The following is a 144,179-nucleotide window of genomic DNA, read 5'->3' on the forward strand; positions in this document are numbered from 1 at the left end:
CTTTACTCTTGGTGGGATGTCCTAGGAACATTCCTTCATCACTTCTTGCATCAAGTTTACCTTTTCAAGTATCTTTCATAATATAACATTTGCTTCCAAAAATTTTGAAGTAATTCACATTAGGCACATGACCATACCAAAGTTCAAAATGATTTCTACCAGTACCTTTCTTGACTTGTACTTTATTCAAGGTATAAACAACAATACTTATATGTTCTCTCTAGAATTTTTGTGAGACATTCTTTTCCATCATTAGTGTTCTTGCATAATCCATGATAGGTATGTTCCTTATTTCAGCTATACCATTCTATGGTATAGTTTTAAGTCCAGACATCTGCCTTATGATACCTCTATCATTGCAAAATATATTAAATTCTTCATATACAAATTCTCCTCCCCTTAAGAATTTCAAGATCTTGCCTATTTCTTTCTTGAATCTATCTAAATACCACTCAAAACTTTTGAAATCATCATATTTTTCTTTAAGAAACATCATAGTCACCATCCTAGAGTAGTCATCAACAAACAAGATAAAGTACTTATCTTTGTAGTAGCTTTTCACTCCAATAGGACCACATAAATCAGTATGAACTTGTTGGAAATTTGGCTAAGTAGATAAGTTGGAGTTTTCATTTATGGCAACATATACCTTGTATAAAGAAGGTACAATGTACAGATGAAGACTCAGTAGTTAGACTTAAAAAATTGTCCAAGTATCAGTTAAGTTATCTAGCAGAGTAGATACAATTTTGGTATGTGCAGTTGAATAAGTAATTATGGGCACATGCATAGTTAGGTATGGATAGGAAAAGATGTTAGGATGATGTTTTCAAGTGTGTGAGACAATACGGTTAGTATGGAAGAAGATATAACAATTTTACTAATTGTGGCAGTATATAGACATGAACATAGCATAACACAAAATGGGTAATTGGGAGTTAAGGAATGATTTTGTTTATAAAATAATTACTTGACTAATTGGGGATGACATCCTAGATGTTAACCGTAAGAGGGTAAGAGTTAATTTTTAATTTTTTTGAGTGTATGAAATCTTGAAGGTTGACTAGACAATATTTTGTAAATTGTAAAGGTATATAAGAAGATTACAATATGTAAAGCTAAGTGTTCTTCTAAGGAAGACCATGTGAATTTTATGTGATTCAAATTCTGATGTATAATTAGAGGATATCAATTTTTGTGAAGAGCAACAAGTACTATATTAGATATTGAAGATATCAACAATAAGCAAAGAGGTTTTTGTATCTATCTTTTTGTATCAAGGAATTACATTGTAAGTTACATGTTTGGGTTGTGGGCTCAACTTGTACAACATTTTTGTATATGTATATGTACCAACTCCTAATGGGGTTGAAGCAACTCCTAACATGGTTGAGGCTACTAACAAAGACAAGTCCTCTAGTAAGGACCAAGATACTCTATGCATGTAATAGGAACCTAACAGGGTCAATATCTTTAACCAAATTAGTGGATCATTTTGTGGGTACCATCTCCATCAGGTTTTTCCCTTGGCCAGGGTTTCCCTAGTTAACAAAATATTATGTTATGCATTCTCTTATTATGTTTTTATGTTTACTACTCAATATCATTAGTTTTCTTTCATGTGCAAGTTATAATGCAATTAATAATATCCAATTTTGGGGTAAAGTTAGTAGAATATTGACTCACCCCTTTGTTAGTATTCCCTGTTTCTAATAGAACAAATTTCAAAACATCATCAGAAGAGTAAACTTTTCTCTTGAAACTAGACTTTTTCATTTTTCCCAATTGACAATTTTTTCACATCACCTTATTAGGTTTACCCAACTTTAGCAATCGATTCTCTTACTCTCTTCTTTTTACTAATCTCAACAAGATTATCGAAACTCACATGACACAATCTCCTATGCCATAGCCAAAAATCTTCAAATTGTACAAAAAAACATGTTTCATCAAATAAGTCTAGATAGAACTAATTACCTCTGTTTGTTCTTCACTTCCAATTAGTTCACCTGCAACATCGTAGATATTTGCTTTCCTATTCTGAAACTCAACTCTATAGCTTCAACTGATCAATCATGCCACACTCAACAAGTTATATTTCAAACCTTCAACCCAATATGCATTATCACACTTGATCTTATCATTCAATATAATTGATCCTTTATCTTTCACATACACGGTGTGTCATTTCCAAACTTGACGCTACTACTATAATGTACCATCTTAACAAACTTACTTGTATCACCAGACATATGATGTGAACATCTACTATCAATTGTCCATCTATCATTCTTGCTTATATGTGATATTAAATTAGTTTTCTCATGCAATTAATCTTTCATAGCAGCATGGATAACTTCTTCTTCATTCTCATCAGTGTCATTATTAGTAGTTTCTTCGATAATGTAATAGGATTTCTCACCTTTTCTCTTGTAGTCTCTATTTTCTCGATTATCTATGTTGTCTCTCTTTCCTTAGTATTTAACTATCCTCCCTTTCATCCTTATCTTCTTTTTTAGGACACTTTGTTGCAGTATGGTCAACCTTGTTACATGTAAAACAAATGATAGGGAGTTTACCATTGTATTTTCCCTTTCCTCTTGGTAGCCTTCTACCTAGTAATCCCTTGAGTCCATCAAGTTCATCATTTGATTTACTATCATTGTTGACATGCTTGTTTTTCTTCTTTCGCCTAAATTCATCAAGAGTTAGTTTTGATTTGAAAGCACTTTCAACATTAGTAGGTGTGTAACTATCAAAATTTGCCAACTCAAAAGTTGTGAGTCTACCAACTACACTATCCAATGTAAGATCATTACCAGGTGTACATCTAAGTTCTTGCATTGCATAAACTCTAATAGCATAGATAGAAAGTATAGTTCTAAATACCTTGTTGATCACTATTTTCTCAAATATGATATCACCAACACTCCTTATTACATTCACCACTTCTTTGATTCTTCAAACATATTGTGCCACATTCTCACCTTCTTTCATCTTCATGTCATCAAACTTTCCTCTTAAGCTTTCTTCCTTGGATCTTAGCACATTTGTGTCTCCTCCATGGATTAATGCCAACTTTTCCCATACTTGCTTTGAATTTTCATAATCTCTCACTTCTTAAAATTTAGAATAGCTCAAGGAGGATGCAAGTTCAATAATAATTTGGTTATGCTTCTCTTTCTCTTTCATTTTCTCAATACTCATAGATCTAGGAACCTCAATGTACTCATTGTCCAAATAGTAAAGTACATAATCTCCTATGCCAGACAAATGCAACTTCATCAACCTTTGCCATGTAGAGAAGCTTGCTCAACTTTGGTACCTCTCTCATATACATCTTGATCTTTAGCGTTTAAGTCCTTCAAGCTTTCTCACAAGCAACAATGCTCTGATACCAATTGTTAGAATGTTTACAATAACTGAGAGGCAGGGGAATATTAGTTACCCCTAGGTCTAGATATATAAAATTAACTTTTAACAACTCTAGAAAAATCAATTAAACTCATGAGTAACATATCAAATAAAACTATTCATCACCATTCAACTTAATCATTCCATTTTATCTCTATGTTCAATAAGTGTCGACTAGTATAATAATATCACAGTTAACAATAAACTTCAAACTTAAAACACCAAGTAACGTAAACACATAACAAACATCCACACAAATTTTTGACACCAATATTTAATGTGGAAACCCAATTTGGGAAAAAGCACAAAGTAACATGCTACCACTTTCAATCTTTTGAAGTGAGCTTTGTTAGGAGCCAACCCTGTTAAAGACAACAAAACATACTATTAGGTGTGACCTCGTTAAAGGATTTAAATCACCCTATTAGGAGTGGCCTTGTTAAAGGACTTTAGAATATTCCCTTAAAATGTCTAAAGGAAATGACTATTAGGTCAACCTTAATCAAAGGATTTACTACTACCACAATGATTAGAAAGTAACAACTGGGTTTGATTTGATAACAAACAAATCACTTTTTAAAATTAGATCTCCATTCAACTCAATACTCATTCATTGATTGGAATCCATCTCTTTTAATATCTCAGATCTACTTGGTAACTCTTCAAGCAATCTCCCACGTCACAAACTTCACACTCCTTCTTTGCAAGTCTGTTCTCCACTTGTCTTTGCAAATTCTAGTCCAAATATGCCTCCTTAAATAGGTAGCTTTGATCCTTTGTCGCTTAAACATAACCATAGATCATAGGGTTGTGATTAGATTCAATAGATTCAGTGAATATGGCCATCATTTGTTCTTCTTATTCCTTCTTGAAAGTTCTACAAATATCTCTTCAAATCTTAGCCTTTGATTACTCAACTAAACCTTTCCACACATTAAATAGTCCAACTCATTAATCCTTATCGTCAACATGTTTTGATTATTTCAAGAATTCAACTGTGTCAGCTACAAATCTTAATTCTTTCTCAAATTGTTAGTTTCCTAACACTCGGTCATAAGTACATCATGTTTCTTGGTCATCACTAGATCACTCAATCATCACTAAACTATCTTGCTCGGTTCACATTGTGCAACTTAGTCATTATTGTCACACATAATTCTCTGTCACTTGGCTAATACTAATACTCAACCAACCTTGTTTTGATTGTTAATGCTTAAGTTCCTTAATCTTTTGCTTCAGATACTTAGTTGCTTCACAACTCTTTTCCTTCTCAACTAATCTTTCTTCCTTTATTCTTGTAACGAATAAAGAACACATTGCCTTTTCAAGTACCGACTTATCAAGTGCCCATTGTAATTCCATTTCACCTTCACATCTCAACTTCAACCTTTCACTAGGTGATCTCATGATCTCTTATTTTCAAATCTTCTTTATTAATCAAATGATATGGCACTCTACATAGTTAGTAAATGTCTTACTAGTAGGGTTTGTCATTAGTGACAACATAACAATTGTTCCACATTTTTAGTTCCAAAAATACACATTTTTTTGAGATAGGATCTCATTTTTTTAAAGGATTTTGAATGTCTTTCCCTGGGGTATGAATAATGGTTGTGCTCCTTTAGATTAGGTAGTGGTATACCCTATGATGCACATGGACTCCCTACTCGCATCTACCTTAGTTGGCCACTAGTTAACCATTTAAGTAATAGTTATGAGCATCCTCTATGTAGAAATTGTACATATGTGGTTCCTCCATCTCAACCACCTACAATAATGATGAAGGGTACCTCCTTTATTAATGGAAACACACAAAATAGAATAGAGAAATAATATAATATTGAAAGAACAAGAAACTTAATTTCTATCATCTCCAATAAAATAGAATTAAAATATTTGAAACTATGACATGCCAACTGCATAGGCATTTTCATTACAATATTTTTCAATCAAGAGCCATCATATACATGTTGGACTAACCTCTAGCCTCCCCCTTAGAGATTCCTAAGATGGCTTAACCACCTCCTATGTTCTATATGTCTAGTGATTGTATTGTGCATTAACAAGTCCATCTTTTGGTGCAACGGCAACTCTAGCTTGTAATAAGTGGTATCAAAGCTTGGTCACAGGTTCAAATCCCCTTGGGTAACACTAAGGGAGAATTTTTGGACTAACTACCAACCTTCTCCTTCAGGATTTGTGACATGGCTTAACCACCTCTTGTGTTCTATAAGTCTAGTGGTTGTATCAGGCATTAACAAGTCGATCTTTTGGTGCAATGACAACTCTAGGTTGTAACAATACATCCTCATAATTTCTTTAGATAATATACAAACCTTCATCAAATAGGAAATTTACAACTTCCCATGAAGGTCCTTGAAATTTTCACCTTAAACTTCAAGCCTAAATATCTCTAAGTTATCATTATATTCACATTTTCTTACATTGTAATAGGCCCAAGAAAATTTTTAGAACTCACATGAAGCATCGCTTGAATTTTTATTTTTCTATTTTATGTAATGTAACTTTTAGAGACCATGACCCTTCACCCATTGACTTGATGGGATACTATGTATCCCCATTTTAGAAATGACACATAATGCTCTACAATTTGGTGAACTATGAAGTGTTGGTCACTAGAGGTTTGATCCTATTTTTGGAGCCTCTAAATCCTTTACAATTGAGTGCAAAGTTTTTTACCCTTCTTCTAGAACCATAAATTTACAATATCTTCAATAGCAAACTTGTTCTTTCAATGAAGCTTTATTGGTAGGATGATACAACCAAAGTGAATCTTGAAAGAATAAATTAGCATATTTTGAGCTCCAATAAAATTTTACTAAAAATAATAAGTTTCCAAAAGTACTAATTGTACACTAAGGTAACTCTTATTGTCAAACTAGATAATAGTTTTTGGTGATGCAAGATTGCCCTTACACCTAGGATGCTTTATGCATTTGGTAACACTATTCATGAAGGTTTTCACATCGATAGTTTAAAAAGCTTTCCTCGTTGTCTTGAAAAACCTACCTTGTATTGGTTTGAAATCAACAAGGGGCATAATTTTATTCGTCAAATTCAAATCCCTATAATTTTAAAAAATGTCAAAACCCATGCATTTCTCTAGTGGGGGTTTGCACATAAGGGATGAGGGAGGTTAAAAAAAAACTACAATGAAATTACAAATGTGGTTGTACACACATATGAAGTGACACAAAAATTTCTTCTTATTTATCTTAAGCATTAAGGGGGGACTATAATGTAATGCATGAACTAATATGGTAATGTGTAATTCAATGACATAGGATCCTATTTGGAAGGCATAAAACTCACTTCCTTTTTTATTTCTCATATGGGGGATTGATTTAGTGGACCAATTTGAGATCCAAGTACCCCTCAATGAAAGTCTTATATTTGTTATCGATTTCATAGAGTTTGATCAACTTTGTGTATACTAGTTGAGTATCATCATGTTTTTACTCGGTCACCATATCTTGATCCACATATTTTTAGGATTCGACAATTATAGAAAAAACAAGTGCATCATTAGCTTAGTTTATAATTTGTACATTCTTAAAATTTCTTCTATCTTTTTCAAAAGGTATGACCTTTCTAATCCTCTTTATTTGACAAAAAGTTTTTTTCGCTCTAGGTTTTATATCTTTTTCCTTTTATGAGGGATTTCATTATACATGGGTTACTTAGCAGACTAGTAGCCAAGATCCATTTCTTTAACTTGTCCTGCTAAGTCATGTTTAAGGGGGGTTGTTAGCATATTTGTTTATTTAATTACACTTAGTCTTATTAAGCCTAATTATTCATCTATGCTTATTGTTGAAGCCAACAAGATCTAAAGAGATAATAAGAAGCATGTAATATTAGGCCAAATTTGACATATCATAAGATGAAATAAGAAGTGTACATATAGATGTGAGTGATTGGGTTGAATTAGAAGTTGAAGCCAAAACTTATAAGTTATGGTAAGATGCCTCATAGAAACCTAGGATGAGGTGTTAAAATGGAATCGACACCCCTACAATAGTCTCCTAAATATTGACAACTTGGTGAACAAGTTCCAAGTAAGCATGGATAACTAAGTAGGCTTAATAAGCCCAAGTGTAAATACATATATATTTTAACATCCCTCATTAAGAATATCTTAGGAGGACATGATGACAAATGAGTCCTAACTATTGGCTTGGTGAGGTGACCATATACAATAAACTCTATCGTAAACAAAGAAGGATAGAAAATCCAGTGCAAAAAACTATCCTTCGAAAAAGAGATAAGATGCAATGACATGCACAAGTAAAAAATAAGAAGAAAGAAAGATAGAGAACTCATGGTAATCCTCCAAGGACTACTTCTACCACAGAATAAAATATGTTCTCCCCATAGGAGAGAAATTGGAGATGATCATTTGATCCCCCAAATGAGTCTTAAAAAAAACCAAACACTTCATTAAAGACATCTAACTAAACAAACGCTTACTTATATTTATTTATATTATTTCTATTTATCCTATTTCTATTTAGGTCGAAGGCACACCTATTCTAAGAAAAAGACGTTAGCTCTCAATTCATCAGTTGGATTTATTTTCACTCATATTTGACTTTTAAGCTATGCTTTTTTCCTATTTTTTTATCGGTAATATTTTTTATTTTTATTGATTGAACCATTGGGATCACATCTGGGGGGCCCCACCCCCTTGGTAGAACATTAAATTTCCATTTTTGGATTATCCATTGTGCAAACAATATATAGAAGCCTATTTCGCTCTAAATTCACACCAAATTAGACCCCATTCTAGACCATCAACCACACAGTCTTATATCTCCTTATATCTCCCAAAAAACTCCCTTATCACTCTAATCTCCTTGTATCTTCTATTAACTCCTTATCACTGCAAACACCTTATATCTCCCTTGCCTACCATCGTTGATGGTTAAGACTGTATTTAAATGACATGTAGGATTTGCAGGATGGAGAATCCCGTGGCTGCACTTCAACGGGTCCACCACTCATCATCATCAAGGACACAACCCGATCACATAGAATGAACAATGGGTAGCACGCAGATGAGTAACTGCACACCAACTAGCATCATAGGCAGAGGGAACTCACGAGCATCAACACCATCGAAAAATCATAAGAAATGATCGTATTGTTGAAATTCGAAACATAGACCTCATACTATCGAGGCTCGTGACATTACCATCATGCTGTGGAGTCATCCCCTCTTTTTTCAGGTTGTTTTATTATTGTGGTTATGTACTAATAAAATGTTAATATTATATATCTTTCATTTGAGGTAATTTTCCCTCCATTCTTAGTTTCATTTTTCATTAGATTTTATTAATATATTTATTATATTGGAAATTCACTATATATTTATTATATTTGAAATTCACTTTAGTTAATTATATTTATTACAAATATTTATTTTATTTAAATTTTTACTTAAATAATGTATTTAAACTATTTGATAAACATGGTAAAATATAAATAATTTATTTATATGTTTATATACAAATTAAAATGTTTACAGTAATTTTAATGTACTTCATTTTAATTTATCTTTTTTCTATTTTTTCTATTTAGTTGAAGGTGTACCAAATCTAAGAAAAAAATAAGTTAGCTCTCAATATCTAAGGTGTACAACTTCCCATAGCTGTGGATTGAAATACTATCATCCATAAAAGTTCTAAAACATAAAATGGTTGATTTTATTGATTCAAATTTTCATTGGATACATAAAGAATAATTCACATTGATATTTAAACAACTTTATATAGCCTTATTTTCCCTTACAAAAACTACTTACCAAAATAACTTCCCACCAACTAAATAGCTAACCTATTTATTTATTTAATCTAAACATAGAAACTAACCTAATTAATGTAATAAGTCCAACATTCCCCCCTTATTACATCAATCCAACAAAAGTGAAAGTTGTAAATGTTTTAACCCAATGCTTTGGAAACTTTGATGAAGCTGCTTCACCATTATTCTTCCATTGGAAACTTTGATGAAATGCTTTCACCAATCTTCACTTATTGAACTAGATTTCCTGTCTGCAACTTCATATTGTCTACACCTAAATCTGAATACATCACTTAAGTAATCCTATTTAGTCATCTTCTAAGGCATCATTAATTAATTATTTAATATTTAATTGATCTATTGTCATCCCCTAGTTAATTAGTTAATTTAATTAACTGTAGTCCAATTGATAAAGATCACCCAAAATCAATTTATCAATTAAATCCCTATTCCTCTATTAAATCGAATAAATCCTCAAATCTATTCAATTTAATTCTATATCCTTATTTTATTAAATAAATCATTTAATAAAATATCTAAAATCCTAAGAGCCTCCCTAAACCCTATCCTAACCCCTAATCCAACCCATTCACACATACTAACCTCACTTAGCCACTTAACTAACCCATCCCATCAAATCTAAGCCACTTACCCCCTAATCCCCCCTCTAATCCAAGCCTAATCCTCTTCTAATCATGTGCACAATTATAAACATGGGTTAAGACTTGCTAACCCAAGCCAAAATCAACAATCTCATTCTTCCATCACCCTCCAACATTTAAGACCCAAGCCAAAGTCAACAATCTCATTTCCCCCCCAACCATCTCTATTTATGACCCAACCATCCTCATTTATGGCTCAACCTCCCTCATTACTCCTTTGACCAACCCATATCCTACCCTCTCACATCCAATCACCCTATGACATGTGTCACCTCCTAATTGGCTTCAAACAAGCACAATCCATGTGCTCCCCTTTGAGTGCATTCTAGCCCTCCCTCACCATCTTGCCATCCTTGCATCTTGACCGTCCATCCCTCTACCCCTTGGCCTATAAATAGAAGCCTCTCCCTTCACAAACATAATCCACTTTTGAAGTAAACTTACAATGCTATTTTGAGAGCCTAAAAACTACCAAAATACTATTATAATGCTGAAACCCCTCCATACCTTCATTGTTGAATCATTCATCCACACCCATATTTGATTATCACTCGTCCACTTGGAGCTTGAGCACATCGTGAGCATACATTTGCTATCCATCAGGGACATAGCTTTGTCATCATGAGAAGCACTTGAGGAGGTTACCATCTTTGGTCTACTTTCCTCAATTTTGTCTTTTGTGGTCCTATCTTATGTGTTTACTTGTTTTTAGTATTGAGAATGCTTTTTATAGATTAGTGTTCATTTTACTCTACTAAAATAGGTGATACACATATTGCAAATCCTAAAGTTGTCCTCATAATATGAGTATTCACACCTCCATTGCACAATGAGTCATAGTTCCTCCAAAATTCCACATCTCCTTGGAGAATGTCTAATGTCTCCTTCAGTGCAATGGGAACAATACTCACTAATATGACTGTGTATGAGATATCTTTCCTCCTCTCTCATTGGAAGGACAATCATGCTAACAATCCCCCTCTTCTCTCTAGAGACAAAAATAGTTGCTTTTCATGCAATAATCATCTCTAAGTGAGAAGCTAGCTTGAGATGATAAAAGTCCTCTAGCCTCTATTGCCTCCAACCTCCTATTATTTCTTTGTTATTCTTTAATGCAAAAATCTTGTACCAATTTTAGATGGACTATCAAAATCATCATTATTTATATGTATTACAAAATCACAAAAGTGTGCCTCACCTTCAATTGCAGCAAAGACTGTATTTTTCTTCAACTTCCCATCGATAAGATCTTTGGCCCGCTAAAAATAATTCATCTCTGCATGTATATTTTATTGTTAATAAAAGCATTTAAGTTCTCTTCTACTAGGAACACTATATTTCTTTCTAGCAAATAAAGCACATTCCTCAGTAAAATTATGACTCTTATGAGCTCTTCTTCCTTTATCAGTTAAAGGAGAAATTATAGTTTCTTGGCTAGGATTCATTATGTTCAAAGTGAAAAAAAAATGATCAAAGCTTGAAGGCATGCTACTAAATAGGATTGCTTTGGCATCGTCATCATCAACTTTAGAGTTCACACCTACAAGTTGATTAATAAGTGAATGAAAAGTACTTATATGTTGAACAATCTTATCATCTTCAACCTAAAAAACTTTTGTTTTATGGACATTTTTGTACTAGAATTTTGTGAACCAAACAGGACGTTAAGACCATCCTATATATCTTTTGAAATCTTTGAAAGATCAATATGGTGCAAATATGCATATGATAGACCAAGTCCAATCAATGCAGAAGCCCTATGATCTTTAACTATCCACTTTGTCATTTCATCTGCATCTTGGGGTTTCTGAATAGTTCCATTAACAATGTCCCATAAATATTTTTCAATCAAAAGCAATTGTATCTTAAGTTTCCATGTGTGAAATGTTGGGACTCAAAATTGAAGCGAAAAATAAGCCCTATAAGCACTTTTTGATGCATGTGTACCTGGCTATCTGTTCAAGGCCTAAGTGGTGTTTAATGTTTCTAACACCTTGCATTCAATATATCCACTCATCCCATGAAGATGAATTTCCATTCTGAGTCATTATGTGAAGTTTCGTTTTGAGCAATGTTCAATTCTACATTTTTGCCTAAGTGTCAAACAACAAAATATGGCCTTGTTTGTATTTGAATATCTCGTACCCAGTATTGTTTTATAACTGACCACTTTGGGAGTGTGTAGTATCCATACCAAAGAACCTGTCTTTCAGATTTCAAGTCATTTTGATATGTTTTGACTAGGTTTGAATCCCTAAAAGTTGGTCATTTATTGTTTTCATGCCGGTGCAAAGTTTTCAAAATTCTAGGAGGCCATGTTTGACTTGTTATAACTTTGACCCAGTTGACCAAAATTAGAAAATTCCTTTTGCATTGTATTCTAGAGGTTAGAGACTTTTTTATGTTTTAATTTTGAGCTTGTGATGAATTTTTATGTAAGTTTTTGAACATGATTCCAAATGCAATTTAGAAATTTTTACTCGTGTCATAAAATGCAGATTGGTCGGTACCCCTACTCGAGATGTTATAACTATAAATTTGTGATAGGTGAGATCAAATGGATTGTACCGTTGTGTTCTCCTCTAAAAATACTTTAAGTGTGCCAATTTTCAAATCTGGACAAATCTGTCTGCACACTTTCCTAGGTCCATTCTATTTGCAAAAATCACTTTTCTGTCAATGTTTCTAGTTATGCAAATTCAAGTAGCCCACTTTGATTGCTTGCCAAATTTTTCTGGTTATTCATCATGAGCCCGAATCACAAATTTATATCCTCCTCATGGAAGTGAACTAATGCCCTAGTTTTTGTGCCCCCAAGTGTCAGTCTACCCTATTTTTAAAGCCAAATCCAAACACAATTTATGGTTTTCTGACATGTTTGCTTGTAGGCAATTTTGAGAAGGCAACTTCGATAGTCAATATCTTTTGACTAAGAATTTGTCATGAGATGAGATCTAACAGGGTGCAAGAATGGGGAACAAAGAATAAGTATGTTTGATTTCAGAGCTTGATTAGGTATTTTGTCAGCTTTTAAAAGCCGATCAGAGGACCCTTTGGCATGAAATTGGCAATCAGCAAAAAGAGTTAAAAATGAGTTTTAAAAATCGTTTCTACTAGTCAAATTTGTTACAAATTAGAATTCAATGACTAATGGATCAGTTTGATAGTTCAAGTGTTTGAAAACATTTTTTTTTTTAGTTAGACCCACTTTAGGGCCCAACTAATCCCGTCGGGTCAATAAAGCAGGGTATGAAGGTTTTAAAGGATGTTGCATTGGTTATAATCATTATTTCTCTAATTGGTTGCACACCTTTCAAAGCTGAGAGAGAGGAAGTAATAAATGAGGTAATTGAACATTTTAGTGAGATTTTGCAACCCGCAACTATAGAGGATTAAATCTTGCTATGGTTCCCCAATGAGAAGTGTCGCTCAAATCTTTATCATGGGTACATTATATGGAAAGCGTCCCAAAGTGCATTCCAACACCAAAGTTATGGGTTTAGAGTATCAGGACAATGATTAATTATTTTGGTTGATTATCAATTATATGCACTCCCCACAAAATTGTAAATGTCTGAGCAATTATTTGAGCAGTGCCTTATAATTTGTTGAGAGTTTTATTTTGGTAACATGAGGCATCAAGGTTAACACAAATTGAATTGACTGATTTAATTGTTATCCATCCTGCCTATTGGAAATGATTGAAAAGATCATGAGGGAGATTGTTGGAAATGATCGTACATAAAAAGTAATGGAACTGGTAAAGAATGTTCTCAATCATTGTTTTGTCATTGATGTCAAACTTGTTACTTGCAGGAATGACAATTGCTTTAGTGATCCAAATAGTATCAATTGGTTGATTAACAAGGAGGAGGCAATCAATAAGATGTAACTAGAACACCTAGAGAAAGGTTGAAGTTATGATGTTGTAATGAAGTACAAGGATCAACTAAGCTATTGATGGAATAATGTATTGATGACATGCTCTAAGACACAGAGAATGGGCACACTAAAACACATCAAAGATGTAAGGTTTTAGCTAAGTCATTTGTAAAGCCTAACTAAGTCTATTAGAGAGGGAGTTGAGCAAGCTAGTAAGTGCCAAACAAATTCCTAGTTGAAGCCGAGCAAGTTCAACTTCAGTAAGTACTGAGTAATCTTCAAGTGCCGAGCAACAAAAAAGTACCGAGCGAAGATCAGGTGCCGAGCAAATACAAGTGTTGAGTAACACAGAGATGCCGAGCATTAGTAAACCAATAGTGCTGAGTTGCTGCATTATTTCAAAAATTGAAGATTTGTCAGATCTAAGCCGACAAGGTTGTTATCTAGAATTTTTTGAATTAAATAGAAGATAAGAGTGATGAGCTGGTGGCACAGAACACCATGTAGAACATTTTTGGAGAATACAACTGGACTCTAGACGAAGTTTCTAGATAAGAGCAAGATATGGGATAGATACATTGTATCCTACCTAATCCATTTGAAACCCTAAATTTGGAGAGGGGGAATCAAGTAGCAAAGGCAATCCATATTTCTATTTAAGGAGTAACAAGGTCACGAAGTAGAAGAGAGGAGGTCAAGCGTGAAAGCATAAAGTGCTGAAGGAGGTGCTAAGAAGTAAGAGAGTACAATTACTCTGCTTCATCAGATGACAACAGATATGGTTGCATTGGTATGATGAGTAAGAAGACTCAAGGAGACAAAGTTTGAGATGACAAGCTGTCAGAGCTAAAGTGATTAAAGCCAAGCAAAAGGACTGAACTGAAGAGTGATCTGAAATCTGCAAAATATGTTGTAAGTTGTATCAGATCAAAAAGCCATTATTGTTACTCTCGAGCAATTGTAACAGATAGTTTAAACCCTATGGACTTAGGTTGGTTTAATAACCATGTTGTAAATCCTTTAACAGGGTGACCATTCCTAACAGTATGGTGAAATCCTCTAACAAGGTCACATTTAACAGTGTGTTGTAAACCTTTAACAAGGCAGGCTTTTAACAGGGCATCACTTTAGAAGAGTGAGAACTAAGTAGCATGTTACTGGTGGTTTTTCCCAAATTGGGTTTTCACGTAAATCACTATGTCATGAGTTGATCTTGCATGTTTTATTGCTGAATGTTGATTTTTTGTAACTTGCTAGGATGATTGATTTAAGCTTGGATGGATGAAAAGTTTATGGATTCACTGTAATTTGTGAAAAAGTATTATTAGGGCATTTACACCTTGAATAACTGATTCACCCCCCCTCCTCTCAATTATTCTAAAGAATTATAACACTACCATGGGAATCCTTTCAAGTGATAAGATTGGTTTCAAATGTAATGGTGAGGGTATTCCTCTTGTGCAAGCCGTGACAGATTGAATAATTGGTGATTTTTGGGATTTCACCAATTCTTTACAACTTATGACTCATGTTTCCTTATGCTACTCACGGAAATGGCTCCATAATATTTTCAATAACATGTCATATACTATGCAATATATCACATTGAATTATATCTTAGAATTCTTGATATGCATGAGGCTTGTTAGGATAATAGGAGGTCAAAGGAGTCTTATCTCCCATGTAGTACCTTGGTCCCCATAAATCATCTAACTTGGCGCTGACAAATTCCTACCACTACATAGTGAACACCACATTCACCGCTTTGATGTGAATCACTTTTTCCTTTGTCTTTTTCCTATCGATTCCTTCCTCCATGTCTGATGGCCCCTATAAATAGGTGAATGTTTTAGAGTGAGTCATGTGTAGCAGCTTGAAGTTGTGGGGAAAAGAAAACCAAATTTGGTGTATACACAAGAACTATTTTAAAAGTGTTTAAAGCAAAGTATGTGGAAGGGAAGGTGCCACCAAGAAGGAGCATAGTTTAGTAAGGCAAGTTCACCTCCCACTTTGCCCCATCCATCTACAAAAGGTGTGGAATGTCATAAAATGGAGGGGATTTGCGGGAGCTACAATTTTTAAAGCTGAGAAAATGTCAAAGAAACAAATGTGTTCACATAAACGAAGAACACCTCTACGCAAGAGAAAACTCCCACGCATTGACCTTGAGAAATAGAGCACTCTGCGGTTGGAAGGACGGCAGGGGAGACAACCAGCATTATGAGGAGATGTCTACAGAATGGAGGAGCTCCACACAACATTAAACTTAAAGCTCTGTTTAAAAAGAACAAAAATTACCACATAAAGAGCTCCATATGTAAAATGAGATGCTATCATAGTCACAAATGTCATGGAAGAAAAAGTAAAGTCGCAGGATTCACCCATGAGTCTAGTCAAAGAAAATGTTTTTAATGTTAATCCCGCATGCGTTCTGTGGAGGGTTTTTAATGTGTTTTTATATCCAAATGCCATATCATGGAGTGTCTTAAATACTTGAGTTTTTGACAAGAAGGACATTGGTTGTAAATGGGGCCCATGGCCAAGCTAGAGGGCTATCTTAGATAAATTTAGAATGAACAGGCAAATCAAGAAAATGACATGGATTTTTGACGAATTACAAATTGACAAGTGGCAGCAATGTGAAATTCGTGGACCAACTACTAGCTGATACGTGGCGACAAAATGACGAATCAAGCAGTGATGTGGCAATCCAAGATCTAAGACACAGGATGGTGACACATGGTAGATCAGACGGTTGTTGCCTTGTCACCATGTCGCCAAGGAAATATGCAAGGAGGATAATATAGCAACATGGTGACCAGCTGATGCAGTTGCCACATGGCAAAACAGACACCAATCAGAGGTGACATGTGGCAGTGATTTGGCGCCAGATTGACTAAGATGGACCAATTAGAAATTGACAAGTGGCAGAGGTTTCCAGACTGGCATGCTTCCCAAGGTGCTAAGGTGGCAAAAAATGACATGTGTCATGTGGTCGCCATGTCACAATGACATGGCACAATGTTGACTCATCACGAGACATAGCGACTGATGACATGGTGTAATAGGTAACCAATAAAAAAGTGACATATGATGCCCAGCTGGCGTGTGTCAGGTGACTGTATAGGAATCTAATGAATCAGAGCATGACATGTGGTAGGGTTGGTCAAACATGTTTGACCTAGATGGAAATTCTAGTCAAATTTTTCAAAATTCAAAAAATCATTATTTTATTATCTCCTCCAGAAAATCACGTGCAGCAAAGGTTTAAATAAATTTGATTTTAAACCTATAGTCCAAACTTTGGGAAATTTTAAATTTTTGTATTTAAAATTTAAAATAAAGTGCAGTCTGAAGCCATAATAGGAGCCCAATTTTCAAATTAAGATTCTAGGAGTTTCTAGTGAGACCATATAGTAGTATTATATATTGCCAAAATTGGGAGAGAATGATCTTTTCATTTCTGGAGTTTGTTTTTGTGCAGAAGGTCACTGGTTCTAGTTATGCGAGGATTTGTCTCAAGTGCCCAGTTTTCATTTTCATTCAATTGGGGCAAATCTAGATATGATTTCTAGTGAAATGGTGAGCTAGGTGAATGTAAAAGGCAATAAAAATGCAGTTATGGGTGAGTTTTGTCACCTCCATATCAGTTGAATCAAGGTATCATCAACATTTTATGATGCATTTTAGATATCTTAGTAACACGAGGGTTTGCATCATTGAGGGAGAGATATTTTGGGTTTGTTACAAAACAAAGATGAAAACCAAATCAGATTTCATGGGTAGAAAGATAAGAGAGGTTTTACAAAAACAAAGAATGGAGATTCAAGTGGACACATGTCACTTCTAAATTAGATCTAGGATTCCATTCTTCTTCTATACCTTTCTTTTTCTCATCCATTATTAGGGTTGGTTCCAGTTTTGGAGAAAATTACTCATTGCTGTGATACCATAGTGTTCCACTCTTGAGTGTTCTCAGATTTGTGAGACCAGGTTTCCAGTATTGATGTGTTTTCATCACTGTGATACCAGATTCTTCAATAGATTTCTCTTGTATGAGCAGCAATACTTAAGATAATTTAGCTAGTTTTGATCTACTTACTTGTTTTATGAATTGCTTACATGCATCTAAATGCATAGTTTCAAAGAAATGAATACAAATGAGTAGGAATCTCTTAGTTTCATTATGATTCTCATCTCCTATCTCTATAATCTACAATCTTATGTGGTTTAGGAACAAAGAACTAAGATCTATTTACATCCCCTTAAGCTTGTATGTCTGATATATTTTGCTGTTGGAACAAAGGGCCAAGTAAATGCTTGATGTATTTTATAGGGTTGCTAGTTATTTTGAGAGGGATATTTCATGAGAATGAGGTCTTTATGAACATTGATATCTTATTCAGAAGGTGATAAGACAGATCTTATATCTTGATGTATGGAATATGTTATTGGTATCATAGATGTATGCGTGTGATTTGTGGAATTGCCCAATAGATAAGGCACTAATCAGCTACAGGATCAACTTGTTCTTACTACATATTTAGGGTTTTTCTGAAACTAACATCATTAATCAAATATTTTCCCTTTTAAATGTTGAAGAACTAAAAAGGATGCCCTCACTTAGCAATTTTTTTGGCCATGTTATTAGCTATTCCATGTCTGAGATCTTTGCATAAGTGTTAGAAGATTTAGGGTTTTTATTTGCTTTGTCAAGATTCAAGTGTATGTTTTAGCTCTAGTACCATATAAGTGAATTTGAGGTACACCCGCTTAGGTTTTGCAGAGCCTGAAGTAGAAGAAGGGTCTAGCTTTATAGTTGGCCCGGTGTCTAAAAGGGTATGTTGAAAATGGGAAGTAGCTACCCCTAGATGTATCTCATTCTCATTGGGGTAATTTGAAATTGGGAAGTTTCAAAACACCAACATGAAACTTAGGTCCTTTAAATTTAGAAATTGTAGTTAATTTATTCGTTGTTTAGCAAACAACACCATAGAAAAAATAAGAAATTGAAAATTGAGTGATGCGTGTAATCTGCAACTGATCTCTATTTTATTCTTGATAAAAAAATCATAGAATATTCATGGACTCATAGGCTATAATAAATCTCAAACTTATCTTCAATAAAAAAAATTCCAATTTGTAGAAGATCTCATCGTATGCAAAAGTTAGACTCTAATCATCCAAAATCCATCAAAAGCACTTTGCTCACCATCGATGAACCTGTTGTAATATTCCTTGCCCAAACTAACTGATTTTAGCTCAAGGAATATTGTCAACCACTTGTATGCTGCCTTTAATGCTAAGAAATTTGCAAATGATATTACAATGCCTCTTAGAATGAACTAATATGCAAGTGCAACTCTTTTGGTACTTTCAATGCATATACATGGAAACTAGATATGGAATGCATACCTACAACCAACCAACATTTTTACAAACATTTTAACAAACAATTGACATACAACTATTATGCTAATCATATATGCCATTAGATGGACATTTCATCAAGCAAATGGTATGCAACATGTATCTCCTTTATTGAATTCATTCTCATGTACAATGTTGCTATGAGTTTGCCAAGACAAATGAGCTTACAAGAATGACTATAGTAATGCCAAAATCTAATTCTGAATTATCACAACAAAATCATATGCCTAAAAATTACAATGCTAACTACTAATAGTTGCAAGAGGAACTTGATAATAGTGATGCCCAAGAATGGAGATGAATTAAGCATAAGTATTTTAGTGTGACATCGTTATTACGTACTATAGCAACCAACAATAAATGTATTCTCTAATTTAAGCACAAATAGAACTCCTAAATTGAAGCTCTCCTGAATACCAAATTCAGTGGATATTTCACCACCTCAAATGGTTGCAACACTGAAGAGTTGATGTTCTCCAATGGCTGACTGAAATCAGAAACCTTAGTTTCTTCTCCCAAGTGTATATCAAATGTAATTCACAATAATCAGATGATTAACAATGAAGCTCTCACTTTTGTTTATTCTTTTCCTTCACCCTTCTATAAGGAAATAAAGTATTATTTAATTGTATTCTCTAGAAGCTTCCCCCTTTCCAATACAATAATTAATTGTATTTCTAGAAAATGCACTCTCTAGAAGCTTCTCCCTTGCAATACAATAATTAATTGTGCTTCTAGAAAATTAAATTAATTAAATATAAAGTCACCATTTAATTTTAATTGTTTTTAATGACTTCATAAGAAATTAATTTAATCAATTTCTCCTTATTTCTTCACTTAGCTTTCGAAGAATGTAAAGGCTAAGAACTCCATTGAGTTGCTAAAAAGATGGGGACATTATAGTCTGCCCTCCCTAAAATTGCTTGTCCTCAAGCAAGTTCAAATCTGGATGCTGCAAAATCTCCTCATTCTCCCATGTTGCATCCTCTACTGGTAGGTCCTTCCATTTCACCAAATACTCCCTTATAGTATGTTGCCTCAAGTTTCTTTCCTTGAAATCAATGATGACCTCTGGCACCAATACCAATTTTACCTCATCATCCAAGGGTGGAAGCACTGTAGAAGGAACAATATGATGTCCTCGCACCTTCTTGACATGTGACACATGAAAAACGTTGTGTACCTTGCCCTTTGCTAGCAAATCTAACTCATAAGCCACCTCTCCCACTTTCTTGATAATCCTAAATGGACCATAGTATTATGGCTTAAGTTTTTTGGCACCATTCTTCTTGAGAGTGGATTGATGGTAAGGTTGCAACATAAGATACACCATATCTCCAACCTCAAAAGTCTGCTCTATCCTCTTCTGGTCTACATACTGCTTCTGTTGATTATGTGCCTTGGTTATATTATCCTTGAGAGTCTTAACAATGTCTTGACTCTCCTATAACAAATCACTTGCACTAGGCACTCTACTGTCACTCAAAAGCAAATCCATAAAATTGGGTGCCTCATACCCATTCAAGGCCATAAAGGGAGACATCTGAATAGACATGTGATAAGTGGTATTGTAGCAATACTCATAGAGATAAATCCACTTTACCCATACCTTCTGTTGCCCTACTATATAATTTTTGAGATATCCCTCCACCCATTTATTCACTATCTCCATCTGACCATCTATCTAAGGGTGGTAGCTAGTACTCAGAGTGAGCTCTGTCGTACACAGCCTGAATAGCTCCTGCCAAAAGTGACTCATAAACCTGTTGTCTCTGTCACTCACAATGCTCCAAGGTAAGCCATGTAATCTAAATATCTCCTTGGAGAACAAATCTGCCACTTGTTTAGTAGTGATTGGAAAGAAGTGTACAAATTTTGTAAGGTGATCCACAACCACATATATGCAGTCCCTGTCTTGGGCTCTAAGCAGTCTTGTAATGAAGTCCATAGATAAACACTCCCACTTCCTATCAGGAATTAGAAGTGGCTGAAGTAAACTGGATGGATAAGAGTGTTCCTGCTTGTTTTGTTGGCAAGTGAGACACTCCCTAACATATTGAAGTACCTTTGCTTTGAGCCCTTTCCATGAGAAGTACTCTCTAATCTACTAGTATGTCTTGTAGAAATCAGGATGTCTTGCCATAAGTGAATCATGAAAAGATTTTAGAACCATCTTTCTCACTATTGAGTCTGGAACAAAAAATATTCGCCCTTTGTAAATGATGAGCTCATTCACAATGGTGTATCTGTTGTCCTTAATAGTTCCATCTATGAATCCGACTGTCCACGCATCCTTTGCATACTCTGGAAGGATCAAGTGTTTCCAATCCTCCGATATATCTGTCAATAAGCTCAAATGGGGCCTACATGATAAAGCATCAACAACTACATTCTGTCTCCCCTTAAAATATGTAATATCAAAGTCATAAGATTGTAACTTGCTCACCCATTTCTGCTACCTATCATTAAGATCTAACTGCTCCAAAAAGTGTTTTAGGCTATTATGGTCAGTTTTGATACGAAATTTGCTACCTACCAAATATTGCCTAAACTTATCCAAAGTATGCATAATGGCTAACATCTCCTTATCATATATGTTGAAGCTCCACTCTGGCCCTCTTAATTTCCTGCTCTCATAAGCAATAGGGTGCTTCTCCTACATAAGCACCACTCCGGTGCCATCTCCGGAAGCATCAAAGTGTAGCTCAAAAGGTTTACTGAAATTTGGTAACACTAATACTGGACAGGAAGTCATCAACTCCTTAGATTTCTCAAAACACTCTTGTGCCCTAGGAGTCCACAAGAAAGCTCCCTTTCTCATCACATCTATCAACGGTGATGCATGCCTAGAATATCCATCCACAAACCTCCTATAGAAACCACATAATCCCATAAAGCCCCTTAACTATGTAAGGTTCACTAGTGAAGGCCACTCCACAATGTCACAAATTTTTTCAAGATCCATGCGTATCCTTCTACACTGATGATGTGACCCAAATACAACAACTCTATCATACCCACATCACATTTCAACTCCTTTGCATACAAGGACTCTCTGCCCAATATATCCAACACCGTGTCAAGGTGAACCAAGTGCTCCTCCCAAGATCTATGTACACCAAGATATCATCGAAGAAGACAATTACAAATTTCCTTAACTGAGGATGGAAAACTCTATTCATTGTTGCCTGAAAAGTAGTAGGTGTGTTAGTTAGCCCAAATGGCATAACTACAAACTCAAAAAATGGCCACAATGACATCTAAAGATTGTCTTCTCAATGTCCTACTCTCTAATTTTGATTTGGTGATAACTTGATCTCAAATCTATCTTTGAGAAGAAGCAAGCTTTATGAAGCTCATTTATCAACTCATCGATCCTGGGAATGGGTTACCTATTTTTAATTGTCTTCCTATTAAGCACCCTATAATCAATGCACATCCTTAATGTCCCGTCCTTCTTCTTCACCAACACCACTGAAGAAGTGAAAGGAGACTTGGTCTAATGTGGCCCATAGCAAGTAACTCCTTTATGGTTTTTCAATTTCATCCTTCAACCTCTTCGAATGCCTATAGGGTGTAATCATGACGGGCTTAGCCCCCTCCTCTAACTCAATGATATGCTCAATACCCTTGTCTGCTGGTCTACTTGGTGAAATGTCATTGAACACCTTAGAGTGTTTAACTCTAAGCTCCTGAATATCACGAGGATATTCAATTTTCTACCATCCCTCCTATGATGGTATCAACATGCACTCTGTTGCCCACTCTACCTGATCATGTCAAATCAATCTAGCCATCCTCCGAAAAGAGACCATTCTGAAATCACTATCCTTGATTGCCTTAAGAATCTGTGTCTTCCCATTCACTTTAATCCTCATCTCCATCTCCTTGAGATTAAGAGTGAACTCAATAATATCGCACAACTAACTTATCCCAAGGACTATATCTATATCTTCCATAGGCACAACATAGAAATCTGCCTTAAAGGCATAATTGTTAACTTCCAAAGGGAGTCCAGTGATCTTACGATCATAATTGAGGACATAGCCAATAGCTACCCTCACTCTGATTCCCCCAAACTCCTTTGTTTGTATGCCACACTTCTTTGCCAACCTAGCATCAATGAAATTATGAGTGGCACCAGTATCAACCAAAGTTATAGCTTGTTGTCTAACAAGTAATCCTCTTATTTGAAATGATCCTTCCTACTTAATACTAGTGAGACGAGCTTCCCTAAGTTGCCTATCTCCTTCCCCATACGTGGACTCCATTTTAAACAAGTTTTCAGCCCTGTCTTCCTTTTTTTCACCATCTATTTCCTCTATATTAGACTGTTGGTCTAAATTATCTGATTCTGATTCCTCATAGTATGCCCACATGATTTTGTTAGCATTGCCCTTTGGTCTAAGAGGATAGTCATGATTTGCATCATAAGGTCCCTTACAGTAGAAATATAATTTTTTCTTCCTCAAATCATTTAATATTTCCCTGTCAAAAGGTACTGGAGTTTTATCTTTAGAATCATTTTAAAAATCAATCCTCTCTAGTTTTTTATAAAATGGTTTTTAATTCTCACTAGAAGATGCTCCTTTGGACTAAAATTTGTTTGTTGGGACTACACGTTCCATAGTCCTTGCCTTTTTCATAGCTTCCTATAAAGAAATGGGATCAAATGCCTTTATCCAACCTCTTAGCGGTTCAAATAGGCCCTCAATGATAAGAACTATAAATCTACACTCTAAATGTTTAGCACCATGACTGCCAACCACTGAAATTCACCAATGAAATACTCCAAGTTGCCTATTTGTTCCAGCTATGCTAATTCCCATAAGTAAACCTCTAGATCTTTCTCGTAAGATCTTTCAACCAACCTATCCACGAAGTCCTGGTACTCTATCACTTGATTATGATGAAGTGTTACCATACAATGGTACCACCAATCATCTCCTTCCAAATGCAAAGTGGTGTATTTGATAGCTTCAATCTTTGTTATTGGCCTCAATGCCAAGAATGTGTAAAGCTTATGAATCCAAGATTGAGTTGTCATCTTACCACTCCCATCAAATGTAGGTATAGTAAGCTTGCCTGTAGCCCTCTTCAGCTCACTATTTTGACCCCTAGGCCTCCTATCCTATCTGAGTGACTTGTAATGTTCTCTCCTCTTATTTACAAAGTGTTCAAAGGTTGTCCTCTCCCGAACCTGCGGTGCCAATAATTCCCATTCATCATTTGTAGTCATAAGGATATCTACAAATGTCTCATCCTCAACTTCCTCTGTTAGTTCTTATACTGGTTCCTTTTTAACAAAAGTAGGATGTGTGGGCCTGTCTGCTATTCTGGAAAGAGTTCTATGAGTTCTAGGTGATCCCATTGCACTCTTGTTATCCCCTTGTTCCAAATTCTGCCTATCCTACGAGTTCACGTGCTCAACCATGGTGGTGAGTGCCTGCAAAACCTGAGCCATTCGCTCTTGTCATGTAACCATTGCTTTGAAAAATTTCCTTGTTTCATGATCCTCATTCCTATTATCTCTTGGTGGGTTGTGCTCTTGCTTGTCACCCATGGTGTTTGGTTGCCTGATAAAATCTTGTTTAGGATTAGTGTTTAATATTTATGCTAGGACTCGTATTTACAACTAGATTATAGTTACATTTAGGATGAGAATTGTCAATAAAGTTTACTATAAGAAATTATGATTAGGGTAAAGAGATTACACCATGGTTACTACTATGTTAGGGCTATGATTTTGTTTAGAGTTAGAGCTAAACTTAGTATAGATTTAGGATATGATTAGTGCTATAGTTAGTGTCTTTACTACTATTTGATTTAGGATAGGTTTATGTTATGATTAGGGTTAAGTTTTCTTTTACAAATTAGATTATGTAGAATTATTATCATTGTTATGATTATAATTTTATATTTTTGACAAAGTTTAAGGTATTGAAACATTATTAAATAATCTACCAATAGTCTTATTAGTTGCACAAATATATGCAAAATAAGAGACTATTTTCTCCCCCAATTCACCCTTCGACATATGTATTGCACTCTAAAAAGTGCTATTATATACTACCTGCTATATCATTTGATTGAGGAAAACATAGTGATATTTTTGATTTGTTTTTTTGTTTTTTTTGGGATCAACTCTAAATTGACCCCTATATAAAGGGCGATGTCTATCTGGCCGAATATTTGCACCAGATGTGACATTTTGTTTGATTTATTAATTAATTTAAAAATCACACAAACAGGTTCGGTGAGCTTTAAATAAATTAATAAATCAAACAAAAAGTCACATCTGATGCATTTCCTCGGCTGTTTAGCCACGGGCTATATTAAGTAGGGTTTTAGCCCAAATCTCTCGAATATTTCGATTGGTACTCAAGAGGAGCAACTAGACCTTACCTATTGGTACTCCTGCCCGTTCGCTATTTATTTCCAGAAGTTTTATCAGGTTCTTCACGGACCAACAAAACCCGTCCAGTCACGGTATAAAATTTTGTGAGGGTTCCACATTCCTCTTCGGTATTGAAGTTCCAGCTCTCGCAGGTGCTGGAGCAGCAACCTCTATGGGGATTTACAGACGGCTAATTACGGTACTGGTTAACAATGCCTCGTCGTCGTCCCCAACTAGGGCTGGAGAGCCCTGGACGATATTCAGGCGGGGCATGCGCGAGGTGTACATGTCGCAGGCCGCGCTGGACGCGGCAGCGGAGCGGCGCGCCAGAAAGCGCGCACTCCGCGTAGACCCTCCCATGAGCGCTCTGCAGCGTAACCGCTATGGTCCCCCGAAACCTCACGACCCCAACCTGCCTGAGCCCATCAATGTCTTGGTGGGGGATCGCCTCAGCCTCCACAACCGTCTTCAATCGCTCAGCCGCTCTGGCAAACTTGACGAAGCTCTAGTCGCTGCTCGTCAGGCGCAGTACTCTCGTATCCGCCCCACGATTTTCACCTACAACTCTCTCCTTGGCCATTGCCATCGCGCTGGAAGGTACGAGAATGTCTTCAATCTCTTTGCATTCATGCGCCAATCGAAAGTCATACCCAACGTCGTTACCTACAACATTGTACTTGGCAGCTACGTTGAGCTGCTCGACATGGAAAAGTGTTTTGGTATGTTGCAGATGATCTATGACGCTAATATGAGACCCAGTAACGTGACCTTTAAGCACTTGATGGCTGCTCATTTTAGACTCGGAAAATACGAGGAAGTCATGCGGCTTTTCATGGAAATGCTTGAAAAGTGCTATGGGGCTGATCCACCCACATATGCGGCTACGATTGAGGGTTTTGTGAAGGGCGGGGCAATGGATCAGGCCACGGAGCTGTACATGGAAATGAGGAAGAGAGGCTCTATTTTTAGCGAGCCGGTGTTTTGTGATTTAATTAGAGGTTATATTGCTGCTGGGAGAGTTCAAGAGGCCCTCGATGTTTTTCAGTTTGTACCCGAGAAGGTTGAACGGACGGCAATGTCGAGTAATGCTGTGATAGAAGGCTACTGCAATGCTGATAGAATTAACGATGCCCTCGATTTTTTCGGGATGCTTGTGGAGAAGAATTTGAGCCGTGATGCTCTTTCGGTTGCTTACTTGATGGACTGGTATATTGAACACGGAAATTTACAGGAGGCTGAGAAGCTTTTCAGGTCAGCTGGCTTGATTTTTGCTTTTAAAACTTTGCGCAATTTTGTATTTTGTCAATCAGTTTATGGTAGGTTTCGATTAATCATCCTCGAAAACACTAGAAAATCTCGCCAAATACTAGAAATTTGTTGCCTAGACTTTACCTTCAAGTTCCTTAAATTATAGAACTTTTAGGTTAGCTGATTGAAGCTTATCTCGATTAGAGCAGAATGGTTCAGTGGTCACTCAACGTTCAAACAATAAAAATTCAGGTCAACTTCTGCTTTTTCAGATTTTAAATTTCTGACAGCAATGAAGTATTTTAATCTTAGTTTAAAAAAACTAGGGTTTGGTAATGATTTGGCTGGCCCAAATCTTTTAGAAAACAAGGGAAAGGTCGGCAATCACTTTAACAAATAAATTGAACATTTGAAAATACATAAGTGTTCAAAATATTCTTTCAAAACATGCATATAATTGAATTTGTTGAGCATATCTCTAATTTCCATCATTTATGAATGAAACTTTATAAAACCAAATTTCATCACATAACCAACACACATATGTTTAATAGAGGGAGGGAAGTCAAGGAGAGGAGTCTTCTCGATCCCAATTCTAAAGAAATAGCTCTATAGAGATTAGTGCTAACCAATTAATTAAGGAGCACTAATGCAAACTAGGTCTAAGAAGAATAGGGGAACGATATGCAAGTCCTTGAAAACTCTAGATAAATTTGAGAAGCCAGAACTAAATAGAAATGAATATTTTGAAAGGACAAAGAAGGCAGAGAACACACCTTTAGCATCAGTTTTTAGGTTTGCTGTTAAAAAATGCCTATGATAGAAGGGGTTTTTGTTTCTGCGAAAGGTCAAAAAAATATTTTTCAGAGAAAATAAGAAAAGAGAGTGAAGATTTTCTCATGTCTTTTTAACCACAACCAAGAAAAATGAAATTATATGAATTTGAATGAGTTTTGAAGAGAAAAATCATGATTATTTGCATTTACTAGGCAATTTTAAAGCAAAAATTGTCACAAGTTTGATAAGAACTCTAGTGAATTCTTCGACAAGAAAATAACTTGTAAATTGGCTTGTGAGTACTCGGCAAGTTTTGTTTTGCAAGAACTTGGCAAGTTTTACAAATATGATATTATTATTAAAAGCTCTTAAAGTTTGTTTGTTGGTGCTACTGTTTATTGATTTGCTAAATTTTCTTTGGCATCTTTGAATTTTAGATTCTGCTAAATAACCCTTTTTTTTTTTTGATAAGCAAGAGGCCAAAACCATATAATAAATAATCAACAGTGCTGTACAACCCAACTCAAGGGGCACTGATAGGATAGAGTTGGGTGATGGTCCTTCAGTTTTCCCCAAGAAAGCATTCTATGATTTGTTGCTGACGAATCTCTATCCATTCTCATCCATTAGCCTATCATAATACTAATGGTAAATAAGAAAAACTTAGTATAAACAATAGAATTACTCATAAGGGGTTAGTAAATGTTAGAACATAAAAAGAAGCCATACAGTCCATAGCCAACTTGGAAATATATTTGAATTAATAATATCTTACAACTGTCGAATCAAGCATTGGAAGAAAAGATAATTGCCGAACAGATCGTATCTACTCGGAAGACCAAAAGATAACGAAACTATCATGGACAGGTCGCATAATGGTGCCTATCATAAATTTGAAGGGGTGGGAGATTCATCAACCTCTAATACCCCTTCCTCCTCTTGGGGAGGGAACTCCAGACATTCCATGCTAACTTCTGTCTTATTCTCGCAGGCTCCGATGTGTTTTTTCGCCACATACTGTTCCAACCAATTACAAACCTTGGTTCTTTTAACATGCAGGAAACACTGCAGAAAGCAGACATTCCTATGGATAATAAGATACCATTCTAAAACTTTGGAAGGATCAAAGGAAGAAATAATGGGGAAAAGAGGAACAAGTTGATATCCATGCAAGGGGATGTCATAGGGACAGGGTCAACAAATAACACATTTCTTAATCATCATTGTAAAAGTTAGAAAATCTTAAATGTATACTATTAAATCTAGAAAGGAAAAGTAGATTTATGATTTAGATTGTTGATGGAAAAATTGTTTAGATTGTCAAATCCAGAAAATTATCAAGCCAATTTATCATGGAGTATGGAAATCTCATGCATTTGTATACTATAGTACTTGAAATGCTAGTTATGGAATAATGTATTATAGCATAAGAACAAGTAAATTATAATACCAAATACTTGAACATAGCAAAATTAAACCCCCTTTCTATCACAAGTGCTGCAGCTGCAATTTTTGCTCATAGAAGTCCTCAACAACAAGATGGTGGTGTGAAGCCAATGGTGGGACCATTGGGAATGCCAACTTCATGATGTAGGGATTTCTCTAACCCGGGTGCATGGGGGTTTTGGAGTGGTGAGAAGCCTTTCTGTTACAAAATTGTAGGCGCAAGAATATTAAATCCTAGATTGGTCATAAAGAGAAGATATAGGTTATCCTAGATTTGTCATCACTCAGGTGTGTGGGGGTTTTGGAGGGGTAATGAGCCCCTGCATTACAAATTTGTAGGTGCAAGAATGTCAACCTCAACTTGAAATGTCCTCATTGCTCTATGCTTGTTTGCATACATTTTTTGCTTATTCTAAGCATTTTGAATGTTATCTTTCAAAGTACTGAGAATATATGGATATTATTGAATTGTCTCTCTTGCACAAGGAACCTTGTTGTCATCAAATGCCACGTTTACAAAAGAATCAACATTATTACCCTTGCAAGGCAAGGCTTTGAATGGCGACATGCTAATAATCAGATTGAAAGGTGGTATTATAACAATGCTCACCCATGTAAAACCATCTAACCCAAGCACATTGTTGCCTTGAAATATACTTTCTAAGATAGCCCTCTATCCAATTTAGGTTTGCTCATCCGGTTGTGGATGGTATTTAGTGCATTAAGGCAATTCTCTTCCTACTAATAAAAACAATTTCTTTTGAAGCAAACTAATAAATTTGCCGCCCCTTTTACTGACAATGGTCTTAGGTAGACTATGCAACTTGAACACCCCTCTGAAAAATAAATCTGCCACTTGATGTATTAAATAATTTGTGGCAATGGCACATAAATCTTTGTACTTTGTTATTTAGTTCACCCCTACAAAGATGCAGTCTCTCCCTTGAACTCGTGGAAGCCTTGTGACAAAGCCCATAAATATCCTTTTTGTTTTTTACTCAGATATTGTAAGTGGTTGTAGAAGGCCTGTAGGGAATGCGTTTTGATTTATTCTGTTGGCAAACTAGACACTCTCGAACTATGTTATTGTTAAATTCTGTCCAAGAAAACCTTTTAGAATTTGCCTATAGATTTTATAGAAACTTGGATGTAACACTAATGGTGCATCGTGTAATGCGCTAAGAATCTTGGCCTTTAATTTGGTACAAGACAAACCTTATTCTTATAATAAATTGTACCATCTATTACTGAATACTTGCCAAAAATTGAGATCTCCAGTCGATTGAAATCTTGGTGAGATTGTTGAGGGTTGGTTGTCTGGATAGTGCGTTAGCAACAATATTTTTCTTACCTTTTACATACTCCAAATTGAAGTTGTAAGCTTGAATCTTGCTTTCCCACTCTTGTTGCCACTCATTTCTTTTTGCTTTAGAAAATACTTAAGGCTTTTGTGATTTGTCCTATCTGAATGTGGCCAACACATGCATAATTGCTAGCATCTCCTTATCACTTGTAGAGTACAACCTCTTTGTATCTCTCAATGTTTTGCTCCCAAACACAATCAAGTGCCAATTGTGCATCAACATTGCATTTATCCCTTGACCTGATCCATCACACTCTAGAATGAAAGGCTGTGTTAAATTTGATAGTGCAAACATTTGACAGGGACTCATAGCCTTCTTGAGTTTGTCAAAAGTCACTTGTGCCTCTTGAGACTTTAGTAACGTTACCTTTTTAATCAAGTTGTCAATGGAGAAGAGAATTGCAAAAAACCTCCAACATACCTTCTTGAGTTTGTCAAAAGTCACTTGTGCCTCTTGAGACTTTAGTAACGTTACCTTTTTAATCAAGTTGTCAATGGAGAAGAGAATTGCAAAAAACCTCCAACATACCTTCTATAGTAAGAGCACAACCCCAAAAATTCCCTCAACTCTGATACTTTCTATCTTAGGCGATGACTAGCCTAGGATTGCCTATATCCTCTCTTGATGAACTTTTGCACCATTTGCACCAATAATATTTCGAAGTCGCAACATCTTTGTCATTTCAAAATCACACTTGGAAGCTTTTGCACAAAGTGACTGAACCTTTATGATACCCAATACCACATCTAAATGATGTAGGTGATCACTCCAAGTCCTCTTCTTTACCAAAACCCCGTTCCGCTCCTCCAAACACTCAAAATTATAAAATGAACAATGAATGGGCAAGTCGTTGCGTCGAAGGTTTATTGGTGTCGCCTGAGAGTAGTTAAGTTATCATGAGAAGTTTGCAATTATCACAAAGAATTGGCCAACTTATTGGCAAAAATTTAAGGTTTTCTCGTCTTGAATTTCTTGTGCGAAAACCTTATGTTTTCTTGTTTTGCAAAAGTTCTCTCAAGAAGTAGAGATATTTGCCACTTCTTGGAGAGATTTAATCTATGAGACTGACCATCCTTAACTTTAATGGGTTAGGGAAAGCCAAGGTTGGCATCTGGATGAAAAAACTAGAAACATACCTATTTTGACCTCTTTACACATCACCCCATTGCATTGGCCTTGTTGGCTTTGGGTCTTGGTAGTTCTAGTGCTTGTCTCCTAAACATCTTTGTGTTTCAAGTGAGAAGTGATAAGTTTGGCTAAGACTTTCTTCTTGCCTTTTAGGGCTTTATTTTGAACGTTTTCCTAATCAAGTGTTGGAGTTGAAAAACCTTTGAAGAATAAACTAGTGAAATCTTAAGTCTTTAGTCCAAGTTCCTATATTTGTGGGTTTTTTAGTTTGCCAAATTTTACATTTGAATAATTTTTTATTTGTAGTTAGTTTATTTTGAGAAGGTAATACAAACAAAAGAAGAAAATAGGTATCTAGAAATACAATAAAAAAAGCAACCTTAAAACTTAAAAGCAATTTGAAAAAGCATCTCCTAGAAAAGGAATTTGAAGAAGTATTTATTGAACAAGACAATTTGTAAAAGTAGTTCATAAGGGCATTGAGAAACTTTGAAAAGGTGATAAAAAAATGGAAGAGGGCATTTATAGGAAAGAAGGCATAAAAATCTACTGAGTCTAGAGAATTCATGGTAATAAAAAAGAGACTATACTAATTGTATAAGCATTGGAGAAGTGGTGAAATTGGCTCAATGTTAATTGAGAAAGAAGCAAGGAACATAAAAAAATGACCAAGTCATCAAAAAATTCCTCATAGTAACTAATTTATGCTCAAGTTTGAAACATGTAGAGATTGAACAAAGTGTAAGTAATAATTGTGTGACTCAAAGAAGGGGGAAATTAAAAAATGACTAAGTACGATGGAAAAAAATCCCCCTCTCATTAATATCCTTGGGTGTGGAATCCAGCAAGACAAGGAATGTGTTCAAAACTAAAAACCCTCTTTTGGGGTTGATTAGTGCCCATGAGCTGTAATCCTGGGGTATCAAAAAGTTCCATGAACATGTAAAAAAAAAAAAAAAAAATTTCTCCTATGTATCTAATTTACATTTGAGAAAGGGCATTCACGGGGTGTTGGGAATTTTCAAGGCTTCAAAATGCAGCAACCTAAGTTTGCCCAAATTTGAAAAGAGCAAACATTCAATGGAAATGTGGAAGATAGTCAAGTGTTGATCAAAGAAGCATGGAAAAGTGTGAAATTACCTAAGTAACAAAATCTCATTGCCTAACCTCTGGGAACATCTACTAGTGTTGATTCTCTATGATCAAGGAGTTCTTCACAAAGCTTAAAGAAACTGTTTACATGGCTAATGTGTGCTTTAGAGTGCTATTACATGATACTAAGTAATTTGTCAAAAGTGTTAAATCCTTATCGAGCCAAAAGAACACACATGGGTGTGGATTCACATGTTGCAAGGAGTTTCATCAAACATCAAAATCCTGCACTAAGCCTTAAGTGCACTCTCTAGTGCTGATTCCCACAAGCTAAGGTAAAGGACCAAAGTTGAGTACCCTTCATTCTCTTTGGCTTGTGCTCAAGCTTAGGAAGGAAGAAATGATGCAAGATGTCCATAATTGTCCACGTGTGGAAACTATGCCCAATAGTTTTATAAGATGGCATTACTAAGGATAGGAATTTGTTTCAAGGTTTGAAGTTTTTGCCAGGTGTCAAATCTTGTGCCCAAAACACTACACTAAGAAATTTCTTGAAGTATTCAGAAATTCGATGTTAAAATCAAAAGAAGTGCTGCAAATGGCAAAGTCTATCTCCAAATGCAATAAATGCTAGGCCTTAGTGTGATTTTTTTTGTAGCCAGGCTGAAATCTTGTGTAGAGTATCCAATGCTCTTATCAGCTAAGATCAAGAATTCAGTAACGTATACATATGGGAAATCTACTAGCACAATCTTATACACCCGGAAGTTTTGTTCTCATTCTTGTCAAAGAATTTGGTTCAGACCCTTTGCAATTATAGTATGCCTTTCAATACCCAAACTCAGATGGCAAGAATTGCGCCTCAAATGCAAAATCTATGTGCTTTTATAGAATGCAACCAGAGACAAAGGAATTTCTGAAGTGTGTTACAAAATCCTTGACCATAAGAGCTAATGCTACACAACTTATGGAAATGATAAAAAGATTAAAAATCCTCCACAATGTGTGGTATGTGCTCCACAGCACTATTCCTTCTTGCACAATAATCTTGCTTGGAGTAGATAATTTGTAAGGAAACCTTATAAGGTTTGAGAGTCCACTAAATGCTCTGTCATGCGCTCAAATTGCAAATCCGCAAGTCTTAAGGAATATGGTTCAAAATTGGAAATCCAGAGTAGAGGCTAGTATGCGCTCTAATGCAAATGTTACTCAGACCAAGAATGTTAATATTTTGAAATCCTTGACTAACGTTAATATGTGTTCATGGGAAGGATATAAGTATTTCATGGGACTGATCTAAGTATTTCAAATATCGAAAATCTTTGCTATGTCTATGCTCATGCCAAAGGGGATAGGTTATAAAAAGCTATAGTCAATGAAGTCTGAAAGATATGGTTTTATAATGCATTTGCTCATGCCAAGGGGGATAGGTTATAAAAAGCTATGGTCAATGAAGTCTGAAAGATATGGTTTTATAATGCATTTGAAATGATGACAGTATAAAGTTCAGAAAACAAGCCCATGTCTAAAGTGTTCTAAGTGGGGTTGGAAAGAAATGAATTAAACTATGCTAGTGTGGAAAATCAAGGGTGCAAATTGCAAAAGACAATAAATTTTTTTCGTTTAGATATGGAATTTGCCTATGGCGATTTAGTAGGCTGATGGGAGCTTATCAAGTGTTGAAATTCTATGTCAACAAGGTGCACTTAAAGGAAAGAAATTGCAAAAAGTGGGTTTAATTAAATATAGAAAACCAAGGAAATGTTAGAAACATTTATAATTTAATTAAATATTTATATTGTATTAAGATAGATAATAAAGCTGACTACAACAAATTGCTGAACTGTATTAAAGTTTTTGGATCAAAAAGACATAGCAAGGACCATAACAGTTTTATATACCCAAACAAAGTCATTCTCCTATGACTCAATATACCAGCTGCCTTTCTTATACATTACTAAAAATTTGACGTGTTCATTGGCCTATACAGATGGCATTTCTAGACAGTGAATCAGAAATAATAGAGAGCGTATCAAACTAACAGACACCATCATAGATCCCATGGATGAATTATAGTGTTGCTACACTGTCTTGTCTCAGTTCAAAAGCATCAATTGGTGGTTCTACTGCAGGAAGAATGTTAGCTACATCATCCCAACTTAGTTCACATTTCTCCCTTTGTTCTTTAATCTGTGCATTTTCTTTCTTAATATTGATGTCCTTGTCTTTGGTGAACTGCTTCAGATTCTCCAGTTCTTCTTGGTTCAGCATATCAGTGTATGTGTCAAAATAGTGTACCGATTAGATATCATCTTTGTAGATAATCAGTGCTCCTTTGCAAACTAGGATAAAAAATCTGTCTTTTGGACTCTCCAAGGCTGCTGAAACCTGAGACATTATAGAGAAGTGTGCGAGTGTAAAATTAAACTCGGACAGAGTTTTAACTATTTGAAATTACACCCAATATATAATTAATAAAGCATTAAAAATAATTGAACTGCTGGAATATTTAAATTCCAACCTCTTCAAATGCACACCCATGAATGAAGCTTGTTGATGAAGTTCAAAGCCTGGAACTTTTGTGAAAATGGAAGGAACATGGCACATGTTGAGGAGACTGACGGAATAATAGAAACTTTGAGATAGTGGTAATTCTTGTAAGAGATTCTCTTGGAATGACAACTTACTCATTGCCAATTTAGTAGGTTGAGGACCACATTCCTAAATTACAGATGAATTCTCATTCGTTCTCACATTGAAGATTTAGAGAGCCTAGAGCAAGAGGAGTAATGCTTTTGAAGAATTAAGTTCTTAAGAGGTAGCGTGGAAATTTTGAAGAGTGGTAGATAATTTTTGGAGAGTTTTTCTCTTGAGAGAGGTGTATTTGCAGTGAGTTTGAAGAATTGAAAAGAGGCATATTTATTTTGTTTTGCGGGAGGAGGAATGACACAACCTAGAGGTTCGAGTTTGTCTTGACCAACATTGATCAAGAATGAGAATAGCAGATTCTATTCAGTGTTGAAGTGGGAAGATGTTGGTGATAAAAAATCGGGTGGTCTTGACAAAAATAAATTTAATAGAAGAATTTTAGTATACAAGGATTTCCTTTGAAGTGTAAAAATCCTTATCTGGGCTCATTTGCGCCCATGAGTAGTAATCCTTGGGTTTCAAGAAGTTCATTAGTGTGCAAAAAAAACAAAGCAAACCCTCCTATTATCTAATTCATATCTGAGAAACGGAATTTGTGGGGCATTGATAATTTTTAAAGTCTCAAAAATTAAGTTCTTAAGAGGTAGCATGGAAATTTTGAAGAGTGGTAGATAATTTTTGGAGAGTTTTTCTCTTGAGAGAGGTGTATTTGCAGTGAGTTTGAAGAATTGAAAAGAGGCTCTGAGAATTGAAAAGAGGCATATTTATTTTGTTTTGCGGGAGGAGGAATGACACAACCTAGAGGTTCGAGTTTGTCTTGACCAACATTGATCAAGAATGAGAATAGCAGATTCTATCCAGTGTTGAAGTGGGAAGATGTTGTTGATAAAAAATCGGGTGGTCTTGACAAAAATAAATTTTAATAGAAGAATGTTAGTATACAAGGATTTCCTTTGAAGTGTAAAAATCCTTATCTGGGCTCATTTGCACCCATGAGTAGTAATCCTTGGGTTTCAAGAAGTTCATTAGTGTGCAAAAAAAACAAAGCAAATCCTCCTATTATCTAAGTATGCCCAAATTTGAAAATGGTAGGCATTAAATCAAAATGTGGAAAATAGTTTAGTGTCAATCAATGGAGAATGGAAAAGTATGAAAATACCCAAGTTGCAAAAAATCCATTTCCATGGCCAATGCTCACTTTAGAGTGATGGAAATATTGTCATTGATGTCGAAGGCATTCAGAAGATTGTTGAATATATTGTTACTGATGTAAATAAAGGGATAAGAAAATAGATGGAAAGTTTAATTAGAATATTGTGGCAATGAAAGCTAGAAGACTATGAAAATAATTGCCTGATGAGCTTATTGAAATTGCAAGACAATAGAGACTGAGATGTCCACTCAAGCTACAGATCCAATTTGTAATCAAAACAGTGTAAACCATGCTGAGTATGCAGTGGGGGGCAGAATTCCCAGTATCTCGTCAGTTGACATATCCACATATGCATTGATTCAGCAACATGTTTATCTGAAGAATATTGTGCTTATTAATTTGACATTAGAAGATACACAGAATCGAAAATGGCTTTTAGCAATAGTTCTTGGGTAAAGAAAAATGGTAGAAGACATATGGGAAGACTTACAGTTTCAGATGCTTATAGAACAGTGATTGTGTTGTAGAACATACAGACAGCGTTGAAAGAACTGGTAATAACTACACACCACAAAAGTGTTCAGAGATCACAGACCCGATCCAATATATAAAGATATACTGGACAGAAAAGATACAGTAGAGCATTCAAATGAATGATGATAAAAGTCAAACAAATACAAAGTATTTTATCACTGTACGCAGATACATTAATGAAAGACAAAATTTACTGTTTCATTCACAGAAAAAGACAGCATAAGAATAAGACAAGAATTTGTGTTATGTGAAGGCTAGCCCACAAAATATTAAGGACACAAATTAGATAAGACAAAATTTGTCTTATTCATATGACAGGTCAGAATTTTATTAATATACAGAACAAAAAGACTAGCCTAATATATGATAAGGTGTAAGTATGTTTTCAAAGGATTCATTCAGAAAATGACAAATTATATTGCCACATCACATATTGATCAGAAATGATGGAGATTGACAGCAGCATAGTATATAAGAAGAGCTGCTGGACACTCCTATGTCCCTCCTTGGGCACGCGCATCCCCGTATCCAATACTGCCCGGATACACGTTGAATATTGTGCCCATGTCTGCCTAATAAACTTGATAAACTTGATTTTCAAGCCATACCAAATACTATGAGATTTGTTTTTTTTGAAGATTTGATGTAGATCTTCCCTTTAAATATAAAAAAACTATATTAAAGCAATTTTTAAAAAAAATAGTATAAACAAAACTTCCACCGAATGAGAAAGACAAATAAAATGTTTTTCTATTTCAGCAACCCGTTTTTGGGTTATCTTCTAATGCAACTCTACTATTTTTACATATTGTGAAGTGTTAAATTAACTTATAAATATTTATGTATCACTTATGTGTCAATATTACTTTTGAAGTAATGAAAATCTCCTACAATAACTTGGAAAACTATGTTAAGTATATGCATATGTGTTATTTATTAATGTTGTGTCCAGCCATATCCATATTGGGGTTCTTAAAAATGGCTGTATCCGTACCCAATACTGTATCTGTATCCGTATCCATGCAACTTTGTATATAAGTGTAATAAATTTTGGACAAGACAGTAACGTCAGAGTTGCGCACAGGTTAAACACAAAAAAAATGCATATCTTAGATATCCATGCATCAGCAATATTGGTAAGTAAAAGTGGGAAACTATCATGAAGCCTGATTAAAACAAAATTCAATATACATAAAAATGATGGCAGAGTTGAAGTCCAAATAAATTGGCGATAACAATACCAGTATTCCAACATTTGGATTAAGATACGAACAATGAAGATAAAGAGACTATAGGCAATTAAATACACAAAATAAATTAAAAAGAATGGGTGCGATCAAATTGAAGAAGCCCAATAGTATATGAGTGGCAGATAATGGAGTTTACATGCAAACATGGACGGCAAAACATGGAGTTCACATGTTTACTGAAGATGAAAATAATTTCTATGGGAGTCTATGATTTGACTAGAGGAATTTATGAAAAATAAATAAAACTACTACAGCAGCGAAGGAAGAAATTAAGGAGTGCACACAAGTGTTCTGGACGATATCATAACATTCTCTAAATAAGAGATCATTGATAAAATATAATTAAAAGTGAGTGAGTTTAGTTTGCAAATATCTAATGAAAGAAAAGACATGACCTTTAAAATATGAAAAGCCACTTCTTATATTAGAATATAAATAAGGGATGCTTCAAAAAGAAAGATTGTGTGAAGTGAAAGAAAATAATAAAAGGAAGTGACGGGAGATTGTTGAAAGAAGAATATATAAAGAGAAGAAATAGAGCAGAAAAGAAAAGTAGCGGTTGAAGAAAGGAGCATTAAGAGTGATACATCTGAGATAAGTCAAGGATAAGTGTGAATATAAGCACATGTAAGAGGATTAAGAAGAAGAGTGAAAATAAAGAAATATATATATTCAGATTTAAATCTGACATATAATATATGTTGAATAGATGAGATAAAAAGAAGTATTTATCCAGATTGGGGACAGATATAAAAGATATATTTATGAGACATATATGTAGATATAGAAGAAACAGATGCAAATTATAGAAAGGATGTGGAGATTTGAAGTAGAGATTTGATTGTCCATCATCAATTGAAGTAAGCAACATTATCAAGGTGGAAAACAAGTTTGTGTGTAGTGGGTTGGTGCTCACGAAGTCAAAGTGGGGGTTGGTGCTTCTAGTGGGTTGGAGCCTACGAAGTGTGGGAGTCGGAGCTTCCAGTGAGTTGGTGCTCATAAACAGAGGTCATAAACTCTAGTAGGTTGGAGCCTACAAACTAATTTGTAAAAGAACAAGTTTATATAAAAGATTTATTGTCGTGGTTTTCTCTCGCATTGGGTTTCCAAATAAATCTTGTGTTATGTGCATAATTGTTCATTTCAGCATTTGAAGTTAATTGATTGGATAAAAGTTTTATCTGGCATAATTGTTAATATATTGATTCACACCCCACCCCACCCCCCCCTCAGTATATTCGTGTGCTCTTCATAGAGTCCTAGTTCATGATACTTAAGTAATATGTCAAAAAGTGTTAAATCCTTCGCCAAGCCAAAAGAACACACATGGATGTGGATTCACATGATGCAAAGAATTTCATCAAACTTTAAAATCTTGGACCAAGCCTCAAGTGCGCTCTTGAGTGCTAATTTCCACAAGCCAAGGAAAAGGACCAAAGTTGAAGATTCTTTGGTTTACACTCAAGCTTGGGAAGTAAGAAATGGTGCAAGATTGATAAAATCGTCCCACATTTGCAAACTATGCCAATAGCTGGAAAATATGACATTACTAAGGGGAGAAATCTGCTTTAAGGTTCAAAGTTTTGTCTTGTGTCAAATCTTGTCCCGAAAATAGTAAGAAATTATGTGGTGTTCAGGAATTTACGGTTAAGATCAAAAGAATCACTGCAAATGTGTAGATGTACCTCCAAATGCAATAAATGATAGACCTTAGTATGAAGAATTTTATAAAAGCCTTGAAATCCATTGTAGAATAACTAATGTTCTTATTAGTAAAGGCCAAGAATCTTTGGACAGACCACTTTATATGAATGGTTAAGAACCACACGAGGGCAAGGAGATATATTTTTTGCTATTAGTCCTAGGATAGGGGATATTTGGGCCACCTTATCATTTCTCTATCTCAATCATCGTTATGATGGAACATTCACATTATCATATAGATTTGTTATATAAATAACACTAATTCAGGCCATCCATTGAGTTTTCAGCCCTTTTCCTTGCACACCTGAAGTTTTTAATACCGAAATTGCACACCACAAATCTACAATAAATCCATGAATATGCATGATATGGCACTGAGCTTCAACCTCTAAAATTAGGACATTCCGAACTCGTATTACTGACTCACTAAGTAGCAAGACAGATAGCAACTCTACATTAAGACAACTCTTATTCAAACAACTGAAATGAAATATTTTTGGTTCATGCAAGATTGCTCTTACACCTAGGATGCTCTTGCACAAAGTAATGTGACTCGGACTTGGCTCGGACTTGGCAAGGGTAACTTGACTCGTGACTCGGCTCGGACTCGGAAATGACTCGGTGGTGACTTGGTAAAGTGTAAAAATTTCGAAATTTTGAGATTTTTTAGGATTTAAAGAACATTCCATGCACCCATTATTGAATAAAGCTTAAAGACACAATAACATCATTAAATAGAAGATAATTTGATCATAATGCACATACTTAAAGTTAAAAGTCAAACATACATTGATTACATAAGTACACTGTACAATACTACAAAGGTAAATTGCTAAACACTATATTAATAGTAATTAAAGTTTAAATAGTAGTTGAGGGAAATATTATAAAAGTAAAACATACAATCATATATAAAATGATAAATCCATGCAACCCATCAAAATGTATATGTATTATGTATTATGAAATCCAACACATCAAGATTCAATGAATCAATAGTCATTATCAAATGTTCCAAATTCTGATCATATATTAAGTTAAACAAAAAGTTAAAACAAGACTATAGCTATGGCTCCTAGTTGGAGTCCTTATCTCATCATCATCCTCATCCACATCCCCAACCTCAACCTCAGGCTCAGTAGAATCTATAAAATGCCTCTTAGTAAGGCGTCTAAGGTAGGTCTTGGATGATTGATTAGCCATAACATCAGCCTGTAAGGTGCCTCTAGGGTCAACTGTAGTCTCTGGCTCTGCCAATGCCTGTGAGGTGCCACTAGGATCAACTGTAGTCTCTGGCTTTGTCAATGCCTGTGAGGTGCCACTAGGAACAACTGGAGCTCTCTGGTCCTCTGTTGCCATAGCCACAGCCTCAGCCTGACCCTCTCTATCTGCTTGGTCAACCCACTGTAGGTCATCATCATCAAAGATAGGATCAGTAGCCTCAGTGATTCACTAAGACTCTGAATCAACCTCCTCTAGAGTAATCGGAGAGGTGTCACTATCCAAAATCTCCCTGGTCCTAATGCGCAGGTTGTAATGCACAAAGACTAGCGTATTCATTTTCTCCACAGACAACTTGTTACGCCTCTTCGAGTGGATGTGCTTGAACATGCTCCAGTTGTGCTCACATCTAGAAGCGCTACTCGGCTGGCTCAAAATGCGGATGGTGATTTGCTAAAGGTTTTTGGTTGAAGGCCCAAACATTTGCCACCATCTATCTGAATTTTGAAAAAAAGAAAAGAAAAAATATTAGTCTCATCTCAAAATTTGAACTTTAAAGTTTAAACTTAAAGTTTAAAGCTAGAAATTTAAAAACTAGATTGTATAAGGCTTAAGCTGCAATTTTTACCTAGCTGCAATTTTGTACGACCTTATTTGCAAATTTGACTTGAAAAAATCTAATGCATTATTATAAACATCCATCTCAAGCAATATATCTGTGGCATTAGTGGCCATCTTCGATATCACAGTGTATAGGCCACTAAGAACCTCCTCATCTGCCTTGAAATCATCACGGAAACGGTATGCCGGATCGAGGTAATAGGTTGCTGTATGGATGGGCTTATGAAGCTGATTTTGCCATCTGCTATCAATTATGTCCCAAATAGGGCCATAGTTTTCCTCAACTTAGACATATTTGGCCTTAATAGCCTCCTTGACCCTATCCATGCCCTCATAAATGTAGCCCATAGAGGGCTTCTCGCCAGCAACAACTCGTAGGAGGGCTACAAGGGGCTCAGTGATTTACAAAACAATTAAACAAAGAAACAATTTAGTGAATAATGAAACTTTGCAAAGTTGCACAATGAAAATAAAACAAAAATATGTATGAGAAATTAATTTATAAAATTTTAAGACTTAAGCTTTTAAAATTTAAATTACCTCCACAATCTTCGAACATGGCTCCCAAAAACCGTCATCATTATAAATGCATTTTGTTGCATCTATCCTTGCAGGGCTAGTGGCAAAGGAGGAGGAACTCCATTTTGGACCAACAAACATGCACCTCAAAGCTAACTTTGAACTCAACAACGATTTTAGTGTGATAAAATTAGAGGCAAATCTTGTGATACCAGGACGAGCCAACTCCTTTCCCTTTGTGTATTGCCTCATAGTGCTGAGGACAAAGGCATGATTATAGATGAACTTACAAAGATTTTTGGCCTTGGTAACACACGATTTCACCCATACAAGCTTTCCAATATCCTCTAACATGAGGTCGATGCAATGGGCTGCACATGGAGTCCAAAAGATTTTTGGGTGTCTCTCCATCAAAAGTTTTCTTGCAGCAATTTTAAATTAATTAGTAAACAATGAACATTTTTGATGTATTAAAAAAATTTTAACTTTCAAAATTTAATGAAAAACTAAAACAATTTTTTAGAAATAGAACTTAGAAAGTTAGAAGTTAAATTTTTACTTGCAGCAACATAATTAGTTGCATTATTAGTCACCACTTGGACAACATTCTCTTCCCCCACCTCCCTTATGACCTCCTCAATAGCCTCACATAAGAATTTTGCATTTTTCACATGTGAGGAAGCATCTATAGACTTCAAAAACATGGTGGATGTTGAAAGTGAAAATTACACAAAATAATTATCATTCAAGAATCAAGAATCAATAGTCAATAAAAGAAAATTTTCATTATTCAATAATACATTAAATTTTAAATTTAGACTTCAAGAAGTAGAGGATGATGAATTACCTTCGCTAGAAACAAGAAAATTTAGGAGGGTCCTATTCCTCCTATTTGTCCATCCATCCGTCATAATGGTACACCCCTTTTGGCTCCAAATTCTTTTATGGTCCTCCAACTCAAGTTTCATCTCTTCAACCATATCTAGTAAGAGGGGGCCACTCAACTCATCTTCAATGGGGGCTTTGAACCCCGCACCATAGATGGAAATTACATTAATCATCCCTTGCCAATAAGGAGTCGTATTACATTTATAAAAACATTTTAATTAGCATATTTCAAATTTTCAACATCAAGTTAGAACTTAAAAGTATAAAATTGAATTTAAATTTTAAAACTGAAAATGTAAAACAATCAAATATAAATGAAATTGAAATACTTGGCTGTTATAAATGGAATGTTGCAGAAAAACCAAAACTTGCAAATTGCTCTTATTCCAACTTTATGTACCTCCCTATTCCAGCCCAAGCTCTCAAGTGAGGGTTGTGCACCAGGAGTGGAACGCGATATAAAAAAATTGTCCAACCTAGATTTTCCGACTCTAGGACGAAAGGTAAAGCCAATAGGCCCAATACTACTAGAAGGGGCAGCAATCGTAGCAGTAGCACCACTAGCCGTGCAAGGAATAGAGGTAGAAAAAGTACGACTAGCAGAAGCACTAGGACGATAGGGGGGAAGGGAAGAACCTTCTCCAACACAACCTACTGACTCAAAAACATTTCCAAATGAGAGTGGAAGGGAATTAGAACCAATCTGAGCTAACATTTCAAATTTTTATTTAAATTCCTTTTCTTGTTCATATTTTCCAAGGCTACATAACAAAAACGTTGAGCCTCAACAGTTGCAGCTCTACAAGGCTCAGTATCATGACACGTATGCCAACAATATGGTATTTCAATCTATTTATCCCCCTACTATTAATGGTTTTGCAAAATATGCATTTTCGTTTGAGTTCTAGTTCTAACCGAAAAGTCTATGGTGAACTTCCAACGCTCATCTTTTTTATTGCCTTTAGAGAGCTTGGGTTTTTTAACCTCTAGAAGCCATTATGAGTAAGGAAAAATGTAAAGGTTGTTGCAATAAGACATTTTAGACCAAATATTACTATTTAAGCATTGTATTTTATGAAGATCTAAAGTTAAAAAAACTCATAAACAAACAAAAAAATTCATCCAAAAAACCCATAAGCATAGAGAAAAAAATCATCAAAATCTAAAAAATCAACTCTTACCTCTTTCAAATGCTTTGGGAAGTGTTGAGAAGAGCTCCTATAAACTCTTTGATGATTTAAATTCAAGCTCCAATGTCACAAATGCAAGTTTCTCCTCTTCCTTTCATCTAGTTGCAAAACAAGGACACTCTATTTCTCTTCTACCTCTCTCTCTCTTTGTTCTTCTCACAATAGAGTGTTATGGAAGTCCTTTTAGGGTTATAAGAGTGAGTAAGAAGAAAAATAAAATTAAAAAAGTATGAAAAAATTAATATTTTAAGCTTGCCGATTTTATGTTGCCGCGGCTGAGTCAAGCAGCCCGAGTCAGGCGAGTCACGCCACCTGATTCGCCGCTCGTGAGTCACGAGTCATAATGCCTTGGTTAGGCATTGGTAGCTCGCTGACTTGCGTGACTCGTGCGACTCAGCGTGAGTCACATTACTCTGCTCCTGCATCAGACACCCTGGGTAATTTGAGAAGAGACCCTCTCACATCTCAGGTATTTAGAGAAAAACCAAGACGATTAACCTCCTCCCTTTCTAGCCACGATGAATCTTCTGCTGGCCTCTTTTTTGATTTGACTAGGTATTCTTCATAAGTTTTATTCCTTGTACTTTTGCCAACACAACTGCCTAGTATCTCAATCTCCTTTGTAGCCAAACTAGCTACTAGAATACTCCACTGCACTTTTGCGACTTCATCTCCGTCATCTCCTTCATAATACTTTGTCAAATCTGAAATGTTAAATCCTGGTGAAATATTCAATTCAGTAAGCTACTTTCACTATCTTGCATAGTCCAAACTTCTTCATTTTCAGCTTATTATATGTACCTACTAGAAAATACTCCTTTCTCTAATCAACCATGACTTCATCTCCAATATAAAATTTCTTGTACTATTTATTCACCTTTATAATGTGCTTCCTCACCTCCTCATGGATGTTCTTCAAATGTTCAACAAACTATTATTTTTCAGCACTACATATCTCTCCTTTATCCAATTGCCTCAGTTCAGAAGCATTTCTGGGACTACTCCTATATACAATATAGAATGGTGATTTATGGGTACTTCTGATGACAGAATTATTATATGCAAATTTTGCTTGTAGTAAAATCAGATCCCACCTTTTGGTTTGTCTCCAACCAAACATCTCAAAAAGTTTCCCAAACTGCGATTCACAAGTTTTGTCTATCCATCAGTCTATGGATGATGTGTTGAATTGAACTTCAAATCTGTCTTCAGTTTCTTTCACAATGTATGCGAGAAATACCTAACAATTTTGGTATCGTGATCTAAAACTTTACTCTCTGGCACACCATGTAGTCTCACCACTTCTTTGAAAAACAACTCTACACATGGACAACATCACTAGTCTTTTTACAGGGAATGAAATGTGTCATCTTTGAAAGCCTGTCAACCACCACAAAAATAGAATCATGCCCTCGTTGAGTCCTTGGTAATCCAAGAACGAAATCAACGCTAACATCCTCCCTTAGCTTCTTTGGTTCTTTGGTACAGACAATGGTTGATACAACCTCGTATTCTGCTTCACTCCTTTTGCCATTTGACATACTTTGTAACTCTGCACAAACTTCTTCACATCTTGCTGCAATTATGGCCAGTAATAATCCTCAACAATGGTCTTATCTCTCCCAAATTGTCCAGCCAATCCTCCAATATGCTTCTCCTTGATGAGATTCTCTCTCATTGAACTTCTTGGAATGCACAACTGGCTCCCTTTGAACAACATACCTATTGATGCGAGTTTTGTATCACTTACATAACATATTAGGATTTGAATATTCAATATGGGATATCAAACATGCAACTCCTCTCTTGAAAAGTTATTACTCATGAAGACATAAGCAATAGCTCCAATGTTCCTTACATCGTTGGATACTTGCTCAGTTTTATCGATGTGATTTGCTAGTAATCACGTAGGCGGCCTTACGCTATTCATTCGAGGATGACTTGGACTTTGGTGGAATGATGGAGATGACGACTTGGTTTGTGAAATATGCGGAGGCAGATAATGTTGATGGTGGTGGTGATGGAGGATGTGTCTGCCAGTGATGAAGTTGATGGAAAAATGATGGTTGTGGAAGGTGAATGGATGTGTTCTAATACTTAACTTACTCCTCTAACTTGCTTCTCTAAGCTTCGACTACCCAACTACTCACTATTCTACTCCTACTCCTATGAATGGAAGGTTAGCAAATGGACGGGAATCGAACCTAATGAGAGTTGACCAGTGGCCTCACTTCCACAGGTGCAATGATTCAAAGGAAAAATAAACTAGTTTACGACACAAAGCTTCCCAACTAGCTGCTAGGATGCTAGTGGCCTAGTATTGATCCCTATCAAACATTTACCAATGCTACCATACAACTATTCATCTACTTTAACTTCACTTAAACAACTTCAAATGCAACCAACTTTAACAACTTGAAAGAAAATCTAACTAAGTGGAAGTAGAAAACATGCAATAATACCCAATGTTCTTAATCAACATGCAAATCGCAACAATGAAAAAGAGAGCAATTTTGGTATTATTTTTGCAACAATTTCTCCGACCATTTTACAAAAGCGAGGAAATGGCCTTTTATAGGGGCCAGAAATACAACGGATGGTGGAGAGTAAAACAAGATCAACGATCCAAATTGGATCCTCAAAACCCTAATTAGGGTTGCCACCCCATTGGCCAATGAGAAGTTGCCACCTCATCAATGGACTAATGAAAAAAGTGCAAAAAGTGGCAACCAATGAGAAGGCACCAAAATGGTGGCCAATCAGAAATAGACACTTGTCCTATTCTAGAAGAAAGGGAAATTGCCACTTGGGCTTACATCAAATGATCTTCTAATATAAATCTTCCCTTTTCTTTCATTTTCTTAGCTAAGGCAATGAACTTAGCTAGCCTTTCATTAACTTCTCCCATAGGAGGACAGGGTGTGTGCTTTGCCCTGAGTTTCGCTGACTTTGCCACGCCACTTGCTGCTTGTAGTATCCTTTCGTGATCCTTCTCATATTCTTTGTCAAATCCAATAAAAGCATTGAGAGAGGAAGGGGTGCCCAAATGCTTTTTCTTGATAGCAACCTTTCCCAACTCATCCAACTTCGATCCAAAATTTGTCTCGTTGACATCTTCTTTGTCAAGGGGGATTGTCCTTCTTTCAGTCTGTCCCTCATCCGTATCATGTCCACTGTATAGATATTGGTGTCGGTTATTCTCTTCATTTTCGAGAAGAAGGAAGTATTGGGCATCATATCCTCTTTGTCTTTCTTAGTGTTCGCCCGTTTGGGATTCTTACTTGCACTATCATCCTCATGCTCGTTGCCTTATTACAGGATGGTAGAGTGGTAGACCAAAAGGTAAGAAGAACCAAGTGGAACAATCCTTAGACTAGAACGAAAGATGGATGTCAGCACTCCTTGCAACTCTAGATGATGAAAATTCACCTTAACCAGTAAGCTTACAGCGACTTTTCGGAACTAGGATATGACTTTCAAGAAGTTCAAATCCTTTTGCAAATTAGAAATTTATCATGCAATTCACCTCCAAATAAAATTTCCCAACCTAGGGCAAAAATCACAGCCACTCGCAAAAATCAGAATTTTATCTCCCACAAATTTTGGCTTCCACAAAATTCGGCCTCCACAAATTTCGGCTCCCACAAATTTCGCCCTCCACAAAATTCGCCAAGCAAGAAAAGTGCAGATCTGCTCTTGCAAAATCAGCAACGCCTTGAGAAGGAGAAGTGAGAAGTGAGGAAGAAATGGGAGAGAGGCCTCCTCTTATACACAACTTTCTTCTTGGACCCTGGGAGAAAGAAAAACAAATAATTAATGCAAAATTATGGCCCACAATTAAATACTTAACCAAAATTAATTTTGCCATGATGAAAATTAACTTTTAAAATTGCCAATTAGCTCTAAATTGCAAAAAGAAATTAAATGGTGCCTTGGAGATGTTAAATATTTCCATTTAATGAGGATTTAGTAATTAATGTCATTAAAATAGGATTTTGGCTAACCAAAAGCCATTTTTCAATATTAAATTACCAATTTCATTAAAGGTAAAAAGTTTTCAAGGCAATTTTAGTCTATTAAAATCAATTTTTTGCAATTTCTTACCCAAATCGATTTTGCTATGCCAATAAATTTATTTATTTATTTTTTTAACAAAAATAAAATAAAATTCCTTCTAAAGCCAAAAATCGATTTTTGCAATTTTATTTCACCATCACAAAAAATAATCTTTTTCACCAAAAATAATCAAGATTTTCCAAAAGACCAAATTTAACAAAATTTTCATTTTTGAAAATTATCCAAATTTACACAATTATATCCATCCAAATTTTCAAAAGAAAAATGTCTAAGTTCAAAATTTACAATTTTATCCTACCAAGTGTTGCTCTTTAAAATTTGTTCGGCTCAAGGATGAAATTGGGGGCTCTAGAAAATCAAGTTGAAACCCGATGAAAATAAATTTAACCTTCTCCCCACTGGCCCTGAAGGTGTCCAAGGCTCAAAATTTTCAAAAATCAAAATTGTTGGACAATCCAAAAATTTGCCAAGGCGATTAGAAAAAAGGGGGTCCCCAAAAATCTTGGGGCGATGGTGTGAAAACTTCACAACAATACCATCTTGGATTATGAAATCCAACCACTTCGTCATGTTAAGAATAACAAGTTCTATACAAGCCTTCCATGCTTCACCAAAATCAAGATCCTTTGGATACAAATTACTAAGCTCCTTGAACCCAACCACCTCAATGTGCATTTCTGTTAGCAAAAGTTGTCGTCTACTAAGAGCATTTGCAACTCTACTAGACTTCCCACACTTGTGTTTCAAAACATATGTATAGTTCTGCAAAAACTCAACCCACTTCAAATGCCTTCGATTTAATTTTCCTTAACTATTCAAATATTGCAAAGCTTGATGATCAGTATACAAAATAAACTCCTTAGGAAGAAGATATTGTCTCCAATTCTTCAATGTCTGAACTATAGCATAAAATTCGTGATCATAAACATAATATTTTCTTTTTGCATAATTCAATTTCTCACTGAAATAAGCAACAGGTCTACCTTCTTGGCTCAAAACAACTCTTATTGCAACACCACTAGCATCACAATCTACTTGAAACACCTTGTTAAAATCAGAAAGTGCTAAAATAGGCCGCTCTGTAACTTTTTGTTTTAACAGATTAGAACTGTTATCTACTCCTACAGTCCACTTATTCTTTCCTATCCCCCTCATTGTTTCAGTTAAGGGTCTACAAATATTAGTAAAACCTCTTATGAAGTTTTTATAAAAACTAGTGAGTGCGTGAAAAGATCTTACCTCTATAGCACTCTTTGGAGTAGCCACTCAAGGTTAGCTTTAACTTCCTCCGAGTCCATTTTTAGACCTTTTGTTGAGACTACAAATCCCAGGTACACCAAGTCCTTCACCAAACCTTTCAAATATTTATCAAATGCTTCTCCAATGTCTTACTAAAGATCAAAATATCATCTAGGTAAATAATGACAAGCTTACCTAAAAAACTCCTTAGGTACTTCATGCATGAGCCACATGAAAGTGCTCGGCACATTGGTTTAGCCCAAAAGACATGACTAACCACTTGTACAATCCTTCCCTTGTCTTAAAGGCAGTCTTCCATTCGTATCCTTCTGCGATACGAATCAAATGGTACCCACTCTTCAGATCTATGTTTGTGAAATACACAGCTCCACTCAAACAATCCATAATATCATCCATCCTTGGCATTCGAAATCTGTACTTGATTGTGATCTTGTTGATAGCTCGTGAATCTGTGCACATCCTCCATTCTTTATTCTTCTTTGGTGCTAATATTGCTGGTACAACACATGGACTCAAATTCTCTCGAATCAACCCTTTCTGCAACAACTCATGCACTTGTCTATTCAACTCTTCACTTTCTGCTAGTTTCATTCTGTGTGCTGCCCTTGTTTGGCAAACTAACTCCTAGAATCAAATCCATTTGGTGACTGATCTTCCTCACTAGGAGTAATCCATCAAATACATTATTTGACACAATATCAGGAAACTCTTCCAAAAAATTTGCAACTTCTGCTAGTACCTCTTCTACTTCTTTACCATATTTTGGGATTACAACAAAATGCATATGCTCATGCTTCGTACCTTGGAGAAACTCCTTTCCATCAACAGAACATATTCCGGCAGTACTACATACCTTTTTTTTTGTCTTTCAATGACTTCAACTTAAATTTCACTCCATCCCTTGTCAAAGTGTAGGTATTTGCTCACTTGTCATGTACACCATTCCTGCCAAATTGCCACTAGCTACCCAACAACTAATGACATATGTCCATAGGTATGATATCACACAACATCTTATCATGGTAACTTCTAATCTTGAACTTTACTGAGCATTGCTCACTAACCATGATCTTGTGGTCATCTTGCATTCAAGCAATACGGAATGGATGCAAGTGTTTTTGCCTCTTTAGCTTCAACTTTGTGACTATCTTTTTTGACACCAGATTATGAGTGCTTACACCATCAATGATCATTACATCACTTATCTTCACATTTGCATTTGGTGTGAAACAAACTCTTCCTTTGATCAGGTTCATTATCACTACTTAGCAAGACTCTTTGATTAAATAGGACTTCTCCATTTTCAACATCTTCAGAATGAGATGTTTTGGCATCTTTGTCAACATGCACAACTCCGGTCTAGCCTTCTGTTCTTTGGTTTGTCCTTCCTTGGTGCTGAGAACATTCAAATGCTCTATGCCCTTCTCCGCTATGAAAACATTTTCCATGGAAACCTTCTCTTCCAGATCCTTGGCCTCTTCCTCTCTGATCTCTATTGTTCTAATCTTGGAAACATTTGGAATTGTTTCCCCCTCTAGTTTTGTTTGCTACTTCCAGCCTCATCCTTGTTCTTCTGATTATCATTTCAGCCTCCATAAGATCATCCGCTAGATCTTCCATCACAACCTCTACCATTATTTTTTTTATCAAACTTTTTGCTCAACTTCTCCTCTACTCTTAGGGAAAACTAGTATGCCTCCTCAATACTAGTCATTCAAACTAGGCTCAACTCCTCCTAAATGCTTGACCTTAACTCATTAAGATAACAGGCAACTTTCTCCTTATCAGCTTTCGCATGTTCAGTTCTTATGAGAACTCGATAGAACTCCTCAGTATGCTCTTGAACAGATCTCCTTGCTTGCTTCAACCCTTGCATCTTCTTCAGCAAATCAAACTTGTAATCCATGAGAATGAGTTATTGCTTCATTTTAGTTATCATTCAATCCCATCTGGTGATTTTGTCTCTCTCTTTTCACTCCAATTGGATCTCCTGTCACCAAATCTTTGCATGACCCTTCTGTTTGGCCTTTGCAAACTCAACCCTATCCGGATCTTCAATATCTTCATATTCAAAGTATTCTCTTCCAATTCATTGGTCTAATTGATCAATTCCTTTGGGTTAAGATTTCCCAAAAATGTGGGAACATCAACCTTAGGTCTTTTACTAGTCTTAGAAATGGCCTTGAAAATCTTTTCCTCCTCTAGGTTTAAAACTTCATCTTTTGTTGCTTGATTAGTGTTTCCTTCTTCCTTTTCATCCTCATTTTCGTCACTGCCTACTGCAAGATTCATTCCTTTGTGCATTTGTTCTTGAATGCTTGCATTTGCCTCTGGAGGGCTCTAAAACCCCTAGGTGTAACACCTACAACTCTCCCACCATGCTCTTTTCATGGAGGCATCTTCGCATCTCCGTTGAAACTGTAGTGCAAACTGCCTAACAATTGACAAATTGTCTACGTGCTCAGACCAACCACAGTCTCGGTGCAAATTGACTCATAGTTGGCAATTTGTCCACATACTCAGAAACTCCAACTCTGATACTACTGTTTACCGTACAGGGTAAAAGGATAATTGACACATGTAGTATAGCACAATACAACACAGGACAAATACTTTATTCATATATGCAATATGCACTCAATGCTTACAATCTGAATACAATGATTACAATCATCATCCAAAGTCCATTTCGGACAGTGTACATATACCTTCTCGAAGGGGTGACTCAAGCGTCATGCGCCCGTTTGAATACTATTCTACCTGTCGGCTACACTATAGATTTTATCAACAACATCATCCCCCCAAAAAGAAAAGTCGTCTCCAGATGACAATACAACAAAACTCAAAAAAAATAACCCACTAGTACATCGATGCATAAATACTAAGCAGAGGGGTGCATCCCTAGTGTAGTGGCCGTGCGTGCCTTCAACTCGTTCAACTCCGTCCGTAGCTTGTAGACTTGCTCTTTCTTAACCTTCAGTTCTACTTCTGCCTCCATCTGAAGCTCTAAAGCTGATTGCATCATCCCTACAATCTCTCCCAACTCTTTCTTCGTCTCTGTTGCTACTTGTTCCTTTTCCGTTTCCAACTTCTGTATCTGGCTCTGTCTGTCTAACAGGGCTGCCCTTTCAGATTCCCAGGTTGCCCTCTCCGTGGCTAACTTGGCAACTGACTCCTCCCGAGCCCTCTCAGCTACTACTTGATTTGCCTGGCTACTCTGAAGAGTGTAATATGCCTCCTCGTATAACTTCACTATCTCGTGAGTCAAAGCCTCTACTCGGCTCTCCATACCAAGATCTCTTGTTGTGGCCCAATCTAGCCGCATCTCTGCAGTCTCCAAATTCGGCCATTCCCGCTCTTCAAAATAGATTGTAAAGGCAGTCGGGCATCCTAATTTCATAAAGGATATCACTCCCTCTAGCTCCTTCATTACTAAGTCCAATGCTTGAGTCTCTGCAAAAGCTAATACCCAGCGAGCCCATGTCGCTAGACCTGCTACATCAGCAAGGAATGCCTCTCTCATCCCTACTTCCCGTGCTACTGGATGTTCCTGTTGCACATCCACAGCCCTCTCTACTGCTTGCGCCATACGCACAACAACGCTATGCGGTAATCCCTCTGCTTGTGTCTGTCCAACCTCCTGTATCTGCAATGGGCTCTCCTCCAAGACTACTTCCTGCGTGGGTGTTGGTAGGTACGTCACTCGAGGTGTCGGGGTTGATGGAACTGCGTAATCAGGTAAGCACTCAACTTCTGGGTTCGGCTCTATCTATCTCTCTCAGTTGATGCTAGCAGTGCCCTATCTACTATAACCACTACATCAGAACCCACTACATCCAATCGAACACCTGATGCCCCCAACTACTCGCCTGCTGATACCTCCATTACCCTTATCTCAGTATCAGGTACCAGTGTCTCGTCTCTAGCCTTTACTGGTAAAGTCTTACGAGCTGGCTCCATCGTTACCTCCAGAGTAGCTATCTCCGTTGGTGATGGATGTGCCTCTGCTACTACCTTTGGAAGAGCTCGTGTCTTTATAGCAAGCTGTGTTGCAGCCGAAACTAGGGTCATCACCACCGGTTGCCTGAACTGACCAAAACCCAAAATGCCATGTATGCCAATAGGAGCCAAATGTCTCGTAGCTGAAAGTGCAGGCTGTGGGAATCTCAATGGCGTAGCCATAATCACCTCTACTTCCTCATCCTCTTCCTCTTCCTAATTGGTCCCACTCCTCTGAAGAAGTCTCCTCTCTACCACTATCTGTGTTTCTACCGTTTGGCCTCGATCGTTTTTGCCCGATGGTTTTGGTGCCAAGTGTATCCAAATGCCTCCACTGCATAATCGGTGGTTCGCCAGGCACGAGTGATCTTGTTTTGGCCTCTAGCGCATCATTGGGGATCATCTGCGTTGTTGCCTCGAGGAACAGGCCGATGGCATAATGCGGCATAATGTTTCTACCGTTTTGTGCTGCAATGTCATGAATTTCGACATCCGTTCGGCCTACAGTGCTATCTAGTCATATACCCTGCCGTGCAAAATCCCTTTCATTATCGCTACATGTGGAAATGAAATATTTGAGGTGCGGCTCGAACCTGTGAGGTGACTCTTCATGATGTCCATCAAACAACGCCAGTGATCTTGTATATTGGATTTCTTCAACCCTCTGCCCTTTGATGTGTTTGAAAGGACCTCCTATTTTGTGTACGACAGGTCCCCACAAACGAGTTGTATCAATTGCAGCTTCACTTCCCAGCTCATTTTTTTAGGCTTACTTTCTATTTTCCATCCGCTTTGAGCATGGCCTAGTATCCCAAATACCCGTGTGAAGTCGGTCGGTTTGAATGACACTACTAAGTTGCAACCAAGATATTCAAACATACTGGTTCGAGAGAACCTGTCATATGTTTTTATCATGATTCGAAGAAACCCTTCGTAGTCCCTAATACAAAATACTGGCATTTGTACCACCCATTCTACCTGTGCTTTCCAGATACTAGCCTTCACTTAGTGGTTGTCTGGAGTCTCCTGCCACCACTTCCGACATTCTGCACCATTTAACCCTCCGAATGTAACACTCTGCATTGTAGGAATATCTATCGCAACTGGCTATTTTGGTTGCTTTACTTTCTTCTTACGTGGACCTGCACTGGTCCCTCTTGCTACATGGACTCTGGATGGCAATGTCTTCACATTCTTGTTCATGGTCGAGTTTTCGTCCAGTTTCTTTTTCCAAGCCCTTTTGCTAGCTAATTGCATAACTATCACTTCTTTGTTGTTTTGCTGGATAGATCACAAACCGTTAGGTCATTTGCTTCGCTGTACAAACTTGTTACAAAATTCCTCTCCTGCCTTAGCGTCCGTACGACCCTCCTTCAAAGCTCTGTGAACGGCTTCTGCCTTGCTCACCCTGGAAAGTATGGCTCCTCCCTTAGAATGTTCCCGTACAGTCTGTGAAAGGTTATTTGGTACGGCTGCTCTCTTTCAACATATCATCTTTCTCTTTTGCAAGCTATAATCCATATTGCTCTCTCCTTATGTACTAGTACAAGGTCCGTACTATATTCTCCTATTGTGGTTGTCTTAGTTGTATGGTAATTAAAGATGTGGCTCCCTGTTTTGGGGTACTTCTGTAGTTGCTGATGTATGCTCCCTATTCTTCTTTTCCCATTTCATACGAAAGTGAGATCATATTGATATTTTATGTGCTTCCCTATTGCCCAGGCCGGTCGTATGGAGCAATTTGTCGTACGGTCTTCTTGCTTTGATATTGACACCGCACACCATATAGTTCTTGCGCTTTATTTCTTTCGCTGTCACTGTCTACCATCCACCGTATGGTCTCTTTGCTCTCTCCCCTTTTCGTTGTACACTGTACGGTCTTTGCCTTTCTTTGTCGCTGTACATTGTATGGTCTTCGCCCTTTTTGCCTTTGCTTCCTACCTCTGTATGCTGTACGGTCCACGTACTTTAGTGATGTCTCTTTTATGAGCCGTATGGTGATTGTAATATTTGTGTAGGGATTCCATACGGGCCATACATTACAATGTTATTTGTCCAGTTGTACGTTGTACAAAGTTCTTAACTTGCTCCCCAATGCCGTACGGTGCAATCTTTCCACTATTTCTGTTATTGACCATTGTACGGTGGTGACTAGTCCGTTTAATTTAACAATTATGTTCCAAATTTATTGGTTTTGTACTCCTTTAACACTCCGATCTGTTATTACTTTATTACTTCGCACTGGCACTCAAAAATTATGTTCGACTGTCTTTTATCTACCTTTACTTATCTTACATATATACAGTATTTACAATCATTTTTTCTCAGTTGTTTGTTGGCGGGGCAACATTTCTTTTATGATATATTTTTAGCTTTGACCCGTTCATCGTGTCTGGTACTTCTTTCCTGTCCAACGTCCATAACTTGATTGCCTCATTATCGTCAACTTCTCGTATCTTGTACGGTCCGACCCATCTAACTTTGAACTTGCCAAGTTTGATTTCATTTCGTCCATTATACTTCAACACTAACTGGCCCAATTGAAACTTGTTTAATTTTAAGTGCTTATCATGCCATGCCTTCTGCCTGTTTTGTGTAACTTCAGTGGCCCACTGTGCCTGTAGTCGTCTCTCATCGAGTTTGTTCAAGTTGTACAATCTCTCCTTTAAGCTTTCCATGTTGCCCAACTTGTTCTCGATTGCTATCCTTAAACTCGGTACCATGAATACTGTCGGTACCACTGCCTCCTGTCCGTACATCAACTGGAACAGAGTATGTCTAGTAGTTACTTTATATAAAGTACGGTATGCCTATAAGGCTGATGGTAACTTCTCTTCCCAATCTTCTCCTTCAACTGCACATGATTTATAAATCACTCTGACCAGGATCTTGTTTGTTGCTTCGACTTGTCCGTTGGCTCTCAGATAGTACATGCTCGACAATGAATGATAGATTTTAAACTCAGTAGTGAGCAATCGGATGACATGATTAACAAAGTGTCCTCCCTGGTCACTTGTCAACTGCAATGGAATACCTGGTAATGATTTGCTCATAAATAAATCTCGCTGTGCTTACTGCCAAGTTATCCGATAGTGCACGTGCCTCCACCCACTTAGTCAGGTACTCTGTTGCCACCACAATGTATCGGCACCTTCTAGTTTTGCTTACCTTTAGAGGTCTGACAAAGTCCAATCCCCATCTCTCAAAGAGATCTTATGTGTCTGAGGAATTCAGAGGCATGAAGTCCCTCTTTAATGGTTTTCCGACTCGCTAAGATGTGTCGCATGCAACAACCCACTCTCTGGCATTGTTGTGTACAATCAGCCACCATAATCCTGTCAGAAGTATCTTCCATGCACTTCCTTTAGTACCTTTGGAATTTCCTCCTCTAGGATGCACCGCCTTAGAATCTGATTAGGTCCCATTTTGTATAATAGCCTGTTGATTAATTGAAACGTCTGACTCCTTAGCACCAATTTTCTTCTCTCATTTGGTGGCATCTCGCTCGGAAATTGTCCTGTCGATAGATATTCTCTGATACATGTGTACCAGGATGGTAGTACTGTAACATGAAATAGCTACGCATATGGAAAATCATCATTAACTCCCTCTGGTGGCTCCCCCGATTTTATTCTCAACAAATGATCTGCACTTACATGACTTTTCCCTGGCCGCACCACTATCTTAAATGTGAACTCCTGTAGTAATAGCAACCATCGACTTATTCTTCCTTAAATAATCAGCTTATTCACCAAGTATAGCAGTGCCCGATTATCTACGTAGAATACGAATGGCATCGCCAACAAATAATGTTTGAACTTTTGCACTGCATACACCATCCCTAATGCCTCTCACCCCGTCGTACTATAGTTTTTCTCTGCCTTAGATAACAATCTACTTGCAAAATACTCTGGATGGTCCAATTGATGGTTCCCTGTCTGTGCCAGTGTTGCTCCAATAGCATAATTCGATGCATCTACATGGACATGAAATTTTTTGTCCCAATTCGGATAGGCTAGAATCGGTGCCGTGGCCAATCTTGTTTTCAATCGCTCAAAAGTTTCATTTTGTTCGGCTTCCCATTTGTAAGGTTCACCCTTGTTGGTGAGTTTGTCTAGCGGGTGAGAACTTTTCGCAAAGTTTTTAACAAATCAGTGGTAATAATCGATGTGCCCAAAAAATGACTTTACTTCCGATACATCCATTGAGGGTGGCATCTCCAAGATTACATGAATCTTGTCTAGATCCGTCTTCAACCCTGCTTTACAAACTATGTATTCGAGCAACTTTCCCTGTGGCACCATGAACCTACACTTCTTTGGGTTCAACGCCAATCTTGCTCTTCTGCACCTCTCCATGTGCCGTTATGTGTTTATCGTCTATGCTAAAAATTGACTAGTCATCTAGGAACACTTTAAAACTTCCGATAGACATTTTATCAAATATGTGTAGGATAATCCTTTGAAATGTCGTCGGGCCATTGCATAGTCCGAATGACATCTTGTTATATACATATACTCCATCTTCCACAATGAATATCATTTTTAATTTGTCTTCCTCAGCGATGGATATTTGATTGTACCTCGAGAATCCATCCATGAATGAATAAATCTAATTCCTCGCTACTTCCTCCAAGATGCTATCCATAAATGGTATTAGGAATGAGTCTTTAATTGTTTCCGCGTTTAGACATCGGAAGTCTATGCATATTCTTATCTGCGTTGTATCCTTTTTCAAAGATATCACTATCGCTGATACCCACTCACTCGTCTGTACTCTAAAAATGATTCCTGCCTCCAACATCCTATCGATTTCTTCCATGACCTGTGCTGCATAGTTTTTATTCATTCGGTACGACTGCTTTCGTACGGGTACTGCACCTTCTATCAATTGTATTTGGTGGACACATAGCTCTGGTGGCACTCCTTTTAAGTCTTTATACGTCCACGCGAAGACATCCTTGTACTCCATAAATATTTTGAACGCTGCCGCCTTCAAAATTGGGTTCTAATCATCTCCTACAAGAATGTTTTTCGGATTTTCCTCATCACCCAAGTTCATTGCTTTCATCGTAGGCTCTTCATACTCATCAATTTATCTTCACTGAACGTATGAGCTAGTGTTTCATCCACCTGCGCTTCTCCCTCCTTTAGTTCACTATACTCTCTTGGAAACTCATTGCCTTCTTTTCCTTCCTCGACACCCAACATGTTGCAGCTCGGGAAGAGCTCGTAATCTTCCATCTTGCTAGTGTAGCAGTCCATTTACCAAATCTAGGTCATCAGTCAACCCTCCTAATCTCAACACACCTTCTTCATCTGGTTCCATCCTCTTTTTTCTTTCGTCATCACTCTCGCCTTCACCTTTTGAGTCTGACAACATTGCCTCTTCCTCTACCATTTGTGTATGCAAATCAATTATGAATCTTTTGCCTCTGTGTTCCATGTATAGGGTGTTTCGTTTCCAATCATGTTTTACCTTTGCTTGCACCAACCACCCCTATCCAAGGATAGCATCGTACCTTCTTCTCTTCAGTGGGATGACCACAAAATCTAGTAAAAATGGTTGCGTCCCAATCGCTACCAATTGTGCCATTAAAGTTCCCAATGGTTCTATCCCATGCTGATTTGCCATGAGTAACTAGAATGTAGGCGGCTACAGTGTAGGTTGTCCTAACTACCATATGTCTTCCGGTAACACGTTCACGCCTAACCCTCCGTCCACAATTGTGTCTATCAGTACAGTGCCTAGAATGCCCATTTCCACTACTGCCGGATGCCTTCTTGTCGTAAGTGCCAGTAGCATTGGGTCTGCTGCTGTCATTCCACTACTGTCCTTTCCTGTTTCCTCCGTCACTCTCGGGAGCGGTGTCATATTCATAATAGCCGTTTGCAACTATGGCATCATGAGGTCGTCATTTAATTTAATCGAAACTTCTGTTTGCATTATCTACCTTATCATGTTTTGTTCCGCTAAGTTCCTTTTCGAAGTTTTGGCAGTATTTTTTACTTGTGATTTCCTTGTTTTTATCTGCCTTTCCAGCTCTGTTCGTGCTTTTTGTAACCTCTCCTCTTCTTTTGCATCAAGGTATTTTGCTTTCCTTGCTTGCTCTTGTGTGACTGCCAGTACCTTTTCATTACATGTTTCAATGCTTAATAGATTTACCCCTTGCTTTGGGCATTTTGAATTTTCGTGGTCCCCTGGACCACACCATCTGCATAGTAGCTGTGGCGTCTCCTTCATAGTATAGTCTCTAGCGAAGTGGCCCCAGAGACTACATGCACAACATTGTATCATCAGCCGTCCAATTGCATCATATTGTATTCGACTCCAGCTTCCATTGTTATTGTTGTTATTGCCACCCTTTCCGCATCTATTATTGTTGCGATACCCTCTTGATGTTTCATCGTTGTTTGTGTTATTTCCGGTGGACACTTCCCGCATTAGTAACACTTGCTAGTGTCCTTTTGATTTTATGTTAAATGGGCACTCCTTTAGGGGATGTTCGGCAACTTGGCAGATATCACAGAATTGTTTCTTTGGACATGAGCCCTTTGTATGGCCATACTCTTTACAGTCTGTGCACCACAGTTCTCCATTCACTGTGTCTGGATTCTTTTTCAAATTCTTAAATTCTTTCATCATTCTGAGCATATCTTTTTGTAATGCTCGAACTTTCTTGTTCGATTCTTCGTCACTGCTGTTGCTTTTAGATGACGAATCGTCTGAATTCGATGATTTATGTTTTTTCTTCTTACTTGTCTTCTGTTTGCTTTCCAGATCTATCGCATGATTATAAGCATCGGCATATGATGCCGGTGGTACAATTTTCTTCTTCTTTTTCAGAGTCGGCCGTAGCCCCTCAACAAACCATCTTTTCTTCAATTCGTCAGCTGGTTAACTCTCCATCTTCCCAACTAACTCCTCCAACTGTCTTGCATAGGCACGGATTGTTTCATTTTTTCTTTGCTTGGTGTTGTATATTTCTGCTACAATTTCATTATCATCTCGTAGCAATTGGAACTTTGCTATGAACTCCTTTCTGACCTCTGCCCATGTAGTCAGTTTTTGAAGTTCGACATCTAAACACCAATCAATTGCCACACCTCGTAGGGTCGTTGGAAACTGTCGGACCCAATCATCTTCATCTGTTACATCGCTTGCCATCCATATTGTTACACATGTTTTGCTGTGTTTGATTGGATCTATCGTCTCGTCTCCATTAAACTTTGGCAATTTCTCCTTTGGTCCTACCATTGTTACTTTCTTCTGATTCTGAGGTACTTGCTGTGTACTTGCATTGTTTAGAGTACCGGCGTTGTTCAAAGTACCCGCGTTGCTTTGAGTACCTGCACTGTTCTAAGCACCCGTGTTGTTCTGAGCACTTGTGCTGTTCTGCACAACCGCACTGCTTCGGACAACCGTCCTACTTCTGACAACTGCGTTACTTGGTGAGAAAAGATCTTCCTCAAGAAAAGTTATTCGATTCTCTTCCTGTATCCTTTCGTCGGGTGTATCGAGAACGAAGTGTTCACTCCACGCTCGTGCTCCCTTAGCACTTCAAGCCGTGCGAGTTGCTTCCCTTTCGTTCAGCTGCTCTACCTTTGGCGTATACAGGTATGAACTCCTCCCTTTTTTCTTCCACCAAATTCAATCACTGTCGAATCTCTTCCAGCAATTCCTCGATACTCCTTGGCCTACTAGGTGAGTGCACTCCCTCCATCTATGCCCCTTCACTCCCTCGGAGTCTGTCGGCAATCTGCTAAAGCTTTTGTCTGCGCTTCGCCTATTGTGCTAAAATTAAAACTTCTTGTTGTGCGTATTTTATCCTTATCATTTATCTTATTTCTATTCTTGTTAAGCAAATTAGGCATTAATCTCCATCACACTTTGTTCCAGGTTCGACTGGCAACAATGCCAAATGTTTACCATATAGGGTAAAAGGATAATTAACACATGTAGTATAGCATGATACAACATAGGACAGATACTTTATTCATATATGCAATATGCACTCAATACTTACAATCTGAATACAATGATTACAACCATCATCCAAAGTCCATTTCGGACGGTGTACATATACCTTCTCGAAGGGGTCACTCAAGCGTCACGCGCCCGTTCGGATACTATTCTACTCGTCGGCTACACCATAAATTTTACTGACAACAACCACTTGATGAAGGGTGCTCCCTTTAATACCATAAACACACAATAGAAACAAAGAAATAACAACGATTTACAATAACAAAATATGGGCTTCTTATTATCGCCGTAAATGCAAAATTACAAAGTTCAGAATTACAATATGCTAACCTACATGGGTGCTTTCATGTAATATCCCTTTCTGGATATTTTACAAAAAACCGAAATATATACTTGCAGATTTAAATCCGAATAGTAAACCAATATCCAATATAAATTCCAAAATTTAAATCGATTTTTAATCAACAGATTTGCATGCAATAAAACTCAAAAGGATTGTTTATTCCTCCAATATTCAGAAGTACATACATAAACTAGGAATTAACACAACAATTCCCCAAAATGTGTTATTGTATTGTATAACAAGAATACAATAACATGCAACAATCCAAGTAATCCATTCTTATACACAGAAATAACAATCAGATTGGAAATATAAATAAACTTGTAGTAAGGCTAGGTTTGCGTCCAACCTTCAAAGATTCTTCAAAGGTTTGCGTCTTAGAAGAAATAACCAGCAACTGTTTCCAGCTCCCAGATTAATATTTGTTTTGAATGTTCGAGTCTTCATATCCTCTCATGTGGAGCTTGTTGTACCTTTATTACTTTTTCCAATGAGATGCACGCTCATTCAAGCAATGTGGGATAAAACAACTTTTTTGTCCTTTAGTCACTTAAGTAAATATAGTACCTTTTTAAAATAAAGTGACAAATTAAATGACTTTAATAGTCACTTAGTTAGGAAACCATATAATCATCAGGCATTAAAATAGCTGACCAAATGAACTCAGAGAATCACATGCAATAGCTTGTTGGAAAGCTCTCGATGAGACGCTTCCAAACCAACACTAAGGTACCAAAAATATTGAGCTCTGTTTACTTACTATTTAGTAAGTATTCGCGCAACCTACCAAAATTGCTTCGATGGGTCTAAAATTGGAAATGCCTAGGCCAAACCTCGAGCTGAACCTTGTAAAGAACCTTTCCGCCCCTGAAACCTAGGTGAAGTGAGCCAGCACATAGAATTATAATGTCCTAGAAAAAGGGGACATTACAAAGCCTCCCTTCTCAAAGATTGCTTGCCCTCAAGCAATCCGCTCATACCTGTAGAAATCAAATGCTGGGATCCCATACTCGCCTTGAGAAGGCGATTCTACTCCTTAGTCTATGTAACTCGGCATGCATCATCTCAAATCCCGAATGGCAAAACAGTACAAGAGGAATCAATGTGCCAAATAACTGAATGCCAGGATTCCAAGTCTCACCATAAATGGACACCAACTGCCATGTGTTGCTGCCCTGTGTGCCAATACCCTCAATCAGAATGAATGTCTCACTCCATGAGTGACCTTGCGAGTCTCTACTATCAAGTGAAAATGGGAGCTCGGCAATATGCCAATATCCACCACAAGATGATAACATCCAAACTCTCCTCCTAGCTCCTCGATGAAAGGCAATACATAAGGATGCTCCCCCAGATCCCAAGTGAGAACTCGCGCACTGTCTGAGATACCTCTAACCAACTCCTGTAATATCTGCACCATTGTACCATTGTACCACCCCTGCAATATCTATATCGATTATAATGATAGATCCGACCAATCTGACTCAATCACTATATCACCCAGGTGAAAATGAAGTAATCTTGATCTCTGGATCTCTCATGTGTCGGAAGGCTGAAACACACAGATCATAGTCATAGCATAATCCACTAGATGTAAGATACTATTAACACTTGGATCCTCGATCAACCAATACATCGTGTCAAACTTGTCGCCACCTGGATACCAAAACAATCGAACCCCACATCCATTTGCCATATAGAGGTAAAAATACCTGGAAGCGTCTATAACACATCTTTCTACAACTCCCGCTAAACTCCCATGGATGTGATAACTAACCAAACCATCATGCCAATTGACACCATAGTCATCTTGTAACCATGTACCCATAAGAAAACTTTGTGACATAGAAGTAGCAAACCATGTTGAATATATATCAACATGATGTATAACTGACAGCTTTCCCTGCAAATAATCCACCACAAACAACTAAGTTGGATGCTTGCAGCCGCTAATCCCATCTTCCGAAGATGGTGAATACCCATCCTACAAAGGATGGTATATTTTTGGAACTAAACCACATCGATGCCTCATCAAGTTCTCTGTGCGTGGGTTAAAAGAAAAATGATGAGCACTTCTCACTATGTATTCGTGGTAAAATGCTCCAACCTCTATTAATGGCTCATCACTAAAAACACTTGAATCAAGCAACTGATCCCTCTGACTCTGAAAGTCAACAAGCCGGTATCCAAAATCAGCTGCATGGAATGAAGTGACAGATTTGCTTCCAGGAGATGGAAACAAATCAACATGAGAGCTATACTCCCAACCGGATGACACTCTGTGAATGCCCTGTCTGGATGACGGAGTAGCGTCATGTACTACCACACAACTCTTAGGAGAATCCACCATTGTGACACAAGAGCTACCAGTAAATTGTCCTATATCAACTATCACGGCAGTAACCTTAGGAGAACTCGATACAACTAGTGGTTCTCTACTGTTCTCAACCAAAGTACTCATCCCAGCTGAAACTTTTGTACCTATATCTGTGATAGATGTAACCACATCCCTACTACAACCCGTGGATATAAGATCCTTATCAACTGCCTCTGTATGTAACTGTACTATATGTGTAGTTGGTGGAGACTATGCCAAACTCAACTCCTCTGTAAGCTTCTCAATTTGTAAGTGTGACTCTTGAAGGGCCAACTGGGCACTTTGCAACGAGTCTAATGTCACATCAAGCGCATGAGTGAGCTTATCAATCTTCTCCTCGTTTCCCTGCAATGCAACATAACAAATGCAATCCCATTCGAGAAGAAAATCTCTATCTGCAAGTAGTTGTAGGTAATTTTGTTTCATCATTCCAATCGCTTCTCGGAGTGCATGTATCTCTGCAAAGGAAAAAACACTATCACCATGCTCATCTGTCAAAGGAGTACTCCAACCATAGGTGGCCAACATTTGACGAGCAACATCAAAATGCTTAACGGTTGTGGCAACCATCTTGTCATTAACCTTCAATTGGCTTGCTAAATGATGATCCCCTTGTGACGAAACAATTCCACACAAATCTTCCAATTTGTCATCTGCGTTGTGATATGAGGCTAAATCAATGTCACTCACCATATGATAAGCAGCATTGTGTATGCTATCATCTAGGAACTCCTCAATATCTAGGGTTTTGTTGCTATGCACCTCATAGGATGGCTCAACTGACGAGGTAGAAGTTGCTGATATAACAATATCTTCACACTCTTCCACTTCCAAGGTGACTGTGTGTCCATCCACATCATGATCTTGGGATTCATTGTCATCAAATGAATTTTCTGATTCGTTTTCTAAGGTCTGATTTTTGCTCTCCATAAGGTCAGCTGTATGATGGTCACTAACTGCTGGAAATTCATCATAGATGCTTCTAGATATTATAGAGACCTCTTATTCCTTTTTCTCTTTGTTCTGTGATGTAGTCCTCTTAATCATGGAAATCATACATCATGCCACTTTGTCTAGTTTTGCAGAGTCTGAAATCAAATCATTCACCCTTTTCTGACTTTTATCCAACCTTTTCAAACTTTGTTTAAGCTTCTCCATATTCTTGTCCCACTATTTCTGGGTACTTGAAGTAGACATGATTAACTAACTCATTCAATGCCTGTAAAAAACTTCCTGTTCTGGCTGAGTGAAGAAGCCTTCTCAACCTCTGAAATAATTCTCTGCTGTTTATAATGGAATACACTGATTTTGTGCTTAAGGTAATTTTGTCAAACACTTGTCAGGAAACCCAATCCTTAAATAAGTGGTTACTGAATTTTCTATGACTCCTCCAGCTGCACCACGAGGCACTTCAAATAGAAAAATGTCCAAAAATGAAGTGAACTGGCTAAAGACTATTGCCTTTGCAGCAGCATCCTTCTGTAACAGGAGCACGATCTCTTCCCTCAGAGCTTCTTCTATCTTGGTGCTGGTTTGAAAATCATCAAGATTTATACGATTCAGAATGCTTGAGCTTTTGTAGTCCTTGACCTTGTTTGTGCTCTTTCTCCCAGTCAAATCAATTGTCAGAGGTTCTGAGCAAGATGGGCATGAAGACTGTCCAGTAGTTGAAATGTATTTTCTATACAGCCTTTGCAGAATGTATGCCCGCATGTAGCACTCACCAGATCATCTGACTCCTCACGATAGAGACCACAGTCACTTTTTCCTGAAGATAAATCATATGCGCCATTCTGATTGTTTGGATTTGATTGTGCTGTTTTAGAATAAACCACCAGCAGAAGTGTTGTGGACTTGATACCACTGTAGTGGTCTGCACTTAAATTTTCCTCAGAAATACCGAATGTTTAGTATTTGACATTAAAACAAACAGTTCATAAGCAGCCTGAAAATGTCCTGATATCACTGTACTAGTCTGAGTAACTTTCAACACAAGATTCTGGAACTGTTCTGGTAAATTTGCCAAACAACCCAAATACACTAGATGTTTTCATCCATTTCACATTTATGGTATAAACTGAACTCAATGGTAAACTCACTGAATCAATCCAGAATTACCATTCATGACTGTGCATTAATCCATCATACTTAACATTTATTCAGAGGAAAAAATACAATAATCTATCACAGTCAATGATTGAATTAGAAGAACGTTAACAGTGTCAATATCCAATAAACATGCTCCTGCATTACACTTCTAGCTCCATGACTTCCTGAATAATGGTGATTGGATATTAGTTGATTACCTGGAGTGGTTGGTAGTCCCAGTTGGGAAATGCACAAATAAATGGAGATGGTGAAGGATAATCACAGACCCGTGATCACACTAGCAAAGTTCTTCCAAAACTGGCGTCCCAGTTAGACCTCCTTCTCAACCCAACCTTCCATTCTCATTCACGGCAAGTCTCCCTCTGACGTTATGATCACAGACTGCATCATTAACAATGCTTTGCGTAAGAAATCTCTGCTGTCATGAGGACCTAACGTATTGCTGCTGCCTTCACCTGGAGTGTACACGACTGCGTTGCCTTAGGTTTACTCCAACTCGCGCATGAATAGCTTGACAATGCCTGCGGAATATTTGTCACAGTCGCCTCTTCTCCTCATGTTATCCAAACATGTCCCACGTTCAAGAGACTATCATGTGGAGTCCAGGACCTGGACTTGCTCCCGGCTCGGCGTCAAATACACTGCAGAAACCCAGTCAAAGTCTGCTCACTGACGTGGGTAGATTCTTCAACGTTATGACTCACGTATTCAAATCCTTTCCTTCTAAGACTGCCCAAAGAGTTTACGCATAAACATTGGCGTCAGTACTTCCACCCAGAAACTCTATATGAATACTGGTGACAGCAGCATATATATGTTCACTCCATGCTTTGTTTCCCAATGTGACCCCTGAAATGTGCAACTGCTGTAGGAAGGCAAAATGGTTTATACTGAAAGAAGGTGACCTTGGCAAGACGTGATACCCGCCTTCTTAATGCGTATATTTTTCCACTGCCGGAATATGGTAACTGAAGCTCCTGTGCTAAGACCAGATGCTGTAATCTATGCTGTCCCTGCTGGAAGTGGGTATAAGGTCCTTTGCGTTAGAACTCTCCTTGCTAATGGTGCCCAGTTCATCCAACCAATCACCAGTCGGGTTGCTACAGGACGCGGTAGCATGAAAAATTGCTTATGATAATCAGCTGTATTTCGAACTCCAAAGAAAAACAAACAATGAAACTTACTTTACTGTTTAACTGGAAGTTCACTCCTTGCCGATTTCTGCTCACAACCATTCAACTGCAAATTAAAGGAAGCATGGGGTAAAGTCTAGCTCCTTAGTGTTTCAGATTTGAGGGTTTTCATCCTCAAAGCCTCAAAGCAGTCACATCAAAGCAACCAGAACTTTGGTATATTTGTTTTCATAAATCTCTTGTGTATAATAGACTTGTAACTTCAAAGGATTCTTCTTCTCAATAAACTTCCATAGGATGGTAGGATCTCAGGCTCTGATACCAATGTAATATCCTTTTTTGGATATTTTACCAAAAATCGAAATATATACTTGCAGATTTAAATCCGAACAGTAAACATTTATCCAATATAAATTCCAAAATTTAAATCAATTTTTAATCAGCAGATTTGCATGCAAGAAAATTCAAAAAGATTGTTTATTCCTCCAATATTCAGAAGTATATACATAAACCAGGAATTAACACAACAATTCCCCAAAATGCATTATTATATTATATAACAGCAGTACAATAACATGCAACAATCTAAGTAATCCAATCTTATACATAGAAAAAACAGTCAGATTGGAAATATAAATAAACCTGTAAGAAGGCTAGGTTTGTGTCCAACCTTCAAAGATTCTTTTAAGTGTTTGCGTCCTAGAAGAAATAACTAGCAACTATTTCCAGCTCCCAAATTAATATTTGTTTTGAATGTTCTATTCTTCATACCCTCTTATGTGGAGCTTGTTGTACCTTTATTGCTTTTCCCAATGAGATGCACGCTCATTCAAGCAATGTGGAATAAATCAACTTTTTTGACCTCTAGTCACTTAAGTAAACATAGTACCTTTTTAAAATAAAGTGACAAATTAAATGACTTTAATAGTCACTTAGTCAGGAAACTATATAATCATCAAGCATTAAAATAGCTAAATGAACTTAGATAATCACATGAATAACTTGTTGGAAAGCTCTCGGTGAGACGCTTCCAAACCAACACTGAGGTACCGAAAATACTGAGCTCTGTTTACTTACTAAAAATAGTAAGTATTCGGACAACCTGCCAAAACTGCTCCGATGGGTCTGAAACTGGAAATGCCTAGGCCAACCTTGAGCTGAACCTTGTAAAGAACTTTTCCGCCCCTGAAACCTAGGCGAAGCGAACCAACACACAAAATTATAATGTCCCAGAAAAAGGGGACATTACACTTCATTACAGCAATCTGCAAGACAACACTGTGAACTATCACCTTGAGTTGTCTTAGACAATGTTTGGGCTTTTCTTAAATAGGTAATTTTATGCTGCTCGGTTCCAGACACTCAAACTTAATACCTAGGGTCGACAAACCCTAACAATACATGTAAAGTCATCCAAAGACATTTTTGACATTTATTTTGGAAGTTTTGGTCTACCCAACTTCAGAATGCTATAACTCTCGAACCATTGCTTCGATTGGCTATTATAACCACTTTTTGGAATCCTCAACTTCTAATCTACAAGCTTTAATCAGCACAAGCGCCAATCCATTGAGTTTTTAAGCCTCATTCGAGCACATTTAGACTTTCAACAGGGAGCCTAAAGTTATTTATACCAAAATTACACACCAAAAATCAGCAATACATCCATGATATGGCATTGAGCCCCAATCGGTAGGCTAATATATCCAAGATGAGCATCCACCTCTAAAATTAGGACATTCCGAGTTCATACGACTGACTTATTAAGTAGCAAGTCTCCACAGACCGCAACTTTGCACCAAGACAACCCTTATTCAAACAACTGAAATGAAATATTTTTGGTTGATGCAAGATTTCTCTTACACCTAGGATGCTCTTGCATTAGACACCCTAGGTAATGTGCATACGCATTCTCATAGTGCTTACCATACAAACATCCACCATGCAAAGTATAATCTATCATGATTTGCATAGACTTTGTAAGATATCCATCATAATAGAAGATTAAGTTATTGTAAGATCGCCACCTTTCAATAACTTAAGTAAATACAAGTGATGATCATTTGGAATTTGCCACCTCCTCATGATGTACACAGGGGGGTAGGCCCATTAAAATCTTAGTCACTCACAAAGACTTTTGATCTCCATTCGAATATCATTAATTAGAGCTTCAAGATGGCCTTTGAAAAAGTATCAAACTCCCTCTTCCTGCTATAACATTCTTAGGAGAAAAGATCAAGGCACATAATTCTCATAGTATGTATTGAAGATACAAACAAATAAATATGATTTTAAAGTTAGTTTTATAAACAATATATTACAATAATTTGGTATTTTGAGACTATCTCAAAAATTACAACCATGCCAAGTTCTCTTTGAAAGCGTTTCACATTTATTTTGCAGTCTGATGAAGATGATAAGAAAATGGAGAACTCTCTCTTAATCCAATATTTCACACATATTATGGATATTTTGAAGTTCCTTTACAATAGACATCTCTTTGAAACTATATCCAGAATATTGACTTTGGGAAAGGATGCTTGATGTTTCAGTTTATCAGGGCATTGAGATGCTAAGTGACCATAGTTGTCACATCTAAAACACTGTATTTTAGAGTAATCCATATGTTTCCTTTTCCCTTTGAATTTAGGTTTCTTCCTTTCATCAACTTGGGTTGTGAGAGCATGAACATCACATCCAATATAAGTATCTTGAGACATTAACATGCCCTCCTCTTGTATGCAGTCAGCCCTTAGTCGAGCAAGTTTAGGAAGCTTGGAATGAGTGCATACTCCTTGCCTAAAAGTTTTCCATGATGGTGGCAGTCCCTTCAGAGCAATCATGGCTAATTCTTTCTTATCATAGATGTGACCAATCGTAGAAACTTGGTTCCTTAGTTTTGTTATCCTCATGAAATATGAAGCGACAGATCCTTCTTTGTTCATCTTACTGTTGGAGAGATTGTCTTTCAGAGTTAGAATTCTAGTGCTATTGTTTATCTCAAACATTTCTAGGAGTGCTTAAAATGTTTCATGTGCTGTGTCTAATTCAGAAAAAATAAGAAGTAGATGATCCTTAACAACGTCCACAATCAATTTCATGGTTCTACTCTTCTTCCATTTGTTCAATTCATCACTTCCCTTTGGTGGTTGGTCAGATTTTTCAATAAATTGCTTCAAGTCATTCTCTTTCAGAGTTAACTTCATTTGTTATTTCCACAATGCGTATTTTAGGTCACTATCAAGTCTACCTTCATACCACTCACCATTTTGATAGATAAGGAATTAAGAATATTTGAGTGCATTAAATAAATCTGATCAGAATCATCTCTTAGACCAGCTCCAATACCATGTTAAATTTTATGATCAGATTTATTCAACTTAATTGAGTTTTGTAGGAGAGTTGTTAAGCCCTTTTGATAAATTTAAATCTTGATAAGTAGGAGATAATTTCCACAGCAAGTCAAATTGTGATATTGCTATTAGGATTTAACTGTGCTATCACACAATTAAATCCTGATAGCAATATCACAATTTAAATATTGTCAATCAATATATTATATTGGATGTATTGAACCTTGAATACTTATTGCGTGTCTTGTTTTCAGATTTTAGGGCAAAGAAGAGGTATACTGGAACAATGGTGAATAATTATTTGCACATTATGTTTTGGCATGTTCCTTATTCACCACTCAACACATATAATATATATGAGATGAAGAGGTGAGTCTTCCAAAGGACATGACACTTCAAATGGGGCCAATAAAGCTTTCCCACTTAATTGAATTATCGTATAATAAAATAATATATTTCATATTATTATTATATTGCCATTAAATATGTAGCCACTCTTGGCTTACATTTACATATTTGCATATTTATTGTTGATCTTTTCCGTAAAGGCCACAAACATTAACACTCCCTCTTGGACTTGAGAAGAAGATTAACCAATAAATCAATAAAAGGCCTCAACTTCTCTATCTTCACAAATTGTTAGAGGTACCAAAAACATAACTGCAGTAGATCTCAAATCTATTGTATATCCCATACATCATCTCATGATGTAAAACTCATACAGATCTTAAAATATCTCAAAGTCATCATCATATGCTCTTAAGTATTAGTCTTATGAGTCTAACTGACTCAACCGATATCAAATCCATGATATCAAGTGCATTGGCCGAATATCAAGTCCATAATACTCACTAAATGCTCCGAGTAATGGCTTCTTGAGATCAAGTCCATAATGTCACCATGTACTCAATTGACATCAAATCCATAGTGTCACCCATACTGGTATCCAGACATGGAGTCCACCAAGTACTAAATCCGACATCAAATCCATGATGTCATCCATACTAGTATTTGAACATTAAGTCCACCAAGTACTAAATCTGACATCAAATCCATGATGTCACCTGTACTGGTATTTGGACATTAAGTCCACTAAGTACTAAATCCAAAACCAAATCCATGATGTCACGTGCGCTGGTATTTGAATATCAAATACATGATATTCACCAAGTGCTTTGAGTACTAGTATCCGGACAATAAGTCCACCAAGTACTTAATCCTTGAGTCGAGAAGACTCAAACCATGGATTGCCACTATCCACAAATCATAAAAAAATATTACCACATAGATGAATTTAGCCACATATGCATACAAACAATATAGTTTATGCTATATTCACATATCAAAGAATTGATCATGCAAAATATCCAAATATCTCAATTATAGACTCAACTATATAAAAGAGGTTAGTCTTTGCTATAACATAGCCAATGATCATAACAAATGCAACCAATAATGTAGCCTAGGCTAAATATAGTCTTGGCTAAATACATAGCCCAAAAAAATATATATAAAAGAAATGCTTATACATATGAATCCCCAAAAGAGGAGTTTAAAATGCAAAACTAGGTGAAAGTAGGCCCATGTATAAACTCCCTCTTAAGTTCGAGCATCTCTAAGGTGGTGTCGAAGTTCTCAATTTATCCATGACTGTTTTAAGTCGAACCAAATTGAAGTAATTGGGGTCCAGGACACTTAATGTGATCTACTCCCTTAGTGAAGAGTTTACAAGTTTCATATATGCTCCCTTTGAAGTTTAGGTTTAACTACTTTTGGTAGGACTCCCTCTCAATGTGTACATTGTAAGTTCCCCTCCTGTTATGTAGCCAAAGTTAAAGGATAACTTCACAAGGGGTTATGATTCATTATCAAACCATGAGAATTTTCTGTTTATGTCACTTAGTTCAGATTTCTCTCAGAATTAACAGTTTATACAACCAGTTTTAATTCTTTAACTCATACTCAGAAAGGAATATAATGTAATATCCCTATTGACATTCAACCTTAAACAAAAAAATATTCTGCTCTGTTTAGAATGCACTTGGAAATGATTCCCTTTGACATTTGGCAGCTTCCTCTGTGCACCTCTACACAACTTTTGTTCATTCATTTGTGCATAATGCTGAAGGCTTGCAATGAACTTTCCAATCTTCACCATTGTTCAGGTCACCACTTTTGATCAATGTACCTCCCACTGCTATTGCTATGTCCTGATTTTGCAAGTGTTGGCCAATCACAACTATATCTTTCCCGTGAAGTTTCACTCTTTTTCTTCCAGGGATTTGCAAGTTTTGTAAAACTTATTTCCTTGTAATATGAATGCTCAAGAATTCAACTCTGCCAAATATAAAATGTGTGAGCTTTGAAGATATATATTGCATGAGCACAATCACAACCTTCAACAACCATTTATATGGATAACGATGCAACCACGATCATAAGATGCATGTGTTCAAATGACAACCTCAAACTGTGAGGCAATATAGAATGCCATCCAATAAGTTCTTCAAACATAATATGCAGAAATACAAGAAGAAAAAACACTTCTGACGATTATCATCAATAAGATGAACCACTTATTTTATTTTTATTCTGACAATATAGGATTTAATAACACTTTGCTGTTGAAGATGGACAAGGAGATGAATTCAACACTCAACATAGCTATTGATTGTAGTCACATGCAATCTTCAGTCCCAGTGTGCACTCGAAGGTCGGTGGGAATGGGCCCAACGATGCCAAGACATGATAATCATACACATGAATAACTTGGACACATATTGCAAAAACCCTTGAAATTTAATACAAGAACCGCTTAGTGGAAGGTCATCGGATTGAGCATATTCTTCTTCTTGATGTTTTTTTTGGGGCCAGAATACGCTTCTCAGAGTCCTTGATGTGCCAACGTAGAGCATTCTTGATGAACCTTTCCATTCCACTAGAGGTCATACACCTCTACATGAACTTTAGCGCATCTTCTACATTCCCATTTCATTCTCTAATACAAATTCCTTGCCTTTTTTGTCTGACACCAATGAAGAGGTCCACGGATTGAACATCGCTGCCACACCTAGAGTAATGCAAATTTCTCATGAACCCTACAATGTTGGGCCTCAACCATGCCACTATGGAATTGCCAACCACAAGATGAAAGTGTTGTTGGATGGAATGGCATTTGATTTCAAGAAGAGACAATCTCAGTCCTCCCTTGCAAAGTCACACAAACTGACCAAGGAGCCCCTGCGATCCTCAACCATTTGAGAGCATTGACAAATTTTCAAAAATTGGAAAAGAATCCTCAACTAACCCCATACAAAAATTGCTAATCTGCTATTAGCAGACAACAAATAACTAAGACCCTCCATAGAAGCCATTCTCAGATCAGTCCCAACAAACCAAAACGATTTTAAAACAAAAATTATACCACCAGCCTTTAAAGCCCAAATCGATTCTACGTCGACCCAAATGCTTAATAAATCAGAGAAAGTTGACTCTCGAGGAATATTTTTAGGAAGACGATCAGGGGATTTATGAAACCAAAAAATGTTCGTTTTTGCCCATGAATCTGAATGGATCTACCTTCAAGCGGTTAAGCTCCCCACCAAGGAACCATGCTCTAATACCATGTTAAGTTTTCATATTTTAGGGCAGAGAAGAGGTATAGTGCAACAGTGGTGAATAATTACTTGCACATTATGTTTTGGTGTGTTCCTTATTCACCACCCAAGAGACATGACATTTCAAATGGGGCCAATTAAGCTTTCCCACTTAGTTGAATTATCATATAATAAAATAATATATTTCATATTATTATTATTATATTGCCATTAAATATGTAGCCACTCTTGGCTTACATTTGCATATTTGCATATTTATTGTTGATCTTTCCATAAAGGCCACAAAAATTAACATGTCTTATCTCACTTTGTAACAGCATAAATTTAAGGCCCACCACTCTGCTTCTGCACTTGATGTGCCACACTCCCATCCTGTCTTTATCTTCACGTGATCTTTGTCACTGATCACACATGGTGCCACGCTTACTTTCTTTAGTTTGTTAACCTTTGACTGACCTGAAATTGCTTATTCGAAAGGAGTCAATATACTTGAAGACTGCCAAATCGTATTTGTTCATTGCATAGTAATGTGAGTTGTCGCGAGTCATGCAAGACATCCAGGTTGGTGAGTCGGGCCACCCCTGCCAGGTCAAAATGGCCCGTGACCTTGACCTGCCAAGTGATCAAATATTTTATATTTCTATAAGGCATTTCTATTAATATACCTTGGCTCACCAAGTCTTTGCCGAGTCATGACCAAGTCCACACCCGGTCATGAATTGAATTACCCTTGTCAAGTTAGAGCCAGGTCCAAGCCTCGTTACTTTAGTTCATTGTATCTTAAAACCTTTCGGTCTGCACGTTATTTATATGTTTTTGATTGGTTGGAACATGCACACGGGTGGACATGACCCCATGTGAAGTCACGTCCCTCCGTGGACATGCCTTCACGTGGAGTCTTGTCCATGTGGAGCCATGTCCCTACGTGGACATGGCTCCACATCCCACCAAAACTCTTAATAGCTGCTGACAATAAATAAGTGGCTTCCGATTAACTAAATTAATTTGTTTAATAACTAAGATACCGATTCGTGCTTTGTAGCCCCGGATGCAGAACTGGATGCGGACGAATGCGGGATGCGTTTGGAAGCACGTTGGATGCTGGCAGGGTGCGTTTATTGACTGCTAACTTCTGTTTTCTGACCAAATCACTACCCAGAACTCTGTCACAGTCTCAATCACTGCCTAGAACTCAGCTACAGGCCTGGTAAGGGCCTCAATCAACTTGTATGACACTCTTAATGGAGTATTTCAGACATATATGGAACTCTTGTAGCAGTTCCTAACATAGACAGCTCCTTCTGTGGCAGTATGACCCTCCAGCAGGTATGTATAAAGAGCCTTTGAATGTGTAAAGTCCTACTCCAACCTTGATGGTTCTCACAAAACTCCCAACATTGCCCAGATTGGTATGGCCAGCTGATAGACAATTTGTAACAGCAGTCAGCACTCAATAAACTCCCAGCAGATAGACATTTATATATTGCCCTATGTGATCAATGTTGGGTGTTTTTTGAGGGACAGCAAATAGACAATTATATATATATATAATGTCTAGCACTATTACACACACACACACACACACAGAGGCATCCATACGCATCTGCATCCCTCAAAAAAAAAAATCACACTTCCCGCATCCCCTTCCGGCATCCGTTTCCGAGTCTGCATCCAAATCGGTAACTTAGTTTAATAATAATATGTGTTTGATATTATCGTCAGCTGTTTGAGAGAATGACAATCTCTCCAATGTTTGATATTAAGTCATAATTCATAAATATATTTAATGTGCAATAATAATAATACTAATAATACATTATATCAACATATTCTCTAATATTATTATTATCCGACTAAACTATACATTAACAATATTTATTAGATTTGATAAATCTGAATATATATTTTATTATCTCCTTATTCTATCCTTCTACTTTTCAATATTTCACACACCTCTTTAAATCACTATTCTCCATTTACAATATTGCTGCTTATAGTAGATCATTTCTCCTTAACCATAATCACAGCTTATCATTTGTTCTATGCTGATCCCCCACTTAAAGGTATTTGCCCCTTGAATACAGCCTTTGTCTTTATTTGAAGGAAGTTGGCTTAGGATTAAATTATTTTTAGTTCTTCCCTACATCATACTATCGTATTCATTTAATGCACAGAAGCAATTAATTCATCCAAATTCAGCCAATCACATTTGATTATTTTTCAAACATTTAAGTTTGATCTATAGTTTATAAATTTATATATATTTTAAAAAATTTAAAAAGATGATTATCAGTTATGCTATTGGCTCTGACAGAAATTTTAAGAAGAAATTTCAATTTTGTTGCCAAAAATTACAATGAGCTTCCAGAAAGCTCCAAAGCAGACCTTTCTGGAAAGCTCTCCCCCTAAATGTATGGAAAGCCGCCTCCACAGACTTCCAGATTTCAGATTGCTGCTCCCAACTAGAAGTTCTATTTCTCTGTGATAAACTCCACTGCTGTGACAGAAGTCCGCTGCACTAATAAGCTTCTGGAAATACTTCAAATATCTGTACAATGTTGAGATGCTTGACCAGTCTCATCACAGATATTTACCTTTTAAAATTTAAGAACCTTACCTACTCTTTGTCAGTAGCCTTGATTGCCACAACTTGCATAATAGGCTTTCCCAAATGTGCCCTCTGCCTAATTCATACTTTGCCCATCAACATGCGAGTTCCATTCATCTGTGTTTTTGCCATGAACTTAATTTTGTAGGCTTCCAAAATGACTTAATGGATTATATCTACTTCCACACAAAACTTCGTTCTGTATAAATAATGCATTCATGGCGGGCGTATAACATTCCAGGAATAAAACTCATCAAATTTGTTTTTTGAATCTTTGTAGTGTTAAAAAAGAAGCAGCAAGATTATAAATCCCCAAAAGTTGCAAAGCAGATTTGGTTAATATGTTATGGTTTGATGTTTTCAAAAATAGTATCAACTTGTTATAAATTTTGCATGCTTACTGAAAATCAACTGAAAATTCAGCATTTAGCAATAATTAGGATATGTCTAAATTGACGAGGTTAGACATATCTGTGTGTGTTTATAGAAACTTTCTGTATCAGTTATTATAGTAATTCTTTTATATCTCATGTCATATGAAATAAGTGGAACAGTTGACTGGATAAAGCTATAAACAAAATTTGCAACCCTGTGTCACTAACGAGTTCCATGCTTCAGGTCAATGGGCGATAAGGGATGTTCTCCAGCTGCTGTGGCATACAATACTCTTTTTGATGCATATTTCAAGCAAGGCATGAATATGGAGATGGAGAAGCTGTTGCAGCAGATGTTAGATCAACGATGTGAACCAGACTCAGTAACTTATGATATGCTGATTGATGGATTTGTCAAAATTGGCAACCTGGATGAATTCTTGATAGTTTTCAGAAGAATGATAGATGCTGGCTTTAAGCCAGGAATTGCTAGTTATAACAAATTGTTTGGTTACTTGTGCAATGAAGGGAAGCTTGATGAAGCTAATAGGCTTTTTCAGGGGATGGTGGATGGTGGGCAGATCCCTAATGTTGAAACATATGATATATTAACAGAGAAATTTGGCAGAGAAGGGAGAGATGAAGAGATCAGAAGTTATTTTCAGAACCTTGTGGAGAAGATCAAACTAAGTGAGGAACTTGTTGCTCGTATCAGACTGCAGGGACAGAATGCATCTGGTGAAGAAAAATCCATGACGGAAACACAGGCACCTTATGCATGCACTGAAGATGATAAAAACTTGGAAGTTGCAGTGTGAGATATTTACACATTGAGTGAAATTTTGGAAGGTGATGGGAATTAGTTTTCACATAGGTGTATCTAGCATGTCGGATAGACTTTGCTGACAACTCTGGCTCATATAATGTTACTTCTAGAAAGTTGTAAGATGCCACCCCTGCACTGATACTAATATTTCACTACTTGGTCAATTCAGCTATATAAGATTATTGTCAAACAGTTTGTTTTGGGAAATATATTGAACTATTACGTTTAATTAGTGATTGCAGCTGACTGATATGAATTGTGCTGTAGATTATTCAGAAATGCTGTAATATTGTATTGTCCCATTTTTGGCTATGTGAGAAAATAGGGACAATTGTCTAGTGACCCCAAATCACAAGGAACCTTTTTCTGTAAGAACCTTATTTTCTGCTATAGATGATGACTAATGAACTTAGTCAGTGTAATTGCTTATGTGGAATTGAGATTTGCAAAAGATCTATTTTTCTAACTCAATCATAATTTTTGTATCTAATCTGATCTTTATGATATATGCAACAATGATTGATATGTTGCTTATAGTCGTAATATTACCATCTCAGATATGGACCCTTTAACAGTGACATAGTTGCTGTCTCTAACATGGATTTATAACCTTTGCCGCAATAGTCTTTTGCTTATGGGGTATATCTGCAATTATTGCTTGCAACCAAACTGTGGTTGATAAGGCCAGAGCTTGATAAGACAAAATCCAAATAGATTTAACCAAGACATAATCCTTCATATATGAGGTATGCATTTTACTTCTTTACTGTATTTCCAAGTTTGTTCCCTGCTGTGTTGAAACTTGTGACAATTCGTGTGGCATGCTAGAGTCTCATATAACTGCTCTAACGTGATGTGATAATGCCTGTTTTCCCTACTGGGTTTTATCGCTTAGTGTGTGTCCTTCCATTAACTATTTGTATCTCTCCTTAACTATTATTTGCGAGGTCAAATCTTCGATGCTGAAGAAAATGTTATCTGCCCGCAATTTGTGGAAGCATTGATGACTTGTATTGAATATGATTCAATTACAAGATACAAATTTTCAGGCATTTCAACACGCCAATTCACAGTTGCATTCTCTGTTCAGAGATATGATTTGGTGACACCCTTCTATAATGATAGTATTTATGGCATATAATGTCCCAATTCTGGTTGCTTACAAGTTGCCTTCCCTGGAGTATGCCCACCTCTATACATGTTTAGACTTTCTGACATCTGATGACAAAATGCTGGCCCATTTGGTTCATCGAAGATGATGGGAATTGGCTTTTTCATAATCCAGATTTGAAATTTATTGCATTTGATTTAAAATTGGCAAAATAGAATTAGAATACCAGACTTTTAATTGTCTCAAAACCAGGTAATCAGACTGCCCACTAACAACTAGGATTGAAAATCAAAACCTGGTTATGCTTTTTGAGAAATGTAAAAAGATTAGATGGGACTATTTTTTGTAGTCTAACTACAAGTCCAAGCTTACACATAAAAATATATCTTCCCACTCATCTTCCGAGTGAAACAAACGGTTCAAGTAAGAGCCCAAAAATAGGAATGAAGATTTGCAAAATCTTGATTAGGCTGAATTGAGATTTGTAGAAATCTTGATTTCTACAATTCCATGAACCAAACGGACTCTATTATGGAAGAGACTCTAGCATGCCACTGTTGTTCTCCTGTTCTGAATTCGTTTCTGGTGTTCGATGCCTTAATTAACTGCATACACAGGTCCAATGCTTATATTGATGTGGAACGCTGATGGAACAAAATTGGTGCTGATGTATTCTTTCTTCCTGTTCCCCTGCTGACCATGTGGATACAAATTGTAACTGCACCAAATCTCCCTGACTAGATGTCGTACTTGTACTCCATGCTCCATTGATGGTTTTATGTTGTTTTTATATGCATCTCCAATGTTATTTAGTTTCCAGTGTCTGAGCATTCTTTAGGTACTCACGATAAGGGTGAGGTGGCATGTTGCTAAAACATACAATCTATAACCATTGCCCCACTTGATAGGACAGTTAATCGTCTCATGTAGATAATGGGCATTATTAAAAAGTAACTTCATTATTTATTGATTTCATATTAGGTATTGATTATGTTAATTCTTTACATTGTTATATTAATGATTTATTATATTAATATTTAATTTCTGGCTGTATACATTAATTTGCATACCTCAGCATTGAGTCTTGGGTACCGCACAATACTTGACTTGCTCAAATGTGTTTGTCACTGGTTTGATGCAATAACCATCTTTGCTTCTTTGCAAAAGTGTGAGGCACAAACACTGCCCCCAACTTTCAGAAAACTTGTGTAGAATGACCAACAACTACACACCTTGAAAATAGTTTTCAGTATCAGTATTTTATTAGATGGACTACACTCCAGATTGTTCCCAAGTTCTTGTCCCTTGTAAGCCCATAGAATCTGGTAACTCCGGTATGGAAGTTTCAATGCACCAACACTAACAAATCCTAGATGCAACTTCCGCAATGGATCTCATGCAGCTAGCATGTTTGACCCTCAAAATTCCGTTCATATATGAAGTGAAATGAGTGGAAGGTTGACACTGTGTTCTATTGATAATAAAAGAAGGCCAGAGTTCCTATGCTGAAACCTATGTTCCCCCGAGTTACGAGGATGGCAGGGGACAGTGGGACAGGTTTCCAGGACTGCAAATTTTTTTGCCGATTTTTGGGGTCGGAGAGACGGCAAATGGGGACATCTATATAACAATAGGAAAAATAAAAATGTATAGAGAATTTTAAAATATTTAAATGAAAATATGGATGAAGCATGTACTTATACATAATAGAACCTTAAAATGTAAGAATCAACAAAATTTGTGCCAAATCTATGTTACTTTGAGAGTCAAAGTCTAATTTGTTCCCTTAGGAGTCCCCAAGTTTTCCAAGACATTTTGGGGACGGTTGAAAACAGAGTAGTAATAAGCAGCAATCTCTTTCAGTGTAAAGGGGATTCTGATGTGTTATAGTTGGGTATTGGGAAATAGGAATATCAATATAAGAATAATTTCTAGATAACACCCTGACCAAAGCTATCAGATTTCATAATCTATGAAAATTTGATCTGCTTTTTGGGAAAGATTAAGTTTTTTTCTCATCAACATTTCAGATCACACTACATGATCCATCATCAGGGTGCAAGAGGTTCAAAGAACGAAAGAAGTGCAGATCACAGACCCCAGATGGAACACATAAAAAGGGAGGGAAAAGGGGGCAACAAAAATGGTAAACAAGTGTGTGTGTGTAAAAAAAATACGTATGTATAGATAAAATTGTTTGTTGTTTACGTGAGTGAGTGTAGTTGTATTCAGCTTCTTGTTTGTGGTTGTGGTGAGAGAAAAGTCCAACTCTTGACCCTAATCAATTTTAGTCCGGACAGGGAATTAATCTTTCTCAATAATTTTTTGTTTTTGTTAAAGAGTTTATTTACAGTATACATTAGCTTACAAAATGCTAGTTGGTAGTTGTATTTTTGTATTTGTTCTTGTTATTATATTTTATTATGTTTCTTTGATTACATGGACTTTATTATTAGTTTATTATTTTTATTGTATTTCTTTGAATACATGATTATATTTATTATTAGTTTATTCACTCTTGACTAACCTTGCATGGTGAGTACTATGGATTCTCGAATGAACTTGCTTTCATCCTTCATTACTTTGTCAACCCAATCATTCATAGTTGCAACCAATACCTTGCCACATTGAATTTGGTTCAACTTGTTTCTTTCGGGAGAAGTAGGATGAAATGTCTGAGGGGCTTGAACCAAAGACAACATCCCAAAGTTATTGGAGGCATTGATGTACTCTACCATGGCTCTGCTAATCTATTTTAATTCCTTGTCTTTGTTATCTTTCTACAAACGAGTTAACATTCATTTGGATGATTCCTCAAATTGGTGATTATTTGCTTCCTTGCCCATAACTCCTAAATCAACAACCTTGATTTCAAAGTCCTCAATAGACAAGTCCTGAACTCCTTTGACTTGTATACAACAACTTTAGTAACCCATTGCCAAGTCTTTGAATCTTCAATCACCTTAGTAGTTGTTTTCATTTTTTTTTCCCTTAGGGGTCTTTGTTGTATATTTACTCTGTTAGAATATATAGTCCACTGATATAACGAGGGCGGGGAGGTGAATCAGTTATACAACTATTATCACAATCATCAACCTTAAAACAAACTTAACCATATAAGTAATATAAACTGAAACCACAAGAAGATACTCATACACAATTAACATTAGATATGTTAACCTGATATGCTATGCCAATTGTTGTTAGTAATCCGATAATGATTGATTTAGAGCTCGATATTGTTGATGAGGTCTCTGCTTATGTGGATGATTTCTCCTCCACTGTTGCTATCTTTTATTTTAAGAGTTTTTGGCCCTCTCTGTTGGAGTTGCATGCTTGGATCACCCGTGTTTGGGAGCCCTTCATTTCAGATACAACTCAGATATACCTTGTGGCAAGGGGTTTTTTCATTGTGAAATTTGAAACTACTAAAGATAGAAATGCCATCTTGTGCTGTGGTTTCTCGTGGGGGGAGAAGTTTCCCCTAATGGCTAACCTTGGTATAAGGATTTTGACCTGTTGACAGAATTTTTTAATAAGATTCCTCTGTGGGTCAGGTTGCCGAATCTCCCCTTCACCTTTGGGTGGATATTGTCCTGGAGGCAGTGGGGGATGCCCTTGGGGACTTTTTGTTGGTTGATACTGCATCTTCCAATGTGTTTAGGATGATGTATGCTCGCATCCTAGTTGATATCGACATCTCCAAGGGACTCCTGAAATAAGTTAGTTGAACTCTCTGCTTGGTTCTTGGATCCAGCTTCTTGATTCCCCTTCTGATGCAAGAAATGCCACAAGACCGGCCACCTTGCTACTTGTTGCTCCCTTGAAAAATATAGACCAAAGAAGTCTCCTTCTTGGTGGAAGGGGGTTTTAGATGATCACTACACGATTCAGAAAGCCCCCTCTGTGGGGAATGACTCTTCTCAAGACACTTTGGTGGCATACTTGATTGTTGTTTTTGATAGTACAACTATCCCTATGGTGGTGACCTCTTCTGTTCACCCTCTTTCGAATTCTCTCTGGCAATTCGACTACTACCCCTCATGTGGCTCCGTCTCTAGATGTTACTGTCCCTTCTTCTGTTGCGGTCTGTTCCCCGATTGCGGGGGTTTTAGGGGTTGGTTGTGGTGTTGCTGACTTTGCGTGGCAAAAGGCTACTAGTATGGTGGAGGATGAATGGACCACAATAAAAGGTAAAATGGTCAAGCCCTCCATTCCTTTCGATATGGTATTACATTTTCAAAAGATGAGACCGAAAGAGAAAACTTGAGTTGTAGTTGTCCCTTTTTTGGTTCTCCTGGCTCTTTTGCTGTGTTGTTCTTTGTACTCTGACATGGTAAGGGACTTATTGTCTATTCCTCTTTTTACGATGGGGTTTCAGGTGCCGTTCAAAACTTGTTTGTGTGGCTGATGAGTACTGTGTTATTTGCGATGCCACCCTGGTCACTTTGTCTTGGTTGGTGACCTGTTTCACCTTTGGGTTGTTGTTTTGTTTGAATTGGGGTTTCATTGAAAATTTTACGATTTGTAAAGAGTTTTAGGATCCTTTCAAAACCTGTTTTCCTTAATAAAAAACACCAGATACGTTAACTAGGGAAACCCTTGATCAGAGGGAAAACCTTGGTGGGGATGGTACTCTACTAATATAACTATTCCTTGTTAGAGGATATACCCTGTTAGAAGTCTGTTACAACATTCAATACATATAAGTCCCTGTTATGAGACTTTAAATCCTTGTTAGGAGATTCCAACCCTGTTAGGAGTTGTGGAAGACAACTAGACCCACTGCTCAAACAACTTTAAGGTTAAGACCAGTGAACCCACTATCCAAATGATCTTTGTATTATTCTTTGCAAAATAATAGAACTGAAATGTACTTCCTTTATCTTTGTTCTGTCAATCGAACTTTTGCTCCTCAGAGCTTGTAACCAGTTCTCATATTGTGCATCCAATAATCTCTTGGATTGCTTACTTGCATTTAGTAAGCATTTTGCTCCTTTTTGCACTTCGCAATTACTTCACACAATATTTGATACTTTGACCCAAGATACACACTACAATCAAAGAAAACAACTTTCCTTTATACCATATCTTCATAATAATTCCTTGAATTGGCCTTGAGGCTTTCCCAATTAATTATAATAAGACAAATTAATTAAATTACAATTACAATAGCACTGTCGGCACATAGTCTATACAAAACTTCACAAGTGCGATACCAAGGCTTGCACACTCGCTAACATCATCATACAATTGTCCTCTATCACTGTGTGATTATGCACTTCTTCATTACATCTTAGATGAAAGATATCAATCAATCATCAGAACACTTTTTTTTAGTACTATGTTTTTGCACTGCTCTCAGTAAATTAGGTACAATTGTTGTACGCCATTGACTTTGACTCTGTGCACTTAACCACGTCATCAGGACATAGTCTGGAACATGTTCTTAACTGTGCATTACCATACAATCAAACTATTGTCTGTACCAGTAAGATCTTTGATTGTTGTTCTCCTAGTCTTTACAGAAACACTGCTATGTTGACATCAATGACAAACACAATCATGAATGCCGCATATTAATACTCTCCAATGCTTAGGATACTCCCCCGATGTAGTATCATCATCATTCATGCTAACATACTCACCATATTTTTTATAGGTATGGAGATTGGTATGAAATTACGTTATCTATTTAATGATGTTGTCAACCAATGTGGTGCAATGAAAAACACAGTTTTATCCTTAGAGTGATTTGTGGGGGTGGACAGGACATTTAGGGCCGTCAATAAAATCAAACAATTCATATTTTTGTTGTCTAACATCCATAGATGGAGAGTCTGGGTTCTATTCCTTTCCCTTGTCGAAATGAACAAATTGTTCCCTCGTTGGTCATCTCATTGTGCTTCTTGGACTTTGTTCTAGATCTAGTTACTCATGTCACAAAATGAATAGTAATAGGCTCAACAATATCTTTGCAAGAAGTATATTTCTTACCCTTAGACTTCACCTCACCTACATCATTAATGTGAACATAGACATTAGAAGTATAAATTGGAGAAGACAGAGAGGTTTTTTTAGGCCTGACCTGTTGAACCATCTGTGAATTTTTCTGGTTCCACCCCTTTTCAATACATTTGATTACAACATGGGTTCTCTGTTGTATATCATCCTCCTCTTCTCATGTCTAGTCAACTATAGTTTTCCCATATTTTGGTTAAATGATGTTTAAACCATCATCTACTATATCTAGTTAACATTCATTTTCATTCACAGGGTAATAACCTGCAATAACTAAAGCCTGCAATGATATCTCCTAATGACCTCTACTTCATCAAGGCAATCCTCCCAAAAATCCTCAAGGTGAGGAACAGACAAAAATCGATAAGTCAACCCTAAGGTTTGTCTGGCAAAATCATTATTCTCAAACTCCTATCTTTCATGATATTAGTTCAAATTAAAATTATGTAGGTTACTCCCCACATTGATTGCATCAGCTAAGGATTTAAAAGGGAAAACACTTTCCCACCTTTCTTCAAGGAGGAACCTTTTTATTACTATAGAGAGCTATCTGCAAACCTTAGCTAACACAAAATAATCCGGTGAGTAATTTGGGCAATTTCATTGGCTCATCTTTGAAGCTTTGACCTTGATGTGTGTGAAGCGCGAGTACTAAATGTAGAAACTTCCATAAGTCAACACCAATTTATGGGCTTCTTCTATCATCCTTTTGTTTGAAAACCTTGCCTCCTCAATATAAACTTCCCATAAATACATCATGTACTTGCCTATAATTCTCCAATGCCTTATTCCTTTGTAACATAAGATAATGCTCATAAATGGAGATAGTCTTAATCCAAGGTTTCTGTGGGATCCTTGTTAACTTTTTAGTACATGCTAGACAAATAATGAGGTATGGAGACATGAAGAAATCCTTTCTATTCAATTGAGCCAATTTAAGATTTTCCCTCATGGAATCCGCTATTACTTCACCCCAATCTAAATGTTACTTTCCTTCTAAGATAAATGTAGAAGTACATCCATTTTACAAGTAAACATGCCTTACACAGATTGTTAACTCTATGCAACAACACCATTAAGTCATGGACATAGGGCTTCATATGATCTTTGGTGAGGGTTTTTGGTAATCGAGAGCCTCGTTTTTAAAATTTCAACAACTAATTCCTCACAATAATGCTCCAATGTTTGTTGATGCTTTCATTCAATTTAATGATAGATTAGGCAAGAGTAAACTTGAAACATGACTGCTTAGGTATTTTGAGCATAGAGACAATGATTTCTTTATCAACATGAAATAAGATTTCATCATTATTCTTTATAACGCTTTGAGTTATGACATCATATACCGATTTATACATTCTTGGATTTACTCTGGACACAAGACAACCGAGTTAACGCTGGTGACCTCCATTAAACCACTTTTTAGAATCTCTAAGGTGAAGGGTTCTTCCAATTGGTTTGTCATCCTTTTTTTGAATTTCTCTAAATCAAACTCCTTCAGGCTTATGTCACTTATTAATGGCCCTTCACAAGCTAAATTAGTGACATTCCTATAGAAATGAAATGCATACTTCATGGTGTTTCAACCCCTATTTTGAACATATTGAATCATTTCTATACTTCAACAAAAATTTCAAAGTAAAGACAAAAAGAGGTCTATCAGGACTCACTTTGAGAGTGCAAACACTTAGAAAAATTCCTTGTACACAACAACTTTTACCTTCATACCTTGCATTGGGAATGCAATTGTTAATGATTTTCTATTACAATCTTTTTAAATAGACAGAGAAAAAGAAATCTTACATCTTAATTATTGTATCTCCCCTTTATAGTGAAAGGATTTTGATTTGATGCTTTCATGATATGTTTATTAATATTTGTCACATCACTCCTCTTACCTCACTGAGTCATGATTTTAGAAATCTTTCCAACTCACCTTTCTCGTATCATTCTTGAGAAGTATGATACTTTTTTAGGGTGCTCAACTTTAAATGACTATCATACATAAATTTTTCCACAACACTAGGGAACCATTTTGAACCACCTTGAACCTATATGAACCTCAATTCAAAATGGTTCACAAAGGTTCATTGTGGTTCACACCTTTACGTGTGTTCAAAATCACATACTTATGTGCTTGTGTACTAGAGAGAACATGTTTACGGGCCGTTCACAAGGGACACTTGAAACCTTAGAGAATTGCAATGAACCCACTTGAACCTCATTGGACTTAGTTTGAAGTTATTTGTGGTACAAGATGCTTTGCATATATCTTTGGCCACTTTGAATTACAGAGAATATACTGCCTTTATATGTAGCTCCATGGGTGGACCCACCTTCATCAATTTTTGAACTCCCTTGAACCTTGTCAAACCAGTTTGAACCTCTTTGAATTGGGTTCAAAGTGGTTCAAAATAGTTCATAGTGGTTCATAGGTACAAGGTAGTTTCACAATTTTGAATATAAAAATGCTTAGATACATAACATAAAAAGATACAAGGACATAAAATAATAAGAGATTTTGAAACTGAACTCATTAATGGAAGAAAGTTGTGCATACTTTGTTTGAGGATTGTGGACATGGATTTTACAAACCAATCAAACTTGTCAAAGTTAAAATGGGGCAACTATAATTAGGGACTAACATAACCTAAACAAAAATTTAATAGCATAGTATAAGCTAGTTACTTTGTTAGCTAGTGCTTTGGAAACATGCTATATTTTTGTTTAATGAATTTTCTATAATGCTATTATTTTTGGAGGAAAAGTCTTAGAAATTGCATAAGCAATTTTGCAAATAATTCAAAGAAAAAATGCTTATACTAACATCATTATAAGAATTTTTATGTTGAATGCAGTTTTTTTAAGAGTGAACATATAACTTGCATTTGATTACTTTGTCCTTTACTAGATGATGGTCTCAACCTCCTTCTTTACCTAGATATTTCTTAAAGAGAAGTTACATGACTCTAGAGGTCAAATAGTCTTGGTGTTAATCAAATGAGATTTGTATGAATGTTGGTCTCTCAAAATGCATAAAACATATTCCATTTTTTAGTTTATTCTTATATCTTAGTGAGATTACCCATATCCCCTCCATTATCTAGAGGTTGTTGCTAGCTCAAACATTCCAACTCCATGGCAAATGGGGTTGTGTGAATGATTCAATCTCTCAACATTGATAAGATGTGTCACTTGCTTTGACTAGCAGTGGAGAATGCAATACCACATGTAGGGGCTATCTATGGTGCTAAAATTTTAATAGAAGAGGGAGCTAGATGCAAGCCTCATTCTTGTTGTGTCCAAGTCATGTTGAAATTTATTAAGGGGACATGTCATTATTTTTGGAAATGTTATGTATGATATGAAAATCTATAGCATAATTTATTCCATTACTAGCCGTAAGAGATCATAATATGTCAACAATCATTTTCTAGAATTACTCTAGCACATGTGCTATGCTATTTGCATTAATATTGTAATCGGGGCTTTTTGTCGACTTTAGCAACAATACCTTGTGAGCCTATGCTCACACTTTCCAGCCAACAACAACATCAAAGGTATATGGGCTTGGGACTATTAGATTTAAATCTCTCTATTTTTTTTTCTATCTTTTGTAGATTCATTTCTATTTCTAATGGCCACTCCTTTTCTATGTTTCCATACTCTCTCTCTCTCTCTCTCTCTCTCTCTCTCTCTCTCTCTCTCTTATAGGAACATTCTTGTGTATACTTTTATATATAGATCATTTATGATCTTTGTTCAATAACACATTCATTATTTTACCAGAACATGGTATCATACCTATTTTTCTTGAAAATTAATAATTTCATTATTGAAATTTCCAGAGTTATATTTTGAAAATCTTTAATTTCTTCTTGAAAATTTTGATTTGTAAGATTTTTGACAGTCTTTTCGTAGGTGTGTTCAAAGATTCATTTGCATAAATTTTTCTCTAAAGTTGACTAGTGCTTTTTCATGATCATTGCTTCTTAAAATCGCAGAGCTACAAATTGCAAATTTTTTTGGAAGCAATTTTCTTACATGCATGAAATCTTCTTGTTTGCAACTTTGATTTTTTTCCCTACAATCACCTCTCTCTCTCTCTCTCTCTCTCTCGCTACTCCTCTACTCAAAGATACATTTTATTGGGTCTTTTCAATGTTTATGGCACACACAACTCCTTATTCTTCTAGTAACAAAAATTTCAATCATCATCTTGGTCATTTTTTTGCGTCAAACAACTCATTTCTCTCTACCTCAAGTTTTGACTTGTTCATGTTTGCCTAGGGTATTTGCACATTTCAATTAGGGGTTTCACCCTTCATTTCAAGTTGATATTTTTTTGTTTGCAAATCCCTTGTGAGGTTTTTCATAAGCTCAACTGGGTTGGTCTCATATTTATTTGGGTGCATCATTTTTTGTGCCTCAATTTTTGAGCCAACAGATTCAACGCGACACTAGATTATTTCTGGGTTTTTTCTCTTCTAGTTATCTTTTCTTGGGTCTTCCATCGATCTACCTCAAAGTTTGTGCCTTTTCAGATATTCATGTTTTTTTTTCTTCTCAAAAATGTGTCATGGCATCTCTTGCCAATCTTATCTTAGAAGTTTGCCAATGATTCAACAAAAATAACTACAACACCTTGAAGCAGAGAATAATGATGATCTTCAAGTAATGACACCTTTGAGGTGATTGTTATGGGTATTGAGACTCATCCTACTACAGTCAATGCTATTCAAGAGAAGTTTGATGAGTGTAATCATGAATCTGTTGTGTTCATGAAGCTTTTAATTAATGATGAGCAACTAACTCATGTGCTATTAGGAAAGAAAGGTGCATAGATCTAGACTACATTGAAGGATCTCCATGAGACATCAAACAAAAGATCTTTCTTTCCGAAGAATCAAATACTCTTTATTATTGTGGATGATCACATGTCCTTACATGAACATCTAAAGATTAAGAACATTAGAGATCAACTTGAGGCTATTGGTTATACAATGGAGAACAAGGATATGATAGACATTACTTTGAAAATTTTACCAAAGTCCAATGAACACTTTATTGAGAGACTTAATATTATTGCAACTAATGTTGAACTTAAATTTTCAGGTTTGTGGATTTGACTTATGCAGGAAGACTATTGGAAACAATTATTTGGTAGCAGCACTCCTTCATCCTCCTTTGAACAAGCATTTACAATCCAATCCTTTCACAAGTATGAAGTCTCATCTTAGTTGTCAACTTAGAGTCATGAAAGCTTCAAGAATTGAATTCGTAGCAACTATTGCCATGAATTTGATCATGTGATTTGAGTTTGCATGACTCACATTGCTTCTAAATAATGAAAGTAGGTTGGGTCTCAATCACATGCCAATATTTTAGAACATACTTAGCTTACTGATCAACCTAAGTCTTCCTTTTGCGCTTTCAAAGGATTCATTTGCAAACTTTTTTTTGAAGTTAGATTGAGCATTAGGGGAGGGTATCTGGGTTAAATCTCTCTATTTTTATTTTTCTCTCTTCCATAGATTTATTTCTATTTCTAATGGCCACTCCTCTTCTATGTTTCTATATTCTCTCTCTATTCAATATGGAAACTCACACACACACACACACACTCTCTCTCTCTCTCTCTCTCTCTCTGTTTGTTATAGATATTCTTGTGTATACTAGTATATATAAATCATAAATGATCTTTGTTTAATAACACCATCATTATTTTGCCATAACAAGGACTACATCTTCTATTAAGGATGTTATACTAACATTCACATTTTTAACATTTTGCTTCTTATACGAGTAGGGCATCTTACTAGTTTTTGCAGTAATATCTTACCAACTTATAAGCATATTATATTTGGTCAACTAATCAATTAAATTGTGAGTATATTATCATATTGTATTTGGGTGATGTGTCCAAATTGAGATTATATCAAGACTCCATCGTAGAGATACATAGTGAAGGTGGAAAATGGGATTTAAAGTGATTTTAATTATGTTGCACGATATCTACATTTGAGGATTAAATATTCAAATCTAAAAATAAAAGTTTGATGAATAAATTTGACAAGAAGGCAGTTGGATCAATTATATTTCTCATCCACCAAAAGATGTGTTGAGTTTAGGGGAGAGAGACCAGTAGTTGTGCACAATCCAATAGTTGAAGAATGTTTTATCTAGTCTTATTACATATTTTGATTATATATTGTAATTAAAAAAACCACATGTAAATATAAAAATTCCTAATGATTATAGAAATATATCAATACTTGAACACATGAGAACTTATAACTGTTAAAGTAAAAACACATAAGTAAATTCATTAAAAAGTGAAGTAAATGACTTTTTATCTCAAATAAAATATCATAGCTATCTATTATGTGTGTCACTTAAAAAATAATATGCCCACTTAATAAAATAAAATGCACACTTATACATATATTGTTATCTTAGTACACAAATATTGTTCTTATGTGTACAACTATTAGGGTAGCAATGCATATGCATTAGATCATTTTATATTAACAATTTGTCATATCACATTTACTTGATTTTTTGATGACCATCATTGCCCATTCTCTCACTCGTTGTTCCATTTCAAACCCTGTGTATTATGCTTGTTTGTAGGGTAATGTTGCACCTTCTGTTTTGTTTGCGCCAGGTTTGATTGTTTTTCCAATCCTTGTTGATGGAGGTGCTACCGATTTGCCTTCTATCCTTGGATGGGAATTCTTTTTGGGTTTCTTATGATATTTAGAGGTCTTCAACGACTTCATTATGCTCATTTTCCAATGTCTATGTCAAGGTTGGGGCTGTTATGTGGGGCTCTACGACTACTTATGTGATGTCCTCCTCAACACAAAATCTTGTTTGTTGTGCCTACTTTGTCTAAGGGTGCAGGGTCTGTGATGTTTAGAATGTATGCAAATTCTCAATGGCTATTGTTGCTTTAGTGGTGGGAGATTTTGTCCTCCCAAAGGGTCTTGTCTTAGGGTTCCCTTTTTGTAGGATAATGTTGTTGATAATGCAACGGTTGGGACCCCTGCAACTAATATATTGTGGCTAGTAGTGGCCCTTCTAATGGTACTTCCTACATTGAGAGACTTGCATTTGATCATGCCATGACATAGGTTTCTCCTTCCTCAGTCTATCATTCTATTTCCACCAAGTTAGAAGCAAAGATTGTGGAAGAGATCAATATCATGGCCTCTAAATTATCATCTCATGCTATTATTTGTAGATTTCAAGGCTTTTGGTCCTCCCTTCCTCAACTTCACCAATGTATAACCAATCATTTAGATCTTATTATTACAATTTCAATTCACATTTTCCCTTTAGCTTAGGGAATTTTTTTCCCCAGGGTTCAAGAATGTGTCAGATAAATAGACTATTCTTTGTAGATATTTTTCACTTGGGAGAATAGTTTCCCTTTGATGATGAAGCCATGGAATGAGGATTCCAACCCTTTTTTGGAATCCTTTTGCAAGATGTCTATCTAGATCTGGCTTCCCAATCTCCCTCTTCATCTTTGGGTGGATCCTGCCTTGGAAGAAGTTGGTGATGCACATGGGGATTTTTTGATGGTTAATGAGGAGTCCTCTGATATTACCCACTCTACCTTTTTTTGCATTCTTGTTGACATTGATGTTTCCAAGGGTTTACCTATAGAGATTAAGTTGAAGTCTGCAAAGGGTTCTTGGATCCAACCTCTAGATTATGAGAGCATATCCTTTTAATGCAGAAAGTGTTAGGATTAACCACAGACATAAATAACAGTTACATGAAAATATAACCAATATACAAGACACAAGGATTTAACATGGTTTGCCCAATCCCTGGGCTATGTCCACCAACTCCAAGTCCAATATTATTATTATTCAGTAATTACATTCCACAATCCCTTATAGCTCAATATTGTCGCAAGAAGCTACAATCTCATCATACATTATGAAATCCCTAACCCTAAGCCATTATATACAATATTTTTCTGCTTACAAAATTAGGGTTAGAATAAGTCATCCAATAGAAAAATAGTAGCCAACGCCTTTGACAATAGTGAGTCATTTTGACTTTAGGGGCACTACCCTCGAAAATCCCTGTCAGGACATTGCCCCTCGACCCCAGCCTATACTTCAATAGACCCCATCTTGGGGATATTGCCCCCAAACCCCCATAGAAATAATCTAGGAGGAGACCATGCCAAATAAATCTTCGAGTCTGATTAGGCTCCACATCACAACATAACGTATTTCAAGACTAGGCATGTTGCAATTAAATGTGGATAGAAAAAGATAAATTGAAAAAATACTTTCTAATGGTGGAAGGGTGCTTCTAATCATCATTACACATTTCATAAGGGCTCTTCTAATTTGGATGGGCATGCCAATGATCCACTATTGGTCCTTAATGATGAGCCTCCTCTTGATTCCACTAAGGGATCTTCCTCTTTGCATGTTGTTGTTGTTCCTTCAAGTGATGTAACTGAAGGCATGACTATTGTCCTTTCTAAATGCAACTTTGTTGCCTCAACTATTGATCATGTCTCTTCTTCTCCTCCTTCCCCTAAGGGGATTGGCATCCCCATTGTTGTAAGAAATGTTCTCTTCTATAGGTGTTGATTTCACTTCCCTTGGATAGTATGTTTTCCTCATTACTGTTGGTTTTGATAGATCCATGGACTTGTTGGCTTGCCATACTGAGGTGACTAAGGTTTAACAAGGATGACTTACCACCAAAGGAAAATATTCAAAGAAACCCTCTCTTTCTTTTGACACTACCCTTAGATCCCATAAGAAGAGAACCAAGGGAAAAATCTTGTTGTTTTTCTTTCCTTTGTCGGGCGGTCTGGTGATTGATTGGCTTTTTTGTTTCTTGATTGCCAATTTATGCTTGTGGCGTATCTTTGTATTTCTTTTCCTTGTTATTTTGTGTTTTCTTTATGGAGCTTATTTCACATCGTGCAATTTTGGTACAAAAACTTTAGGCTCAGTTTTAAAGGCCATAGAGACTTTGCATGAGCTCTAAAATGAGGTTGATTGGAGCTTGTGCACATGAGACCCTGTGGATTAGAAGTTGAGGATTCTGGAATGGATTCATAATATCTAAACAACTCAACAATTTACAAGTTATGGTCTTCCAAAGTTGGGTGAATTGAAAATTCCAAAAAAAATGTCACAATTATTTTGCATTGGCTCTACATGTAATTTGAGGGTTGGTTAGTCTTAAGGGTTAGGGTTTGATGTCTAGAAACTTTCCTAGGTGGTGGAAAATTGCCTATATAAGGAATGTTTGTAGATTGTCTAGGACAACTTTGGGTTATAGTTTGCAGCTCTATTTTACAGATTATTGTAAGGAAGGCACCATGTGGGTTTGCATTTTATATTTCAAAATTCTATAATTCCACAATTGTGCCAATAATAAGAAGCCTATATTTTGTTCTCACATTTTTTTTAGTTTTTTTAGTATTTATGTTATGTGTTTATGGTATTAAGGGGAGCACCCTTCATCAAGTGGTATTAGAGCAAGATTTTTTGAGTGTGTAGACAAATCTCCAACAATGAGGCAATTTGCACTTGGATCGTGGTTTGGGCTATGCATGTGGACATATTGCCAATTGTGAGGCAATTTGGACCAAGGTTCCATAAAAACTATGAAAATGCCTCCACAAAGAGAGCATGGTGGAAGAGTTGGAGGTGTTATACCTGAGGGTTTTTGAGTTGTCCAAAGACAACTTCAAGCATTGCAAGAACAAGTGTGAAGAGGGATGAACCTTGCCATAAGAGATGAAAGCAAGGATAAAAGAGAAGAATGAAAAATTGATCAAGAAGGAGAAGATGAAGTTATGGACCCAAAAGGGGAAAGACTTTTTGGGGCCATTTCCAAGATTGGAAAAGATCTAAGTTTGAGGTTTTTATATTTTTGGGAAATCTTAGCTTAAGAGGAATTAATCAATCAAATCAATGAATTAGAAGAATACTATGATTATGAGGATATTGAAGATCCAAATAGGGTCAAATTTTTGAAGGCCTAATTGAAGGGTTATGCAAAGATTTGGCGGTAGGAGATTCAATTGGAGTAAAATAGAAGAGGGACAGATAAGGTGGGATCAAATGATAGTCAAATTGAAGCAAGAATTCATTCCCATTGATTATGAGCTTGATTCGCTAAAGAAAATGCAAGGGTTGAAGCAAGTAGGAAGATCTGTTCAAGAGTATACACAAGAATTCTACCAAGTTTTCATCATAACAAACTATGCAAAAGCTAACAAGGAGAAAGTTTCTCGTTACCTTAATGGGTTGAGGCCAAGCGTTCAAGAGGAATTGAGTCTAGTCCAAATGAACAATATTAAAGAGATGTCACTTTTCCCTAAGATTTGAGGAAAATTTGAATAGGAAGTTTGATAATAAGAATAGTTGTAGAGGTCAAGGTGGAAGATCTGAAATATGATCTTATGAAATTCAAAATGACAATTAGAAGAATAAATATGTGGCCAACAATAGCTGTCAAAACCAAAGGGAAAATAACTCCAATTATTTTCATGATCAGAATAATAAAGATCAAAGAGAAAGATGAAGAGGGAAAGGATATGGTAGAGAAGGTTTTCGTGGAACCTATTTTCACTGTGGAGAAGAAAGGCATAGGGAATTTGAATGTCCCCAACACCAAGGAAGGACAGGTAGGAGAACTGGAGGAAAAGTCACAGTTACACATGTTGACGAAGATGTCAAATCATCACATTCTGAAGATGTTGAGAGATGAGAAGTCCTAGTTAACAAAAGAGTGCTCTTGAGTGTTGAGAATGAACTTGATCAAGGGAGGAGTCTATTTCACACAAGGTACAAGTGTTAAGATAAGTTTTGTGATGTAATCATTGATGATGGAAGCACTTAAAAATTGGTGTCATAAAAAATGGTTACAAAGTTAAAGTTTGAGAGGAAGAAACACCATTCATACCATATTTCTTGGGTGCAAGATGACCATAAGGTCATGGTCAATGAAAAATGCCTGGTAAAGTTCAAGATTGGAAGTTACCATGATGAGGTACTTTGTGATATCACACTTAGGGACATATGTCATATGTTGCTGGGTAGACCATGGCAGTTTGACAAGCATGTTGTACATGATGGTCATGCAAATATCTACACTCTAACAAAGGATGATGTGAAATATAAGCTAAATCCATTGAAGGATACAAATGAAAATGGATGCAATATTGCTAGAGTATGTTTTGTTGATGGAAAGAAGTTCCTAGAAGGTATAGGGCATGAGCATATGTGTTTTTCTATAATCCCAGATGATGGTAAAGAAGAAGTAGAAGAGGTTCCTATAGATGTTGCATGTTTTCTGGATGAGTTTTAAGATATTGTATCCAATAATGTACTTGATGAATTACCACTAGTGAGGAAGATCATTCATCAGATGGACTTGATATGAGGACCCAGTTTTCCAAACAAGGAAGTGCACAAAATGACACCACCAAAAAGTGAAGAGTTAAAAAAATAAGTGCTTGAGTTGTTGCAAAAATGGTTGATTTGAGATATTCTGAGTCCATGTGTTGTACCAGTAGTATTAACACCTAAGAAAAATGGAGAATCAAAAATGTGTACAAATTCTTGGGCTATCAACAAGATCAAAACCTAGTACAGATTTCCATTGACATCAATGGATGATATTATGGATTATTTGAGTGGAGCTGTGTATTTCACAAAGATAGATTTGAAAAGTGGGTACCATCAAATTTAAATAAGAGGAGGTTAATGGAAGTTTTCCTTCAAGACAAGGGAATGATTGTATGAGTGGCTAGTCATGCCTTTTCAACTAACCAATGCACTAAACACTTTCATGTATCTTATGAATGAGGTACTAAAGAAATTGAAGGGTAGGTTTATGATTGGTTACCTAGATGATATTTTTATCTTTAGTAACACATTGGAGGAGAATATAATGCATATTCGTAAGGCATTTCAAAAGTTGAGGGAAAAAAAGTTGTTGATAAATATGAAGAAGTGCAGTTTTGTGAAGAAGAAATTTGTATACCTAGCATTTGTAGTTTCAACAATAGGTCTAAAAATGGACCCTAATAAAGTGAAGGCTATCCTTGAATGGCCTACTCGAAGGGGTGCAATGGAGATAAGATATTTTCATGGGCTAGCTAATTTTGATAGAAATTCTATCAGAGGTTGTAGTAGTATTTATGGACCCTCAATTGAAACAACAAGGGGAGATAGAAAACAAATTAAGTAGATTGTAGGAGCAGATAAGAGTTTCAATTTTTTGAAATAGAAAGTTATAGAATAAACTATTTTAGCACTTCCATTTTTTTAATAAGGTGTTTCAAGTAGATTGTGATGCTAGTGGTCCTCCAATAGGAGTTGTTTTAAGCGAAGCAGGTAGATTTATTGCTTATTTCAGCGAGAAGTTGAATGATGCCAAAAGAAAGTTTTCTATTTATGATTAGGAATTTTATGCTAAAGTTTAGGTGTTGAAGAAGTCAATATACTATCTTCTTCCTAAGGAGTTTGTTTTGTATATTGATCATCAAGCTTTGCAATATTTAAATAGTCATGAAAAGTTGAATCAAATGTATTTAAATGGGTTGATTTTTGTAGAGTTATACATTTGTTTTGAAATACAGGAGTGGGAAGTGTAACAAAGTTTTATATGCTCTTAAAAAAAAGACAACTTTTAATTACAGAGATACAAATTTAGGTGGTTGGTTTCAAGGAACTTAAGGATTTGTATCTAGAGGATCTTGAATTTGGTGAAGCTTGGAAAGCTTGCACAGAACCTGTTACACTTTGTTACCCCTTACATGACAACTCCATTTAAAATTTTGAAATCATACATTTTATCCCTAATTTTTATATTGAATATTGGTAAGTTCAAGAATAGACCTTGAAGCACCTTGAACTAGTTCAAACTGGTTTAGTTGGTGCAAATAGTTCGCAGGTTCAAACAGGTTCATCCCAGTTTGTAGGTTCAATATGGTTCAAATTGATTTGAAGTTTCAATCAGGTTTGATAGGTTCACAGGTTCATAGTGGTTCAATAGTCCCAATAGGTTCAATGGTTCAACATGATAGGACCAATTTCTGTGCACATCTGACAACCCAAAAATGTGGTTAACAAATATTGTTGTTTATTTAAATGTGAGGCTGACCCACCTAGTCTTTGGCCTTAAATATTCCTATATATATTTTTCATAACCATAGCAGCATATATGGTATATTGTTTAAATATTTTCTCAAAAAAAATGGTTAAAAACAATTTTTTTAACTTGTTCAAAAAACAACAATTAAAGAGATTATTTTATTCCTTTTTATCAAGAACTAGTTATAGAAACTAAAAAGGTTATGAGAAAATTATTTATGGGATAAAAATTTTAGTAGAGGAGGTTTGACTTATTTCCAAGGAGACTTTTGTGCTACAAGAAGGGGGGTTGATTTTCAATTTGTAATAATTGCAGGAGGGGAAAGGACAAAATTTGGATTTTTAGATTTAGTTTTCTGTGTACATGGAAATGGTTGTCTTCTAGCCATCATTCTTTATTAGAGGACATATTAATACATTTTAAATCTTTAAATTTGGAAGTATCCATTTAGATTTCTATTGAACAATGTGTTAATGCAACTATTTCTAATAAATTTTGTCTACTAAAGTCTTTTCATGTGTAAAAGAGAATCTTTGAATTTCATAATCACTTAATTAGAAATAAATTTTGATCTTTCCTTCAATCTGTTAATTATAATTAGTAAGTTGACAATCTTTGAGTTCTTAGTTTTATTTATTTATTATTATCTATCTTTAGAATTTTTTCTCTATCCCATGTTGATGGATAGATGGTTTCTTACCTTTTGTGCCTTCAAGTTAAAGACATATCATTGATTTCATTCATTGCATATCAAACACAGAGAGCTATACCTTCATACCAAAATTTAAGGAGCACTCACATAATTCAATTTTTTATTTTTATTTTTTCATTTTGGACATTTGGAGTCTTTACCTTTATCATATTCTAAAGGAAAAATTTGTTAACTAACATATATGACAGGACGAAGTGGTTATATTTCATAATCCAGGATGGTATGATGTTCAAGGGAAGTCAATTATGCATTCCAGGAAGTTCTATGAGAGAATATCACAAGAATTTTACTAAGGAGAAGCATGGTGTAGGATTGGTTGGGCATTTTGGTAGAGATAAAAGCATTACTTTGGTTGCTGAGAATTATTATTGGCCATAGTTGTAGCAAGATGTTAAAAAATTTGTATATTGTTGTCCAGTATGTCAGTTGACAGAAGGAGTGGAGCAGAATATAAGGTTGTATCAACTATTACTTGTACTAGAGAGGTTGTGGGAGGATGTAAGAATGAATCTTGTTCTTGGTTTATGGTGAATTATAGGTTTTCAAAGATGGCACATTTTGTTCCCTACAAGAAGACTAGTATTTTTTTTCACGTGGAAAAGTTTTTTTTCAACGAAGTGGTGAGACTACATGGTCTAAAAAAGAGTATAGTTTCTAATCAAGATACCAAGTTTTTTTGGTATTTATAGGATACATTGTGGAAGAAGTTGAAGACAAATTTGAAGTCATTTTATCACATCATCCACAGACTGGTGGATAGATAGAGATTGTAAACAAGAGTTTGGGAAACTTGCTGAGATGTTTGGTTGGAGATAAGTAAAGGGATGAGATCTAATTTTACCACATATATAATTTGCATACAATAATGAGTACTAGTAAATCACCATTCCAAATTGTATATAGGATCAATACTAGAAATGCTTATGAATTAAGGAATTTGGATAAAGAGATATAAGTAGTGCTGAAGTTGAGGATTTTTTGAACATTTGATGAACATCCATTAGGAAGCGAGGAATCACATTACAAGGATGAATACAAACTACAAGGCTAAGGAAGATGAGAAAAGGAGTTATAAGGAATTTCATATTGGGATGAAGTCATGGTTCATTTAAGGAAGGAGCATTTTCTAGTAGGAACATATAACAATCTAAAAATGAAGAAGTTCAAACCATGCAAGATACAGAAAAAACATGATTCTAAAAATGCCTATGAAGTAGAGTTTCCTGTTGAACTAATTATTTTTCCAATATTTAACATTTCATATTTGAAAAAGTATCATAAAGGAGGTGAAGGAGATGAAGTTGTAGAAGCACAATGGAGTATTCCAGCAACTACTTCAGCTATAAAGGATATTGAGGAGATACTAGATAGTCATGTTGGTAGAAGTACAAGGGAAAAAAAAACATATGAAGAGTATCTAATCAAATGGAAAGGGATGCCAATAGAATATTCATCGTGGCTAGTAATGGAGGAGGTTGACCATCTTGGTTTTCTCTAATTACCTAAGACATGATGGGGTCACTTTTTAAATTATCCCAGGTGCTTGATGTAGGAACATATTAGGTATAAGAGAAATCTTAAATCACCCAAAAATATTTCTTTCATGTTTCTTGAATAAGGGTTGTCTTAGTGCAAAATTGTTGTTTGTGGAGACTCTCTACTTAGTAAGTTAGTCATATGAACTCAAAATATCCTAATTTTGGAGGTGGAGGTTCATCTTGGGTATATCGGCCTACCAATTGATGTTCACTTCCATATCATGAGTATTCATGAAGTTATTACAAAATTTTAGTGTGTAAGGCTCAGTTTTAAAGGCCTTGGAGGCTCTAGATGGATTCAAAAAATGAGGCCAACTAGAGCTTTCCCAAGTAAAGTATTGTAGATCAAAAGCTGAGGATTATGGAACGGGGTCATAATAGCCAATCAACTAAACAGTTTGGAAGTTATGGTCTTTCAAAGTTGGAAAAACAAAAAATTCCAAAAAAATGTCATAATTGTTTTGGGCCAACTCTACATGTAATTTTAGGGTTGGTCAATCTCAATGTGACAGGGTTTGATGTCTAGAAACTTCTCAAGTGGTGGAAAATTGTCTACCTAAGGAATGCTCATAGATTCTCTAGGACAACTCTAGGTGATAGTTTACAGCTTTGTCTTACAAATTATTGTAAGGAAGGCGCCCATGTAGGTTTGTATATTATATTTCAAAATTTTGTAATTCCACATTTGCAACAATAATAAGAAACCCATATTTTGTTCTTGCAAATTGTTATTTTTTAAAATTTTAATTATGTGTTTGTGGTATTAAGGGAAGCACCCTTAATTAGGTTGACACTTGGATATGTTGCTTATGTGTTGTATTGATGGAAGGTTTTTTCATTGATTTCAACATATGTTTTTGAGTTCATGACAAACAAAGATCTTGTATATGACAAAGGTTTATTGATACAAAAAAGTTAGCACAAATCATGTTAAGCTATGCAACCTTCAGATTATGTTCACGGATGTGTATAGATGCCACATCTATGTTTTCTTATGTTTATGATGAGTATTAATTCAGTTACAATTTATTTGGTGAAGACTAGCAGCATACAAATGTCTAGGAAATATTGATAGAGACCCTTATTTAGTAAATTGGCTAGATCTTACCAACAAGAAGGAATTAAGGGTGGTGAGCTTGGATCATGGTTGAAGAAATTTTTGTGTTTCTATGTTCATGATAGCTAGCCTTAGAGATAACTTTGAAGAAGTCACTAAAGAGAAAGATGAAATATATTTTCCTAAAAATTGGCTATGTTGGTGTAACATATCGATCTTCATTGAAAAATGTGTTAATTATATTGTAATGCATGGGAACCTTAATATAATAATTGTAATAATACTTAAGAATTAAAGTATGCCTTAGTGAGGTCCTATGTAATTAATTTATACATTGTGGAATCTTTAACAAGTCAACCTAATTAGTTATTTGTGAACGGTATAAAGGAAAGGCATTCTCTGATGCAGGAGCATCTCAGGTTCATATCAATCTTGTAAGATATTGGTTTTGTCTCAATTATTAGTTGTTGTTCATAAATTACTTGTGTTCTTATTGGTTCACAATTTACCATTTTTTTTTAGTTTATCAATTCATTATTTCATTAGTGGTTTGAAGTTCTTATTGGTATTTGATAGGCTTATTGGTAGCATTTTTTGCCAATACGTGGTTTGTTGGTTGCATTCATAAAATTTAACTATTGGAGTAAATCAATTGGAATCTCAAGGTGGTTCCTCTAAAGGACAACACCTTTCTTCAATGGATCTTGGAAGTTTATAGGTTTAGTGATTTCTTTGTAATGATTAGTCGATTGTCTTGATTTTCTTGTATTTGGATATATAATAACTAAAATTATTCTTAAGGGCATTGAGTATATAGCTAGGTTGCTAGTGTAGCAGAAGAAAAAAACTTTGATCATTCAATTTGGAAATAAGAAGAAAAATTTCATGTTAGGATATCTTGTAGAGTGTTAGTTGGAAGTATAAGGATCATTTTTTATCTTTGTTGTTCTATATCATGCATTGGTTGTAACTGAGAAGGCCTTAGAGCCTAACATATTGGATGCATCTATCAAGTTTAATCGATTGATCTAGCTTTGTGTCTCTCTCTATTTTGTGTATTGCTTTCATGATTATTTAGTAGCAAGGTTAGACATCTCATTTTGGTATTCTTGTGTCTTGGACTATGTGAGATGATATCAAAGTTTAGTTTTCTTTGTAAGCCCCAGTTCATGATTTGGTTGTAGGGTGGAAAGTTATGATCTATCCTACACTTAAAGAGGGTTGTGAAGATGGTTCATGTAAGGGGAGAGACAAATCATGCTCTGATGGATATGTTGAGACATATCTTTGCTAGACTTGAGGTTGTTGAGGTAGTACAGAGGAGAGGACGACCTATTTAGGATGAAAGCGAGGAGACTAAGTATCACCGCCTGCACCAGTATTTGAAGATGGGGATGAAAGATTCCTGAAGGCTTTGACAAGAATTAGTTTCAAACTGCATCTCAATCCACCTAAATGTAGTGGTAAATTAAACTCTAGTGAATTGATGGGTTGGATCTCAGAGATGGAGAAGTATTTCAATTATGAAAACACACCAATCGACAACAAGGTGAAGATTGCAAGCACTAAGATGAAAGGATTTTTTTTTTATAGTCATGACATCTGTAGATTGATAGGAAAACAAGTGGTAAGAGTAAATCAAGGTATGGAATTGGATGGTTAGCAAGTTGAAAGATCAATTTCCTCCCTCTAATTCATGTTAACTTATTAAGAAGAATGCAAAATTTGAAATAGAAAGATAGTTCTATAAAATAGTATATCAAGGAATTCTATAGACTCAAGATTATATATGGACATGTAGATGATGAAGTCGAAAGAGGTCCTAGCTATTTGAATGGTTTAAGGACTTTTATTTAGGATGAAATAAGTCTAGTTAAGATGGATACTATTAAAGAAGCTTATTAATTTATATTGAAGGAAGTTGATAAGTTGACCAAAAGACATAAACAAAGACACAGAGGTAGACATGGAAGGTGTTAAGATTAACCACAGGCATCTAAATAACAATTACATGCAGATATTACCAATATTAGAAAATAATAAAGTGCATAAATTGAGAACACAAGACACAAGCATCTAACATGGTTCACTCAATCCTTGGGCTACACCCACCAACATCAATTCCAATATTATTATTATCTAATGATTACAATCTACAATCCTTTAAAGCTCAATGCCACAACAAGATGCTACAATATCATCATACATTTTGGAATCCCTAACCCTAAGCCATTTTATACAAGATTTTTCCACTTACAAAATTATGGCTAGAATAATTCATCAAATAGAAAAATAGCAACCGACGCCTTTTACCATAGTGGGTCATTTTTGGCTGTGAGGGTGCTGCCTCCAAAAATCGCAATGGGTTGTCACCCCTTGACCCCACCCTATACTGTGACATGGAGTGTACCTATGGCGCTACGCCCAAACCCCATAGAAATAATCTAGAGGGAAAATGTGACAAATAAACCAAGTTGATTAGGATCCACATTACAATAGAAGGTTCTAGAGAGGAAGAGATAGATCCTATGGTGAATGTGATAGATTTGAATCGAACAAGACAAATCACAACAAAGGAAAATTGAAATGGAGAGGAGAGAAGATATACTAGGGTAGATGTAATTATCAGAGAGGTGGTTATAATCAAGGTAAAATAGATAATCAAAGTTGGGTCAAAAGAAATTGTTTCAGGTTTGGAGAAGGGAAAATATCTTTTGAATGTTTGAATGGAGATAAGAAGACTAGCAACAATATCTCAAATGCACTAACAAATGAAGAAGCACATGATCCAAAGGCTGCACTAAGGATGGAGGAAATTTTTAGCGTGAATGTTGATCGTATTCCTTTGGGGGAGTATCCTAAGCGTTGGAGAGTATTGACATGTTGCATTCATGATTGTGTTTGTCATTGATGTCAACATAGCTGTAAGTCTGTGAAGACTGATAGAGTAGCAAACAAAGATCTTAGTTGTACGAACAATAGTTTAATTATTCGATGATTCATGTTCATGGACATGTTCTTCACTATGTCCTGATGATGTGGTTAAATGCGTAGCATTTAAGTCAAAGATGTACAAAAGTTGTACCTAATTTACTGAGAGTAGTTCAGAGACATGACACTTGAGAAGCAATTACTTATGTTTGCATCATATCTTCTAGCAGAGATATAATCTGTTGATGAGCCAGTGATGTATGACACTCAAATGATGATGTCAGTATATGCACAAGCCCTAGTGTCACACGTGTCAAAAGTTGTATAGACTGTGAGTCGACAATGCTATTGTAATTGAGAATTATTTAATTAGCTTATTATTATTAATTGGGAAAGCCGCAAGGCCAAATCAAGGAATAATTTTGAAGATATGGTATAAAGGAAAGATGTTTTCCTTGTTTGGAAAAAGTTGTAATGTGGAGTAATCATTGTATTGAATGCGAAGTAATTAAGGAAGTGTGAAAAGGAGTAGAGTGTTTATTGAATTTGAGTAAGCAACCCAAGGGATTATTGGATGTAAATTATGTGATTTGGTTGCAAGATCTGAAGGAGCAGAAGTCTAGTTGACATGATAGAGAAAGAGGAAGGAGAAGTACTATTCATTTCTATTATTCTATAATGAATACTACAAAGATCATTTGGATAGTGGGTTCATTGACTTGCCCCTAAAGTTGTTTGGGCAATGGGTCAAGATGTCCTCTACACTTCCTAATAGGTTTGGAATCTCCTAATTCAAAGTCTCCTAATAGGGACTAATATGTATCGAATGTTGTTATAGACTCCTAACAAGGTCCATCCTCTAACAAGGAATATTTATATTCGTACATCATCTCGTGGGTACCATTCCCATTGGGGTTTTCCCTCTGATCAAGGCTTTCCCTAATTAACATATTTGGTGTTAATTGTGCATGAGTATCTTGTTGTGGGTTCTGATTATATTGCTCATATGGTTAAAGTTTATTACGGTTGATAATTGTAATATTGGTTGTATAATTGATTCACCCCCCCTCTCAGTTATATTGGTGGACTATATATTGTAACAATTGGTATCAGAGCCTCAAGTCCTTTAAGAGAAAGTTTAACAACTTTGGGAGATAAATGGTGAGAAATGATAGTCATAAGTCAAATAGAGTAAATTTTGTCTCACAGAAGATAGAGCTTCTTGGTGAGTTATCACATTTGTACAGAGAACAGAGCATTGAGTTTCTAGATCCAAAATCATTTTGTTGCATACAAAAGAATAGAAGCAAATGCAATGATAGAACTAGATTCAAAGAAGAAGGTATTAATCTACTTACAGAGCTAGAAGGTATGGAAAAAAAAAATTTCTTGGACATGTAATGAGTTTTGTCATTATGCATCTAAATTTCCTAAAAGAGAGAATAAGTATAAGGGAAAGTTTAATACTAGGAGACCTAGGAGTTGCTTGCATGCTAATGAAGAAGAGGAATCTAATAAAAAAGTTCAGAGTGAGAGTGATGATGAGCTAGGATTTGTATGTATTAAGGAAGATGATATTGATAGAGAAATTAGAGAAGAAAAGGCTCTAGTTTCCCAAGTTGAAAAGAAATCTGATTGGATAATCGATAGTGTGTTAGTGAACAGATCATCCTTCGAGAAAATGTATGCAATTCTGACCCTGAACGCCCAAGTGAAAGGACAAACTAACACCAACAGTTGGATAAGTTATCATGGGATTGATAACCTTCCTCTGAATTTTTATCGGGTATAGCTTCCCGTGCAAGATTTACAATGAATTAATTATAGGTACTTTTGACCAGAAAGCACGAAAGGATAACAAGCATCTATCCGTAAACACAGAATAGACGCGAAACCTAAGAACTAAAAAGAAAGGAAACAAAATAAAATAGATTACACAAAGTTAACCTACTGTACACTGCATTACAAAGGACAAAGTCAAAGAACAATTTCCATCCACTTGAGAAAAGATGAATCAAAGCTTCCAGAAGATCATGATATCAAATGCGTTCAAAAAATAGCACATCTTAAAGAAAATTGAAAGTTACAGCAACATAACCATCAGTGGAAAGAAAACTACATAGACTCAAAGTTCTAATTTGCAGATATCTTTCAAACCTCCCCTCTTTAAGATGTAAAAGACTACACAGATCCTATTACACATGCATCAGAAAATGAAAACCATCTCCCTTACATTACATTTCAAAATCAAATTCCTCTTTAATCACTAACGCAAAGTTTAGCAAGTAAAGCTCTATTTTGCTACAGCTCCAAAGTCTGCATTCTTTTCCCTCAGAACTGAAAAATCTCCCCTTGCTCATAGCACATAGTCTGCAGCTGCCAGAAGAAAAAAATGGAACCGCCGCTTTACATTTGCCAAGATGTATTTATCTTTCTCTATTGTCAGTGACCGTTCAGTTTTCGTAACTCTTCCACTTCATAACTGATTCTTGGTAAAAAGTTGACCATTGATATTGCACTCTCCTTTATCTTCCAATCTTCCCATAAACGATAGCCTTCTCCTAGAATCATAACATGAGATACATCTATATAGTCTGTCCACATTCCTTAATATTTGGTCACCTTTGATTAATGACACTGCACAAGAAGCATCAAGTAATCTTTGGGAGATGATTGGCACCTGACTCTACACCTGTCAATGATTTTCGGAGAGAAAAATGGCATGATGCAAATTCGACCTTTCAAATTCATTTACATTCCCCTCCTCTCTCTGTTTTCGTGGTCTATTTGACTTCTTAAGATCTGTTCGCTTTTTAGTTATCAAAATTATTCCTTTGATATGCCCCCAATTATTTAAATAATGTTACATATCCTTTTATTAAGGAAAGGTAATGTATTAAAGACCAATATCATGTCGAATAAAACAATATAGTATAGTTTGCTCCTCACTGTCTATTTCCATTCACGGGTACCTATCTTCATCTTACCAAGTCATCATTCAAATTTGGTCTTTATCATGCTTTAGCATTCCAAAGTAATCACTACCCTCCTCTCGATGACATAAATAAGAAGTCTTCCAAGTTCTACCATTGCATTTTCAGAAATTAGATGTGGGCTTAGCTTACTTCGAAGAACAGATATCCAATGCTTCAGTATCACAAAGATACACATGCATGTTTTCGTAGCAGTCTTCTTTTTGTGCTTGGAGCCTTTATGTATTTGGCTTGCGGGTCTGTTTCCATCAATCAGGAGAGGGCATAGTATGTGAAGGCATATTATATAAAAAAATGAAGAGCTTTTTCCCAACCCAAGCTACATCTTTGGATGGTTATTGCAACATTCCCTTCATGTAATGGCCTTCCAAGAACACTTAGATATGATAGAGGCGCAGAGAAAGATTGTCTTAACACTACCACGACAAGCTCCTATCAAATAAGTGTCTCTCTGTTGAACTCCACATACTCCTAGACTTGAGAGAGATACATTGCGCTCACTGCTATATTGACTGATGAACCAAAACCAAAGCTACCGCAGTCTCAATCACCAACACAACTTTAGATACTACACAAGGATCGTGATGACCTTGTGCCTGAAGTTTAGATTCATTCCTATCCCTAGTGACAATCATTCATTCCTCCAACTGAGAGTGAATTTGACGGCAGCATAAATCGTGAGTCTTCTACCAATACTGGTGCAGCCCGCGGCTTCTTCATAATTAACACATGGCTTTATTGTTGAGCCTATGACATCCTCCATTTCATCTACTTTATTGCAAGGTGACTTATCTCTTGACTTGATTCTAAGTGCCCCTGCCATCCAATTCACTTCCTAATCATAGGAAGCTTATATCATGGTGCTACGCCTTTGGATATTGCCAATTGCTTGTGAACTTGTCATTAATATCTTTGCCACCCCATTTTAATTGTTACTCATGTTTCATGGGGCACCCGCGAGTGTTCTAAGTTTTAAAAGACATTGGGTATCCCATCATAGCTACATTTGTGGTTTCCTCAGGCTTGCTATATTTTGTTGTGAGAAAGAGAGACCGTGGGTTCCAATAACACTTCTTGACTAAGCCAATACTTTAGTGCATCCATGTCATGTTTGATACATCCCTTACATCAAGCTCAAGCATAGGCTGCATTTACATACATTTCATCATTTTGGACCATGGAACATCATTCTTCCTCCTTGGAAATGAATTTGAAACTATTCTCAATCCGTAGGTTCCTTCTCTATAACCTATACAGATTATATGCCTTTTGAATTCCCAGCATATGAACTCTAGGGTTGAACACTTGAAATTGATATTGTCAATTAGTAAGCCACATTGTATCAATTGAATTCAAAATATTGAATGAAGCTGACTATTGCATTTGGAGACCACAGAAGTTGTCTATAATATTGAGACTACCAAGCTCCCAAACTGAATTCTGAATCTTTCTGAACTAACCAATATGCATTTCGAACTAAGACTTTGAACTTTGTTTCTATTGAACCTGCAGGACAGGTCAACTGAACCATTGAACTACTTTGAACTACTTCAAATAGAAGTTTGAAGTGGTTCAAACTCTACACTTGAAGTTTTAAAACTGTGATCATATTGGGTACTAACATAGTGGATGTTCACATCACATGATTGGTGATATGAATAAGTTCATTAAATCCAAGAACTATGATGGAGGTATTGTTAGAGTTGGTAATAATGCAGCCTACCATATTACATGGATTGGATCCATTACTTTAGATGGAAGAACTAAAACTAACGATGTTTATTTTGTTGATGGATTGAAGCATAATTCATTGAGTGTTGGACAATTGGTGGACAAAGGTTATCAATTGCAATTCATAGAGAAGACTTGCACTATCAAGGATGAAGATATTAAGATGGTTGGAACTAGAACTAGGTCCAAAGGAAATGTATTTCAGTTGAATCCCACTGAAATGACATGTTTGGTTGCTAAAGTTGATAACAGTTGGTTATGGCATATGAGATTTTGTCATATAAACTTTGATAATGTTGTGAAAGTTAGTAGAATTTTTGTAGTTAGAGTCTTGCCTAAGATAATAAAGCCTACTAATATTGTTTGCAAAGAATGTATTTTGGCTAAGCAAAAGAAAGCATCTTTTCTCAACAAGAATTTCACTACGACAGAGAAGCTAGAAATTGTTCACACAGATTTGAGTGGTCCTACCAGAACAAGAGGATTCATTGGTGAAAGGTATTTCATGATTTTTGTTGATGATTTCACTAGAATGATGTGGGTAGCATTTCTTAAAGAGAAATTTGAAGCTTTTGAGAAGTTTATGATATTTAAGAATAAAGTTGAGAATTAATTTGGTGTTAAGATATTTAAGAATAGAGTTGAAAATGAATCTAGTGTTAAGATTAAGTGTTTGAGATTAGATAGAAGAGGAGAATTCACCTCTAGAGAGTTTAACATATTTTGTGAAGAGAATGGAATCAAAAGGAAGTTATCTTCACCCAAGACTCCTGAGAAAAATGGAATTGCAGAAAGAAGGAATAGATATGTTTTAGAGGCAACAAGAGTGATGTTGTTTGAAAATGATGTATCCAAGACATTTTAGAGAGGAGCAATCAATGCAAAAGTGGACACTATGAACAAAGTACAGATCAGAAAAGGTATGAGCCATACCCCTTATGAATTATGGCTTGGTCATTCACCATTAGTTAAGTATTTTAGATTATTTGGAAGAAAATGTTATATTAAGAGAGATGATGACATTGGTAAGTCTTATCCAAGAAGTGATGAAGGTATGTTTCTTGGCTCTTCATTGAAAAGTAAAGAATACAAATGCTTTAATCACAGAACCAAGACTATAGTTGAGTGTGCAAATGTAAAGATTGATGAAAATTTTGGAACTAAGGAAAATATGCTAGATTATAATTCTGATGAAGAAGAAGATAATTTTGGAATTGTTAGGAAGAATGTTGAAGTTTTCTTTGAGACTAACAATGATCTGCAGAATCATGTGCGAGCAAAGAGGAGAACAAAGGTTTGAACCAAGAGATGAGATAATAGTTGAGATGACAACTCCTATCTCTAATAGGAACATGACAAAGAATCACCCCCCAAAGAAGATAATTAGAAGTAAAGGCAAAGGTGTGATGACAAGAAATAAAGTTAATGAGGAATTATGTCTACTTTCTCAAGTTGAGCCTAAGAGTGTAGATGAAGCATGTACAGATGATCATTGGATTCAAGAAATAAAAGAAGAACTAGATCAGACTATGAAGAATGAAACATGGGAGTTAATTCCTTGGTCTATAGACAAGAATGTGATAGGAACCAAATGGGTATTCAGAAATAAGATGAATGAACAAGGTGAAGTTGTGAGAAACAAGGCTAGACTTGTATGCAAAGGATATTCGTAGCAAGAAGGCATAGATTTTGAGGAGACATATGCCTCTATAGCCAAAATAGAAGTGATAAGAATGTTCTTGGCTTACGCAACAAATAATAAGTTCAAAGTTTATCAGATGGAAATTAAATCAACATTCTTGAATGGATAACTTGAAGAAGAGGTATACATTGAGTAGCACGTAGGTTTCCTCCTGACAAAAGACAAAGATATGGTATGAAAAACTAAAGAGAGCTATATATGGTCTGAAGCAATCACCTAGAACCTCATATGCAAGGTTGGATAAGTATTTGACAAAGCTTGGATTTGTTAAAGGTACGATAGATAGTAATTTTTATTTGAGAGAAATTGAAAATGGTTTGTTGAAAATAGTAATATTTTTTGATGATATAATATTTGGAGGTAATAATGAAGCAAGTGATAATTTTTTTGAAGAAATGAAAAATGAGTTTGAGATGAGTATGATAGGAGAAATGAATTTTTTCCTAGGTTTGTAGATTGTGCAAAATAGTGATGGTATTTTCATTTCACAAGTTAAGTACTTGAAGGACTTTTTGAAGAGATTTGGATTGGAAAGTTGTAAGCTTGTTGGTACACCTATGATAACTCATCACAAGTTATCTAGCAAGGATGAGACACCTACAATTGAGTAGAAGAAATACATATCCATGATTAGAGGCTTGCAATATCTGACTTATACCAGAATAGATATAGCAAATGCAATTGGGATTGTAGTTAGATTTCAAGATGATCCTAAAGAATATCATTATGCAGCAGTAAAGAGGATATTTAGATATTTGAAAGGAACATCTAACTATGGAATTTGGTATGATAGATTAAGTGACTTCACTCTATGTGCGTATACTGATGCCGATTGGGCAGGCCATATGGATAACAGAAAAAACACCAGTGGTGGAGAATTTTTTCTTGGAGGAAGATTGGTTTCTTGGCTAAGCAAGAAATAATATTGCATTTCACAAAGTGTAGCTGAAGAAAAGTATGTAGCAACAAAAAATAAATGTAATTAATTTATGTGGACGATGGAGATGGTGAAGGATATTGGGTTGAGTTTATAGAACCTATTATTATATACTGTGATAACACAAGTACTGTAAGTATGTCTAAGAATCATGTATTGCATTATAAGACTAAGCATATATATTAAGTATCATGTCTTGAGAGAGAAGGAAACAGGAAAAGAGATTAGATTGGAGTATGTGATACTAAGGATTAGATTGCAGATATCTTTAAGAAGCCCTTACCTAAAGATACATTTGAGTACTTGAGGTATGCTTGGGATTATGCCCCTACCTACTTCTAAGTAGACGATGTAGAGAGTGCATTAGTCCAGTGGCATAGAGCACTATTTTTAGACTGGACTACATGTTGATGCTTCTTGTATGGGGGAGAATCTGTGATGAGCTAAGTCATTGAGGACTCTTAGTATCTGGTATTGAATAGTGTCTTTGGACATTCGAGTTGGTTGTAATTTTGAGCAGTAGATTGACATAATGAGGCCTTTTTCATTGATGTCAATGGGGGATATATGTACATGAAAAACACCTTCTAGTTAAATGAGGAGAGAATGCATAAGAACAATATGAATGGGAGAGAAAATGCATAATAATAGTATGAATGGGAGAGAAATCTCTACTTTATTTGGGAGATTTAGAAAGATTCATGTAAGAATGAAAGAGGAATATCTCTATAGGGGAGATATGTATGGTTAGTTATTTATTGTGAAAAATTGTTTACAATATGAAGAAGATACAAAAAAGATCAGTGTTCCAGAGGTTTTTAGATTTGATTGATGAAGAGGATTTGAAAAGATGAGAACAACAACAAAAACAACAAAGTACAATTTGGTATTCTTTGAACTTAGATTTTTTTCATCTATGCTTTCATCAATGCCAAAAGGGGACATTGTTAGTATGAATGGTGATGGTGTTCCTTAGGGGGAGTATCCTAAGCATTGGAGAGTATTGACATGTTTGAGATTCTTGAAATACAGTTTGCAAAACTAAGTTTTAGCTTCTCAAAATCCTTCTTCCAGTTCTCTCTACCTGTATCTAAAATACTGATGAGTGGACAAAGTGCATAGGATGCCACTTCAACTATGTTCAAGTTAGTATAGGCAAATTTTTCATAGGATACCTTAGCTGTAAGACACTCCTCCAATTGCCTTTGAAAAATGATAACTTTAGGAGATAAATATTCTCTACGGACAGAGAATTTCTTTATAACCTTCTCCTTTTCAAATTCAATGCCTCTAATAGCATTGAGAATTTATTCCATCTCCTCTTCAATGTCTTCAATGCGTGCATCAGGTTGTTGTAATATGATTGCGAGTGTTTGAAGCTCACTCAATCTTCCTTTGATTGGGACATCAAATTCTGCCAAATAATTGTATGATAATATACATTATCCTTCATCTAAGCTCATTCTTAGCTCTTTTATGCAAACATTCAAGGTTTGCAAGTCATTCCTGACATTAGTGCATACTGTGTCAAACAATGATGCATCATGCTTAGTTTGTGACTGAACTAAAGCAATGTCAAATAGAGTGGTGAACACTACATCAAATGATCTAGCCAAATCCTTTTCCTTTCTCTGAATATCTGGTTATGTGACAGTGGTTTGTACTATCTTCTATATTCTTTCCAAAACTTCTACTAATGTTCTTTCCAAAGTCTTCACAGACTTATTCTTCTCAAGTAGCTTGATCAAGGAGCTCATTAGACTTTTATGATTATCATCCTCCTCAGATACTATAGGTAATATAGTAAATGTTGTAGCTATTGTTGGGGTAGCTGCTAGAATGAGTGAGTGGAACTACTTTTAGTTCAATGTTCTTCTTCTCTTCCTCTTGTCTCTTCTTCTCCTTCTCTTCGTCTCTCATTCTTTCTTCCTCATCTTTATTTCTTTCTTCTTCTATTCTTTTCTCTTTCTCTTTACTTTTCTCATCTTCAATTATTTTTATTTCTAGCTCTCTCCTTCTTTCTTCTTCTTTTCTTTTGTCGTATTTCTTTCTTGCCTCTTCCTTTATCCTTTTCTTTTCTGCGCTTCTCTTTTCTTCTTCATCATCCTTTTCATTTGAGCTGGAATACGTAGTAATATTGCCAACAATATTGGTTCCATATTATGCAAAAGGGATCACTTTAGCATCTATAGTTATATGAGTACTATCCACTTCCATGGATTCAATACCAATAACTATATGAGGAGGTGAGTTGATTTGTTGGATTTCCTTAACCTCTTCTTCATCACCAATAGGAATACTAACCTCAACATATATAGGACTAGTTGTCTCTGATTGTGCACTTTCCTTTGTGGCCTTAGGTATGGAAAAATAGATGAGTCAATATAGATTCAAATCTAAAAACCGCATTCTTAGATTTCTTCAGCTTTACAATGTTATTCAACAATTGCACTCTAATAATCTTGCACATGTTTACCTTCTTTTTCTCAACTACCATTACATAGGTTGTATGTAAAAATCATGTTGGAATAGAATTTACTCTAGAGTTGTGATTCATCTTGTATCCAATATTGTTTAGCACTCTAACTCCAATGTCCCTAATTAGGTCAACTCACATGTTTCTTACATCAAACTTTGTCTTTAAGTTTGTTTCAATAGTCTTTTTGGCATTCCTATCATTTGCAAGATTACAATCTTCATTGCTTAAACATTATACCTTATGAATTAGGTCATTATCAATTATAACAAGTACATCACCTACCCAAAACATTTCTTCATTAACTTTTCTTAGGATAATCCTACTCCACTCATGATTATCGAACTATGTTTAACCATATACTTTATTAGATTACTCAATTTTTAGGATTAAGTTCCCATTGCACATAACTCCTAAATCCTTGTGAATATCTTCATCACCAATACTCTCAAATTTGTAATAGATGTAGCTTCTAACATATTCTACATGAAGTACAATAGGTGGGATTTGAGAAAATGCTCCCAAGTGAGCATCAATGTGGGAAACAAATGGGCGCTTCTTAAACTTGTACCTTGGTCTCTCACTAACATCACATATTGACGGGCTTTCCATAAAGATAATTGATTATACTAAAAATTCAAATTGAAAGCTTCATAAAATACCTTGAATATCACATATTAGGGCTTCTACAATTTCACACTTCAAATGCTTCACTTCATGCTTTAATTTGTTGTCAAATTACTCACAAATTGCTCAAAACTCTTTATACGGTCAAATAGTACTGACAATCTTGTTCTCAATTCTCATATCATTTCAAATTCAACTACGCATTAAATGTGCATCTACTTCATCTTCAAAAGTTTTCACCGATTAACAATAAACTTGTTTTCTTCCATATGACTTACTATGACCACAACAATGTTTGCACAATTAACCATAGCTTCCTCACTATGTCTTCTACATCATGTTGACTGCACAACTTCTAATTCACTTTCTAACATTAGTTTTGATTAACTGACACTCTGACTCTACTGGAAATGCTTAGTTCAAATAGGATGAGTCACAAATAATTGTTGACACTAATATGCCATCAGGTGCATCAAAATATTGCTCTTCCAAAATTGTATTATTGAATTATTGGATTTCAAAAATACTTCTTTGAATCCATCAACATGCTCTTTAAGTGCTTTCTTCTGACTGGTATCATTTTTTATATGATTTATATTATTGCTCCTTCTATAATTAGGATTCATGTTGAAGTTATTTATGTCCATTCTACAAAACCTTGTTGTGTCTCCAAAGTTATTACATAATTGACATACAGCTGCATTCCTTCTCTTATTGGTTCCATTCCAACTTTCAAGTGCTTTGCAGTTCCTTGAAATATATCCAAGATTGTTACATTTGTAACATACAATCTATTTCCTTCCACCATTAGGTATTTCTCCATCATTGAATCTTCTTTGAGATTTTGTCTTTCATTACTTGCAGTGTTAGTATTCCTAAACATTCTACTATTTCCCTTACTACTATTAAAATTAGGTTTCTTACAATCTATAACTTTATGTCCATAACAATAATAATTATAACAATAGAAATTAGTAATAGGTTCAAAAGACTTACCTGTGCAATCTCTCTTCATATTGTAGACACCTAAAAACCTTTAGAAAATAAAGCATTTTTATTTTCTGAAAAAATCTTGATGACATCATCATTTATTAATTAATTAATTATTTAATTATTTAATTAATTTTCATGCCATTAAATCCTTTTATCTTAATTTAAAATATTTAATTAAGGAATCCCTCCCAAAAATGTTTAAATCTTATTTAAACATTATTTCCTTATTTATTAATTATTTAATTAATAAATTGACCACAAATTCTAAAATAAATTAAAAATTTATTTTTTTCCCAAAACTTGGCCAATTTCCTTATAACCAATAACCTCTTCCAAAATCTTCTAATCCTTCTTTAATTTTGATTAAAGGCTAATCCCATCATTTCCTACCCCTAATCCCAACTCAAAATATTTAATTAAGATTAAATATTAATCCTCATGTTTATTACAAAAGTTTTAATAAATATCTCCTCAACCCAAACCCTTGAAATAAATAAAACTTTATTTATTTCCTAAAAATCTAATTTATCCTCATCCTAAGAAGTTCTAGACTCTTCTAAAAAGTCTTTATCCTCATCCTAGGAAATTCTAGACTATTCTAGAAAGTCTTTATCCTCATCCAAAGTCTAGACTCTTCTAGAAGATGTCTTTAAACCTAATCCTAATCTCCTCCTAACCTTGTCACATTCCCTAAACATGGGTTAAAACTTACTAACCCAAGCCAAAGTTAACAAATATCTCCTCCTTCACCCACCCTCATTAAATGCCATCCACTTGCCTATCCCTAAGCTAATCCTAAACCATCCTAATCCATCCTCTAATCATTTGCACAAGCCTAAGCAAGCTTAAAACCTTCCTAATCAAGTCCAAGTCGAAATTTCTCTCATCACCCTCAAAATATCTCAACCATAAAACTTTATGAAGTCCACTAGGTCATAAATGACTCTTACAAGCCCTTTTATTGCTCTTACAAGTCATTATGAGGGTCTTTATGAAGATTTTATCCCTTGAGCCTCCTTTGTTGACTCATCCTTCCCCTTTCCTCCATCCTCTCACCATGTGACATGTGTCACTCATTGATTGGCTATAAGGAAGCACAATCCATGTGCTCTCCTCTCATGCAATCTGAGCCCTCCATAAGCTTTTTCCCATCCTTGCATCTTATCCCTCAAACCCTCAAGCCTCTTGCCTATAAATTGGATCCTTCCCCTTTGCAAAATAACACAATCCATGAAGTAAAGTCATAATGCCATTTTGAGAAGCCATTTTACATCCAAACCATACACTCACATCCAAAGTCCAACTCCATTTGAAGCCCTTTTTGAAGCATAAGCTTGAGCATACATCCTATCTATTTAGACAAAGCCACTCAACAAGAGAGCTTCTAATTGAGAGAGTCCATTAATGGCTCATATTCTCAATTGAGAGTTCATCTTAGTCTATCTTGAAGTTTATGAATTTTGTTTAGTTTGTAGAAGCTTTATTTAAATTTGGTTTCTATTAGCATACTAACATTGCTCATATACACATATGACCAACTTTATTTCATATGAAACATCTACCTCTGAATTCATGTCTAACTTCTTTAGATGATTCAATTTTCTTTGCTTTCTTTGGTTCATCATGTTTAACTAGTTCAACCTCTTTAGATACTTCTATAGATATGCTTGATTTAATCTTATTTTGATCAGTTTCTTTAGGCTTAGGGGTTTCAACAACTCAATCTAGTTCTTTTCTAACTTTAGTTTTCTTGGCTGATTTCTCAATAAGATATCCAGGACCTATCTTATCATAAGAGGATCTCTAGTAAAATATATGTTCATTAAAGCTTCTCTAACTGTTGTTTAGCTTGTGCCAATTATCCTTTCACAATGATATTATACTTTGCTAATTCTACATATTTTGTCTTAATAAAGTCCAATTCAGACGTTACTTGAGTCAACTGGGATCTAAGATCTGCATTCTCAATTTTCAGATCTAGTTCATTCTTATTGTCATCTTTCTTAAGACTTAACTTAAGTTCAACAATTTTCAACTCATGTTTCAAGATCTCATTTTATTTCTTGAGCATTCCTACTTCATCATTATCACTAATCTATTCATTTGATTCCTTTCTAGATTTGAAATCCTCAATCTTATCTTTTAGTTTACCAATGTAGACTTTTGTATCTTCGTACCTATCTTTCAATTATCTCTATCTTCTGTAAGAAGATCAATTTTCTCAAGATCTTCTTCAATATTTCTTTTTAACTATTCCATATTCATAGGGATCTTACTCAATTTGTTAAGCCTCTTCTGTGGAACTGTGCTCTGATACCAATTGTTAGAAATAGATAATACTGAGAGAGGGGTGAATAAGTATTCTACAAACTTTTGCCCACAATTGAATATTGTTAATTACTTTATAACTTGCATATGAAAGTAAATGAACAATGTTGAATAGTAAATAAAATCATACACATAGAGAACTCATAACACCATTATTTGTTAACTAGGGAAACCCTGGCCAATGGAAAATCCTGGTGGAAATGATACCCACAAGATGATCCACTAAACAAAAGAATCATGTTAAGGATATTGGCCTTGTTATGAGTCTATCAAATACATATAGTGTCTCGAGTCCTTGTTAGAGGACTAGGCCCTGCTAAAAGCCTCAATCCTGTTAGGAGGTTCTTCAACCTTGTTAGGAGTTGGTAGATCAAATACAATATATGCAAGAAGAGCCCACTGCCCTAACATGCAATATACAAATAAGTTTCCTCACAAGAATGGATATACATACAATACTTGTCTCACTATTGTATCTTGTACTTTCTCTGATCATACATCATATTTTGCATCACATAAGGTGCGCATATTACTTAAGCTTCCTTCAAAATAGTTTGTATCACATCCACATCACACAATAGTTACACAAGATATGATCTTTACTTATACCTCACAAATTATCAAAACTTTGATTAGTCAACCTTGATGCTTTCACACACTTGAATAAATATAAAATAACTTTGGGGTTAACATCTAGGATTTCGGCCCATCGTGATTAAAAAATAATTCCTTAAGCCATGCAATCCAATTTAATGAGATGTTCTATTCTTCTCTATTGATTACCTATACTGGTAATTCTTATGCAACTTATGTCATACTATTTGTACAAATCTACACACTAACATATGTCATCATGACACTATCAACTATCGATCCTCAACTATGCATGTGCTAAGTTAGACTCATCATCTGTATGTATCAAATCTTCCTATGTACTGTTGCAAACTATCCAATACTTGGACAATTTTCTATCTCTAATTATGTAATGAAATACCAAAAATATATGTTTCCATAAATGACAACACTCATACATCTACCTAGCCATATTGCCAACAATTTTTACATTCCTTTGCATGGATTGGAGATTCTACATGTCATTTGTAGCAAGAGATGAGCAAGATGTCAATGCTAACAATGTTGTCAAATAGGAAAAAATGGTCAAAATCATGTGCATTGAGTCTCTAAAAGATAAATCATGTCTAGGCATAAAAAATGGACCATGTTAGACCTACTTGGAAGGTTCCAAGTGATAGAGGTTCAACAATTGCAAAAATGCAAAAGTTGTCAGCAACTTACATTTGAGAAAGAATTGAATATGTCATGGTTTGAGGTTGATGGATGCCATAACTATTTGAAAATTCTTGGTAGACTTATAAAAACCACCAAATGACCCATTCTAAGGGTTGAAGATTGTAAGAGGAAATTTTTTTACTAAGTACTACGAATTCTTCTCTAGTTTTGACTGTTTTGGCATGTTTCAAGTTGCACGATCACAATAATGGATTGAAGTTTGAGTTTTTTCATTGGACTAGTGTATTCCATGCTTGTACAATCTTTTTTGTTTCAGATTACTAGGTCATAGAAGTTCATTTGTATAGGCTTTGAAAATATTTTCTAAACAGACTGTGTGTTGTGCCAATCTTGGCAGTTTTTACAAAAATGGCTCCTCCATTAGTTCCCACTCTATTTCATCATGACCATAAGGGAAATGGAAGTGGATCTTATGTACATTTTTTATATGTATTTTGGGGCCCTAGAGAGTTTGTTAAGCATTTTAAATGTGATGCCCTATGCAAGTCACAATCACTTGGTTAGGTAATTACAAATTTGCAAAAAGCTTTTGGAGGCTTGAATGTGAAAGATAATTTAAACCATGAGTTGCAAAATGGAGAGGAGAAAATGATGATTCTATAGGAAAGAGGAAGAATTTTCAAAATAATTTTTGATGTGATTTTGATTAGGCCCTAGTTAGCACTATCATTCTTGATGCAAAATCCTTAAAAGTAGGCACAAAAATTGCTTTCAGGTGTACGAGTGACTTATGAATCTGAGACCCACAAAATCCTTTAGGTTTTCCAAAATGGTACTCAAATCCATTATTTTTTTACCACCATCTTTAGATAAATCTGCAGTTATAGTCCAAAAACCCAAGTAGGAGGGTTAATCCAATTAGACCTATTTTTGGCAATTTTGGTGTAAATGCAAAGAACTTGAGGATAACTTGTGAAATTTGTTCTCAAAAACCTAGGAAGAATCTAACATCTCATATATGATCCCCTCACTCCATGTGATTATAGAAATGAACAAGATGGATCAAGAATTGAAGATGGCCAATTAATTTGTGAAGGCATTTGGTGAATGAAGAAGCAAGAATCCTTAGTGTACCTAGGTATTGACTAGTTGGAGGGTAGGATAGAGATACTCTAGAGGTTAGGGTACTTAAATGAGCCCTAGTAGACTAAGAAAATCCTAAGCAAGTCCTGGAGAAGATAAGAACTAAGAGAGAAAACTACATGGACTTACATCACAAACACATCTTCACCTATGGGGGATGTATCTATTCATTAGCATGGCCCATACACTTGATTATATTCATATATAACACACTTAAATCTATTAGTGCAAACCTCTTGGAGTTTTATCACCTTTATATATTCATATATAGTTTTTTCATAGAATAATAGAATTCAAAATTCTTCTTTTCAAACTCATTTTAATATTGTGAAATATTTGGAAAAGAAACAAACAATTAGTAAGATTATTGTTTAAGAATATTGACAATATATACATTTTCTAATCTGAAATAAATATATTCTACTTTAAAATGGTACCACAACCTTGATAAGGAAGATTCGATTAGATTTGATAATACAAATTACTGAAAATAATAATTCTTTTTAAAGAATAATCATATTCCATTCTTAATAATGTCAAGTGTAATCAAATATAAGGATCTTCATGAAGGAGCATCCAAATTTATATCATGAAAGTTCAAAGTTATTATGACATTGAAAGAAAATGGACTATATGTTCATTTGTGAAAGTAAACAAATATCAACCAGAGAATTATCTTCAGGAAACTCAATGGATCAAGAATAATGAAAAGGCTATGAAACTTTGTGTGTATGGTGCTAGGGACCATATTGTATCTATTGTGTGTGAAAACAATGTGGGCACACTTCAATAGGACATTACTCTCAAGGAAACCCATGATAAGATCCTCGAGAATCGACCTATAGCTTCCTATTTATGATGTGGAAGGCTGAAGTATGCAAATAACAATATGATAATGGCTCTCAAATAAAGCCAATTAATAAACTCTTGCAAGGTGCACCATAAAATGAAAGATACATTTTTTTCTAATGTGGAGCCTAATCAGATGTAGAGGCTTACTTGACACAATTTCTTGCCAGATTATTTCTATAGGGGTCAAGATGGGGTCATGGGATAGTGCCCTAGGTGGGTTCCCTATTGTAATATAAGGTGGGGTCGAGGGACAACGCCCCTAAGGGGGAATTTTGGAGGCAACGCCCTTGAAGCCAAAAATAAAGTTATATTGTTAAAGGTGGACTGGCTACTATTTTTCTATTGGATGACTTATTCTAACCCTAATTTTGTAAGCGAAAAAAGATTGTATGGAATGGCTTAGGGTTAGGGATTTCATAATGTATGGAGATATTGTAGCTTCTTGCAGCGGTATTGAGTTGTAAAGTATTGTTAATTGTAATCACTAGAGAATAATAATATTGGAGCTATTGTTGGTGGACATAGCCAAGGGATTGGGTGAACCACATTAAATCCCTGTGTCTTGTGTTCTAATTTGTACACTATTTTTTTTGCTATTGGTTATATTTGCATGTAACTATTATTCCTGTCAGTGGTTAATCCTAACACAAATGAAATAAATGATCTAAGCTAAATGAGATACAAGACCTAGCTATGGTGAAAGTAAAAGTGCAATGCAATGCAAAGAAGACAAGCAGCTAATCTATGAATTGAAATGCAAGATGGATAGATGCTAACCTAGCCATAGTGAATAAGTTCCAAGATGAAAGATGATGGAAAGCTCCAAGTATTCCAAGACACCAAGAATGCAATGAGACTCCAAAGTACCAAGGCTTCAAACTAGCGGTGTGACAATAGCTCCAACTCCTTCACCATTGCAAGAATGGGAGAGACCCTCCTTTTAAAGAACAATGGAAAGTTGAGATCAAAAGCCAAGAGATGCATAATCAAGGGTGGAGAATGCATCTTGAGTGATCCATGTGCATAAGAATCTTACCTAATCAAGATCAATTCTTGATGTAATGCCCCACCCAGAGATCCTTGGAACAAGGATTCAATACAAGCCAAGTTTTTTTTACAAGTATGAATGCACATGACATCATCATACAAGGATCACAAAGATCGCAATGGAAGACTTTACCAATAATCCCATCAACCAATGAATCTCTAGATGCCACAACCCAACTGACACACTCAAATCGATGATGAAAATCCAAGATGACAACATAACATGGTTATATTTGATCTATCAAAGCATGGAAACACTAGCATTCCTAAATGGTACTCAAAAGTCCAAATTTTGTTCTTTGAAAAATAGCAGAGATGCCCCTATTTTTTCTGCAAGAGAAATTACAACTGACATTCTTGTGTGAGGAAGTACCTCTTTGCACAAGAAAGCACACCAAGCCATATGAGGAAACACCATCTCACATGAGGAAATGCTAGGACCCACAATCAAAAAGCATTGCATTGGTGTTGAGGTTCATGTGACAAAGTACAAAGAGCCCTACAAAGAACTAAAATACACCGCGTGAAACTTCACAACTCTCACATGAGAGAGTAAAATCTCGCATGAGGATCCACAACAACATACAAGAAGAACAAGAGAAAAAAATAGGAAAGATAATTTTCCCCACACTAGGGAGTACTAGATCCACAAGTCAAGGCTTGGACACTCGAACACAAGAAATACACAACACCATGCAACAAGAAGTAGAATAAAAATATCCATCTAATCCATAATAGCATATGAAGGAACATGTGGAAAGCAACATCGCAATGTACATACATAGTTCATAAACCAGACATCATATGAAGGAAAACATAAACAATAAGGCACCAACACAACCAAAACTTGTGCATGGTTCCTCCCAACCATAATAGAATCATGAGACCTTGAAGGCCCTAACCATCCCCTACACGTAACATCCTAAACTGCTAACTAGATAGTTGGAGTTGTCTTATGAGGATGTCACTACTAAAGTGTAATAACATCATAAGAACAAGAAATCTAACATGCTAATCTAATAAGAAATCAGTAATCCAACTAAGAAAATCACATCATCTAATCATATGTTAAACATCATAATAAGGGAATGTGTCAAATAAAATAACATCATCTAAACATGATATCCAAGCATTCCAATGAAAGCATAAAACACAAGAAAGAATACTCTGGAGCTTGAAGTACCAAGTGAAAACATCCAACAATGGTCACTCTAGGACAAAAGACTATCTCTATACATCAGTCCCTAGTAGTGGTATAGGTAGCTACACCTTCCAACCACATGAAACCTATAGGTCCAGTCCTATCATGCTGATGGAGATAATGATCTAACCACAACCACATATAAAGAAAATGTCCATGGCTACCACACGCACCAGAGAGTAATGATCACTGAAACCAAGAACATAAGACAATGCAAGTACTACAAGTCCTAGTCATACACTCTATGGTCAACTATGTAGGGACTTTGGAGGATATTTGGTGAACATACTAATAAAACATTCCCCTCAGTACACCCTCGAGAGGTTTACATGTTGTTTCCTTGGCTAAACCACAAGGACTATGAGTCACTGACCATTCCCCTCAATACCACCCTCAAGAAACTGACACTATATTTACAATTGTTCCTCTCAGTACACGCTTAGGAGGCTGACAATGTATTTCTTATCTTGTTAATTTTCTATGAATTAATTAAGTTATCCCTTATTAGAAACTTCTACACTTACACCTCATTGAGGTCACCACACAAGTTACAAGAGAAGCCCCTCCACTAACTTACCCTACATACCCATGCTCATATCACGATGAGTGCCTATAGGCATGCATATTCTCAACCAAACCCCAAAAGAACATAAACTCTACCGAAATACAAATAGGAGATCGAACCTCACAAGTCACCCGAAAAATGCACGTGCATGTGCTTGTGTGTGGTGCACCACCATCACAAAGATCATAACACAAGGGTTGGATGAGAACAAAATGCTAAATAACACTCAATCAAAAATAGACTCGAGAGGATAGATTATATACAAATGCCAAAGAACAATAAAACCATACATCATGATCTCACACAACTAGCCTCAACCTAGTAGTATGGATTCTACACAAATCCTAATGATGCAACAAGACCAAACATCATGAACTCACTCAACTAGCCTCACTTTGGGAGTATGGATTCTACATGAATTCTAGTGTCCATGAAACAAATAACAAGGGTCCAAAAGAAACAATAACACCAGGTATAAAATCACTCAACCAAACACAAAGTTGGCGGTATGAATGTGGCACACATCCCAATGAAATATAAAAGTGCAACAATGGTCTAACTAACATTTTATATATAATCCATGTCCACAACCAACATCATGCCAAGAAAACCTGAGAAAATTAGGTGGTACAAAAATTGAGGCAAAAATCTCAAAAACTCAAAGTTGACAAAAATCAATGAAAATAAAACCCATTCACCCGAAGGATGAATAAGCCACAAAAATCCAATAAAAATTGGGTTCAGAAACTGTATGCAAAAAATACTAGCATAATAGTGTGAAACCCCAAACCCTCATCCTAAAAATCGAGGAAATGCTCATACCCGCCCAATTGGGTAGAGCTGGCATACAGAAATGGAGGGGAACACTAGTTCTTAGTCCCCTAACAAATGGGTACCAAAAATAGAAGTAGAAATGAAGCTGAAACATTAAAATGGTAGAGCCCTACCTCATAGCCAAAAGGGGCAAAATGGGAATCAAAACCATTAAAAAAAAATCTCGTAGAAGTAGCCAAAAATTGCAACAATCCAAGGTCTCCTCGAGTTGGATCCAACAAGATCAATCTCGTGATAATCCCATGCTTGTAGCTCCCACAAAGAATGGAATAGTAATTCCTCATGAAGAGGATTTTGGGTTTTACTCTCAAACTTTCTAATTCAAAAGTGAGAAGTGAGGAATTAAATTCCTTTTTGGATACTTATTCACTTTTTGAGTGAATAATCGATTAGGGTATATAACTAGGAAAACTAGCACTAATACATTTGGTACCAAAGTGCAACGGTAGTGCCATTGCAATTTTTCCATCACAACCTTGTCGTCATCTTAATTGTGATGGTAGACTGTCGCAATTGCGACGACGATAAGGTTGTGACGGAAAAACTGCAACGACACTACCATTGCAATTTGGTACCAAATGTATTAGTGTAGTTAAACCCCAAATCAACCCAAATGACAACAGGCTATTCCAAGTAATTGGAATTCATCTATGGCAAACTACCAAAAATTAAAATCAATAAAAATAAAGACTAAAAATCCCTTAAACTAAAATCATTGAATCCTTAACAATTTTGCGATAATGTGAACCTCTAAATGCACAAACACGTACACACATCTAATCACATAATGCAAATGAGTTTGGATTTATCAAATCATTGGAAGGTTTAATTTAAACATTTAAATAAGATATGTCGACCATTCAAGGATTACATTGGTAAATATGAATAGTTGAATCACTAACTCCATATGCCACTACCAAGGATATAAATCCTCGCACTAAACCACCTAATCAAGTGAAATTTCATATAATAATATAGCCATGATGATAAATGTATTAAATAACCTAATTTAACCATAAATTTAATTATACTAAAATAATTCATTTACATCACTCACTTTTGCATAAAGCAGCACAAAGCAAGAATGAAGTAATTAACCATAGCATTAAATCCAACATATAAATGTAATCAGAGGATATGTCCAAATACCAGATAACCAGATATCATAATAAAACACATTGTCATCTCAAAATGGCATCATCATGCAAATATGATCAACTAAACAACATAGTGGTCTAACAACTATGATACTGAAATCAAAGTATAGCAAGGTAAATATCTACATCACATAACCAATGAATCCAACATGGGAAATCCATTTATAATTATTTAAGCATTTAATAATGATTGTTTTTAACAACATTAAAAAGGTACTTAAAACACATAAGAAAATACAATCATATACATGACTAACCACTGCTATAGGAACATAGTCCAGTGTAGCAAGATAATAGTACATAGTGCAATCTCTACACACATCTCTGGGTAATCATGGAACAACATCATACTACCACATTGATCCTGGTAACCACTAGCACAAACCTCAGTGAACCATCTAACACATCATAATCTCGTAAATTAACCATAAGCATAATCAAAGAAACTAATACAATAACATAAATCCAATCACCTCAAGGGTGTAGACCACTCATGATCCCAATCATGGTCACTCACCAAGAAATATCATCCAGGTTGCTTCCATCAGGATGACTTATAGAAATCAAATGGGAGAGGCACTACATCATCACTCCCAAAGACTAGGCTTACTCCTGGAAGCCTACAATCCAAGAATAGAAACCAAAACAAACCAAGTACAAAACCAAAATCGAACAATAGGAATGACTCTCGACTTCTTCATAAGTCCAACTAAATCACTCCAACATTCTCAAACCATCTTTTCAACCCCTAGATAGGTTAACCGCAAGAGAATAGGTGTCACACTAACACAAGTTCCTCCAACAAGGAACTTCTTACGTGCTAGGAAAACCCATCTAGCCATAAGGTCAATAATACAAGGTAAGGGAAAAACCACTCTACCTCATCAACAGGTGCCCAACTAATCATGCACCTACCACAGGACCACAAAATAGGGTTAAAACACTACACACTTCTAACCAAAGTTAGAATTATGGGGAGTAACCATCCCAAAATTCCCAAGAATACTATCATACCTCACATCAGCATCCTTGAATCCATGTAAAATTACCCTTTGAACATAGAGGATGACAGTTTACTGGCAAAAGTGCACTCCAAAGGATACTCTCCACAACTAACTACCAAGTGTAGGAGCACTTAGTCTCTATATTCCAATAAGTGTAACTATCACTGGGAGCTTGGTTTACATAACTCAAACAGACAAGATATCACCTTTCCACAAGGTTGCAAAGAATTTCATTAGTGGAAAAAATTATGTAGTATCTCATAAGATGGTAATATGCATCCAATGATACCATATCCCTCCAACAACATGCTGGGAATACCACACCCCACCTACAACTAAACTCAATCTCTATCCTCAAATCATTTGTCAATGAGCAACTTGACTAAGATAATCCTCTTGAAGATACAAGCTTAGGGAGAAGAACTATAGAGTATTAGGACTGAGAGGGAGTCGCTCTCAACCTTTGCACTAAATCAGCCCAAGATGTGTTAGGGAGCCCATAATTCCACCAACCATCAACATACTCAACCAACACTAAGTTAATGGCATAATCATGTTAGCATGCCCACTCCTGAGAGGTAAGCACAAGGGGAAACACCAACACTAAATCTCACAACTAGGGTCAACCTCAAAGGTAAACTAAGCCACACCTAGATAGGGGAGGAATAGCACCCACTAATAGAGGATGACTCCAAAGAAGCACAAAAATTGCCTTCCCTCCAAAGGCCATGACTTTCTTGTCTGGACTCTAATTGACATCATTCCAAAATGTGTAGGAAAGATCACAACAAGGCCTACAATATGATGGAGTTTAGAGAGTCCTAAGACCTAAGAGTTTGAATCACCACTTAAGATAAAACATCAAAGGCAAACTCAAACCATCTTGGTTACCAAGACAAGCAACAGATGAAATGTCCAAAATAACCCAAGAGCACACATGCCCAAAATGACATAAGACATGAAATGAAAGGTAATTCACACAATGAAACCATCATTACTTCTCTTTCATAATTTCATTAGTTAAACATAACACAAACATTAATGCACAATGAAATTGAAAGGTTTTCAAGGCAAGGGTTCAAGAGTCACTTACCATACAAGTAGTACATCTCTTTTCAAAAAAAAATTGAGAATAACATTACTATTAATCATCATTAAAACCATCCAATTACATTAACAACTTTACATACATAACAAACACAATAGTATGTTCTCTATGATATTATCCCTTGTACGTACTGCTAGAGGTTCGAAATGAATGTGATAAAGTCACAACACACAACTGGGTAGCAATAAATCACATTCATAATAGTTACCATGAACCAAAACAAAAAGCCCAAATGGGAAATTGTCAATTCCAATAGTAAATCACAAAAGAGTTCATTTCAACAATAATTCAAGTGTGACAATAGCCACAAAGAGAGTGATAGAGAAAATTTGATGACCATTCCAAGAAAGAGAATACATAAAACCAATGCTAGCCCAACAACATGAGGAAAGTACATCTAGCCAAATAAAATAAGGCATCAATCAAATCACATTACATGTGATGACTGAGAATAGTCACACAAGAGGGACAAGCCACCACAAAATACTAATGAATACATCGTCCTAGCAACGTTAGGGAACAAACTCACACACATCAAGTAGTATACCATCAATAACCTCATGCATATGCACACTATGATAACTTCCTTAATTATTTTCCATGCAATGAAACATTTAGATATCCATCACTTTTAATACAATTTCCATAAGCTTATGAAGCAATCAGATTGGGGACTTAAGTCATTAACCCAAAGGATCTAATGCAAAACCTACTCTTTTGCAATGATTCACAATAAACACCCATTTCTCAATGAAAGGAGCCATTTCATTACTATATTGACATAACATAGAATCAAAAATAAGATTCATTTATTTACTTACAAATAGGAGAAAATAGGGAAATAATGCACCTTACTCCATAAGGAGAAACAAAATGAGGCACTCAAAACCAACACATGGACACCAATCAGTGGTTCCATCAAAACATTCACACACGTAACCAACCAAACAAGGCACATTGATTTCATCCACAAAGCAAGGAAAGGCTCACTCCCTTCTCCTCACACTGCTCTAGTTGCATCTACCTAACAAGCAAGTCCATCACAATTGATACCAAAGCAACAAAAATCATGAGATCTCACCAAGACACTCACAGTCACACAACACAACATCAACCATATGGGCAACATATACATAGAGATCATAATGTTTAAACATGGGCTCTGATACCAGATGTAATGCCCTACCCGAAGATCCTTGGAACAAGGCTTCAATAAAGGCCAAGTTTTCTTTTGTTACAAGTATGAATGCACATGACAACATACTACAGGGATCACAAAGATCACAACATAAGACTTTACCAATAATCCCATCAACCAACAAATCTCTAGACACCACAACAAAACTGACACACTTGAACTGATGACGAAAATCCAAGATGACAACAAAACCTGAAGTCTTCAATTTGTTGAAGCATGACAACACTAGCATTCCTAAAGGGTACTCAAAAGTCCAAATTGCATTCTTCAAAAAATAGTAGAGATGCCCCCTATTTTTTGCGCAAGAGAAATTACAACTAATAGTCTCGCACAAGGAAGTACCTCTTTGTGTGATAAAGTACACCAAGCCATGCAAGGAAACATCATCTCACACAAGGAAATGTTGGGACCCACAATCAAAAAGTATTGGACTAGTGTTGAGGTTTACACAAGGAAGTACAAAGAGCCTCGCGAAGAACTGCAATATACCACACAAAACTTCACACTCTCGTATGAGAGAGTACAATCTTGCATGAGGATCCACAACAACATATAATAAGAACAAGAGAAAAAATAGGAAAGATAATTTTCTCCACATCGGGGAGTACTAGATCCACAAGTTGAGGCTTGGACACTCAAACACAAGATATACACAACACCATACAATAGGGAGTAGAATAAAACTATCCATCTAATCCATAATAGCATATGAAGGAACATGTAGAAAGCAACATCGCAATGTACATACATGGTTCATAAACCAAACATCATATGAAGGAAGACATAAACAATAAGGCACCAACACAACCAAATCTCATGCACAGTTCCTGCCAACCATAATAGCATCATGAGACCTCGAAGGCCCTAGCCATCCCCCACACGTAACATCCCAAACTACCAACTAGATAGTCAGAGTTTTCTTATGAGGACATCACTACTAAAGCATAATAACATCATAAGAATAAAAAACCTAACATGCTAATCCAATAAGTAATAGATAATCCAACTGAGAAAATCACATCATCTAATCATATGCTAAACATCATAATAAGGGAATGTTTTAAATAAACTAACATCATGTAAACATGATATCCAAGCATTCCAATGAAAGCATAAATTAAAAGAAAGCATACTTTGGAACCCAAAATACTAAGTGAAAACATTCAGCAACAGTTGCAGAAGGACAAAAGACCATCTCTATACACTAGTCTCCAACAGTGGTATAGGTAGCTATGCCAAATTATTTCTACTAGGATTTGGGCGCAACACCCCCAAGACGGGGTCATGGGATAGAGCCCCAGGTGCACTCCCTACTACAATATAGGGTGGGGTCAAGGGACAACACCCCTTAAGTGGTTTTTGGAGACAACGCCCCTGAAGCCAAAAATGACCTTATATTGTTAAAGGTGGACCGGCTACTATTTTTCTATTGGATGACTTATTCTAGCCCTGATTTTGTAAGTAGAAAAAGATTGTATGAAATGGCTTAGGGTTAGGGATTTCATAATGTATGGTGATATTGTAACTTCTTGCAGCGGTATTGAGTTGTAAAGTATTGTTAATTGTAGGCACTAGAGAATAATAATATTAGAGCTATTGTTGGCGGACATAGCCCAAGGATTGGATGAACCACATTAAATCCTTGTGTCTTGTGTTCTAATTTGTGCACCTTTTTTTTAATACTATTTATGTTTGCATGTAATTATTAATCCTGTCAGTGGTTAATCCTAACACAAATTAAATGCAAGATCTAAGCTAAATGAGATACAAGACCTAGCTATGGTGAAAGTAAAAGTGCAATGCAATGCAATGAAGACAACAAGCTAATCTATGAATTGAAATGCAAGATGGATAGATGCTAACCTCGCCATAGTGAATAAGGTCCAAGATGAAAGATGATGGCAAGATCCAAGTATTCCAAGACACCAAGAATATAATAAGACTCCAAAGTATCAAGGCTTCAAACTGGCAGTGTGACAATAGCTCCAACTCCTTCACCACTGCAAGAATGGGAGAGACCTTCCTTTTAAAGAACAATGGAAAGTTGAGATCAAATTCCAAGATATGAATAATCAAGGGTGGAGAATGCATCTTGAGTGATCCATGTGCACAAGAATATTACCTAATCAAGATCAATTCTTGATGTAATGCCCTGCACAGAGATCCTTGGAACAAGGATTCAATACAAGCCAAGTTTTTTTTTACAAGTATGAATGCACATAACATCATCATACAGGGATCACAAAGATCACAATGGAAAACTTTACCAACAATCCCATCAACCAACAAATCTCCAGATGCCACAACTCAACTAACACACTCAAATTGACAATGAAAATCCAAGATGACAACAGAACCTAAAATATTTGATCTATTAGAGCATGGCAACACTAGCATTCCTAAAGGGTACTCAAAAGCTCAAATTGCATTCTTCAAAAAATAACAGAGATGCCCCTATTTTTCATCTGAGAGAAATTACAATTGATAGTCTTGTGCAAGGAAGTACCTCTTTGCACAAGAAAGTACACCAAGCCACATGAGGAAACACCATCTCACATGAGGAAATGCTAGGACCCACAGTCAAAAAGCATTGCACTGGTGTTGAGGTTCACATGAAAAAGTACAAAGAGCCCTGCAAAGAACTGAAATACGCCACTTGAAACTTCACAACTCTTGTGTAAGAGAGTACAATCTCACGTGAGTATCCACAACAACATACAAGAAGAACAAGAGAAAAAAATAGGAAAGATAATTTTCTCCACTCTGGGGAGTACTAGATCCACAAGTTGAGGCTTGGACACTCAAACACAAGAAATACACAACACCATGCAATAGGAAGTAGAATAAAAATATCCATCTAATCCATAACAATGTATGAAGGAACATGTCGAAAGCAACATTGCAATGTAAATACATAGTTCATAAACCAGACATCATATGAAGGAAAACATAAACAATAAGGCACCAACACAACCAAAACTTGTGCACGGTTCCTCCTAACCGTAATAGAATCATGAGACCTCAAAGGCCTTAGCCAACCCCTACACATAACATCCTAAACTACTAACTAGATAGTTGAAGTTGTCTTATGAGGATGTCACTACTAAAGTGTAATAACATTGTAAGAACAAGAAATCTAACATGCTAATCTAATAAGAAATCAATAATCCAACTAAGCAAATCACATCATCTAATCATATGTTAAACATCATAATAAGGGAATGTGTCAAATAAAATAATATCATCTAAACATGATATCCAAGCATTCCAATGAAAGCATAAATCTCAAGAAATCATACTCTAGAACTTGAAGTACCAAGTGAAAACATCCAACAATGGTCACTCTAGGACAAAAGACCATCTCTATACATCGGTCCCTAGTAGTGGTATAGGTAGCTATGCCTCCCAACCACATGAAACCTGTAGGTCCACTCCTATCATGTTGATGGAGATAATGATCCATCCACAACCACATATAAAGAAAATTTCCATGGCTATATACCACGCAAAACTTCACACTTTCACATGAGAGAGTACAATCTTGCACGAGGACCCACAATAGCCTATAAGAAGAACAAGATAAAAAAATAGGAAAGATAATTTTCTCCACACCGAGGAGTACCGGATCCACAACTTGAGGCTTGGACACTCAAACACAAGAAATACACAACACCATGCAACAAGGAGTAGAATAAAACTATCCATCTAATCCATAACAACATATGAAGGAACCTGCAGAAAACAACATCACAATGTACATGCATGGTTCATAAACCAAACATCATATGAAGGAAAACATAAACAATAAGGCACCAACACAACCAAATCTCATGCATGATTCCTCCCAACCATAATAGCATCATGAGACCTCAAAGGCCCTAGCTATCCCCTGCGTGTAACATCCTAAACTGCCAACTAGATAGTCAAAGTTGTCTTATGAGGACGTTACTACTAAAGCATAATAACATCATAAGAACAAGAAATCTAACATACTAATCCAATAAGTAATAGATAATCCAACTAATAAAATCATCTTACCATATGCTAAACATCATAATAAGGGAATGTGTTAAATAAACTAACATCATCTGAACATGATATCCAAGCATTCCAATGAAAGCATAAATTACAAGAAAGCATTCTCCAAAACCCAAAGTACCAAGTGAAAACATTTAGCAACAGTCACAAAAGGACAAAAGACCATCTCTATACACCAGTCCCCAGCAGTGGTATAGGTAGCTATGCCTCCGAGGTCCACTCCCACCATGCTGATGGAGACAATGATCCAACCATAACCACATATAAAGAAAACATCCATGGCTATCACACACACCAGATAGTAATGATGACTAAAATCAAGAACATTAGACAATGCAAGTACTACAGGTCTTGGTCAGACATTCTATAGGTCAATTATGTAGGGAATCTAGTGGAGAGTTGGTGAACATGCTAACAAACTTCTCCCCTTAGTACTCCCTCGGGAGGCTGACATGTTGTGTCCCCAGCTAAATCGCAAGAACTATGAATCATTGACCATTCCCCTCGGCACCACCCTCAGGAGATCAACACTATATTTACAATTGTTCCCCTCGGTACACCCTTGGGAGGCTAACAATGTATTTCTTGTTAACTTTCTATGAATTAATTAGGTTATCACTTATTAGAAACTTCTACATGTACACCTTGTCGGGGTCACCGCACGAATTATGAGAGAAACCTCTCCACTAACTTACCCTACATACCCATTCTCATCTCACGATGAGTGCTCATAGACATGCATATTCCCAACTCAAACGCAAAATAACATAGCTCCACTGAAATACAAACGAGAGATTGGGCCTCATAAGTTACCCAAAAAATGCACGAGGACATGCTTGTGTGTGGCACACCACCATCATGAAGATCATAATACAAGCGTTGGATGAGAACACAATGCTAAATAACACTCAAATAAAAATAGACTTGGAAGGATAGATTCTACATGAATACCAAAGAATAATAGAACTATACATCATGATCTCACTCAATCGGCCTCAACCCAAGAGTATGGATTCTACACAAATCCCAATGATACAACAAGACCAAATATCATGAACTCACTCAACCAACCTCAATCTGGGAGTATGGATTCTACATGAATCTTAGTGTTCATAAAACAAATAACAAGGGTCCAAAAGAAACAATAGCGCCATGTATAAAATCACTCAACCAAACACAAAGTTAGGAGTAAGGATGTGGCACACATCCCAATGCAACATAAAAGTGCAACAAGGGTCTGATTGACACCCTAAAAATAATCTAGGTCCACAACCAACATCATGCCAAGAAAACCTAAGAAAATTGGGTGGCATGCAAATTGAGGCAAAACACTCAAAAAACCCAATGTTGACAAAAATCAATGAAAATAAAACCCATTCACCCCAAGGATGAATAATCCACAAAAATAAAATAAAATTTGGGTTCAGAAACCATATGAAAAAAAAAATAGCATAAAAGTGTGAAACCCCAAACCCTCATCCCAAAAATTGGGGACATGCTCATACCCGCCCAATGGGGTAGAGCTAGCATACAGAAACAAAGCAAAACACTAGTTTTCAGCCTCCTAACAAATGGCTACCAAAAATAGAAGTAGAAATAGAGCTAAAACATTAAAATGGGAGAGCCCTACCTCATAGCCAAAAGGGGTAAAATGAGAATCTTAACCATAAAACAAAAATTCCACAGTAGCCAAAAATTGCGACAATCCAAGGTCTCCCCAAGTTGGATCCAACAAGACTGATCTTGTGATGATCCCACACTTGTAGCTCCCACAATGAACATAACAACAATTCCTCATGAGGATAATTTTGGGTTCTACTTTCAAACTTTCTAATTCAAAAATGAGAAGTGAGGAAATAAATTCCTTTTTGGATACTTATTCATTTTTTGAGTGAATAATCGATTAGGGTGAATAACCAAGAGAACTAGTTAAACCCTGAATCAACCCAAAAAAAAAAAGATTATTCCAAGTAATTGGAATTCATCTATGAAAAAGCTGCCAGAAATTAAAATCAATAAACATAAAGCTCAAAAATCCCTTAAACTAAAATCACATAATCCTTAATAATTTTGCAACAATGCCAACCTCTCAATGCATAGACACGTTCACATGTCTAATCACATAATGCAAATGAGTTTTGATTTATCAAATTATTGGAAGGTTTAATTTAAACATTTAAATAAGATATGTTGACCATTCATGGATGATATTGGTAAATATGAATAGCTAAATCACTAACTCTATGTGCCATTGTTAGGGATATAAATCTTGCACACTAAACCACCCACTCAAGTGCAAATGCATATAATAATATAGTTGAAGCAATAAATGCATTATATAACCTAATTTAACCATTTATTTAATTATACTAAAATAATCCATTTACATTACTCACTTTTTCATAAAGCATCACAAAGCAAGAATGAAGTAAATAACTGTTAGGATAAACCACAGAAAGAAATAAAAAACTACATGCAAATATAACCAATAACAGAAAATAATAGATCACACAGAAATGAACACAAGGCACCAAGATTTAACGTGATTCACCCAATCTCTAGGCTATATCCACCAAACAACAAGTCCAATATTATTACAATCCAGTGATTACAACCCGATTACAATCCATAATCCCTTACAGCTCAATCCGTAATCTCACTAATTATGAAGTATGTACAGTACTTTCCTGATCAGTCACCACAATCTAACAATCTCCCACTTGGGGACTAATCAGGCTCCATAGTAAACAACAATCTCCCACTTGGAGACTGATCCTATAGCAATACCACTACCACATGGGGCTCCCACTGGATCAAACCACCCTGGACTCTGTTGTTCTTTTAGTCTAAAAGACCAACCGAAGCTGAAGAGGAGTTCAGCTTCTCTCGTGTTACAACTTTTGTCAACATATCTGTTGGATTGTCATTAGTATTTATCTTCTCCATCTTTAACTATCCATCCTCCAAAACTGACTGAATAAAATGGTACTGCAACTGTATGTGTTTGGTCTTAGAATGCAGAGCTGAATTCTTAGCAAGATGAATGGCACTCTGACTATTTGTGAACAAATAATTATCCTTTTAAGGATGTCCCAATTCTTCCAAGAAGAACTGAAGCCATATCATCTCCTTGGTTGCCTCTGTAGCAGCAACATACTCTGCCTCTGTAGTGGATAGAGCATTAATCTTCTATAACCTAGAAACCCAGCTCACAGTTGCCCCACCAACAGTAAAGACATAACCTATAGTGCTCTGCCTGGTATCAATATCCCCTACCAAATTTGATTCAACATAGCCCTATAAATCAGTAGTAGAGCCCCCAAAGTGTAAACACTTATTGGATGTTCCTCTCAAATATCTGAGAATCCACTTGACAGCATTCCAATGCTCAAATCCTGGATGACTCATATACTTGCTAATGACTCCCACTGCATGGGCAATATCTAGCCCAGTGCATACCATAGCATACATCAAGCTTCCTATAGTTGAAGCATAGGGTACCTTGGACATCTTATCCTCCTCTTCCTGTGTCTTAGGACACATCTCCTTAGTCAATTTCAAATGACTAGGTAAAGGTGTGCTAACAACTTTAGCATTCTCCATAGAGAAACGTTACAACACCTTCTCAACATAATCAGCCTAAGATAGCATCAATGTTCTATTTTTCCTATCTCTGCAAATTTTCATACCAAGGATTTTTTTTGCTACCCCCAAATCCTTCATAGCAAATGCATGTGCTAACTGGCATTTCAGCCCCTTAATATGATCCATGTTAGACCCAGCTACAAGCATATCATCAACATATAAACATAAAATAATGTAGCTATCATCATCCAACCTCTTAAAATAAACACAATAATCTAAATGACACCTGTTATAGCCATGCTCATGCATAAACCTGTCAAATTTTAGATACCATTGCCGAGGTGCTTGCTTCAAGCCATATAAACTTTTCTTCAATTTGCACACTAAGTTCTCCTTACCTTTGACCTCAAATCCCTGTGGTTGAGCTCTTCATCCAAATCACCATGAAGGAAGGCTATTTTAACATCCAGCTACTCTAAATGCAAATCTTTAGTAGCCACAAGATTTAAAACAATACGGATAGAAGTCATTTTAACAACAGGAGAAAATATCTCATCAAAGTCAATTCCCTTTTTCTGTGAAAATCCTTTTACAACTAACCTGGCCTTAAATTTTTTCATACCTCCTTCCTCTTCTTTCAACCTGTAAACCCACTTATTCTGTAAAGCCTTTTTACTTGCAGGCAATTCGCACAAATCCCATGTCTTATTCTTCAGCAAAGAGTCAATTTCATCTTTCATTGCAGACTCCCACTGAATCTTAGTATCCACCTACACAGCTTCATCATAACTTTCAGGTTCACCAACATTAGTAAGTAAAATAGAATACAAAGAGCGAGAAAATATTTGTGGAGGTCTAATTTGCCTCATTGACTATCTAACATTCACTGGTGTGTGTGGTATTTGTTGTTGCAGTTGTTGCACATCATGAGGAATGGCTAGAACATTAACTTTTGGAGTATCATCCAGCACTACATAATCATCTTCTTTCTTCTCATGTTGCTGCAATAGATCTTTGTACAACACTTTCTCATTGAATATGACATCTCGACTTCTAACAATTTTATGATTTTCAAAATCCCAAAGCCTATAACCAAATTCATTAATGCCATATCCAACAAAGACACATTTCTTTGATTTTTCTTCTAGCTTGGTTCTATTTTTAGAGTCTATATGAGCAAAAGCTTCACAACCGAAGGTCTTGAGAAAAGAATAACTCACCTTCTTACGCCTCCTCTAGAATATCACAGACCAAAGGAGTATCGGGACCTCTATTAATCAAATATATTGTAGTATTGACAGCCTCCACCCACATGTGTAAGGGCAACCCAACATGCAACCTCATGCTCCTTGCGCACTCCATTATAGTCTTGTTCATGCGTTCAGCCACTCCATTTTTTTGTGGAGTCCTTGGAACAGCTTTCTGTCTATGAATACCATTAGTGGAGCAATAATCTTCAAATTCATGACTGCAATACTCACCACCATTATCAGATCTGAGACATTTTAATTTCTTATCAGTCTCATTTTCAACCAAGCATTTCCATTTCTTAAAAGTTTGAAATACATCAGATTTCTATCTAAGGAAATAAACCCATACTTTTCTAGTTGTGTCATCAATAAATGTAACATAATAATGAGAGCCACCAAGGGAAGATACCTGAGCTGGTCCCCATACATCTGTATGCACAAGCTCTAATTTCTCCTTTTTGTTTTCCTTCCCAGTCTTTACAAAACTCACTCTCTTTTGTTTTCCATACACACAACTTTCACAGAAATCCATATTAACACATTTCAGACCTGGTAAAACTTTCTTTGAATGAAGTACTTTCATACCTTTCTCACTCATGTGCCCAAGTCTGTTGTGCCACAGCACTGTATCAAAATCTATAGCAGCTATTTGTTCTCCTTGCTCAACTACAGTAATTGTTCCTGAACATTCATTTTTCTCTGAAACAATCAAAGTAGAAGGAAAAATATGACCTGTACAAAGATATAAGGTGCCTACTTTCACACCTTTTTCTACGACAAGAGAACCTTTTGAAACCTTCCAATTTTTATCATTAAAAGTAACTACACAACCCTCATCACCAAGTTGCCCTGCTAAAATTAAATTCCTACTCAGCCTTGGAACATGTCTTACCTCATGTAGTAGCCAATGATTCCCATTCTGCAACTTAATCTTAACTTTTCCCTTTCCAACAATTTGACAGGGTTCATTATCCCCCAAATAAACAAGCCCAAAATCCCCTTGGACATAATCAATGAAATAACCTCTATGAGGTGTAGCATGAAATGAAGCACCAGAATCTAAAACCCATGAATCATCAACACTTTCTAAAGATAGAAGCAAAGCATCCTCTTTGGATTTGTTACTTACCACATTTTCCTCCTTGTCTCCATCTAATTTATCTCCTTCATTTTTCTTTCGATTCCAACAATCTTTCTTTTTGTGCCCTGGTTTCCCACAGTTTCAACAATCGTTTGGTCCTCTTGATTGAGACCTCCTCCCCTTTGACTTTCCTCTTGATTTCCCATGATTTCTAGAGTTACTTCCTCTCTCAATCATTCTGCCTCTACTTTGTGCATTCAAAGCACTTCCTGATGTCCATCCACCTGAGGATTTCCTACGAGTTTCCTCACTCAAAACAACACTGATCACATCATATTTTAGGGTACTAGATCCAGGAACAGAATTACTCACTGCCATTCCAGCTTTCAAGCAAAGAACACAAAATCAAGAGAGCCCTAATTTCTTCATCAAAATTTATACCCACAGAAGATAACTGACTAGTAATAGTATTAAACTCATTTAAATGATTTGCAACAGATCCACCTTCTGCCATTTTCATATTAAATAAACACTTCATGAGAAATACCTTGTTTGAAGTAGAGGGCTTTCCATACAGTGTCGCTAGGGTTTTCATCAAATCTTCTATCGTCTTTTCTTTTGTAATATTAAATACCACCGATGGTGCCAAGCATAACCGAATGCTTCTGAGTGCCTTTCTGTGAAAAAGATCCCATTTAGCCTCTAACATAGTTCCCTGATTCTTGGCTTTTCCTTACAACGGCTTCCATAAATCCTTCTGATATAGATAGTCTTCCATTTGCATCTTCCATAACTAGAAGTTCTGCCCATTAAACCTGTCAACCCTTAGCTTACCCTCATCTAAAATCGCTCCCACTCAACCGTGAGACTCCCACTTAACCATGAGACTTTCCTACAGAGGATAACTGAAAGACAACCTCGCTTTGATACCACTTGTTAGGATAAACCACGGACAGAAATAAAAAACTACATGCAAATATAACCAATAACAGAAAATAATAGATCACACAGAAATGAACACAAGGCACCAAGACTTAACATGGTTCACCCAATCCCTGGGCTACATCCACCAAATAGCAAGTCCAACATTATTACAATTCAGTGATTACAACCTAATTACAATCCATAATCCCTTACAGCTCAATAGTGCCGCAAGAAGCAATTTCGCATCACAACATAATGAAAATACCCAACCCTAAACCCTTTTATACAAGTATTAAACCTCTTTAGGGTTATAACATGTCGGCCATAATTAGCCATAACTTTAGTGGCGAATCTACGAATGGCGAATAGTACCCAAAAAAAATTTTTGAAATCCCACTAATTATGAAGTATGTATAGTACTTTCCTAATCAGTCACAACAATCTAACAATAACCATAGCATTAAATCCAACATATAAATGTAATTAGAGGATATGTCCAAATACTAGATAACCAAATATCATCATAAAACATACCATCATCTCAAAATGGCATCATCATGTAAATATGATCAACTAAACAACATAGTAGTCTAACATCTATGATACTAAAATCAATGTATAGCAAGGTAAATATATGCAACACGTAACTAATGAATCCAACATGGGCAATCCATTTCTAATTATTTAAGCATTTAATAATGGTCGTTTAAACAACATTATAAGTGCACTTAAAAAACATAAGTGAACACAGTCATATACATGACTAACCATTACTACAAGAACCTAGTCCAATGTAGAAGGACAACAGTACATAGTGTGATCTCCACACATATCTCTAGGTAATCATGATACCACATCGATCCTAGTAACCAATGGCATAAAGCTCAGTGAACCATCTAACACATCATAATCTTGTAAATCAACCATAAGCATAATCAAAGCAACTAATATAGTAACATAAATCCAATCACCCTAAGGGTGTAGACCACTCATGGTCCCGATCACGATCACTTACCAAGAAAGACCATCAAGGTTACATCCATTGGGATGGCTTATAGAAATCAAAAGGGAGAGGCACTACATTTGACTTTAAGAGGCAAAAGATGTGTAGAAGAGAATTAAAGTTATTCTTTAAATAGGAGATTCATCTCACATAGAAAGTTGTGCATTCATGTGTAGAAAAAAATGCCTTTTATTTTATTTTTAAAATAGGAATAGTGCTTTATGTGTGCACCTTTAGGATAAGTGGGAAATGGGAATTTTTATTTAATTAAAAGGGAGAAAGTTCTTTCAATTAAATAAAATACTTAGAATAAAGTGGTCAAAAAATCAGTTATAATCGAATAAAACATAAAATGAGGATTTGATCAAAGATAAACCATAGATAAATTATGCAAAAATGTTTGAAAGGGGGCTCATAGTCTAGATGACCATTTTTTGGTGATTATATTTTCCCCTCTTTGACTAATGTGTGATCGGTCTACGAACACATTGCATTAAAGAATGATGATGGTAAAGAAACACACAAAGATATTTCCCTCTAATAGAACAAGTATCTAAGAAAAGGGGTCTGAGAAAAGACAAATCAAGGACTGAGCAAGGACTGAGCAAATTGCACAAGAACTGAGTAGACTGAGCAAGGGATAAGAAAAGATTAAAGACTAAGCAAGATTGTACAAAGAAATTCAAAGACTAAGCAAAGACTAAGGGAGACCAATCAAGAACTAAGAAAAGATCCTACTCTAGGACGAGAACAAGGATCAAGTAATAGATATGTGTGCGCCCTCAGGATCAAAATTGAAATGATCATAGAGAAGATGTAGAAACCCAAATAGATAGATTTGATCAAATCGATAAAGAATAAAGTCCAACATAATTGATGCGGGAGCATCCTAGGTTTCCTTGTTATCCTACTCATTTTGTTCACCTAGTAGTTCCTTCATGTGCCTAGCAATTCCTTCATGTGCCTAGCAAATCCTTCATGTGCCTAGCAGTCCTTCATGTGCCTAGCAAATCCTTCATGTGCCTAGAAGTCCTTCATGTGCCTAGAAATTCCTTCATGTGCCTAGCAGTTCTTCATGTGCCTAGAAATTCCTTCATGTGCCTAGCAATCTTGTTTTCTCCATGTGCCTAGTAACCCATTTTTCTTCATGTACCTAGTAACCTAGTTTTCTTAATGTGCCTAGTAACCTAGTTTTCTTAATCTGCCTAGTAACCCAGTTTTCTTCATGTGCCTAGTAACTCTATTTTCTTCATGTGCTGAGTTATTGTAGCAATTCTTTCATGTGCCGAGTTACTGTAGCAATTCCTTCATGTGTTCAGTTACTATAGCATTCCTTCATGTGCCAAGTTACCCAGTGGATGTCGAGTGATTCTTCATGTGCTAAGTTACCCAGTGGATGTTGAGTGATTCTTCATGTGTCGAGTTACCCAATGGATGTCGAGTGATTCTTCATGTGTTGAGTTACCCATTGGATGCCGAGTGATTCTTCATGTGCCGAGTTACCCAGTGTATGTCGAGTGTCAGTATTTGGATGTGATTTTGCAAGCTAACTTGTGGGATTTATTTCATTCGTGACATTTATGTTAAGATCTTTTCTTGGGATGAGTACATATCATTTTTGGGTCGGCCTTTCTCTTATGTAATGTTCTAAAATGTTCTGTAAGTTGTTTTGGCAAGTATAAATAGAGAGTTTAGGCTTAGAGCTAAGTAATTTTTAGAAGAAAAAAGTTTTGAGAGAGCAGATTAGAGAGAGCAGAACTAAAAGTGCAAATTTACAGTTGGATCTTGGAATGTGGATGTATTTGTGATTGGCCGCAACCCAGAAGGACTTACAACTGGGCATGTATGAAGATATTTTGATGAATCAAAAAAGTGTTTCTCTCTTCTACCTCCTTTGGTTGTTGTTCTTTATGTTCATTTCCATTGTGTTAACTCTTGTAGGGTGGTTTGGATAGCTGGGTGAGCCTTTGGCCCTAGTTATTCATGCTTTTGTTTGCATCAATAATAGATTAACTGATGCAGATAATTGACCACTAGAATGAGAAAACATGCCCAGTGTAATAAATGTTGACCAAGAAAGATAGAACATTAGGATTAGGTCAAAGAAAGAGAGAAGGTGAAATGAAATGAAATGAAAAGAATGAGAAGAGTGAAAGATAGTAGAAATGATGA

The 144,179-nt window shown here is 36.0% G+C and overlaps 1 protein-coding gene across 1 annotated transcript; it reads left to right on the forward strand.

The window, feature by feature from the left end:
• The first annotated feature begins 25,574 nt into the window (after window positions 1–25,574).
• On the forward strand, window positions 25,575–78,683 carry LOC149570773 (uncharacterized). Its single transcript, XM_089812337.1, has 2 exons — window positions 25,575–26,859; window positions 77,873–78,683. The coding sequence occupies exons 1-2, from the start codon at window positions 25,781–25,783 to the stop codon at window positions 78,444–78,446; spliced, it is 1,653 nt and encodes a 550-aa protein (XP_089668463.1). The 5' UTR covers window positions 25,575–25,780; the 3' UTR covers window positions 78,447–78,683.
• Window positions 78,684–144,179: the final 65,496 nt, after the last annotated feature.

The sequence above is a fragment of the Cupressus sempervirens genome, chromosome 2, assembly GCF_028749045.1.
Source record: "Cupressus sempervirens isolate cs-2001-9-10 chromosome 2, ASM2874904v1, whole genome shotgun sequence".
Taxonomy (NCBI): domain Eukaryota; kingdom Viridiplantae; phylum Streptophyta; class Pinopsida; order Cupressales; family Cupressaceae; genus Cupressus; species Cupressus sempervirens.

Coding starts and splice junctions, on each gene's coding strand:
- LOC149570773 (XM_089812337.1), top strand. CDS start 25,781: ATGGGGATTTACAGACGGCTAATTACGGTACTGGTTAACAATGCCTCG. Junction 26,860..77,872: donor GAGGCTGAGAAGCTTTTCAG/GTCAGCTGGCTT, acceptor TCCATGCTTCAG/GTCAATGGGCGATAAGGGAT.